Source organism: Xenopus tropicalis, chromosome 5 (assembly GCF_000004195.4).
Source record: "Xenopus tropicalis strain Nigerian chromosome 5, UCB_Xtro_10.0, whole genome shotgun sequence".
Lineage (NCBI taxonomy): Eukaryota > Metazoa > Chordata > Amphibia > Anura > Pipidae > Xenopus > Xenopus tropicalis.
In genome coordinates, this window is record NC_030681.2 from 79,951,909 (window position 1) to 80,055,751 (window position 103,843).

Sequence of the window (103,843 nt, forward strand, 5' to 3'; positions counted from 1 at the left end):
AATATTCTCTTAGACAACCTCTGAGGCCGTCACAGAGCAGCTGTATTTGTACTGACATTAGATTACACACAGGTGCACTCTATTTAGTCATTAGCACTCATCAGGCAATGTCTATGGGCAACTAACTGCACTCAGACCAAAGGGGGCTGAATAATTATGCACACCCCACTTTGCAGTTATTTATTTGTAAAAATTGTTTGGAATCATGTATGATTTTCGTTCCACTTCTCACGTGTACACGATTTTGTATTGGTCTTTCATGTGGAATTCCAATAAAATTGATTCATGTTTGTGGCTGTAATGTGACAAAATGTGGAAAAGTTCAAGGGGGCCGAATACTTTTGCAAGCCACTGTATATCTGATCATTGGTTAAATGGATAATGGGCAGCTAACTTGATACGTTCATACGTGCATTCAGTTGACAGAAAGATACTATGTATAGAGCTGCATGCACAGTATCACTCCTGTTGGCTTGCGCACATCTCCTCTAATCTTCATTTCTCTGTATGCTCAGTCAAATATAAAGGAATGCCCAGGATATGCGGTGCTCATAAAAAACGTAATGTTTTATACAAAATGTGTCATGAAAAAAGTATACTGAGAATAAAACTGATTTATTTTAGTATATTGTTCATACCAGGTGATTGTGCTCCCTTGAAAGAAAAGCAAACTGAAGATAAATTCTTGAAAATGGAGTAGGCATGGTTTGTGTGTCTATCACACTTGGGATACTCAGTGAGACTTGCTGATGGACAGAACACATTCACACCCTCTGATATCCAGAAAAAATACTATAGAAGAGTATAAATTGTATCTACGCCACTTTTTTACACATCAGAAATATCATTGTTTAAAAACCTAAGAGCAAAACAATCAATAAAATGTTCATAAGTAACAGTTATGTGTGCCTTCCCTTTAACACAAACTTCCATTATTTTTTTCCTGGCTATTTTTTTTTATTCCCAGATAATCATTTAATCTTTTGTGCAATCACTTTCCTGCTTGCCCCCTAACATTTTATGTGATAGGACAGAGTTCTTGAGTAACAATTGTTACCAGTATATAGCATGTTATCAAGCTCCTGGCAATTTCCCTCCGTTATTCTTTCTGGCAATGTATTGCAAAATGACAGGAGTAGAAACTAAAATGAACTCTCAGGTGCTCTTGAGAATACCGTCATTGTGTTACTGAGATACCAAATATTGGTTTTCAATTGTTTCAGTAAATCTATGTGTCTGGCACTTTCTACTACTGACCTCCATTTATGTCCTACTTCTCTTTTCCTCATGTGCAGCTTCCACTCCTTGCCTTATTACACCAATTCTCTCATTACCTTGCTTATTCTTATTATAGCACTCCCAGAATGAAGAGGTTTTTAAAAAAAAAAAAAAAATGTAAGAGCATATAAGGACAAATATAAGGAACGATCAATATGTTCTTTTTCTCTACTGTTCTCTTTTCTTAAAGGACAAGGAAAGTCAAAACCTATTAAGCACACTATTAAATAGTACTACTATTGCTGTGTAAAAACGCTATATTCCTGGCTTGCCTAATGAAAGATTTACAGAGATACACATACTAGAACCTACATACTTGTCCAGCATGTCTGTATGGGCTGAAAAGCACAAGCCGCTTCTGTCACAAAGCCTCTGCCGCTCCCCGCACCTGCCCCCCCCGCTCCCCCCACCTGCATGTCACAGAGTTCTGCATCGCCATGGCAACCAGACGCTCCTACTGTGTGCGCATGCGCCGCCTACAGTAACAAGTCGCCAAGTCTGGGAAGGAGCGATGCATTATGGGAATCTTCTCTACACTGCTCAGCGTTTTTTTTTTTCCTGTTTGGCTTCTGATCTTCTGAACAGGTGAAATATGGGGAAACTTGAGGGCACTATTGAGACAACTGAAGGTATGCCTGCAGCTTGAGATTAACTCTTTATTAGCCTATCCTTCTCCTTTAAACACCTATATTCTTACCCCCCCCCCCATGCTTTTACTTCCAGCCCTGCTATATTCTGTTTTTCATCTTCTTTTCATTAATGCAAATTATTCTTCCTGTTTACACCCCTCCCTGTAGATTACCTCTCCCCTTTGCCTCCCTTATCCCTTTAATTCTTGCATTATGACTTAGATTTAGTAAAATGCCAACATTTAAAATTAAAATAAACTAATTTCTGTGAATGTCTGGCATTAACTAAAATATCTGAAATGAAAAAGCATGTTTGGGAAAAGTTGCTTATATCCCTAATTTTTCAACTTTCTGCATGAAAACTGCAACTTTTGTTTGAATTGTCGCACAAAAAAGCCAGCGTCAAAAATCCAAAACCCCTAATGTTTCAGAGCAAAAGAAGGATCATCCAGGGCGGGGAAGGGATATCCGCTATTGACTTCTGCATGGTCTCAGCATGTTTTAGCTGGCACATTGTCAGATTTTTATATTTTGCCACATAGTAAATCCAGTAAACTTTTTTTTCTGCTACTTTTAGCACTAAAAATCAGAATTGGAAAAAAAAATCATATGGTTAGTATTGTGTATTTAACATATTGGATTCATGGGCATTTATTTAGATTCTGTCACAGCAGATCAGCAGATGTTTAATGAATGATATTTGTTGCTATTGCATCATAATCCCTAGATTAGATGAATTCTAGTTTCTGAGTCCTAACTCTTAAAAGTTCCAGCATGGTAACAAGAGGGTGACTTATTCCAATAACCTGCACTAACATGGGATGCCTCTGGGCAGGTTAATGGCAGACTCGATGCAAGCAGAGAGCCCCTGGTAAAGTGTTTCCTGAAGCAAGGTTTTCACCTTGCCTTATTACAGAAGCGGCTCTGGCACTGCTATCATCTTGAAGGTGTCAATCCATGTGTGATGATTGATATGACTGTCATGCAGCTGGATGATGTAAGTTTGTTGGACCAGGAGCAGTGCCAGGGAATAAATGAGTACTGGTATTTTAATAAATAAAATTGTCATGATATCCTCAAGGGCATTGATCATTACTAGACGCAATTTCTCCCCACTGCCTGCTAGGTAACTTCTTACACCTACCTGTATACTTTCCCTGTGAAGGTATTCTGTGCAAAAAGTAAGCAATATGCCCAACGCTGATATAAAAGTGCTGGTAACTTGAATACAAAAAAAATAAATAAATAAAAGTGCAGGTAACTGCTATGTAACAGAATTGTCTGTGTACCTATTAATGATAAACAATTTTGTCAGATTTTGAAGTTATCATTATTTTCTGGTGATATGCTTTTACTAGTTAAAGGAGAAGGAAAGGCTAGCAACGAGTTAATCTCAAGCTGCAGGCATACCTTCAGTTGTCTCAATAGTGCCCTTAAGTCTCCCCATATTTCACCTGTTCAGAAGATCTGAAGCTAAACAGGAAGAAAAAACGCTGAGCTGTGTAAAGAAAGTTCCCATAATGCCTCACTCCTGCACAGACACCCAGACCAAGTTGAACATGCTCAGTTAGTAAGACTATGAGTCAGCTTCCTGCTGATCCTGCAGATCCACATTCCTAAGGGGGGGGAGTGAGTTCTTAGCATTCTTGAGGGAGGGGGGAGCAGGAAAGAGCAGAGAACAGAATGCTGCATGTCTGTGGCACAGGAATTACAGACACAACTAATCTTTTTTTCAGAGAAGTCAGTGCAGCGTTTCTGTGAGTGCTTATGGCTGTATTTACTTAGACCTTTCTGATAAAGCTTACTTAGTTTTTACCTTTCTTTCTCCTTTAAACTAAATTAAATTTCTGCTTTAGAGTGCACATAACCTTTGACATTCCAGATGGTGCAGAACTACAACTCTCCCTATCAGTTAAGCTGTTGGATGAGTGAAGATGGGATTTGCAGTTCTTTATATTTACAAACCCCTAGATGAAACCTACACATCTTATCTGCATTCCCTTCAATCACAGGACAGGGCAGCAGCAATGTTATTTATTTATGCTTATTTATGTTTATTTTCTGTAATTATTTAACTTTTACTAAGGTCACGTCTTAAATACAACATGATGAATGTTTGTGGAGGCATGAGACCTGCTGTTGTGAACGCAGTATATGATTTGTAACCTTATACATGGCTGCCTTTAAAATAGCATGTTTCTTCCAAAACTTGAGACCATATTTCATCCATGACAGGCTGTTATATTTAGACTATTCCTTCATAATTGTTCTTACCTGATTGGCCTCAACCACCTCTCCTGGGAATCTGTTTCCAGGAACCAACACCTGTCTATGAGAAAGTTTTTTTTTTTTTTTAAAGAAAAACCTTGGTTCATTGGCATGACAGTGTATTTGCAATGCCCGTCACTTCTGCTTTTAGCACTTTATAAAGCCCATTAGTTTCATTCTAGTATGTGCAGATCCCCTTCTTTTTTAAAGGGGATATAAAGTCAAAAATCATAATCCTTGCGTGTGTTATTTAGACCAAATGAAATTAATTTGCAATATAAACCTACTGAAAATGATCTACTGTTTTTTAATTAGAAGGCTTTATATTTTGCTAATCCCCTGAAATGAGCTCTGATCACAGCTCCTGGAAACCTACCTAGCAAGTGGCCGTCATGATGTAAACAAAAGCAGAGGACTGCTCTGCACCAGACTTGGTAAAAAAACAAATGCAGGGACTGTCCTATACCAAAAACACTGAAATCTGCTTACTGGATTGCCATTGGTCAGTTGCTGATAAAAGCAAGTCAGGCACAGATAGGAAAGTGACATGAGCAGAGAGTGAAACATGCCTACTCCTCATTCTGCTGCATACACTAAGGCATTCAAAGCTGCAGATAGCTGTGTTTTAAACATCTCTTATACTGGTTTCCTATCTTAGGGCTATATAAAAAAACACTATTGAGTTAAGATTTTGACTTTACATCCTTCAGAACTATGTGTCTGTTGTTTGATATGACTAAAAGACTAAACTTAGCTGCAGTTTTTCTTCAAACCATTCATGCAATAGCAGACAATTCTCCCTTATACAAAGGGTCTACAGCCTGTATATGGAGATATATTGGTGAGTATCCTGCATATGCAGGGTTGGAACTAGGGGTAGGCAGAAAATGAGTCTGCCTTGGGCATTGGACAATCGACAGTGCAGTCATTAGTGCTCCTAACTGTGTCTGTCCAAATTAATTTACATTTTACTTTACAAAGCAACCCACTCCATGTACTCCTGACCCCTGGCAGGAGTGGTTGCTTAAACTACTGGTCGTATTATTGCAATCTGAATTTGTATTGATTGTGTTTTCTTCTCTCCTGTCAAAGGATAATGTCAGGTGGGACTACAAAGTGATTATTGGAGATGCACAAGAACTGCTGTATGGAGCATATTGCTTTTAATTGTAAAAGATAAATGTAAAAGAAGGAGAGCACAAAAAGAAAACATGGGGGGGGGCATCAAAGCATAACTTAGTACTTGGGGATATTTGAGAAAGTAGCCTTTGTGAGTGGGGGGGGGTGTTAACTGAGGCAAAGAAAATAGAAAGCAGGAGAGAATGGCACATACTCCCAGTTGCGACATTGTGCGTCTTATTGTGTGTGCAGGTCACTTATATCCAAGCAAGATAGTAAGTTATCTTACCTCACCTGTTTTTTATATCCCATATATTATATCTATGTAATATTAGGAACATTTTAGGCATTGCCTATGAACAGATATCTATCTGCCATTTAAACCATATGCCCATATGTATAAAACCTATTCAACACTTGTGTGGCAGCTGGATGCCATAGACATTTCCCTGCACTGGTCAGTGGCGTAACTATAGAGGAAGAAGACCCCGTGGGGGGCCCAGACTGTGGAGTCTGCTTGGTCTTTAGTTTTAGAAACTGTAGTACCCTGCTGCCCTCTCCACTCGCGACCCCTACTCTCCTACCTAAAAAAACAAAAACAAGCAGTTGTGAGCTCGTCAGGAGCATGGCGGGCAGGGAACCAACTACAGGGAGGGCAACAGGGTTCTTGATGACCGTGCTGGGCCCCACGCATATATTTTGGAGGGGGGGCATGGCTTAATTACACCACTGGTTTTGGTGTATTATTTGGTTCTTTATTTGATCTTGTCTTATACCTAAAATCAGCTGGAATCATTTGTCATTTATGACATATAGGGAAAATAAGGAATTTACATAACAAAAAATCTTTATATTTCTGCACAAAACAGGTTGAAGAATCTAGCAGAATAGTAAATTAATGGTTTAATCATTGTTCTTTTTCCCAAGAGGAGTCCAAATCATTGTGGCAACTTTGCTGTAAGACAAAAGATTTAGGGATGTTTGACACCAGCAGCTGGTTTAGTAATTGCTGCCTCCAACAGAAATGAAAGACTGATACAAGGCTAGAGTGGCAATTATAAAACATTTCTTTTATATAAATCAAGACAATTTGGGGGCACTAATGTTTTAATATGTAATAACATAAAATATCATAAATAAAATGATGGGTAAATAAAAGTCTGTGATGTTACTGGTTTGTTCTCAGCAATTAACCAATGCACTTTTATATGTGATAACAGAAGCTTGGGGGTTTGGTCAGCTCAAGCATATGAATGGTAGTTTGTATTGTATTAAACTGTTCAAAAGGAAGCATCTTGCTAAAGAAAATGAAAAAGGCCTCAGAGAATATGAGGTGAGTCATCACAATGCTAAATGGGTTCAATATGTACAAGGGATAGTTAGTATTCAGTACAGTTATGGGATCCCTTATCCATAAACGCCAGGGGCGATAATAGAGCATATCATTCTGATTATCCAATATAAATCCAATATAAATTTTTATCAAGTATAAACTTTTCCCCTGTGTAAGGTACTGTGCATAAATCCAATGTCAAACAGGCAATAGATTTACTGATATGCACCTAATATTCTGTTAGGTGTACTATCCTTGCTTGAGAGACATTTTTCAAGCAAAGTGAGTTGAAGTCAATAAGCATTTTTTTTAAAGTTTTTTCTTATGCCAAATGCATTGTAGTCAAGTGGCATTTTCTCTTACTCCAAATACATTAAAGTCAGTGGGTATTTTTTCTCATTCCAAATGCATTGAATTAATGGGAGTTTTTTGTTCTCACTCCAAATGCATTGAAGTCAATAGGCATTTTTTATGGCGCAGTTATCTCTACAGTATATTTGTGGTATTTTGTTTTTGCAGCAAAAATTTCCACACCAAATTTTTGCTGCAGTTTGGTGAAACCTATGGACACACATAGCACATCCATGCATGTAGGTGAACAACTGGAGTATATTACATTTTGCCTGTTTTCCTTTTTTCCCCAACTTTGTCTTGAGCTAGTCTTGGCTTTGAGCTGGCTAATGTTTTGCATTTCTTTATTGTGTTAAAGTATACCATATAGGACTAGGTGTAAAAAGCCCCCCTAAATACCAGGTTATTGACTATAACTTGTCAGGCTTTCCTTGACTCTGAACAACTATATATATATATGTATATAAGCCCCCTTAAGTACCAGGTTAGCGACTTTAACCTGTCAGGCTTTGTTTAATAACACATGTATTCTATCAACCTGTAATAACATATCAATGACACTGATATCTTATAAACATAGGAGTTTAATTACTAAAATCAGTTAATACAATCAATTAATGTTATTACAGTTACTTTGAATCCTATAGTAAGAGAAGCATCCAGCATACAAGACTTCTAATAAATATATTCTAACTATACTGCGCTATTGTCTGTGTGTGCACGTATAAGGTGTGATGTCTGTGCAGCTATTCTTAAAGGTTCTTCTTCCAGATACATCACCTGTTCCTGGTTCCTTTCTTTCTTCTTCTGCTGCTACACCAAGTGGAAGGGCTTCAAGTTATACCTATTGCCCTCCATGACAACCATGCCCTAGCCCCTCAATGTTTGCATGTAAACATCTTGTAACTAGTCGCTGTAGACCAAGGGTACAATCACCTGTTATGCTAAATGTCACACATAGCTGTCACTGTCCCATGGTGGCACCAACTGTCCCATTAGTGACACCACTGTCTTCCCAAACATTTCTTTGTTTATTGTTTATGACCGTGACAAGATTGCTTGGATACCTATCAATGTCTTTTTGACCAATATTATTCAATGAACATTGTCCAATATAACAATAGGACTTGTTTTTAATTTCATCAATAGATTTTTATCTTACGGCCTGAATTTGAGGTGTGAACAATGCAGGTGGGTCAGTTCATCTCAGGATTGATACTGAGAATTTAAATCTTACACAGTGGTAAGCAGTCACAGCAGCCAGACAGAGGGGGGGCCACACAAATTAGGGCCAGGGGCTACCAGCTGGATAGCACTGACTTATACAAATATGCTGGCCTAAAGTGCAAGTCAAAAGGGAAACAAGTGTTAAACAAACAATACAAAGCAGAAATTTTAAAGGCAGGAATAGAAAACAAGGATTTGATAGCTTCCTATCACAAAAGAGCTTTTTTAAACTATATTTTATTATTACTTTGCGCATATAAAATACAAATAAAACAGATAAAAAATCAAAGCAGGTATAAACACAAGCATCATCGTCACTTGGTGCAAGGTTAAATACAGGTCCTTTTCAAAAAATTAGCATATTGTGATAAAGTTCATTATTTTCTGTAATGTACTGATAAACATTAGACTTTCATATATTTTAGATTCATTACACACAACTGAAGTAGTTCAAGCCTTTTCTTGTTTTAATATTGATGATTGTGGCATACAGCTCATGAAAACCCAAAATTCCTATATCAAAAAATTAGCATATCATGAAAAGGTTCTCTAAACGAGCTATTAACCTAATCATCTGAATCAACAAATTAACTCTAAAAACCTGCAAAAGATTCCTGAGGCTTTTAAAAACTCCCAGCCTGGTTCATTACTCAAAACCGCAATCATGGGTAAGACTGCCGACCTGACTGCTGTCCAGAAGGCCATCATTGACACCCTCAAGCAAGAGGGTAAGACACAGAAAGAAATTTCTGAACGAATAGGCTGTTCCCAGAGTGCTGTATCAAGGCACCTCAGTTGGAAGTCTGTGGGAAGGAAAAAGTGTGGCAGAAAACGCTGCACAACGAGAAGAGGTGACTGGGCCCTGAGGAAGATTGTGGAGAAGGACCGATTCCTGACCTTGGGGGACCTGCGGAAGCAGTGGACTGAGTCTGGAGTAGAAACATCCAGAGCCACCGTGTACAGGCGTGTGCAGGAAATGGGCTACAGGTGCTGCATTCCCCAGGTCAAGCCACTTTTGAACCAGAAACAGCGGCAGAAGCGCCTGACCTGGGCTACAGAGAAGCAGCACTGGACTGTTGCTCAGTGGTCCAAAGTATGTCATTCGGAAATCAAGGTGCCAGAGTCTGGAGGAAGACTGGGGAGAGGGAAATGCCAAAATGCCTGAAGTCCAGTGTCAAGTACCCACAGTCAGTGATGGTCTGGGGTGCCATGTCAGCTGCTGGTGTTGGTCCACTGTGTTTTATCAAGGGCAGGGTCAATGCAGCTAGCTATCAGGAGATTTTGGAGCACTTCATGCTTCCATCTGCTGAAAAGCTTTATGGAGATGAAGATTTCATTTTTCAGCACGACCTGGCACCTGCTCACAGTGCCAAAACCACTGGTAAATGGTTTACTGACCATGGTATTACTGTGCTCAATTGGCCTGCCAACTCTCCTGACCTGAACCCCATAGAGAATCTGTGGGATATTGTGAAGAGAAAGTTGAGAGACACAAGACCCAACACTCTGGATGAGCTTAAGGCCGCTATTGAAGCATCCTGGGCCTCCATAACACCTGAGCAGTGCCACAGGCTGATTGCCTCCATGCCACGCCACATTGAAGCAGTCATTTCTGCAAAAGGATTCCCGACCAAGTATTGAATGCATAACTGAACATAATTATTTGAAGGTTGACTTTTTTTGTATTAAAAACACTTTTCTTTTATTGGGCGGATGAAATATGCTAATTTTTTGAGATAGGAATTTTGGGTTTTCATGAGCTGTATGCCACAATCATCAATATTAAAACAAGAAAAGGCTTGAACTACTTCAGTTGTGTGTAATGAATCTAAAATATATGAAAGTCTAATGTTTATCAGTACATTATAGAAAATAATGAACTTTATCACAATATGCTAATTTTTTGAAAAGGACCTGTATATCTTGATAGGGTACAGAGATCAGGTATATTAACAGCATATATTTCCACCTTCTCTAGTTCTTGCCCACTAATACTTTTCCTGGCTCACCCCTAAGGGCTGAGCATTTCCCACTGCAGTGCTTCTATATGGTAAACAGCCTGAAGCAGAGTGGAGCTGTGGGTGAGAGCGTTTATTTGTGATGGGCACAAGGTAACTTGACAGAGCGGAACTGTACTGAACAGAAAAGGGAGCGGGGCCTGTGCGTCCTATATCGAGAATTTATTTTCTCCTATCATGCTGAAGTTTGGTGACACAAAAGCAACTCATATTCCAGCGTCCATGGAAGGAAGATATATTGTATAACGGTACGTCTTATAAGGAAAACATCATTTACAGCAGTCTCATTATCAAGTTATTCTCAAGTGTGATTTCTTTTGAGACAAAATTATTGCATATCCAACATCTGTGCAGTATTCTGTGACATTTGGTTGACATTACCAACTTTCTTACCAATATTTTTCTTACCAGATTTTTGTATCATTTTGTAAATGGATTGTGTTACCATCTCCTTAATGAGTTATCAGTGACTATATTGTATATAAATAAAGTCAAATTAGGACAATATAGGTATCCCTTTATATCAGTAATCCCCAATCAGTGGCTTCTGAGCAATATGTTGCTAACCAACCCCTTGGATGTGGTACCCAGTGGCCTCAAAGTGCTTATATTTAAATTTCTGGCTTGAAGGCACAAGTTGCATCAAAAATATGAGTACTGCTAAACATAGTCTCCTGTAGGTTGCCAGTCCACATAGGGGCTACTAATAGCCAATTACAGCCCTTATTTGGCACCCCCATCTTCTTTTTAAATATTTGTGTTGCTCTCCAACTTTTTTTTTACATTTGAATGTGGCTCAAGAGTAAAAAATTGGGGAATTTTCCATTTTTCTCCAGAAGTCCAGCAGTGTCTCTGCAGTTGCTGTACTGGATGTCCAAGTTAGTGATTCAGGAGTTGGATACCAGGAAAAAAACCTGGTGGGCCCTAACAACCTAGACCTGATCCCCACCAGCTCTCCCCCACTGACCTCCCTCCCCTGGTCATGCCTAGGTAACTATGATATATGTGTGCTGGGGGGGAGAAGCAGGGTGATGTGCTGGCCCAGGGCCCCTAGGGAGGTGTGGGGGACCCCTGGAGTGGCAGTCCCGGTGACCCCAGTCCAACCATGGGGGTGCACTTGGAAGGTCCAGACATGTCGCTTTCTCAATTAAGTTCCATACTGTGGACCACATAGGGATAACCTTTGGGCAGGACCAGAAGATGTGATAAAGCACTGTTAGTCCAACACCACCCACATAACCAACAGTTTGGAGATGCATCTGGAAAACGTTTGTGTTAAAGAGCAGGGGTGTGCTATCAGTGAAACAGAATCTTGTAAATATTCTCGTCTATATTACTGTAGATTGAAGCATTAGACCATATATATATGTTCAGGGGCATTCCTAGCCCCTGTGCCACAATAGGTGGCTGTTCTGATGCCATCCCTGTCCCCTTCGTGCTTAACTTTTGCAGTCAGAGGTAAAGCACAATTGTGCTTGCATTGCTAATGCATAGAGCACAATTGCACTCGATGCAATAGAAGAGATTAGAGAATTGGAATTTTGTCTTTTAAATCTACAGGAGTGGCTTTTTTCCAACCCTGGTAATGCAGCGGGTGCTGCCACCTGATGCAAGAATCTCAACTTGCCTCGTGGCAACAGCGCCCCTGTAAATGTTCTTATTGGTCCACTGATATAGCATTGTTTAAGTCTCTATCCCAGTGTCGCATATAGGAATGGAGCGGTTTCTTCTATAGGGTGGGAGTTGAGAGTCATTCAAATAGGGTGAGGTCTGGTGCCACCAAGTTAGTATAGATGGATTTCACATAGTATGGTTTATTAAAAAAAATGGAAATATTTCCAAAAAATTAAAATTAAAATGTGCATAATGGATTCTACTCCACAAACAAATTGTAAGCAGCTGATACACAATGCTTACGCTCTTAAGCAAAATTAATCTGAGTGTTTAAAGAGATTAATTCAGTTTTAGCAGGGTCATTAATTCTTATTTTCACAGACTCTTGCCTAGAATGATACCAGTGGAGTTAAAGAAAGCGCTTTGATGCCTTAACCTGAAAGTTATAGGCTTAAAAATGAAACACATATTGTAAAGAAGGGTTGTTAAGGGATCACCTATAAAGGGGCAGTATACCCTTCTTGTTTAACAAAACTTATTAACATGGCTTTGTACTGAACATACTTTTTGCATATTGTTTTATTGTGAAAAATCTAGATTTTGTATTATATGCTGTAAACTGGAAAACTGAAGGTACTAAATGTTTGGTCCTTGCAAGCTATATAATTTGATTACCAGTTCACATTATTTACCTCGCAAGAGCCTACCATGGAGTAACTTCCCTCTTTTTAGCTAAGAAATAACAAAATAACAAAAACAAAAATAAAAAAAACAATAACAAAAAACAAAACATAGATTTTTATGATTAAAATAATAGGCAAGATGTATGTATAGCACTAGCTGAGTTCATTAAACCTGTGTTTGAACTAGGGGGTATACTGTCCCTTTTGTCCTGGAGATGGCATTATAAGCAGTAGAAGGTGTAACTTAATAAGGAAAAGGTTAAAAATTGCATGAAGTATAGAAAGCCTTGTATGGATTCATAAGAATTGTGTCTATAAATTAATGATTTAGAGGAGGGCATTGAAGAAATATGTTTGTATTTGCTAATGAAATAATTCTATACCTAACAGCTAAATCCATGAAAGATGTGTCATTCTAACAGGGCGATCTAAACAAATTGATGACCTGGGTGGCAGGTAAGATTAATTATCAATAAATCAAAGGTTATAACCTTAGGATTTCAAATATCCATTCTATTTATACCCTTAATGAGACTCAGATGAAGGATTTAGGATTACTTACGCAAAAATTTAGATGTAGCAAGCAATGTTTATCAGCAAGAGTATGCAAGTTAATGTCTAGTATAAAAAAGGATAAAGATTCACTGGAAGAGAGCATATGCCTCCTGATACACCATAGTAGCTGTACTAGGTTATCCACTATGTACAATATGCTTTTTGGAAATAAAAAGTCAGTTTGAGAATGTTGCCCAAAAAGTAAACATTTCATACTAAAAACGGTAAAATGAAATTTGTAAGCGTGTCTGTTCTTCTGCTTATGGAATCATGAAAGATTATATTCCACTGTTATACAGAATCTGTAATGAAAATACATTTACAGTAGTTTTCTATGCTACCACACATCAATGTACTGGAAGGAAACACTGCAGTCCTACAGAGAAGTCTCATAGATACAGTACTGGCTTAATGTTCTAATGAAATAGCAAGATTAGCTATGGCAAACTGGATTTCTTATAGCAGATACGCCTAAAATTGATGTAACACAATTATAGAGAAAAGTACAGAAAAAAATAAATTAGCCCTAATTAACACTGGAAAATGTTAAGCCTTTCCAGACATTTTTTTTACATGATGTTCACAGTTGCAATCTTGTTTTCTTCCAAGAAAAGACATTAATACTAGACACTGTAAATGAAATTAGAAGATGCAATCAACATTTTAGGAAAAACATATGCAAATGTTTTTGCATACAAATTCACTCTAAAATATACCATTGATATTTTATTCTGCTTATGTTTACCAGGGCAAGTGGTTAATGCATCAAAGTTGCCCTCCTTAGAACAGTTGCACCTTGAGTGGCTAAATTACTTTTTAATTAGAACACTATTGGACTCATGGCATACAGTTACCACTGAGATATGTAGCCAGGGCCTTTTTGCCAAGAAGTAAGTTTAGAACCTTTTTTACCAGGGGTAGCAATTAATTCATATGCATGCTGTATGCTGTCAACTAGCAATGCAGGATGTGGATTCAATGGGGCTGATTCACTAAAGTGCGATAAGCGTTATTGCATGCTTTTTTGCGTTAAAATTGACGCAATAAATAAGTACCGATTCATCAAATAACGCATCATATGATGGAGTGAGGGGAAGTGCCATTGGGTCACCTAGAATCACCTTTTTGTGTAACTTGTTTGTTCCAGACCTGATAGATTCACCTGAAACTCTGTTCTCTTGAGAGTATCTTGTGTACTGTCTGCCATACATTAGATACTCAGTTCTAAGAGACAGAAGAAAGAAATATTATCTCAGTATAGAAAAGTATGCTACCTAACTCCCACCTATAGTCAGGGTACCAAGGAAAGCCCTGTAGGCTGACATTCTGAAAAACAGAGATACATACAAACATGTGAAGTATATGGGGCTATAAACATGCAAAACCTAGAGGCAATCAGGAATCAAGTATTACTTTGGTTTGAAAGTGGTAGTATTACTTTAAAGCCATGCTTCCCCCTGAGGTTTGAGGTTCACTGGAGCAGTGGAAGGGGGTTTAGTCTGATGGTTAGTTAGGGTGAGATTTAGAAATAATACCTAAATGTCCTCCTAGATACTAATGATAGCCCAGCTAGAAGGTCAGTTAATGTGAGATATGGAAGTGAGCGCTTATTTTCTGTCTTTGATATTCTTAGAATTATGGCTGGATGGCTGATACAGAAATATTTGTTAACTAAGGAGTGGCACAATTTAGTCTTCCCCCAGGACATTGGGCCTTGGAAGGGAAATTAATTGGTTTAAATTTGTCCGTAGCCATCTGAAGTTCCCAAATTGTGGGGCTGCCCTCCCTATAGAGAACGGAGCAGTGGCAGGGGGAGTTAAGACTTAATTCCAGTTAAGGTTAGATTTGGGAAAAATGCCTATTTTCTCTTATACATACTCCTAAAGCCCCACATTATAGTCATCTAAGGTAAAATATGGGGTGAAAAAATCTTTACATCTTTAGTTTATATATTTTTATCTTTAAAATACAGCTTAATGATTGATACACCATGCACTATATCTAAAACCTTACTATTAGCTAAGGGTGGCCCAAGGAGGCTTGAAAGGCTAATTCTCTGCAAAAGTAGAGTTCATTAAAGTACAAGGGGTTACAACAGTTCAAAAAGTTTAAGAGGGTGCAGCTACTATAAAAGCATGGTTGAGTTTACTTAGGACCTAGGAAGAGCAAGATTTTTTTTACTGTATATGTTTTTATTATACAGGTATGCTTGAGTTACTAAAAATCATTTAGATATTTAATAAACTCAAAAGAATTGTTTTGCCTCCAATAAGGTTTAATTGCATGGTAGTTAGGATCAAGTATGAAGAACTGTTTTATTATTTGTCGCGGGCGACTAATCTCCCTGTGTGCCAGAGCCCTAAAATTCTATGGGAGATAGCCTTGCCATAATTCAGAGCTTTCTGGATAATGGGCTTCTGGATAACAGATCTCATACCTGTACTGAATACAAAATAAACTTCTCCATAAATCTGCTATATGTACAGTAAGCACACACGGTTTCCTGTTCAAGGCACACTTAAGCAAATAACATTTAGTGATTAGTGTCCCTTTATCTCAAATGGATTGGAATTCTAATTTGTATAGAGAAGACAGACTGAAAACAATTAAGTTCAGTTACATAGTTGCTTTATCAGCAAAATAAATCTAATTTATTCCGCTGTCAATTTAGTGTGAGGCACCATCAAAACATAAGGTTTTAGCCTATAAATTTATTTACTGGAAACTCCACTGCAGCAGGTTTTTAGGCTAATGTAATGTAGCAGTAGATACTACATCCAAAAGAGATATTGTTTTATTTAGTTTACTGAACTACCTCTAATGTTTGCTATTAAGCAATAAAGTATGTGTATAGATCTAGCTGAAGCAATCAGTAAATGACAAAAAGAGGTCTCTGTGCCTTTGTTTGTGGAATGTGAACCATCGTGATTGGAACTGAAGCGTGTTTGACCTTGGCAATTCACTATCTCAGATGCCCTTACAAGGCATTAGTTGATCTTCTGTCTATAATTACTAGACAAGTAGAACTGCAATTCAAGATATAGACAGAAAAGCAATAAGAGGTTCTTTTTAATGGGCAGCTCACTAACAATTTTCCCTGTAACAATTCAAGCACAAATGGGACTCATTACGAATTTTCAGACAGATATTTGTTTTATTTAATGAATAGAAACGGGCTGTAAAGAATCTGATAAAGACAATATTTCACAAATATTCACAACAGAAATGTGTTTTATTTTCTATTGTGTCTCTTTTTGGAGATGGATTATTTTATTTGGAGTTGGATTATTTAGTTCAACGCAATTAGTTATCTGTGTACCTAATGTACTGACAAGTGGAAAGTGCAGCTGATATTGTCCATGTTCAGATAAACTGTGCTCTTTTTTAGATTAAGGGACTTTCTGAACCCCCACGAGATTCATCTACAAGTCTGAAAAGTATACCAGTCTTCATGTTGAAAAGTCAGTGGGGTGAGAAACTGAAAGTACTGTATGTATGCTTTTACGGAGTTATCTATCACTGTACATTTTTTTTACCACAATTCAAGTTTTTTTTGTGCTAAAAGTCATGAATTTAAATTATGGTTTAAAAAACTTCTGTGGTACCGAGGGCCGGAATTTTTCTGGCCTACATGGTAGAGGGCCGATAATGGAAGCCAGTTTTGACCACTCCTCTTTTTTTAAACTACACTCACTTGAAACCACACTGTGTTATCACATGACCATACCCTACCCTGCCGGTGTGCGCCATACTCTGCCTGCCCTATGCTGCCTGTGTGAACCATACTCTGCCTGCCCTATGCTGCCTGTGTGAACCATACTCTGCCTGCGCTATGCTGCCTGTGTGTGTCATACTTTGCCTGCCCTATATTGCCTGTGTGCCATACTCTGCCTGCCCTACCCTGCCAGTGTGTGCCATAATCTATCTGCCCTATTGGCCGCCAGTTGGACACCACTGATCAATGTAATGGCCACCTTATTACAAAGAGACAAAAGAAAGGCTTGGGGGTTGACATACTAACCATAGAATAATTTTCCACCCACATTTTTCAAGCCATTTTATAATTAACATTGTTAGTTTACACGAGAAGGTAAGGTTGAAGAATCCTTCTCTCTATAAGCCTTGGATGGTCTGTTTTCATTTGAGTTTTAAAGGAAAACTATACCCACAGAAAATAGTAATAGGAATATTTAACTAACAGATAGTTTATATGTATACATGTTAAGTAGCCTATTAAAGAATCTCGCCAAACTGGAATATATATATATATATATCAGTAAATATTGCCCTTTACATCATTTCCCTTGATCCAAATTTACTTACGGGTCTTGTGCTCCCTCAGAGATCACATGACAGGAAGTAATTCAACTCTAACTGTAACTGTAGTGTGGAAGCAAAAAACAGAACTCTTACCATTAATTGGCTGACGTGGCCTAGCATGCATGCGTGCCTTGGCTTGTTTGTGTGCACTGTGAATCCTATGATCCCAGGGGACGGCCCTTAATTCTTAAAGTGCCAATTTTCTCTTTAGGAGTACCCAATAGCACATTACTGAAAAAGTATATTTTTACAAAAATGGTTTATTTAGATGAAGCAATGTTTTACATGTGAGCTTGTTTATTTTTTATAGAGACCTACATTGTTTGGAGTATAATGTTCCTTTAATACTTATAGCTGATCTTCTATACATCAAATCATTTATAATTCATTAGACACAACACTACATTTGCTGAATACTGCATCCCATACAAGTCTTACGTATGTTTAATAAATGCCCTCTACTTGGGCTGTAATGAAGATAAAATCAGTTTTCTAACTGTACTATTTTCTTCTGTACCATCCGTGATTGCCCAGTTTCCTCCAGAAAAAAATGTTTAGCTCCACAGGTTAGATTCATTTGACATACCTTGGATTGCTATAAATGAAAGGCTATGAAATTGAACTGAAAGATTGGAAAATCATTGTCCCAAAAACACAATATGTTACAAGGCAGCATGATCACGGAGATATGAATTTATTAAAATGGACTACCTAAGGTGCAAATATCAGTATTACTGCATGTAGAGGAAAGGAATTGTCTTGGCAAACATTTTCTTCCTGTGTCTAACACAGCTAAACTAGCCTTCAATATATCAGCTGGACAGAAGCTAGCTACTTGTCTTATAATCCTGAAGTATTCCTAAACGTACAATCCCAACAAATCCTTAATTTTGGATGTTATAGTAAAGTAAAATGGCGCTCCGCCACAATATTAAGCATTTTATCAAGGTTCAAACAGGAGGGGAACTGTATTAGACCTACTATAAAGATTCTTAAAGGGCTTGTTCACCTTCAAGTTAACTTTTAGTATAATGTAGAGAGTAATATTTAGACAATTTGCGGTTGATCATCATTTTTTATAATTTATGTGTTTTTAATTATTTCACTTTTTGTTCAGCAACTTTCCAGTTTGTAGATTCAGCAGCTATCTTAGCAACCAGCGAGTGGTTTGAATGAGAGACTGATATATTTATATTAGAGGACCTGAATAGAAAAATAAGTGGTAAAAATTAAAATACAATGGTAGCCTTACAAAGCAACAGTTATTTGGCTGCTCGGGTCAGTGACCCCTATTTGAAGAAGGCATATAATTAGTAAACTATAAAAATGAAGACCAATTGAAAAGTTGCTTAGAATTGAGCCCTCCCAGGTAATTAAAGGGCCATTACATATTATTCCAGAATGCATGGCAGGGCAAAGGCAGTGGCAATATCTTGTAAAATACCTCTTAGAATTCCTTGCAAGATAAATATAGTGCCAGTTTAATATATAATACCCCTAGAATGGTAGTATAAAGACAGTGCCAATTTCATGTATAGAATACGCTCAAACACATGGCAATTAAATGTAGTGCCATTTCCAGATATGATTCCCCTGGTATGTATGGTAGTATTTAGTGGCACTTTCATATATACTTTGCCAGCACACGCAGCAGAAAACATAATAATAACAACATCCTGTTTGTAGGAAACCCATTGCTGTTGGTTTGGTGAAACTTGGACACCCTAAGCCTTTATTAACCCCCCCCCCCCCAATGTAACTATAATCTGCCCATACCCTATTCTATAATTTTCTAGATTTAACATTTAAAGAGGTAGTAACCTTTAAATAAACTTTTAGTATACTGAATATTCTGACACAACTTGTAATTGTTCTTCATTTTTTATTACTTGAGGTTTTTGAATTATCTGGCCTTTTGTCTAGCTAGGTTGCTAGGCTTCCAATCTCTTTTGTCAGTACACACATACAATGTGAAAGTATGCATTTCCATGACAGACGGAAGCAATTTGACATTTTCTATGCCAGTGGACTAGATTGTGATACTCCCCTAATAAAAATTTCTTCCTGAGATATCCAACTTGTGGCCTGTGAACAGCTGTGTCAGTCTCTGGCAGCCAATCTAGAGATAAAGAGAGGCATAATTTGACACATCTGGAAGGCCGCAGTTTTCAAATTACTGATGAATCACTAACCATAAATACAATATGTATAAGAATATATCTATATTAACAACCCCAATGCAGAAATCTATACTTTGTATGAAACTCAGACAAGAAACAGTTATGCATATGTAATGTGTTTTTTGGCTCTGAATTAATTTTCTGCAACCCTGCCCTTCAGCTTAGAATTTCCTGTCGCAGAAATAGATAAATTGAGCTGCCGAGAAATCTTGAAAGGTGGCATTTAGTAGGCCAAACCAGAAAAAGTTAATTGCACTAAGCTTGCTGTTTTGTCACTGATGTAAGTGTGCTACATTTGAGAAGAGTCTTTATAAAAAAAGAAACCCGGGGAAGCCTGTAAGTGATATTACCAAGGGAGGTGGTTCAGTCACAGGCTTTCCTGTTAGTGCTAATTGTGTTGCAAGCACAAAAGACACCTATTCATATGTTTTAATTAATAATGTGTGAATCTTAGTTTAACTTCGGGAAGCTAATGTAAAATTAAAAATAGAATCCAAGCTCAATTGGGTGGAATATTTGTTATGTTAAGGGATGGATTGACCCATTTGCATAATCTGTACTGCTGTCTTACCAAAATGTCTTTCTACACAGGGTGTCAGAGGAATGTAAGAAGTCATTGCCACCCTCAAGTACAGTTGCCATTGCAAAACTTTAGGTGCATTTATTAAAGGTACTTGTGTCTAAAGCACTCTGCACAAATGAGCCCTGTGGTCTTCCAGCCTACTGTGCCCTCCATAATGTTTGGGATAATGATTTGATTTACCCCTCTGCTCCTCAGATAAATTTCAGTTTTACCATGTAGACACTTTTTTATACAGCCCCCCAGGTCAGGAATGTGTGCTTTTATCACATCTGAATTGTTTGATTTAAAATTTTAGAAACAATGGCTAACTTCCCTTTCTTTTAATGAAGTAACCCAAACACATGTTATATATGTTCATTTTAATTCTAGGGTCATTCAACACACAGACATAAGCATGGGCAACTTAAGAGGGGATATAAATTCATCTGATTTAACCCTTTAAGTGCCACAGACCATAAAATGGAATCTAAAATATGCAATATTCTGCTGTAATGCTTTGAAAATTTGGTAATTTGCTGCTGGGAGTTTTTGATCTATAGAAGTCAGAAATTTCCATAAAACTATACCATTAAGGCATTGGCACATTTGGGAGACATGAGGCTTTCCGAATCAGTTGAATTTTTGTCCAAAATAAAATATTTTTCATGATAGTTTTCCAAATGAAAAATTGCAATGAATCCTTTTTTGGTATTTAGAGCTCTAAATTTTGTTCCAGAAGTGGAAATACACAAATACTCAAGATTTGGAAAGCTCAGGTTCTCCTAAAAAAGCTATATATAGTTTTCCTACCTCCCCACCCCCCAGTAAATGCCCCTAAAATGAGAGAGCACAAAATGTTTACAAAACATCTGGCACTCAGGGGAACTGAAATGTAAAAATTCTGCTGCTACTTAAAGGTTTAAGGGAATCTATGTAGAGTGCGCTATTCTGAGACAATTTGCAATTGATTTTAATTTTTTATTATTTGTGGTTTTTGAGTTATTTAGCTTTATATTCAGCAGCTCTCCAGTTTGAAATTTCAGAAGCTTTTTGGTTGTTATGGTCCAAATTACCAGTGATTTTAATGAGGTTCTGGAATACAAATAGGAGAGGATTTTAATTTAAAAAGTAGCAATTGTAGCCTTATAGAGCATTTGTTTCTGGATTTTGGGATCTGAAAGCTGGAGAGAGTCAGGAGCAGAAAGAAAATAATTCAAAAACTATAAAAAAACAAACAAACCCCAAAAAGACTAATTGAAAAGTTGCTTAGAATTAGCCATTCTATGACATATTGAAAGTTAACTTAAAGTTGAACCACCCGTTTAAGTGTGGCATCACTTTTAGGCGTTTTATATATTCACTTGTAGCGGCAGAAGCGGTAATTAATGTGTCCATTAGAGTGATAAGAGGTGCAAGAGTTTGTCCTCAATGCTCAGTTAGCAAGCACTTGTGCACTGGCAAGTTATGGGACAGGAAAGTGCATCAGAAACAGAGTGCGGAGCCCTGCAGTCATTCAAAGAAAACATGTGTGTACTCTTTGTGCAGAGTGTGCAAAGCACAAAAAAGTTCGTTAGTGAGGCTGCTGGATGCATAGACTTCCTTGTTGTTTGAGGCAACAGAGGGGACCAGAGCCTCTATATTTATAAAAGTAAGAAAAAAAACTTTCACGTATATTGGAAACTAGATTATTTTTAGGATTTTAATAGAACAATGTAAGTTAATGGGATGACTTTACATTTACCTACTGCAGAATGTAAAATGTATGATACTTGATGTCAGCTTCCTAACCACCAGTTTCATAAATTGCTTTTTGATTTATACTGTATATTGTGTTGTTTGGCCTGGCAGGGAAAGAGTAAACCATATAAAGTATACTGCAACAGAAACATGCTGCAGGGTTCAGCAGGGATCACTGATCCCTAAAGACCGATACGTACAGAAATGCTTTAATCTGACCATAATCAAGAATAAAGGTGCTTGAGTTACAAAGGCTATTGCAGTAAAAGAAAAAAGAAGTCAATGGCCATGAGATGTCCACCATCTTGAGCAACAGGAATACAAGGTTCTGTTACGTGGGGAGCAGGTATGGCTTAGAATTGGCAGGAGGACCAATACTGGATTGAAACTGAGCATTCTGAAGTGCATCAATGTGTGCTGCAAGGTGTTGGAGGATTTAGTATAAGTTACACCATCTCATTCTCAAGCCAAGACTTCCAAGATGAGCTCCTGGAGGTAAGCAACATCCATGTCTATGACTGACCCAATCTAACTCTATGGAAAATTTACACTCAGCGTAGAGGCCAGTCTGACTACTTTTAAAAGGATTTTGTGCAGCGGAGATGTGCAGAATGTGACACCAACATGAACAAGTGATGGGATGCTAGCACACTGACCTATACACTGTTAACTGCTTATGTTAACAATATGTTCCAGGCCTTTCCTGGCTAGATTCACTTTCTGCTTTGGTGGAGGCATCCTCCTTGCCAAAAATCCTACTTTTGGGAATCGGAAAAAAAAGCAGTCTAATAGACATGGTCTATAATGTGCCTCTATTTTGCATTAGTGTTGTGTAAATCTGTATATAATTTCTGGGACATCCCTGCAATATTTTTTAAGATATGAACTGGCAAGGCATCTTGATTGTTGATGACTGGAAAATAGGTAGTCACCCATCTACCTTTTATTGCATGCAGCATTATTAGCATGCTCATAGTATTTTCTAATAATTTTTCTTTTTAGTCTGATTTAGTCTGGTTAGTCATGCTTAATAAATACACCTTTTAACGTTTCTTTTAATGCTTCCAGTCATATAATCTGAGGTGTGGTATCATCAAGGTGAATGTCTATATTTATACTTCTCTCTGCTCTCTCAACTGTCCTTGAGCCTCCATGTCCAGGCCCTGTTATGTCTGGCAGGGAAAGTGACAATATAACAGGAAAGAGTGGTCTGACCATAATTGTGTAACTATAGTTCACTATTTAAAGAACACCATAGAAAATCCATATGTAATCATTCTGGCTGTAAGACTTGGGTACCCAGGGCTGCAATCAGACATGACAGGATCCCGTACAACAAATTTCTCTTCTCCCAAAGGCTCTGCCCCTGGGCCAGCAACACCCAATACTAAAGGTCACACAGGTTTGAGTGCTGGAAAAGTAAATAAAAACTTTTTGCCAAAGGATTATTAAGTCTGCCACCATGTCAATGTAGACTCTTTAAGCAGATAACTACACTAACCTAAATCACACTTAGGGGGAGATTTACCAAGACCCGAACGCTCGGAGCGTTCATGTTAACGCTCCGAGTGTATTCTCGCCGATTTTTTCGCGGCCGCGTGAAAAATTCGGAAAGGCTCGGCCGCTGTTTACAATGGTTTGGTACGAAAATTCCGTGACTAATACGATTTTTTCGTAAGCATTTTCGTGATATTTGCGATCTTCAGAAATTTTCGTTTCCAATCCGAATTCCAATTCGAACTCGTGTTTTGATAAATCTGCCCCTGCCCCCAAAATATACAATTATTTTGCATTTTTAATGCCACTTGGTTTAATCCCCTGGTCAAAAAGTAACCAGTCCTAATAAGTGTACTAGCAAATAAGGAAATCTGCACTACCCCCAAGTCTCCTGAAAATACCTTCTCCTTCTCTAACTTTAAGAATTAAAAACACTAGTGGCAGGGGGCCCTAAAAGATGTAAAAACATTGGTGGCTGGGGCCCAAGTAAAGTCTTAAATAAACATTGCTGTCTGGGGACCCTTAAAGTTAAAAAAAAATGCCCAGGGGCCCTAAAGAAAATCGTTGGTTGGCAAGGTCCCCCTGAAGTTTAAAGAAATCATGGTGGCCAGGGCCCCTAACGTTTAAAGAAATCATTGGTGGCCAGGGGCTTCCTTCCATCCTTGCAGACTCCTTCATTGCCAAGTGTCTCCTGATGACTTCCTGCTCCCGCAATGGTTCTCGGCCTTCTACACGCAGCCAGCTTTCTGCAGTCTTACACTATTGCATCTCATGCTTACTGATGTCATACTGTATATGCATGGGACCCAACCAATAGGATTAGCCACTGGCCACCAATTAATTAGCAGTCATATTAGCTCATGAGGGCCTGACTAATCTGAAGTGCAGCATGGCTGGACCACCATTGAGACTCCCAATCCCAGGGCCTGCAGCCCTGTGGGTACCTAAGAACAATAAATTTAAGCTTTCTCATCCTTAAAGGATCAGTCGCTTGTAGATCATACACATTATTTATATCTCTCTTAGTATGAGATGACTGATCACCAAGATTTATCTTAAAGGATCTAATGCCAAATTAAAGTCTCCACCAACTACCTGTAGCAAAATTCCATGTTGAAACACAGTCAACATACCAGCTATGTGACAATAGCAATCAAAACGGACCTTGTATGGGATCATAAACACCCATACATTTCACCCATTGGCGGGTAATTTTTACTATTATAGTTATATTTAGTGTTGAGTAAAGTGTATGTAAGAATGTTATGAATTTATTTTGCCACTGCTTTAGTGAGAAGTAGTCACATTTGAAGAGAGCGTGTCCTACACAGGGTCAGCAAGTCCTTTGCTAGTTTTCCTCTTAAACATTTTCCTCTTGACACCCTCTTCTAAAAAGGCTTGCTTGGCACATGTGGAAATACATATATCTGTATCAGTGGAAATGCACTATATTTAGGATCTGGTTTCCGATTTAGGCAGATTTAAAAGTCTCTTTTTTTTCTAGGATTTGGATTCAGCTGAAGATTTCTTTTACATGAGGGCCACCACTGTGTAGTTCGCCACTGCATGATGACACTGAAATGTTAGAAATAAGTGGCAGTAAGAGGAGAAATAGAGAAAGTGGAATGTGGAATACAGAACATGGCAAAACAAAGGCAAAATGCACAAGAAAAGAGACATACAAATACCCAGTTCACATTCCTCATTCATTAAACAAGTCACATTTATATCAATATTTATAAATATGGGGCAACTGATTTTTCAAGGAAATTCTGCAAGGAGAAATGTGTCATTATCTTGGTCATATTTAGTGGGTGGTTGGAAAAGCATTTGTAGGGACCCATAGCGTTAATATGCCCCTATGGCTTTAAACCCCTGCCCTCCATAGTGGTGCCGTGCTGACCAGGTGTCTTTACCCTGCCCAGTTTCGAAAAAGGTGGGATAAACTGGTGGGCATCCTCTTTTGTTGTCCTCAGAGTGTGTTACTACTAATTCCTCAATGTGAGTATGATCTAACCCTGTGCACTAATTTGTCTTGGATAATAAACCCAGTTACTGTTATTTCATCTTTTACAAATATAAATAAGTGCAATTCTCAGTGTATGCTCCTCACTTCAGATACCTCGTGTCCCAGGTCAAATAAAATTCAATAAATAACTCCAAAGTGCCCTCTTCTGCTTTAGACTTAGCGATGAGGTCTTATGAGGAAAAGAAGAAAAAAAAAAAAAAAAAATATAGTGTAATACTGTTATTACTTCACAATGTGCACTCTCATGTGCTTTTTAACACCAGTGATGACTTTTACTTATATCACCCTTTTGTGCCCAGTTGTGATATCCCTTTCCGATTGCCAATCTACTTACAGACCCCCTTGGGTTTATATGGCATCCAATTGGTTCACTTGTAGCTCACGACTCTCTGCTTTCCCACCTCTTAATTTCAGGCAGTATTAGGAACCACTTCACATAGGTAAATTTCCAACTTTAGCAACTTTAGCAACTTTAGGTTTAGCAACTTTAGGTCCTCTCTCACCGCTGACGCGTCAGCGGTGAGAGAGGACGCAGAGGAGAAGCACTATACAGGGCAGGACTGCTGAACCCAGAAACGACACTGCAGTAAGTGCACAGAAGGGGAAGGGAAGCGGAAAGGTCGAGGAATTAACCTAAAGTTGCTAAAGTTGGAAATTTACCTATGTGAAGTGGTTCCTAATACTGCCTGAAATTAAGAGGTGGGAAAGCAGAGAGTCGTGAGCTACAAGTGAACCAATTGGATGCCATATAAACCCAAGGGGGTCTGTAAGTAGATTGGCAATCGGAAAGGGATATCACAACTGGGCACAAAAGGGTGATATAAGTAAAAGTCATCACTGGTGTTAAAAAGCACATGAGAGTGCACATTGTGAAGTAATAACAGTATTACACTATATTTTTTTTTTTTTTTTTTTCTTCTTTTCCTCATAAGACCTCATCGCTAAGTCTAAAGCAGAAGAGGGCACTTTGGAGTTATTTATTGACTGTTATTTCATCGGCAAGAACCTTCTGGCATCCATTATTTTCCATTTTACTTTGCACACAGCATCAGTGAGTTGTAGTTTCACTACACCCCAGGATATTTCCACTTAGTGAAAGCCCATCTGAGGGAGAGAGTCCTATGTATCCCATGCTCTAAACCCAATCTGGCGCTGCCTGTTTTTACAGCCAAATAGGGGTTACACATTATATCCAGGGACATAGCTGTTGGGCTTTGTGCTATAGATAACTGTGTTAGATTGAAAAGTGTGGGGCATATTTATTAAAAGATGAAACTGAATTTTATGGATTTTTTAGAGGCATTCTCACTCTGAGCAGATGGAGGGCTTTTGTGGTGGGTCAGAACGGGCTGAGTGAGAGTGGGAATAATATGTACTTGCATTTGGCATAACTTTTGGCCCAACACTCCTTACTTGATAGTAGGAATTCTGGGGTTTTCAGGTGCATAATGGCAGCTTCCATCTATAATTTAATGATTTGAGGCATATTCAAATACATTTTATGGTTTTTTTTCAGTGCTGGGAACCTAACAATAACTAAAGTGCAATTTACATGGGACTGTGCTGTTAACTGTTGGGTGAGAGGCCAGAATAAGGTAAAAAGACGACAAGAATAGGGTAAAATACCAAAATATCTGTGCAAGGGCACATCATAATCTGCTTACAGTACTTCTGTGCAGATGGTCGGCTTTAAACCCAGGGGCAGGGAATCAAAATCAGGTATTTGCGATGAAAAGGCATTTTAGGCACAGTGATGCTGTAAAATTCTATGGAAACATATGACCTTTGGATTGGGCAACGAATAATAAATTCTCCTTTAAGCCTTCCTATATTGTGCTTTTATTTCTCATACAGAAGAGCAGCTACATTACATTAACAGTTATTTATAAAGCGCCAACATATCCCGCAGCGCTGTACAAAAAGTGGGTTACATACATTGGACATACAGAGTAACATATAAAGCAATCAGAAACCGATACAAGAGGTGAAGAGCTTACAATCTACAAGAGAGCTTACAATCTACAAGGATCCGCCTTTCATTTCAATTATGTACTGACAGGTGCACAGGACGTTTACTAATCTCTGTGAAGGAATTAGTAACGTCTTGTATGAAATTGGCGACTTGTATTTTGGCCAAGCGGTTGTACTTATCTAACTCCATTATCCCGGCTCCTCCCGGCTTCCCTCCCTCCCGCTGTCCCTGTCCGTCTCTCCTCCCGCCCTCCCCCCGTGTGTCTCTGAAGCAGCCAGAGAGCTGCAGGCGCTGCTATAGGAAGGGGAGTGAGCTCGGCTCAGGGCTGCAGCCTCCCCTCTTCTCCTTCTTTGCCTATTTTAGTCACATTTCCCCGCCCGGCCGGCAACTCACCCACTTCCCCGCTGCTCCCTCTCACTGACAACTAACTTTCCAGCCTCTGCACCGCCAGGTAAGTGCCACAGCGCGGCAAGGTGAGGGGGGAGAGCAGGAGCACGAATCTCACTGCTTTTTGCTCTAAACTTGAGCTGAGGAGTGGTGTGGTGGGATTACCGTATAGGGGGAAATAACCATAGCCAGGTGCCTATTCATCATGCACTAGTAAGAAAGGGCAGTTTGGACCTGTCTAGCCCCCTGTGATGTTAGTAGGCAGGCAGGTGTTCTTTGGCCACGTTACTAATTCATACACATGCTGTGACGAGTAATACTAACTAGTAGCGCCGCTTAACCAGTGGGCGGGTCCAAGAGAACAATTCTGGTAAGCTGCAGCCTTGGAAGTAACATGAGAGGATGCTGGAAGTGATGAATGTTTCATGAGATGGGAGCCCTCAGCTTCCCTAAAGTTTCATGCACAAACACCTGCCTGCTGGGACGAGCCATGGAGCTGAAGGGATGGATCATGGCTGCATTGCTTTGTATCATTCCTATCCTCTCTGCAAGGCAACTCTTTCTGGCTATATTATGGTGCCCAGCTGGGGAGCTGCATGCCAGTCTATAGCATCAGCCCAATCTCTGGGAAATAGAAAACATATTATAAGGGGTTGTAAAATTTATATATGAGTATTTTGGGATATTTTTATATAACCTACACTTTTATTAAGTAGATTATAAGAATGTTTTACTCCAACTTCAAGCATCCAGCATTATCCAGCCCTGGCAGCTGGAAAAAAGCCATTAAACAATCTGTCTTAGTATTATAATTATTTCTGTTTTAAATAAGAATTTCACCTACTTTGCATTCATTGCTCAACCTCCAGACAAGTGATTAAAGCTAATCATTGAGTATTTACTGTGGGTTTCCTTTACTGCTGCAAATGACTTCCAGTGTATCATTTAGTGCAGTGATCCTCAACCAGTGGCTCGGGGCAACATGTTGCTCCCAAACCCCTTGGATGTTGCTCTCAGTGCCCCCAATTATTTTTGGATTTCTGACTTAGGGGCAAGTTAAAAACAAGATTTACTACCAAATAAAGCCTAATAGCCGATCTTAGCCATTATTTGGCACCTCCATGAACTTTTATGGTGCTTGTGTTGCTCTCCAAGTCTTTTTACATTTGACTGTGGCTCACGAGTAAGAAAAGTTGGGAACCCTGATTTAGCAGCTACTTGTCGTGGCTACTAAAATAGACAATGCTGATCATTTACTGGTAATTGTCTCTACGTGTGTTTTAGCAGAGACAATTCACAGCATTGTCCATGGCAGGGGATTTTCTGGAGTTTAATAGCCATGAAAAAGTAGCTGCTACTAGTATCTCTGTGTCTTCATCTTAAAAACTACCTTTATGGGCAGTGCAAAGTGCATTACTGATGATGTTATATGGAAGTTACTGATAAATTAATTTATATTTCTTCAGAAAGTGTGCATATCTGCCTACTCTACAACTGCAGGCCTGTGTGTAATGTTTGGACATGGTCCCCATCTGCAACAAATCTGCCAAATGCACGCTATTCCCTAACCTGATATTGTACACTGTCACCAGGCCCAGTTGGGGGCAGGTCTTGGTGCATTTGTAGCCCTGTCCCCTGGTAGCTATGGCACTGCTAATTTTGATATGTGTTGTAGTTTTAGTAGCACTGCTTTATTTAAGTGCCATAGGTGTTTGGTGGGTGTTTTTTTTTTGGTAATTGTCTATTTTTACAAAAAAATTTGAAATTATTTGAAGTTCAGCATCTGTAGACATTGCTTTAGTTTGTAAGCTATGTTCAAGCAGGGAGCTTGCAAATGACAAATATTTTCTTTTAGATGCAATGTTAAACGTTGAGCATGGAGCAAGAAAGCCTTTATATATTTCAGCAATAGATCGTTATGACCTTGTACCACTTATCACCTTGTCATTTAGGCACCAAAAATAACATTGTAATCACTACTTATCTGTGAGGCAATGTGCATGGCAGCTTTTTGTTCAGTGCCACATAAGATTATTAGAGTCACAAAAGTAAAAATGTATTGAAGGAAAAGACTTCCACCGTACAAAATATAAGGCTTCTAGTAACAAGTGATTTTTTTTTCGCAGCCATGAATTTGTGACAAATTTCTGCATTTCGCCAAATTTTTCCATGACAGTTTGGCAAAAATGTGCTGGGAAAATTGTTTTTTAAAAAAAATTGGCCATTCACTTTAGTGCATTTTGAGTGAGAATTTTTTTTTCACCATTTCGCAAATTTTTCAGCAGTTTCGCAAATTTTCAGTGAAGCAATACGGGACAGATTCCCTCAGCACTAAAGGCTACTAGGTTTCCTGCTGTTAATTATAAGGTTAAAGGAGAAGGAAAGTCATTTTGGCATTTTACTGCCAATAGATTTGCTACATTAGTGCCGCCTAGAACACTATATTTATTCTGCAGAAAGCATTACTATACCTGAGTAAAGAAAAGCTTTCTCTTTCTGTTTAAGCTGCCATTTAAGCTTGGTCTGTATAGCTTCCTGCTTGCAGTTTAGCCATTATAGCTCAGATTACACATTCCTAAGGGTGGGGGGAGTTAGCTGCTTAGACTCCGGCCCCCGGGAATGAAGGTTTTTTCTGAGAGAAGATATTTAAGTCAGATACCCTAAGAACATGTTTACAAAAAAGGAGACCAGAAATCCTTTGTTTCTTTTGATAGAGGACAGAGCAGCTTTTCTGTGATAAAGCGTACTTAGTTTTCACCTTTCCTTCTCCTTTAATGATATGTTAACAGTGACAGAGGAGCTCTGATACAGCCTAGAGGCACAAGGTCGAGCTTTTCTTCAGGCCACAGAACTTTAGAGACTTTAAATACACTCATAATCTGCAGCTGAGAGTAAGCTATGCCTTATACATGTGAGAAAAATGTGAAATCCTCAAGATGTTAATATTGCGCATTGTGTATGCACTAACGATTCTTTGATTATTTACTGGGGACTATAACGCTATGTTTTTTTAACTAAGCTCTCAAATGTAAAATGATGCATTTGAAACAACTATTGGTAGATTCAGCTTTTATTTCAAAGGCCATGTTGTAAACAGGATTTTGAGACATATTTCAGATTTTTTGTTTTTTGGTATTGGGTAACTGAAGAATGTTGGTATTAGCTTGCTAAAAGGTACACCTTAGTTTAACAGAAGTGCAATGCAGTACTTGGATTTGAAAATGTATTCTGCCTGTTATTTTAGTCTAAAAATTCCATATTTTCTCCATATGTTCCTATTATATAACATTAATGGGAAATTGTTTTGTTTCTAAAGGTCCCCATACACGGGCCGATTCTAGCTGCCGATATCGGTCCCTAACGATTCGGCACCTAATCGGCCAGTGTATGGGCACTACCGACGGGCCTGCCCGACTGATATCTAGCCTGAAATCAGCCAGATCTCAATTGGGCAGGTTAAATAATCTAGTCGGATCGGGGACCACATCAGCTCATTGATGCGGTCTCTGACCGTCGTTATAATTTGATCGTTATAATTCGATAGGTGGGGGCTTGGTGAGGGTATGGGCACCTTAACCCTTGCTACCTATCTCTGTAATAAAGAGATATAATGACCTCTGTACAAACCCCTCTAAACCCCTAACTGTAGCCTTGGTCTCACTGACAGGAATAAGTTCACTATACTGGGAGTTTAAGAAGAATAGATAATTTTATTAGCTATTTTCTGCTTCTACCACAATTGCTGGGGTATAGAATCTCTTAGCCAGAAAACTCTTAAGTCACACAAAGGCCATCTCCATTGAAGTCCCCTTTTCAGCAAATTATTCAGCATCTGTAATAAATAATTCTCTGTTCTGTAATAATAAAAAGCCAAGTACGTGATGGTAACTAAGCTGCATGAATCCACATTGGTGGCAAAACATTCTAGTTCAGTTTATTTTAATGTTTAAACTTTTTTGTAGCCTTAAAAGGATACTGACACCAGAAATTAAAAATTGACATATATTATAACATTGAAAGTACACCCCAATTTTTCCATTGACAGGGAAGATTTTAAAACTGCTTCCACACTTACAGCTTTGAAGCTACACCCCCCAAACTTGTATAACATAATCACCCCGAATGAAACAGTGACATTTGTTGGATGATCCCCAAAGTGGGAGGGGCCAACCACAGCCAATCAAATTTCATCCATTGACTTTAATGGGGAAATTGAAACTGCTGCCAATCTTACAGCTTTGAGGCTACACTCCCCAAACTTGAATCACATAGTTATGGGGTCAGCCTGAATGATAATATAATAGTTGGATGCCCAAAAGTGGGCAGAGCTGTGAACAGCCAATCAGATTTAACCTTTTGACTTGGCGGAAATTCAACCTGCTACCATTCTCACAGTAATAATGCCAGGGTCCCCAAACTTTGCAGAGTTAGGCACCAGGTAACTGCGGTTCAAGGTTTGAAAAGGTGGGCAAAGTCACCAACAGCCAATCCGATTTTATCTATTGACTTTCAATGGGGAAATTCAACCTGCTGCCATTCTCACAGTATTAACACCAGGGTCCCCAACTTTTCAATGTTGGTCACTAGGGGACCGCAGTTTTAGTTTTGAAAAGTGGGCGGAGCCACCAACAGCCAATCAGATTTTACCTATTGCGCTTTATTAGTTTGATGCCAGAGTTCAAACTTTGCACAGTCAGTCACTGGGTGACTACGCATTCAAGTTTTTTTTAAAGTGGGTGGAGCCACCAACAGCAAATCCAATTTTACCTTTTGACTTTCAATGGGGAAATTCAACCTGCTTCCATTCTTACAGTATTAACACCAGTCACCCTAAGAAATAATTCCAATTTATTGTATTTGTTTTGCAAAATTAACTTCACATACTATATAAATTATATAAATCTTGTTTCCTTCAGTCTTGGGAATATATCATAGCCAGCAGGCAGCTGCCATTTTGTGGGCACTGTTAATAAGGCAAGTTTTGTATCACCCCAAAATCCTATGTACGTGCCAGAATGGGGGACCTGGTGCCCTTGCCCATGCACTAGCTACACAATTAGATGGTGAGAAGGTAGGGAGAATGTGAGTGCTGAATGGAAAGTTTAAGTACTTGTCTGCCCCGCCTCTATGCCTAAGGCATAGAGGCGGGGCAGGCAGTATATGATTGACTGCTGGGATTTTTAAATGCATTTATAATGGGTTTGATTGTGTTAATGTAAAAATGAATTTTGGTTTCATGTTTAATTTGAAAAGGACTTTTATTATACAGCTTTTCATGTCTGGGTGACAGGTCCACTTTAAGGTATAGAGATCCAAATTACGGAAAGATAATGGGTCCTATACCTGTATTTCAAAAAACTGTAGGTGACCTTTTTGAGTAACTTAGAGAGACAATGATCAGCACTGCTTCTTTGCAGTGCTGGGGATGTAGTTTTCATTCTGGCCAGTGTATAGAGTTTGTGTTTTTAGGCTATGTCTGTGTGGGTTTCCTCCTTTTACTTTACTCCCACACTCCAAAAAATAAATAAATAAAAAATACAAGCAGGTTAATTGGCTCTTGACAATGTATGTGAATGTGATAGTGAGTTTATAAGTGAACTTCCCCTTTATAGCACACAACACATATGTATTTGTTGAGCCTCATCAACATTGCACAGATAGCTTAAACTGGGCCTTAGAACTCAGAAAGAATGTTCATTATATTGTGTATCATGGCCATGAGATGAGTAAGTGTACAGGGGGCGAGGGCAATGTAAGATTCAGTCATGCATCCTGGTTGATGGAGGCCTAAAATATTGTCCAAGTTAAGTCATTGCTGGTGTATGGGAAGCCAGGCAAATTGTGTAGAGATGAAGTGTAATTTGGAAATGGTTTGGAGAACTGAACATTTTAAAGTCCATTTTTCATTAATCAAATGCAAGACTCCTATTTTTTCTGTGGGCATCTATGAATCAGCTCAGCCTTACACTGATCCTATCTATTGGTATTTCAAGCATGTGATTTTAACTTGTACAGCTCTGACAGAATTCTGTAACATGTATGTGTACAGTGCTCTAGGATTAATATCTAGGAGCTGGGACAACTGTTGAACCCATTGTTTGCCATAAATAGAAGCAATTACCTTGCTGTAATTCATATAGATGTATTGTGTCTGAATGAATTATTTCCAAACAAATGTATGAACGGCAGCATCCAGTTAAGTGATGAGTTTTATGCAGATACAGCACAGTTACATCACAGATCAGACAATTAAATATAATTCTTAGAATGTGTTTTTCTTTCTACATCGTTTTCTCATGGGGTATTTATCAAACTCATACTCATAAATGAAAAGAAATGGATTGTTAGGTTTCTCTACTTTGTAGAATATTATGTTTTTCATATAAACTACAGCATTATAAATGAAGACTGTGCTGTTTCCTGTTACATACATATTTTGCAGTATATATTTCTGTAGGCTGCAGATTACATTATTTACCATTTTAGGTGAATGAAATTGCATTAAAATCAAGCAAAGTGAAATGTAGAAATATGAATCAATATGCATATCCACATTCCTAGATGTATAAAATACAGAATGATGAATTGAATTGAACTGTATGAAAAGGTTTTATGTCTATTATGTGTTGCACCCAAAAGTGTTTTATATGCATATTGCCTTTTTAAGGGCAAGTAAAGCCCTATAAACTCATATGTTTGAAATGTTTGTTAAAAGCACAGTCCGATAGCTTTCCATCTATAGACCAACCCCACTAAAGATATAGCCCCAGTTCCCCTATTCTGGCATGTGGTCACTGTGCATATCTGGGCATATATGAAGGTTGCTAGCAGACATCAGATCAAATGGCACAGTGTTGGGGAGCACCAAGGCCATATCTTTAACTTGCATAGAGCTGCTGTACTTTTAAAGTGGAACAGCCCTTTTGCTATTAAATCATTTTTTTTACATTTTCTTTCCTGTTCATTTAAGGAGATAGAAAAAAAAATGTAAATTGCAAAAGTGCTAAGAAGAGTACTCTATGGGCTGTACCACTATGGGAAATTTTACATTTATTTACTTTTACTATTTCCTTTTGAGGATTGCCCTAAAATGGAACTTATATCATATTAATAAGCAGTGTATCTGCCAGTCAAGTTACATTAAATTATATCCAAACCTTATTTTAACCTTATTTGGTTATTATTTCCATTGGAAGGCTTCCCTAGCCTCTATAAAGGTGAAGCTAACCTTTTTTGACTATTGTAATTATTTATTTATTTTCTTTCTTACCCTTAACCTAAATGATTTCCAAGACAATTCCTACCTGACGGGTAATTCTTGTAGGAATGGCCAGCCTAAAGTCATCAGTTATAACAGCGATCAGTGAAACCTGCAACTAATATCAACCATTAAAAGGGATCTCCACCAAAAAACTATTTTTGGATAATTAAAGAAAGTCCTTCTAAGCAATTACAAGTTATTAATAAATGTCATTGCAGCTGAAAGAAGTATCTATCTGGCTGTTTAGGGTAGTACCACATGGGGCTAATTCTCAGCCTGCGGAAAAATGCAGGCTTGAGAATCAGTCCCTTTATAAAGCCAAAAACATGAATTATCACATCTATAACCCAGAAAGTTATGGCTGACTGGTTACTGTTTAGTAACTAAAACTGGAGCAGATATTTTATATCCTTCATAAGTGGTAAATAGAATAATGGGCACAATGTTTGCAACCAATGTGTTTGCTGTTGGCTACAGGTTGGTTACTGTTAGAACTGGTAAAATCTCCACCGCTATTAAAATATTGCCTTCTTCTTTCAACTTGGAGCAGTGCATTCCTGCGAGATTCCTAGCCGTTATGTCATGGGGGCTGAGAAACCTGACCCTTACTATTATCTTGTTTCATTAAACTGTCATCAGCTCTTTTGTATAGGTCTCCAATTCCTCTCACACTAGTGCTCACTCATGTTCCCAACAGTGTGTTCTGAACAAAAAATAATGACCACAAAAGTAAATATCAGTAATAATATAACAGTGAAATAATTTACTGTTCATTGTGTGATAGCACATCAGAGACAAATTCCATTGGCTTATTGACAGTGAAAGAAATGAATATTCCCATAATTAAAATTGTATCTACTGCCATAGAGCGTGTTAAAGTTCCCTGCTATATATGGAGCATGCTCAACGGTGATGTGTCAGATTCCAGCATTTATTTAAATAAAAGAAAATACATAGATACATGTGTAAATACATAGAATACATGTGTAAGTTTGCCTTTTATCGTCACATGTGATGTCACAGGGGAATCCTGGACATGAAAAAATGAAGGAATGACAAGGGCAGTACAGCAAAAGGCAGAAGTACTAACATTAGCCCTTAGACTAAACACATTCAGCAGAATGGGAAATGAAGGAAAAGGTTTTACTCCATGCATGCTCAATTACAGCCAAAGCAAGAGAGCTCTCTATAAACTACCTGTGGAAACACTACGATTGTTATCAGGCCTTTTAGAAAGTAATCACTTGCTGCCTGTATGCAGGGCCGGATTTCTAAAATTGGTGCCCCTAGGCCGGTCTCAACCAAGCCGCCCACACACCCATCTAGCAACCAGAAGCTACCTGCTTCCCCATGTGCATTTCTCCCACCCGATACTGCGTTAGTTCTTGCAGCTGCTGTGTCCAGTGCTTCTGATATAGCTGGGCAGCATGCCACCCTGGGCACGGGCCTTTGTGGCCTTTTCACAAATCCGGGCCTGCCTGCATGACGTCAATGAGAATATACGGGAGAAAACAATACGCTCTGAGATTTTGGAGTCGAGCGGTAGAAGCGAGACAGGGCGGTAGTTAGAGAGACAGGACGGGTCCAGCGTGGCCTTTTTAAGGATAGGCTTGACACAGGCCTGTTTGAACGAAGAGTGGAAACTTCCAGAAGTCAGAGAAGAGTTGAAGATGTGAGTAAGAGCTGGAGTAAGTTCAGCAGCACAATGTTTAAAGGAACAGTAACACCAAAAAATAAAAGAGCTTTAAAGTAATAAAAATATAATGCACTGCTGCCCTGCACTGGTAAAACTGGTGTGTTTGCTACAGTAACACTACTATAATTTATATAATAAGCTGCTGTGTAGCCACGGGGGCAGCCATTCAAGCTGGAAAAAAGGAGAAAAGGCACAGGTTACATAGCAGATAACAGATAAGTTCTGTAGAATACAATGGTGTTTTATCTGTTATCTGCTTTGTGCCTGTGCCTTTTCTCCTTTGAATGGCTGCCTCCATGGCTACACAGCAGCTTATTTATATCAATTATAGTAGACTTTCTGAAGTAAACACACAACTTTTACCAGTGCAGGGAAGCAGCACATTATATTTTAGTTACTTTTATACACTTTCATTTTTTGGTGTTACTGTTCCTTTAAGCAGAGAAGAAGGCATAGGGTCTAGAGAGCAAGTGGTGAAGCCGGGAGACTTCAGAGACAGTTACGGGACCAAAAGAGCTAAGACATGCAGAAGGTATCCGTAGGAAAGCCCTTTCAGAGGCCCCCATACACAGGCAAATACATAGTTGATTGGGGATTGCCCTAAAAATGCCTTCTTTCACATTTTTGGGCCGATCCCTGCTCTGCACCGTTTAGTGTAGCCCAACTGAGGAGGAAGCTGTACTTGTCATTGCAGTTTTACTGAGGCGCATAAGGGAGCGGATCTGCTTCTCTCAGCCTGCAAATAAAAAACACTGTTTGCCCTCACTTTACAAAAACTTAATAGACATGTCTTTTTTCAACCTCATCTACTGTGTTACTATGTATTTAAATATGTGTATAAAAATATTTTTGTACAGGCAGTAAAATCGGCACAGGTAACAGACAAAGGCTCCCCTAGCATGTGGGCCACAGCTGAGCACAGAAGGGCAACAGGTTGTCGATATTTAGGAGGCATTATATACAGTAGTATAAGATACATGACTTTGCATCCTTTGTATTACAGTTTCCACAAACTTGTTTTAATAAATTAGCTTTTGCCATTTGAAATGTTGCCGTACATTAGAACAATTAACTGCCTTGGAGAAAACAGAATTTGATGACTCATGCTTTCCAAAACATTAATAGTATGGAAATGTTCCAGTGTTTATTACTGTTAATGTTATTGTCATTACTGTTGTTTAAAAAGGAACAAGAGGACTGGGATTCGGTTATTTTTATAGGTGTGACATAAATCAGCACAGTGTTATTCTAAAGGAATATTGTTCTCAATCTGTAACCTTGTTCGCAGTTAAAGGGACAGTATATACCTAAGAACACCTTTCAACTTTTTTGAAAATGCATTCTGTCTACACTTTTAATTTGTAAAAAAATCTATATTTTGTTGAGGGTTTTTTTCCTATTATTTCACACCAATATGAAATTAGTTTTTTTACTGACTGTCTTCCCCCTCTCCCATTGTAAACATCTGCCTTTATAAATATCTGTCTTTGACCAAACAAACTTTCCCTAAACTACAGCTTCCGAGCAGCTCATTATTCGAGGGCTTCTCTGTAGACTGGTACTTATTACTAGTACTTATTATCTACAGGCTTTTTGCCTGCATGGTGGCACATGTTATGTACCTTACAACAAAGTTATTTGCATCCTTTATTACTTTACTCATGTTTTCTCTTTTCCACCAGCCAATGTGATGGGATTTGGGGCTCCAAAAGGTTGGATGGAAAAAACAAGATCCTGTTCATCATAGGTATTCAGCCATTCGGTATCAAATTGTCAGACTCTTAAAGGAGACATATTGGATAAATGGGAAAAACCCTATTTTTGTAGGCAATTATGAATAATATAAGGTGCTGGTTTCACTTTGTGCTAAAAATTAATCCTCTGTAAAAATGGCCACTTTATTGGAGCTCCCTATAGATCCTCTCGCTTCTCTTATCGGTGTGTGAAATGAAGAGTGGGTGTGTCCTAACGGTCCCTGCCAGAAGCACAGTAGGAGGGGGAGAGCCAATCACAGCCCTGCACTCACACAAGCACAGACAGGCTTCAGTTCCCTATCAGGTCAGCCTAGCTGCTGATTGGTTCCTATCCTACAGTGCAGTATACGGAGGGCCGCCGGCTCCCCTGCACATCCAGAGAATTCAGCCAGCAGGAAGTGGAACAGATGGGCGGGACTAGTGGGGTTTTGGTGGAATTTCTCAATAAATCAGTCAGAAACACAACTTTTTAAAGCACAATCTTTCTATATCTAGAGGAGTATAATTCACTGGTACATTCATAATTTTTTATAGAATATGTCTCCTTTAAAAGAATAGTATACACCCCCATTTTAAGGCTTGTTCTGAAAATTTAATTAAACCAATAGGCAAATAGTATCTATTCTTATTTCTGGCTCTAAACAAGAAAAAGTAGCATTTCCTGGTTTCACAAGCAGAGGAGAAGCTGATAAAATATAGGGGCATGTTTACTAAGATTGGAGATAAGTATCACCAGTGATGTTGCCTGTAGCTTCCAATCAGATTTTTGCTTTTGTTTTCTAATTGTAGGTGACCATTCAAATGTTATTGTTGATTGGTTGCTATGGGCCACATCACCATAGCCAGTGATATTTTATTTATCTTAGTAAACATGCCCCTACATTTTATCAGCTTGTCCTCTGCTGGTCAGAACCAGGAAATGCTAAAGTGAAACATTCTATGGTAATTTTTAGAAACTGCTTAAGTGTTTCGACACACTTTACAGCACCCCTTACCATTTTAGACCAGAGGTTTTCAAACTATATGGTACGCCGCTTTGGGGCTTTTAATATTTTTGTTGAGGCTGTTGCGTAATACCCTGTGCCGGGTCCCTCCACCAAAAATTATGTGAAGGGGCCTGGCAAGCACAGCAACAGCAAACCGTACCTGACCACCTGTCCTCCTCGCATCCCCTGCTCCCCACCAGCAACTGCTGCTCTTCCAGGCCCCTCTGCCCCCCCCCAGTCCTTTCCCCCTGTGACTGCGGGGTCTGCTTCCTTTATAGTGACCTAACTACCCCATGCCGGGCTCCCCCTCCGAAAATCTGCAGAGGAGCCCGGCGAACGCAGCAACATTCCCGTCCCCTGCTCCCCACCACCTGACCCTACCTGCTTGCTTTTAGGTGGTAGAGTGGCTGGGGAATGGAGGGACGCGATTCTGGGTTTCTACGACTATAGAGGAAGCAGACCTTGCAGCCCAGGCCTTTCTGTCCCCCAGGTTCCCCCGCAGTTGCCTCCTAGTTATGCTATTGTGTTGAGGGGTTGGTTTGAAATCAATTTAATGTGACATTTGAACAGAATCCTCATTTGATATGTACTAAAGTATTCCTAGTACAAAGCAGGGTTTTTGTCACAACTATGTTTTGATATATCTGTAACCTTGTTAAAAGCAAAGGTAGGACTGAATAAATATTGGAATGCAATTTGGCTTGCAAACCTATGGTCGAAAAAACTTTACCACAGAAAAAGCAACTGCCTGATCTGCCTTCGTAGAAGCAACACTGGGGAGAAACAGAAAAGTGCTGCTTTTCATTTTCTTCTTTGGTTTGTTGGTTAGTGCCTCATGGAATACTATTTAGGAGGTAATGAACTGAATTATTTATATTTAATTTTGTAAAAAGTATCAATAATGTTACTGTTGCACTTTTAGAGTCCTAAGAACATTGCTTATGATAATTTTGAAACCATTTAATACGAAAAGGAGAATTGAAAGTGTCTGTCGACCTCAAAAATGTACTCAGACTCAGGGAAATTGTACCTAAGCCAGTTCCCTTGGAGAAACTTGCATATGAATTAGAACTTATTTATTCAGACTTTAGATAGAGCAACAACTTTCCATCTTAAAATTTGGAGACAAGAAAGTATGCTATGGCAAATACATAAATTAGATATTACAGTGCTAGAGGCACACCATTTCCTAGGAACTCATGCAGGGCTGAATACTAGATTAAAAATGTGTGATATATAGACCTAGGAGAAGAAAAACTATATTAAGAAATATTTTTATATCCATAGCTTCTAAAATCCATACAATATTAAAGAAATTAAAAGGTTTATGTGCCTTCAAATATTTCAAGTATTTTGTATTTTCTATACATTGTAAAAAATTACAAAATGTTGCACGTTTACTTATTTTATTTTTGGCTTTGAAGCCACTTCAAAGGTAACAGCATGTTTTGTGGTGCGCAATAAATCTTGGTTACCGTGGATGGCATAGCATCTTTTGTTTTTCACCCTTGTTTCATTCCCACCAGCTAACATACACGTGCAAAGTTGCCTGAAGTTTCCTTGTAAGGACTCTTTGGGGTACGTTGGAAAGCCCAAGTGCGGCGCATGCTAGCTACTGGGAAGATTTATCACAGTCAACAAAACCTTCCATATGCCATTACTCTAACTGCATATGAAATTGCAACTCGGTGCTTTTCATCTGAAAGCAAACCTCAAGGGACCTACAATGATCTATTAATATTTTTTGTAAGACATCATTTTACTATAAATCACCACAGAAGGGAAAATCAGCCCCCAAAACATTGGCCATAACTGTTAAAATGTATAACAAACAAAAGAAAACAAAACTGTGTTATGTTGTTGTTTTTCAACAATGGAAACATTTCCAGATATGTATCTGACAAAGTTATATGTCATTGTTACTGCCCCTTTAAATATCCAGTTTGATTTTTTAATTATCAGATACAGCAATTCAAACTAGCATGTGTACTTTATCTTTCCTGTAAATATCATGGTGGATAAACATGATGATTATTTTCATCTGCCAGTTAAGTTTGTACATACTGTGTCTTTCCCTTTATCTTAATGATTAATGGAAACAAACTTCTGTTCTGGAATGGAATCATAATTCAGTATTCATAACAGTGTATGGTCATTAGTACACAAGGTGCTTTGTCTCCACATTTTTCTTGCTGCAAAGAATAGATCCTGAAAGGTTGCCATGATTCCACACCACATAAAATGCTAGTCCTTATCTTTTTTTGTCCCCCTGCCAAAAGATAATAGTCTCTGGCTAGTGGCCAGGACAACCACAAATCCCCAGTTCTTACAGGAAGGTCTCCTCTTCAAGCTAGGTGTCAATAAACTTTCTAGAAATAAAACTACTAAAGTAAATTAAGGCAGAAAGTTTCAGAAACAGTAGTAAATACAAAGCATTTTATTTACCAAAAATAAAATCAGATGCTGATATTTAGTAAACTTTAGATTTAGATATTTGCTTCCTCACTTTAGGGCATAGTAAATGCAGTGTGAACAATGCATTCTAAATAGTTACATAGGAATAGAAAAAAGTAATGTAATGACATATTCCTATTTAGTATGTTTGTCAACATTGTGCTTTTAAATTAGTTGTTCTTTTATTTTATGCTTCCTAAACATGAGGACTCTGGCTTAAAGGACAAGGCAACGCAAAATATAATTTTTTGCCTAATAAAAGAAACCAGAATTCTAAGCAGCTTTGCAATATACATATATTACAAATTTGTAATGATTTTTGAGTTATTTCCATATAGAATTGCTATTAGAAGCAGTGCTTGCCTGCCCTTTTCTATTCTCTGCCCTGGTGGCTCAGACTGTTGAAACAATGTAACACAAGGCAGCAGACTGACAGACCTGACTTGCTGGAGGAGACTCACAGTTGCAACATTGTTTAAAAAGCAACAACCAGGAGTTCAAATTTTTAATGATATCATATTGTTTAGAATTATGTTTTCTTTTATTACGCAAAAAATTATTTTTAGGGTTGACATGCCCTTTAACTATCTATACAGCAGACCCTGCGATTGCTGCTGTACCTTATTCCCCCCTTCCTGGCCCCTCTTATATCTTTAAAATAGTGTCATGGTGTCGGATGGGGGGTGGAGGGATTGTTCACACTCAGCCCCCTCAGAAGTTTTTTTTGCAGGGGGGCCCAGCACAACCAAGTTAGGCTACTGTGAGGACTTCATTAGTCTTAAAACTGTGTTAAATGTTTAGCCTTCTTTTTCTGAAATTTGGATCTCTATACTTGAAGAGTACTAAAAAATCATTTAAACCTTAAATAAACCTAATAGGATTGTTTTGCCTCCAATAAGGATTGATTATATTATTGTTGTGATCAAGTACAAGCAACTGTTATATTATTACTGAGAAAAAAGAAAGTCATTTTAAAAACTATGAATAATTTTATTAAAATGGCATCTAAGGGAGATCCTTTCTGTTATTCTGAACTGTCTGAATAACGGATCCCATACCTGTAGTGGCATTGTAAAAGAAAGGAATCCATTAGTAAAAAACTGAAGGCATTTAAAATGCTAAAACTAAACTCAAAACTGACAGGTATGGGACCTGTTATCCAGAATGTTTGGGACCTGGGGTTTTCTGGATAAGGGGTCTTTATGTAATTTGGATCTCCATAACTTAAGTCATAACTTAAGTCATAACATAAGTCATAACATAAGTCTACTAAAAATTCATTAAAAACATGAATTAAACCCAATAGGATTGCTTTGCCTCCAATAAAGATTAATTACATCTTAGGTAAGATTGAGTACAAGGTACTGTTTTATTACTACAGAGAACAAGAAAAAAAATGTTATGTTATGATGATTAAAATAGAATCTATGGTACATGGCTTTCCTGTAATTTGGAACTTTCTGAATAATGGGTTTCCAGATAATGGATCCCATACCTGTACAACCCATTTTATTATATACTTGTTTGATTTTACGTTTGACTTTTATTATTTTTCCCAGATTTAAGAAAGATGGCTACAGAAAGCATATTGATTACAACGTTGCCAATGGATTTAAATTCTCAGATTAATAATGTTACATTTGGTTTAAATGAAAATGAAACATTATGTGAAAACTGGAGAGAAATACACCACTTAGTCTTCCATTTGGCAAACACGTGCTTTGCTGCAGGACTGGTTATTCCAAGCACTCTGAATCTTCACATGATCCTTCTTCGTGGCATGCTATGTCTAGGTAAGGCATTACATCCCAATGCTAACGTTTTCTTATGTAAGAAAAGAATGATAAAGTGTTGTAATGAAGGTATGGTTTTCTTTATGAATAACAAACATTTTGCTTTGGTAGTTCATACACAAGTTTAAAAACATTAGAGATACCTTTGTGACTTCCATATTTATTATATATATATATATATATATATTCCAGTATAAAGATATTTCTACCCACCTTTAACCCCCCGTACTTACAGCATGTATATCACATTATCTGTTGATGGCGGGTTATCCCGGTAAGACTGGAATCCAAAGATTCCTTGACTAGTTTTAATGAGTGGGGCCATTGATGTGTGTGCTTCTCACGTCTTTGCTTGATGCAGTTTGTGGTGCTGACTCCACTATCACTTTCCTAGTAAGTAACAACAGTGTTTCTGTAACTGACTTGACTGCATCATATTGTAAAAAGCATAAGCAGACAAGTACTGAAAAAAAGTTCTCTGGTGTAGGGAGGTTACTGATGCCCACCACAGGCACCAGAGATGTTTGTTATTACTATGGCAGAGTGGCTTACCTTGTGGTGAAATCAGTAGCTGCAGAAAGGCAAGGAGAGCCCAACAGGACTGGGATCCACTGGATATTTCATTGTAGATCAGTCTACCCTTGGGAATATTTAATAAAAATGCAGATTCAAACAATTAATTGAGGTGGTATGAAGAAAAGAAGTAGAGTAGAAGGTATGTTCACAGGCTTGTCTTGTCACTAGAATATAGAATAACTTAAAACATCTCATTGTAAACTTTAGGCTTTTAATAAAATAATAGCCCAAGACTCTAAACAAAACTGACCATTTCTAAAATAAAATTAGCAGACAGCAGCAGAATTTACAGAACTATAGCTATGTGAAAAGCTGTTTAAGCTGAGTGAAACTCAAGGGATTTTTTTTTTTTATTAAAATGGGTCATTTACAACATTGAGCTCTTGTCTTTCTGTTACCTTGTGCAGTTTGCCTCAGCAAGACATGCCAAATGGCTTTGCCTCCATATTAATAGCCTCATTTTAATTCCCTTGAAGCAAAGAACACATAGTTCTTACAAAGGTATGAGAACAATACACTGCTTCTTATTCTGGAAGAACATTCTTCTAAGGCCATTATTTCTCCTAACTGTATGTGTGTACTTGCTGCAAGTAAATAATGAGCCATATACTATCGTGTTATCTTTTCTTCCTTACAGGTTGCATTTTTTTCATCATTTGGGCGATTCTCTTCCGATGTGCTTTGGACATAATGATATGGAATGCTACCTTCCTTAGTATGAACTTTATGCACTTTATATACCTTGTGTATAAAAAAAGACCAGTGAGTATTATGTTAATTTAAATAATAGATTTGCAAAATAGTGTAGTACGGTGATCCCCAACCAGTGGCTCATGAGCAACATGTTGCTCACCAACCCCTTGGATGTTGCTCCCAGGGGCCTCAATGTAGGTGCTCATTTTTACATTTCTGGCTTGGAGGCAAGCTATGGAAGCCCAGAGACACAGTTTTACTCCAAGCAGAGCCTCCTGCAGGCCAGCAGTCCACATAGGACTACCAAGTAACCAATAACAATTCATATTTGTCATCTGTTTAGTTTGTTTGTTTTATGTCACTTTGTTTACATAATAAATGATGTCACTTGGGCCTCTTTTCCCACTTATGTTTTTAAGACATTGTATGTATTTGAATTTTCATCCGAATATTAGTTGCCCGAATAAAGGCACCTTTACAAGCTTTATAAGCACTGTGTGCAACTTTGAAATTTTGAAATGTACATACAATAATATATCTTTATCATTTACCTCTGTACTTTGCTTTAAAATACCTTTCATTTACATGTATTATTAAAAACCCCAAATCTCCGCCACCAATAATCCATAAAAATTCTCTTTTTTTATATACAATTACTACTGTGATAGTGTTCCTAAATGTCAGCTTTCCCCAACTCAAATCTAAAAATAATTATCATTAGATATCTACCCTTTCCTGAAATGGTACATTACATGTATTACCAGCAGACCCAGGCAGGTAGGAATAAAATCTCTAAACCAAACCCAATATTGTCAGTTCTGTGAAATGAGTTTGTTGAATCTTGCAGGAAAAATGTTTTCATGTCTCCGTTTTCTTCATGAAATAGGACATTGTTCTAGTTATTGCCATTTGTAATGTTTTCAATCACCCATCATTTGGTGAAGATTTTTTTTTTCTTACATGAAATACTCACACCTTTTGTTATGATAAAGTAAATGGTATCCGTGAAAATGTATTACTGCACTTGTTTCAGACATTTCCGTTGTCTGTCAGTAGGACTATATACTTACATATACATACACATATACATCATTTACACTTATTTTATTATCATATCCTGTTACATATATTATATTATATATATATATAATATAATATATATATAATATATGTAACCTGGGTAATTGGAGTGCCTTTTATTACATAACCCGATTCGTTCTTTATTGCTTGACAGAAGACCCTCTATTCCAACATATTGTATGGGCCACCTTTGCTCTTGTTTATTTTCAGTGGCAATTCCCACTACTGTATAGTTTAAAAAGTCATGCAGTCTTCTTGATCATAACTTGTAGTGTACAATTATAGCCATTATAGTTTAAAAAAATCAACATAAGTTTGATGTTTAAAGTTTTAAATTTCAGTGAAAATAGTATTTGTAAATGGGAAGGCCAGATACTGTTGTATTCTCTCCCATGTACAACAACCAGATGCAGAAAGGCCATCAGAGCCACCCTTAAGGTGGCCACACACGTGGTGATTTCCGATCTTTCGTCGCACGAAAGATCTTACAAATGGCCACTAACCGTTCAGGGCTGAATATGGAGGTAGAAACAATAGGATTTCTACCTCCTTCTGCCGATTCAGCCCTGAAGGCAGATTTTGATCAGGCGCCTTCTATGGCGCCCGACCAAAATCTTTTGACCTGGGCGATCGGTGAGTCGACTTGCCATACACGCACCGAATATCGTACGAAACGGGGTTTCGTACAATATTATCGGTGCGTGTATGGCCAGCTTTATACCTTTCCTGAGACTAACCTCTTATACATGAACACCATAGTGAATTTGCTGCTATTTACACGAAAGACTGGGAAGTCTGATAGATACAGTGGGGGTTAGATCTTACTTTTCATAGGAAAGTGTACAACAGTCTTTATTAATTGCTTCTAGCTGCCGATATCAGCCCCGTAGATCGTTCCGGCAACTTATCTGCCCATATTTGGGCACTAATGACGAATCTGGCCTGCAATTGGGCAGATATCAATCGAGCAGGTTTAAAAGTTAGTTGCATCGTTGATGCGGTCCCCGAACTGACGGACGCCTATACCGGTCAATCTAATTCAATCATTTGGCCCCAGGGCCAAACGACCGAATTAGTCCAATGTCGCCCACCCGTAGGTGGGGATATTGGGAGAAGATCCATTCGCTTGGCGACCTCGCCAAGCGAGCGGGTCTTAGCGTGTATGGCCACCTTTATACTGACTCAATTTGTAATTTTGATAGGTGCTTGGTGACAAACCCCTCAAAATCTTAAGCAAAAGGGGCAGGATAAAATGTGGAAAGTTTTGATTATTTATTTTTTCCAACCACCATAGCATACGGTACACTTGCATTTTATCGACTTGGTTATTTTCCCAAAGGATTATGCAAACAAGACAAGAATATCAACATATAATTAGAGAATGGCAATTACAAAGTAACCTGCTTGAAGAGCTGAAATTAGAACCTGTTTCAGTTCTACTGAACTGGCACCTTGCTTGAAGCAGAGCAAATATCCATGTACTTGCTGCAAAATGCAATTTTCCTTTATCACTGGCAATTTCATGCAATGAAATTCCTTTATCACATGCAATTTCCAGCAGGGCCTCACTACCATGTATAGCAGGCTATGACAGGAAGGTATGGCTAAAAATATTTTCTCCAGTGAATTAACAAATGCAATTTTAGCAATTTTAAAGGGCAACTAAATCATAAAATACACATTGTATATGTGTAGGAAAATGGTTCATTTGGCTGTTTTCTGCCATCTAATGATATGTGCTTTTATTAAAAGGGAAGGGCGTTGCTATTCATGGGTTCAGCTGTGTAATTTGTTTGCTCTATTGCCTTTGGGAAGAAATTATTTGATGAGATCTCACTCTCAAGATTTTTATGTCTGAAATAATTTAAAAAAACAATTTTAGTGAGTATTTGCATAATGCACAACCAATGAACTTTGACTTTATTATTTTATAGCTGCTTCATCAATAAATGACTGATTGTCAAACAAAATCCAAACATAGCTATGAATAAAAGTAACGGTGGAGTAATTATTTTGGGTATAGACAGGGTGGACCAAGGGCAGTATTTGAGTTTTATTTAACACTGAGGTTTTGTGCCGGGGCAGTGAAATAAATAATTCATCTTGCATGTTCGGATCGGAAAAGAAACATGCAGTTTTACTTCAGTGTCCTTGTTCTGTTCCCCACACGTCAAAATTAAATTACTGCCATATCCCAATGGGACGTGATGTATAAAAATTGCTCTACTTTTTGATTTAAGGTAGTGTATTAAGCTTGGAAAATGGAAATTGATCTGTTTTAAATTTTTTAAAAAGTAAATGCAGCGCGTCACATGCAAGCAAATTATTTCTATGCAGACTTTATGGTTGCTGGTCCAGGTGTGGTTCACCTTAGCAAGCCACTAGGCCAGTCGGACTTGGCATGAAAAAAGACCACAATAGAAAACCAGGTTGGACCATGTGCATGGTGTTACTGTACAACTAGGATCAGCGTGACCCCCAACTGGCCATCAACTTGTCAGGCCACATTGTATAGTACTTTCAGCTGACTAAGCAGATAGCCTCTAGCTGGATTCTAATTGAAATGGATACTGACAACATCAAGTATATTGTGCCTATGCCACACCAGTGTTTATGTAATCTTAAAATCCAACTTGACTGTTGCTTCTGGTAGCAGTGATGGGTATCTGTCACAGGGCCTAGTACCAAAAAAAATATAAATTTAGTGTTTTTAGTATTTAAAAATTGAATCTTTATTGATATACTAAAATTGATGTATAGATTTATTAAATACCGCATCAAAATCATAAAATCAACTCAAAGTCAGTTGATAACATTCCGGTTTGGCAAATTTATCCAATTTCAAATTATTTAATTTATGCACAATGATAAGGGAATTCATTATGTCACCAATCAGTATTATTAGTTAAATTACCACCGGAGAAATAGAAAATGGAGTAATAGGAGAGCGCCCAATTCATTAGTGGGTGGACTATATACAATATGTACATGTGTAAAAAGAGTCACAAATTCATTGAGAGTGAGGTTAAGGACCAGTCGTGGCAGTACTATGCTATAAGCAGCAAAGAGACAGTTGTTCTGCTCATAATTGAAATGAGAGATGCTATAACCAGCGTTTGTGACTTAAACTCTGTGAATGAACTTCTCAATAAGGAGTTTAACAAACTTATTAATTGACAGCTATTATAAGCATTTCACATGCAGTGTGATTTGTTCAAGTATGTGTTGGCCCTAGAGTGATGCAGCCTCCAGTGTGCAGGGAAATGGTCATTTAAAAAAAAAAAAAAAGTTTTACGAACGTAATGGTGTGTATGGCTAATATGGCGTGCGCGCGATAAGTAGCGCACATGCATTAATTAGCGTGTGCGCCAAGTAGCACGCTGCGTCAAATACCGCATGTAAATAGTCTTCGCGACTTAAATAACGCAAACAGCATTGCGTCTAAATTAACGCAAATATCCTTTTAGAGAATCGTGCGTTAAGACGCGAAAAATAAGACGTAATAAATTGTTGAACGCATGCTATAAATAGCGCTCATTTTAACCCGCCTTAGTAAATCAACTCTCAAGTGTTTTGGCTTGTGTTTACTTTGGGGCTAACAAACTGTAATTTATTCAGTTTTAGAATTAGAGCACTTAGGTATCCTTTACTATCTCTGGAGCAGGGTTCAAAGTGGAAAAAAAAGGCGCAAAGGTGTTGCACCCTGTCCCACGTTGAGCACATGAAGGTGCAGGTTTTGAATTGCAGCAACCTGCTCTTCCCTGATGAATACACACTGCCTGCATGCAGGAGTGTTGTGTTTATGATAGTGCTCTTTAGTGCTGTTTGCCCTTGCATCCAGGGCATTAATTATTTACCCCTCTTATCTTTCAAACTCTTGGAGGAATCCTGGAAATAACCAAGCGGTGTTTAAACCTAAACATTAAGGGCTCTGGAGTCGCCCGTGACAAATCTCCTGTGTCTCGGGCGACTAATCTCCCCCAAATGCCATCCCACCGGCGAAAATGTAAATCGCCAGTGGGATGGCAATCCGGGGAGATTAGTCGCCCGCAAACAGGGAGTTTTGTCGCGGGCGACTAATCTCCCCGTGTGGCAGAGCCCTAACATGTACCATTTAAAATAAAGTGTTATGTTGGTATGTCAACTTCATACAATAAAGTTTTTACCTGCTAATATATTCTCTAGTGAGTATGCAATATTTGCTTTATTAACAGATCAAAATTGAAAAGGATTTGAAGGGTATCTATCACAGAATGTTTGAACCACTCCATGTATCTCCAGAGCTATTCAATCGACTTACTGGGCAGTTCTGTGAAATAAAGACCTTAGCAAAAGGCCAGACATACGCAATAGAAGATAAAACCTCTGTTGATGATCGTTTAAGTATATTACTTAAGGGCATGTAAGTACTGTTTTTATTGGGCATTATTTATAAACTATACTGTGTAGTTTTCAATAATTTTTTACTCCTAAGATCATTTCAGTTGTTACATAGGGCATAGGACTCACCATTGGAATTTTACTAAATTGTCCAAACTCTGTTTCTTTATAATTATTGTTGGATATAAAAATGTTATACTCTTTCTTTACATTAAACCCTTTATAGTGTTGCTTGTGCTCTCAGGCATAACACCTGAAGAAGAGCTTAACATACAGAGAAATGCATTGGCTGGAGAAAGTAGACCATCCCCATTTATCCTGCAACAACCTTCCAGAGAAAAGAAAAAAATACTTGATTTGACTTAATTGTTTTAGTTTTCACAGATAACCATTTAATTGGACTTTGTAACAGAATTCCTAGTTTTTTGGCATTTGCTAAACATAGACATATTTTACCCCTGTAGTAACAACAACTTGTGTTGCATGTATACCCAGCAAAAAATTATGGTGTCACTTTATTTTACAGCTCAACGAGTAGCAAATATGGCGCCTTATCCATATTTATTTTATTGTTGTATGTAAAATAAACATTATTCTAATTGTGGTCAGATGAATAACAGTAAAAATTGAATATACGGACACCAGTGCATCTAATATCAGCAACAATATTCATCAGATCCAATGGGTAAAATCTAGGCACACAACAACATTTACATACAGGATGCAAGTTTTTTTTACAAATCGTGGCAACTAATTGCCCCGTGTGTCTTCGTCCTTAAACAGTGTAACGTAGAAAGGGAACAAACCACTAACAGTTAATGTACTAGTATAAGAATGCTGTGCCTGGGTTTCAAGGGTGATCAAGTGGTGATTGCCCAAAACAAAGGAATAATATTACATCAAAGTCAGAATATTCACAGAGGAGTCAGGTGAAAGCCTCGTTCCTTGGGGATCCATTGACTGTGACAATTCCATGACTGTGACCTTACAAATGCTCTGAAAGAGAAAATGTAAAAGCAATGGCTTAGATAAAAGTAACTATGTAACTACCAGCTTTGAAAAAGCATCAAAATGGGGGGCAATGAAAAATAAGTGGTCAAAATAGACCCTCATTGTCAGAAATTGCTGTTATTTGAAGGGCAAATTAAAAAAAAAATTTCACACTGTACCTTTTTAAATTGATTTAGAATTGCACTTCATTCCATAGAACACATGCCATGCCTGGCCTAATTTTATTTGCAGTTATGTGCCGCTTTATCAGAAGCAATGAGTGATTGCTTTATCTTATCATTGTGCATGTAGAGGGCTTTCATTCTAGCTCCCATGCTGTGATGAAGTCTTGTCACAGAGGGACGTGTATAGAATGAAAAAGAAAACACTATTGATTTTCCCCACTTTATTTTTCATTGTTACATTTCCTCTGTTATCTTGCTACATTTGTATTTTTCTACTGTTAGATTTATTATAGAGAGCTTTTTTTCCTTTAATGCAATCGTTTTGATATTGTATTCTGGCATCAGCTTTAGTGTGGGACATTTTCAAGGTGTGTATGTGTGATTAGAACGAATTGCTCCTTAGGGCTCTGGCACACGGGAGATTACATTACGATTTACATTTTCGCCAGTGGGATGGCATTTCGGGGAGATTAGTTGCCCGGGACAACAGAGTTTTGTTGCGGGCGACTAATTTCCCCAAAATGCCATCCCACCATCGAAAATGTACATCGCCGGTGGGATGGCATGCGCAGCGCCGCAATTTCCCCGAAATAGATTTACATTTTCGCCGGTGGGATGGCATTTTGGGGAGACTAGTCCCTTGTCGCGGGCGACTAATCTCCCTGTGTGCCAGAGCCCTTAACCATACCCTGGGGTTATTTATCAACATATAAACATGTTTGCATTCATAGTTCTACCTGCAACTGGCTAAAAAAAGCCAATCACTGATTGGTTGCTGTAGGTTACTGCCAATGTGAACATTTGCCCAGCGTTGATAAATGAGCCCCAAAAATGAATTGTTTGGGGAATATTTTATAAAGGTATGTAAAATATGTCATGCCTAAAATATTTGTAAAGCTCCATTATGCAAGAATTAACACCAATGCATCTCAGTCCTAAAAATTATCCATTTCAAAGATCTTATCAAGGTGTTTGTCATGTAATTATTTTACACTGGATTAACTAGTAGAAGCCTTTCATTTTACCCAGTTGGAGATTTATATATAGAGGAGAGCCCAAGTTTGCAATGTATAACATACAGTACATTTCACATACTATAAAATATAGCAGAAGTTTGTTTGGGCTCAAAAGCTGGGCCAGGGGCAGTTCTATAAAAAAAAAATCTGATGAAACCTTACATTTTAATTAGAAGAGTATTTTTTTTTACTAAGTTGAAATTGGCCTATTATGTCTCTTATTAGCTTTAGGTATAGGATCTAATATTTGTAATGATTGGCACTTGGGGGGGGGGGGGGGATAAGAGAATCTTTCCATAATTTGGAGCTTACGAAAAACAATGAATATTAAAAAACTAGGATTGTTTTGCCACCAACATGAATTTATCCTGCAATGCACTACACTGGGAACTACACTGCACTGGGCACCTTCTTATTATTACAGAAAAGGAAGGCATTAAATAACTTGCTTAGAACGGACTCTATGGAAATTGCATTTACATATATAGCAGGGGTCAGGAACCTTTTTGGCTGAGAGAGCCATAGACACCACATATTTTAAAATGTAATTCCGTGAGAACCATACAATATGTTTGGCTGCGGGGCAAGGTAGGGTGGGTCCCAAGGATGCCGAATGCGATGCAGAGGAGGGCGTGGCCTGCGCTCGGCAGATAGAAGAGTTGTTCTAAGGCTAAGAACACGTCTTCTATCCACTGAGCGCAGGCCGCGCCCCTGTTATTTTTTATTAAAGATTTAGCAGTGAGCCAGATACAGCCATCAAAAGAGCCACATCTGGCTCCCAAGCCATAGGTTCCCTACCCCTGATATAGAGCTTTCTTAGTACTTCTTATTTCCCTCTGTACTTTGCTCTAAAATACCTTTCATTACATGTATTATTACCAACAGACCCAAGCAGGTAGGAATAAAATCTCTTAACCAAACCCAATATTGTCAAGATTCTCAATTCTGTAAAAATAGTTTGTTGAATCTTGCAGGAAAAATTGTTCCGTGCATTACTTTTCTTCATGTAATTGGACACAACCAGAATGCTAGGATCACATGCAAGGTAGTGTTTTATTATTACTGAGAAAAAAAAATAATCTTTAAAAAAATATTTAATTAAAATTGAGTCTATGGGAAATGGCCTTCCTGTAATTTGGAGTTTTCTGGATAATGGGTTTCTGGATAGTGGATCCCATGCCTGTAACTGATTTTCAAATAGTAGATACTATACTTAAATTTCATTTACAATGTGGTTCACTGTACCTAATAAAAAAAAATGTTACTTACCTCTTGAAAATTCTCCTTTGACATTATCGTCAAGATAGCTGTTTTGGATTATCCAAGCTACAGTGCTTTGCTAAAGTATTCACCCCATTACCATTTTACATGTTTTGTTGCCTTACAACCTGGAATTAAAATGGACTGTTTTGAGAGTTTGCACCATTTCATTTACAGAACATGCCTACAACGTTGAAGATGTATTATTTTTTATTGTGAAGCAAACCACATATAGGACAGAATAACAGAAAACTTCAGCGTGCATAAATATTCACCCCCCCTAAAGTCAGTACTTTTTAGAGCCATCTTTTGCGGCAATTACAGCTGCAAGTCGCTTTGTATAAGTCTCTGTGAGCTTAACACATGTTGCCACTGGGATTTTTGCTCTTTCCTCAAGGCAAAATTGCTCCAGCTCCTTCATGTTGGATGGTTTTCGATTGTGAACAGCAATCTTCAAGTTTGACCACAGATTCTCAAATGGATTGAGGCCATTCCAACACATTTAAATATTTCCCGTTAAGTGTTGCTTTAGCATTATGCTTCGGGTCATTGTCTTGCTGGAAGGTGAACCTCCATCCCAGTCTCAAATCACAGGTAGACTGACACAGGTTTTGCTCAAGAATATCCCTATATTTAGCACCATCCATCTTTCCCTTGACTTGGACCAGTTTCCCATGTTTCACTGTGGCGATGGTGTTCTTGGGGTGATGGGATGTGTTGGGTTTGTGCCAGACATAGCATCTTCCTTGGTAGCCAAAAAGTTAAATTTTAGTCTCCAGAGCACCTTCCTCCATACATTGAGGGAGTCGCCCACATGCCTTTGGCAAACTCAAAACATGCCTTCTCATTTTTAACATTAAGTAATGGCTTTTTCTTGCCATTCTTCCATAAAGTCCAGCTCTATTGAGTGTACGGCTCATTATGGTCCTAAGGACAGATAGTCCAGTCTCTGCTTTGGAACTCCGGAACTCCTTGTGCTGCCTCTCTGATTAATGCCCTCCTTGCCTGGTCTGTGAGACAGCTCTCTCTTGGCAGGTTTGTTGTGTTACCATGTTCTTTCCATTTGAAGATGATGGATTTGATGGTGCTCTGGAGGTTCCTCAAAGATTTGGTTATTTTTTTTATAACCCAACTCTGACTTGCACTCCTCAAGAACTTTGTCCCTGACTTCTTTGGAGAGCTCCTTGGTCTTCATGGTGTGATGCCTCTTGCTTAGTGGTTTTGAAGCGTCTGGGGCCTTTCAGAAAGGATGTGTTTATACTGACAAATCATATGACACATAGGTGGACTTCATTTCACTAATTGTGTGACTTTTGAAGGTAATTGGTTGCGCCAGGACTTTTTAGGGGCTTCATGGCAAAGGGGGTGAATATATATGCACATGCCAATTTTCAGTTTATTTTTTTAAATCCTTTTTTTATATATAATTTTCTCATATCACTTCACCAACTTAGACGATTTTGTGCAGAGCCATCGCATAAAATAAGATTAAGAATTTAAATTACAGGTTGGAATGTAACAAAACATAAAAATTGCCAAGGGGGTGAATACTTTAGCAAAGGCACTGTATGACAGCTCTAATTTATACTTTTAACTAAACATAAGCAGAGGAGTAGAATCTGCATTTATTGAGGGAGGTATATTTTGTGGAGTGGTGTAAAAGTGATTACAGAGGAGCAGTGTATACAGCTGTGCTGCTCTACTCTTGAATAAACTTACTAATACAATGTACATTATCCCAGTGATTAGTAAGGTTGTACATTTTATACATATGGCATCATAATTTTGTATCAGATATTGGCTACACGCAGCAAACAAGTGTTTAGTGCTCACATTGTACAGTAATGTATCTGTTATCTTATGCAAATCCTCAGAATGAAGGTGTCTTATCGAGGCCATTTTCTGCACGCTATTTCTCCTAATGCTTACATCGATTCTCCTGAATTTCGATCAACAGAAATGAACCGTGGGGAGACATTTCAGGTAATTCTTTGAGTTGCGAGATATGTTTGTCATTTTCTACTGCAACATGGCACAAACAGACTGTATTTTATGAATTTATAATAAAAAAGGTACCTTTTGGATATTTGTTTCTTGTAGGGGCTTGTTCATAATGCTATCAGAAATGAAAACTGTCTTAAGGGTAGTCCTATAGCTGAAAGGACATCTTAGTCATTACATGGAAATTGCATTACACATGGCAAAGAATGGTTTGTTTACTGTTATTCCATATATGTGCCTAGGGTCTTAGAGGACCCCCGTCGTTGCCACTAGATTTGTATCACTCAGTAGCAGCATGTGGCATATCTTCACATTGCAGTGCTGCAGTAGCTACTGTAATTGCCTTATAACCAGGGCTGTCAGGGGAAGGCCTGTGCCCATTAAAAAATGTTAGAGAGTTAATAGACCTGTACAACGTAATCAGTTTGGGGCTGGAACTGAAGTGTAACGTTGGGGTGGGTGCAATAGGTGTCCAGGTACATACCTGTTCTGCCTACTGTAATTCTATCCCTAGGCATCAGCAAATGGCAAATTGGGGGCAGGTTTTTGGGAGGCACCATTTGCCAAGCAGAGTGCTAAGGTGGTTTTGGGGGGCAGATGATGATAGGGGGACTTGCCTTGGTTGCCTTTACCTTTTGGCTAGGTTCTGCTGGCACATAATCTAAAAAGTCCTTAACCATGGATTGTCAGGGTGCTGGTGACAATGGCTGGACAAGTTCTTATCAAGGCACTGCCATTTGACTGCAACTGGAAAGGACCCATTGGAATTGACAGCATTTTAAGTAGCACTCCACCAACTCCACATCTACCATAGCCCTAGAACAGTTCTAATTGCTTTTCTATTTATTTATGGCCAATGCCTATGCTAAAACACCCTGAATAACAACTGTACATACATCATTATTTAGCTATACCCTAATTAAGGACAAAGGAACGAAACCCGCCAACTAAACTAAACATGAGCTGTTTTATCTTTAAATATATCAACTATGGCTACTTAATAAAATTCATGGAGACAGCTTCACCTCTAAGCTAATATTCATGATTAAAGGCTGCAATATTTATCAACTTCTGTAACATCTTTCATGAGAATGGATGTGTTCATTTTAAGCATTGTTTATCAGCTTGGAATGAACATTCTGGGCAGCGAATCTGTTTTATTCTGTCAGTTAGTGGTAGAATCAAATCTAAGTTATTTATTGAAAGCATTTATTATAAATCAGTTAGCTTGCTCAGGAAGAATTACTTTATTGATAAAGATATCAGTCAGACAAATGAAGACAAGAGGGTGGCAGATGCGGATTTCATTAACAAATGCATATGAAATATCACCCCCTTCTTTTAAACCAAAGGGCAAATGTGAAAAATGCAACAATACAATACAGTACTGTATTTCATTCTTTATGAGAAGGTGTGGGAAGAAAATTATTATTTGTGCATGTATGTACTGTGAATTCTGTCCGGGATCCAATGAACATCATAATCTGGTGAAAGATTGGACATGGGTCCCCTTTTTCTTTTCCTCCTTCTCACCAACTACCTATTCCCTACCTACCATGCCCTCAACCCCACAATACCAATATCACCTGTAATGGGTAAAAGACATAAATAAATGTGTTCTTCTTTGGCTTACAAACAAATACAGATTGGTTCACTAGTACATTTTTTTAAACATATTCACTGATGAACAGAGATTTTTTTTTTGTTAAGCAGGGGATGGTAAGTAAATATAACCATTTATTACCCTATGGGGCAAGTATATGGGTTATTGTGATGCCCCAATGTCTTCTGCAAAGCGTGTAAATCCAGAAATGAATCCTCACACCCATGCAAAATATCAGTGCTACAAATATATGGCATCATGTAATAACAACGTGTTATTGGGACACAATTGAGTGATGATGTTCTTACCTAAACAAAAACTTTGACTCCAATTTTGGGCTACACGTTTGTGGATTCTTACCTAATTAATTATAAAATAAACAAATGAAATATATTCTGAATGATAGCATTGAATGATTGTTATATTTGTATCTTTTTTTATTAGGTTACTATCACTGCGGATGACAACTGTGTGTTTTTATGCTGGTCTCGAGAAAGGCTAACATATTTTTTAGAATCTGAACCTTTCCTTTATGAAATCTTTAAATATTTGATTGGTAAAGACATTACAACCAAACTCTACTCTCTCAATGATCCTACACTAGGAAAGGTAAGAGTCATATCTAATAGTATCTGCAGTTTATTATCTGCATTGGCTTATGCTCGGCCTGAAAACTATAGGCCTGTTAGTCTGACATCAGTAGTAGGAAAACTTTTGGAAGGGGTAATAAGGGATACATTGCAGTTCACAATACTGTTAGTTTGTGCCAGCATGGTTTTATGTGTAACAGATCTTGCCAGACTAATTTAGTCGCCTTTTATGAGGAGGTGAGTAGGAACCTCGATGCTGGAACGGCAGTTGATGTCATCTACTTGGACTTTGCTAAAGCGATTGATACAGTACCTCACAGAAGGTTAATGATCAAATTAAGGAATATTGGCCTAGAACATCATATTTTTAATTGGATAGAGAACTGGCTGAAGGATAGATTACAAAGAGTGGTGGTAAATGGAACATTTTCTAATTGGACCAGTGTGGTTAGTGGAGTACCGCAGGGGTCAGTCCTTGGTCCTTTGCTTTTTAACTTGTTTATTAATGACCTGGAGGTGGGCATAGAGAGTACTGTTTCTATTTTTGCTGATGACACAAAATTGTGCAAAACTATAAGTTCCATGCAGTATGTTGCCGCTTTGCAGAGCGATTTGACAAAATTGGAAAACTGGGCAGCAAACTGGAAAATGAGGTTCAATGTTGATAAGTGCAAAGTTATGCATTTTGGTAGGAATAATATAAACGCGAACTATCTACTGAATGGTAGTGTGTTGGGGGTATCCTTAATGGAGAAGGATCTAGGGGTTTTTGTTGATAACAAGTTGTCTAATTCCAGGCAGTGTCATTCTGTGGCTACTAAAGCAAATAAAGTGCTGTCTTGTATAAAAAAGGGCATTGACTCAAGGGATGAGAACATATTTTTGCCCCTTTATAGGTCCCTGGTAAGGCCTCACCTTGAGTATGCAGTGCAGTTTTGGGCTCCAGTCCTTAAGAAGGATATTAATGAGCTGGAGAGAGTGCAGAGACGTGCAACTAAACTGGTAAAGGGGATGGAAGATTTAAACTATGAGGTTAGACTGTCGAGGTTGGGGTTGTTTTTTCTGGAAAAGAGGTGCTTGCGAGGGGACATGATTACTCTGTACAAGTACATTAGAGGGGATTATAGGCAGATGGGGGATGTTCTTTTTTCCCATAAAAACAATCAACGCACTAGAGGTCACCCCTTTAGATTAGAGGAACGGAACTTCCATTTGAAGCAGCGTAGGTGGTTTTTCACGGAGAGGGCAGTGAGGTTGTGGAATGCCCTTCCTAGAGATGTGGTAATGGCAGATTCTGTTAATGCCTTTAAGAGGGGCCTGGATGAGTTCTTGAACAATCAGAATATCCAAGGCTATTGTGATACTAATATCTACAGTTAGTATTAGTGGTTGTATATATAGTTTATGTATGTAAGTGTATAGATTGGTAGGTGTGGGTTGTGTGTGCTGGGTTTACTTGGATGGGTTGAACTTGATGGACTCTGGTCTTTTTTCAACCCTATGTAACTATGCTGGGGGGCAATGCATAGGGGCATGCAGTGATATCTATAAGTGCACTTTATACCCATCAGTTTTCCCTTAAATACAAATAGGTTTTGTTTGAACAGAGCACTACGTGGTTAGTACTTGGTCTGCAGAAGGGGCAGCACCACAGTCTTTATCAGGCACTGACTAAACACACCAGGCTCCTAGTTACAAGCCCTTTTTAACTGAAACAATACAGCTCAAACAACTTGCACTTGCAACTCTCAAAAATGTTCTAGTTATTCTTAACACATATTTACATATATGATATCAACATATTAGAACAATCTCCCAATCATTTCAAAATTTACAATAATGATGATAAAATATTTTGACAGAATCCATTTAGACTTCTTTGGTTATAATGCTAGGAAATCATGTGAAGAACACCAAGCGCTCCAGACCCAAAGGTTTTGTTGTAAAACCGATCCTTTATTGATTCATTAAAACGTTAGATGCCTAACGCGTTTCGTGCGCGTGCGCACTTAATCATAGTCTATGATTAAGTGCGCACGAAACGCGTTAGGCATCTAACGTTTTAATGAATCAATAAAGGATCGTTTTTACAACAAAACCTTTGGGTCTGGAGCGCTTGGTGTTCTTCACATGATTTCCTTGGATTTCCCCTTTGGCTACGGGTTCGGGGCCCCGAGCACCCGGACCAATCTGGGATCCTGGTGAGCCTTTTCTTAATTTTGTCAGAGTTTGTACAACCTTGATCTATTGCAGCACAAGCGACCGGTCTGGGGTATATACACCTGAACCACTGCTATTTTACTTGGTACGGGAGATTTTCCCATTGGGGTGTACATTTAAAATTACTTATTTAAATTTGAGTTAATTATAAGTGTTTAAATATCTGGTTATAATGCTGCCCACTTTAACCTATGGTTTGATAGCCTTTCTGATTAGCTAGTTAGTAAGCACAGTAATACTGCCCATGCTTCTGCTCAATTTGAAGGACAATAGGAAGGGCCCAATTGGCCTGTGATTGCTATGGCCTGATTTAACAGTTGAAAATACACTGAAAACTGTTCAGCCGCTGACAACTAGGAATGCACTGAATCTTTTAGAATTCTGCCGAACCCTGAATTCTCTGTGAAAGATTTGGCCAGATACCGAACAGAATCCGAATCCTAATCCTAATTTTCATGTGCAAGTTAGGCCCCAGAAGGGATAAACCGAACCCCGCATGCAGCGCGCAGTGAAAAATGTTCAACTTCCGTCTTTATGTGACAAAAAGTCAGGTGATTTTAAGGATTCGGTTCGGCTGAATCCTGCTGAAAAGGCAGAATCTTGGCCGAATCCCGAACAGAATCCTGGATTTGAGGCATCTCTAATTACAACATACTGGCAGAACTATAATACAGACACAATGTGCATTGTGAAAGATTTGAGGGCTTCTAAAGGTATTAAAGTCTCATGTTAATGTTAACATTAATGCCTTAACTTTTATTAATTGGTCTTTCTAACCTGTTATAAATGGGTCATCATACATTCCACAAATTAAAAGGAGGGGATGGGCCCTGAGAAACATCCTAAAAGATATATGTCTGTAATGAATTTTCCTTTGTTCTACATCTGCAGAAGAAAAAACTAGACACGCAGCCTAGTCTCTGCTCCCAGCTGTCTGTAATGGAGATGAGAAACAGTTTGGCTAGCACAAGTGATAATGAAGATGGCCTGCAAACCTTTCTGAGAGGAACTTCTACTACCTCATCACAGCGTAAGTATCTGTCTAATAAAGTTGTTTGAGATATTTGTGCACATTATATAAGAAGTGTTATATAATTACAAATTTACAGTGTTAGTATGAAGCAGGGCTAAAGTCCCAAAATTAGAATGGACCAGATTAAAGGAAAATTATACCCCCGAACAGTGTTTTTTTTATATATATATATATATATATATACACACATTTAGTAGTATATGCTATTGGGTGCTCCTAAATAGAAGATTGTCATTTTAAGTACTAAGGGTCACCCCCTGAAATCAAGTCAAACTGCACACAAACAAACCAAGGGCACATAAATACTAAGCCACATCAGCCAGTTAATGGACAATTCTTCCTGTTACAGTCAAAGTTCCATTATTTATGGCCATGTGATCTCTGAGGGAGCACACAGCCCATCACAAAATGGGGGCTCAGGGGAAAAGATGTTAAAGGGCAATATATTACTTGTGTGTTTGCTCCAGAAATACTATTATAGTTTATTTAAATACCCTGCTGTGTAGCCATGGGGGCAGCCATTCAAACTGGAAAAAAAGAAGAAAAGGCACAGGTCGCATAGTAGATAACAGATACGCTCTGTAGAATACAATGGTGTTTTATCTGTTAACTGCTAAGTAACCTGTGTGTTTCTCCTTTGAATGGCTGCCCCTGTGGATACACAACAGGGTATTTATATAAACTATAGAAGGGTTTCTGAAGCAAACACACCAGTTGTACCAGTGCAGGGCAACAGTACATTATACTGTAATTACTTTTATACACTTTAATTTTTTGCTGTTACTGTTCCTTTAAGTATATGTTCTGGGGGTATAGTTTTCCTTTAAAGATGTATGTAATTTTCAAGAGACAGTGAAAAGCTACCCACTTTACAAGTGTTAATAATTACAGGCATGAGCTGGTACTTGCACAGATTTCCACAAAACTTTGCAGAATGCATTTTTAATAAAGACATGATTCATGCTGAGGGCCTACTCTACAATGCATTGGAAACAGAAATCAGATTGTATTAAAAACAACTAAATTAACAAACCAGGTTTCTGGGTTCTGTCATTTACAAGAGAAATTAACAAAGTTGTATTACCTGTGAATTCAATCTGTGAGAAACCTTTCTTCACAGTGGCCTGGAAAAGCATCAGTGTGTGTTTCAAGGTTTCATCGCCTGAGCTGCACTGACAGCTCGGAGCACTTGTTAGGAAATTTACATTTACATTTTTGGAGGTGCTACTTTGGCTATTCTGCCAATTTATTTTAGGGCTACTAAAAATGCAGCCCATAAAGTGTCCAAATGAACCCCTTGAGCAATTTTGATATCCTTATTTTTGCATTAACCTGTAAAGTGCTCATATAATAAACTGCAGAATAGATGAGATAAGTCAGCCAGTAAGGAAGATCACCTTAGGTCACAATTGCATCATAAATCACAGCTCGGAAATATCCTGTTACAGTGTTTTGAGAACACAGACATTGTATTGAACCAAACAGAGGTGTGCTTGAAGGACAACTAATGTCTTTCTGCTAGATAATAACCATATAATATTCTTCCCAACTATCCCTGTGTTGGCAGGACAGGTTTGATAAAGGGTGGGCTTGCTAGATGGAATTTTGGGCAGACTAGTGGCATTGCTGGACAGAATTGGGGTGCCTATTTTTTAAAGAGAATATGGTTCTGTGCTTTAGTTTCTTTTATTGTACATTATGCCCAAGGTTCTTTGTCTCCCTACCTTTTGCTCTGCCATAGGCCCTTCAGCTTTTGCCAGTGAGGCAGCTTATGTGTAGTAAGTTTTTTTTAAAATTTAAAAAAAAAAAAAAAAAAATACAGTAATTTTAAAAATACATATTCAACATCTTTTGTCAAATTCCAAGCAACATCACTGACTTCATTAATGTCCTGGGTCAATGTAATTTTCTGTCAAGACCCTAAAAATTTGAGGCCCATGCACAGGGCAGTAGGATCCTGCCTCAAGCATGAAAGGGGCCACGGTCTTGTTTGTATATGGACACATACTCAGGCTGTTAAGGAGGTCAGATTTATACTCGCCCACATCCTTTAAGCACTCACAATATTAAAACTTGGAGAGATATTTAACCTAATAGCAGTTGTGTACAATTATCAGGAACTAAGTAAAATGACAACCATAAAGTTAAAATGTCAACTCAGCACTAATTAATGTAAATTGCTTGTTATTTGATTAAAAAACTAACCCTCTGCTTTTACATTAAGGAAATAACCAGCAAGAGTTCTGTAATGCATATGGAGTGGGTCCTTTGTCGCATGCTGTTTTCTGTTGATAACTTCTGTTAAAAACAAAGAATCATGGAGAAGGTATTGACTGGTCATTTTAGAGTTCATTTATTTTCAGCTTTTGTTTTTTAAATTCTTGTATATTTACAGTTAAAATAAATAAAAATAATCCCAAAGTGAATGGCACACATCATGAATGTGGGCATTGGGTCTCGCAGAAAATTGATAGCTGGTAGGCAGGCGACAAAAAGTGCTGACAGACAGGCGCTACCATTGATTTCGGGCAATTGCCAATCAAATGACGGAAGAGCAATAGATAGGGGGAGATTTATTATGTGGTGTAAAAAACTTGACAAAATTCGTCAGACAATGCTAGGAATCGCCACTTAAAAATAGGCATAACTTTTTTATCCACCTAAAATTATGGTTCAAATCTGGTGTTGAGATGATGTAAAATAAAACACACATTGATATATTTTTCATTTCTTTTATACAGCTTTTTACACCATTTTTTCAGCGATTTTAGTTTTAGACAGCATAATAATTAAGCCCCATAGTGTTTTGGCTCCTACAATTGCTGAAATTGCAAAATATGCTATTTCCTTTTATGGTATAAACTAGGCATGCTAATATTACTACCTATTCTTTTTAATGTATGTAGCATTTTTCGGAAATAAAAGTATTTGATAAAAAAATTGGAGATAGTTTCTAAAAGTGTGGCCAGACACAAGCCAACAGGAGTGCTGGCTCGGCGCCATCAGACTGGCAGATATCTGGCCAAAATTGAGCAGTATAGAAAAACCTGTCTGATGCGACCACATCTGCACGTGTTGGTGTTAAAATATAATAAAGATCCACTCATTTGGCAACTTCATATAGTGAGCTGATCTTAGTGTATGCCTATCTTAAGTGTATAAAATTTATTTGTAAACAGATTTGGGATTAAAGTGTACCTATTAAATTAAAATTGTTCCCCGTACAGGTATGGGATCAGTCATCTGGAAACCTGATTTCCAGAAAGTTCTGAATTATGGGAAGCCCGTCTCCCATAGACTCCATTATAAGCAAATAATTATAATTTTTAAAAATGATTTCCTTTTTCTCTGTAATAATAAAACAGTACCTGTACTTGATCCCAACTATATAGATATATTTAGATATATAATTAATCCTTATTGGAGGCAAGACAAGCCTATTGGGTTTATATTTAATGTTTGAATAATCTTTTAGTAGACTTAAGGTATGGAGATCCAATTTGGGAAAGATCCCTTATCCGGAAAACCCCAGGTACCAAGCATTCTGGATAATGGGTTCCATACCTGTACCGCTGGTGCCCTCTAAAGAAATCTATAGTCTAGTATGTAAATTATTAGAATTAAAATGATGGGCCAAAATTACCAAAGATGCCTACAGGGTTGCCATTGGAGTTTACATAACCACCTTTGTATAATTATGTAGTGTTCTAGTTTTTAGTTGTTAACAAGACAAAAGAGCAGCAGCACAGAGTTTAGCAATTACAGACTATGAGGAAGAACATGGTGCAAACATTTTTTAGTATAAGTACAATATTATACATTGTGACAATGTGTTTGTTTCCTTTATGATTCTTCTGTATGTATAATGGATGCAGTCTTTTGACTCTGCCCATTTGGATCATGCTTAGTCTCTTTTGGTAGACCCTAGCTCTGGCCATACATGGGTGGATAAAAGCTGCCAGCTCGGTAGCTTACTGACCTGTGTCTGGAGGACTCCCGACAGTTTTAGATCCACGTAGGCCTGCAGTTTAATATGATCGTTGAACCCTAGACTAAAATCTATTTGTTAAACTCCCAGTCCAGTTTGGCCCAGCATGTGAGTGGCTTTCATTTCTAAATCCTAAAACAGGATGCTTTTGCAGAGTTTGTGAAATTTTACTCTATAATGGGAGTGTTTACTAGCAATATATACAAATAGAATTTTAGGTGTTCTTTGATATACACATATACATTATATGTCTGTTAAGCCCTTAACCCCCTAAAGATACAGGTATAGGACCCGTTATCCAGAATGCTCGGGACCAAGGGTATTCAGGATAAGGGGTCTTTCCATAATTTGGATCTCCATACCTTAAGTCTACTAAAAAATCAATAAAACATTAATGAAACCCAATAGGATTGTTTTGCATCCAGTAAGTATTACTTATATCTTAGTTGGGATCAATAACAAGGTACTGTTTTATTACTACAGAGAAAAGGGAAAACAATTTTAAAATTCTGACTTATTTGATTAAAATGGAGTCTATGGCAGACAGGCTTTCCGTAATTCGGAACTTTCTGGATAACAGGTTTCCGGATAAGGGGTCCGATACCTGTAATACGTACCTCACCCAAAACCAGAAATATGACAGCACCTGCTACATGTATTGATTTATGCAGCTATTTCTGGTAAAATGGGACCGTATTAAAAAATTATATTTCAATGGGAGCCTGGGATCAACAAGGCCCAGTAAAGAGTTCTGTCCTAGAGGTACATCCCTTCTAGTGAAAGTCAGGGCACAGGACAATGTGAAAAGGTTTAGTCAGATTACCGGATTAGCTTTGGTTATAGTACATTCTAGGAACATAAGATAATGCTAGAGCAGCTTGTACTCCAACAAGGATTGATACCTGGAGGTAGCTCTTCCCTAGGCTCTGCTAGCCTAAATGAAGGGACCACAGTACTGAAGACAGTTCAGGTTACTCTCTACTTCCTTATCCATTTCTGCTGTAGAGGATCCTGACCACATTTACTAGAATCCCTAAAGGTGAACCTTAATGGCAAAGACACATGGAGCTACTTGTCACAGCTACAAAAATAGAAAATAATTTACTGATAACTGTCTCTATGTATGTTTTAGCAGGGGCAATTCTTAGTATTGTCTATGGCAAGTTATTTTCTGGCATTTTGTAGATGTGACAAGTAGCTGTTACTAAGTAGCTCTGTGTGTCACATTGCTGTCTCTAGCTGTGACTGATCGTTCTTAATCCCAGTTGGATTTGTGAGTATAACCCTGTTGCCCTTTGACAATAAAGCTTTTAGTTACTTTTATTTGCAAGAACCTCTGGCACCCTCTACCTTAATTTTACACAACAGCAAGAGAGAGATGTAGTTCCACAGCACCCTCACTTCCCTCTTCCGCTTAGCTAGGGCCCATTTGGGGGAGAGAGTCCAGTGTGACTCATGTTCTACTGTTTTGGAAGGCCTGTTTTATCCAGAATAGGGTTACACATGAATATAGGTATAGCATCCATTATTCAGCATGCCATTTCCCATAGTTCCCTAGATATTTGTTTTGCATTTTCTCTGTAAGACATAACCTGTATGTAATATTAACATAGGTAGAATAAATGTGTTGTTGGTAAAACAATTTTGTTGGGGTCAATTAATGTTTACATGTTTTTAGTAGCAAGTCCTAGTGGAAAAAACAGTTTTACATAAAATCATCAAGTCCATAACATATAGGATTAAAGACAGAATATACCTGTACTTTACTTAAAATGAATAATAACATTTATAGCACTTGACAGAGTTCGTAAATTATATTTGTGTAACCTTTACAATAAGTAGTAGTTATAGCGCAGTAGAAAACATTTCTCTTTATTTACTATTGAATTACTTTACAACATTTCCTTTTTTACGTTTTTCCTTTTCCATAAGAATTTTTTTACTGGGAGTTGTTTTGCACCCCAATGATTGATGTCACAGCTTAGTGAACTCTCAGTTATTAATTTAGCATTCATCTTGTGAAAAGCAAGGATCAGTCTTTACCAAGGCAGTAAATCATGCTGTCAGAGGCCCCTTTTTCAGCTACTTGATTTAAAACCTTTTTATTGCTTACTCTTCCCTGGATATAGTTATATGAAATGTCATTTCTTTTTAGTCTTATGCATTGCCAGAACTGGAGATAGGCACTGGAGGTACCTGTATAGGGTGCAACCATTTGGGGAAAAGGGGGTGTATTTCAAGAAGATGTTTATTGCAGTTTGTTGCAGTGCCTTCTCTCTCCCTTCCTACTTAAGTTGGTGTCTAACCATGCAAAACAGCAGGTAATACTGTGGTAAGTCCAACTGAGATCCTGAGAAAAGGAAAATGTTAAGTGTGTGTAGGTGCATGCTTGGTGTTAAAAGTATTTTGCTCCCTGGTAATATTGTTACTCGAGTTGTAGCAGGTTCCTGAATTCCTAGCACATGAGTAAGGGGGTTACTTGTAGGCAATGTCCATGTTGGGATGAAGTGGTGGAATACACAAAAAGAGAAAACAGCAGGCAGGCACTTCTGGTATCAACAAAGTATCAAAAAAGTCATAAGAAGCAGCTAGTCGTATTCCTAAAATAGTCAGAATTTATTTAATCCATAAAAAACAGACAGAAGCCTCCTTACGTGTTTCGTACCTAGGGGTGCTTAATCATAGGTGGAACACAGATAACATTAATATTTTGAGGCAATCTGCAGCTCCTCTCCTTTTTTAGCCAATGTATTTGGAGGCATTCTTTATATTAATTGCATTTACCTTCAAGCCCACGTCATCATATTTGAACTGCTGCCTTGTAGCTAGGAAAAGGAGAGACCCTGCCTACCAAACTTGAGAACAGAACATTAAAGTTTTACTGGCAGTAAACTGTCTTATAAACCACTTTCCACATTATAATAAAAGTACATTTTAGGGCAATGATACTAGGAGATTAGTCATCTGTGACAAATTGAAAAGTTGCTTTTACTATAACATAGTAAAAGATAAAGCTGAACCACCCCTTTTAAATGCTTTCTTACAGACAATAATGTAAATTGCCAGTGGGAAAACATACACAAGACAGCTATTTTGCAAAGTAACTTGAAGTTGCCTCTCAAGGAAACTTTGCATTAGTTTAAAAAGTAGCTGCGCCGCATATGTTTCCCCTCCTGCGATTTGCATTTTGCAAGTGGGAGGAAAACAAGTGATGTTTTGTGCCCCCCACTCCGTAGCTATGATTTATCATGGGTGAGAATATGCCCTGTGTCATTGCCCCTAAGGTGACTAAGTTAATAGATTTACTACAAAGTCTGTTTCTAGAGAAGAATACAATAAAGACAGTGCAGCAGTTGCGATACATATTGATACGGGTGAGTGTAAATATCAATTTTATTTGTAAGATAGGCATTTAAAGGAGAACTAATACCTGAAAATTATATACTGATCTTACTGCACAAGCCTAAAGTTGTATGCATCTTAATAGCAGCAATGATCTAGTACTTCAAACTTGTCACAGGGTGTCATGTGGAAAGTACCTGACACACATGCTCAGTTTGCTCTAAGCAGCTGTTGGGAATGAGGTTTGTCTGTAATGTAAGCTGATGTTACAGGGCTGATTATTAAATTCTCACACTAATTGCACTGGTTTCTGAGCTGCCATGTAGTAATTATCTGTATTAAATACTAATCGGCCTTATACCGTGACAGTTATATTCTATATATACACAATATATTGTGAGTCGGCCCCTAAGCTCAGGTAACTGACAGCAGCACAGAACATGCAGAAAAGAAGATGGGGAGCTACTGGGGCATTTTGGAGGCACAGATCTTCCCTGCTAAAGGGTTGTGGTTGCCTATGGCTGGTACAGAGACCCAAAACATAATGTACAACATTTCTAGCCTTCTTCTTTAGTTATGCTTTAGTTCTCCTTTAAGCTATGTCTGAAGTGTTTTGTGGATGCATTGCATGGAATTAAATGCCTATAAATGCCTAGCATGAAATTACCTTTTGGAAAAGGGTTATGTGAGGAGATAGATGGTAGCTGAGCTGATCACAAAGAAGAAAGGAATAATAACTAATGTGGGTATCTTGTTTCTCAAGATGTTTTTCATGATGGATTATATTTTGGAAATAGTTGAATGGTGTGAAAATAGAATGAAACCCACATTTTGTGCTTAAGCTTTTTTTTTTTTTTTCATGTTAAGTCAGAGTGGAATAGTAATGTGTTGTGATGTCTAAATAATTCTCCAGTTGGGAGTGAGTGCTTGCTATTTTTGACACAAAGCATCACCAGTGCACCTATGAATATGAGATTTGACAGGCTTGTATTTGATTTAAGCAAAACAGTATTCAAATGATAGGTGTGTATCTGGTATAAGGATTGCCGCTGGGAAAGCTGTCTGGATAATGCCCTTTGAAAATTACAATAATAGACTGACTCTAAAGAATGAAGCCTTAGCAACCCTCTGGGTGGATGATCCACAGACACAGCAGTAGCAGTGGGCTGTAGGTTAAACTGTAGTTAAAATACAGGAGAATATCACGAGTGTAACTTGTCACTGTAGAATCAGGGCCCAGGTGCCTGCTGTAAACCTTCAAATAAGGGAGTGGATCAAACCAGAAAATGGGAAGGGTATTCAGTGAGCAGCTCTAAATCAGGTTCATAAGATTAGTTGAACTTTATTAATAAATTACAACATTGATCTTTTGGTGTGGAGTTGCTTATTGAGTGCCTGCCTTCCCATTGCCAGTAGGTTATGGTCGCCAGATCAGTTGAAAACCAGGGACATTGATGTGCTGGTATTGTAGCAGCCACATGTGCAGCCAATCTAGCTGGGATATCTAGAGGTGTGACCTTCTTTTCATATGATCTGGTAACCTACAGTAGGCTTCCCAACAACAACCTGAGTTCATTTGCTGAAGCCAACATAGTGATTTATTCTAATATGTACATTCTAATGCTGATTAAGATAACTGGCCTGTGCGTATATGGCAGATGGTGGTCCCTGATAAATGAGTGCACAGGGCATTTATTATAAATGCATAAAAGGGTTCTAAAGTCAAAAAATAAAAGGCCATTTTCAGGTAATACACATGTATATATTAAGTATACTTTAAAAGAAAAATCTATATAGGTTTTTATTTAAAAAAAACAAAAGTGATCTTGCAGTGGAAAGTAGTTCTGAACTACAAGAAAGCAGTAAGTGGGGTTGCCTTAGTAAGAAAAACGCATAAACAACCCCATCCAGAACTCAGAGCAGTGCTAATTAGTTCAAATTAGTGCATTGGCTTCAAAGAACCTGGTAATGGCTTTTAATTTTTGGCTTTTCATCCCTTTAAAATTGTGATTCTCTAAGCCACCATGTAAGAGCACTTTTCAGCCAAATCTGCCTCAGTAAATGAGCCAATGTTAGTCCTAATATACTATTTGTTTTCACTTTGGCAGGTTATTCTCCCTCAATGAGAGCGTCGGCAAAGATGAAACCTATTGAGGAAGATGCAGAGGATGAGGTCTTCAAGCCAGCATATTAACCAGAAATCTACATTTTTATAATCACAGAGTCCACAAAACGGTTATATCCAACAGAACAATGGCTGATTTCAGAAAGCACTACAATAGCTCCTTAGTTTCTTTTTATTTTAAAAATGCTTAAAAAAATGTGTTCCCAGGCAGTATACAATATTGTTTTGGTATGCACAATAGAAATAGTACACCAAAGCCTCATTTATTTTACACCTTTTGTTTTTCTTCACAGGGATACCTTTTGAAATATATCACAAGCCTTAAATGACCATCATATTGTCCTTAAAGCACATATAGATATTTTGGGACAGTAATTTAGATGGAGCCAAAAAGTTTCACATGTAATAATGAATGCAGTGTTTTTATTTTGTATTTATTTATATAAACTATGGTAGTTGATTCATGGGGCTTGGTGTTTTGTAACTTATTTCATTTGGGGTGTCTGATGTTTCCTAAAGTATTACTTGTCTTTGTTCTTAGAACAGTTATAATCATGTAAATCACTGAGCCTGGCAATGAAATAGCAGTGGAAATTAGAGGAAGGCTGAATAGTGATGGGCGGTGCACCAATTCACTAGAAGAGGGGTCCCCAACCTTTCTTACCCAGAAGCCACTATCAAAGATAAAAAGAGTTGAAGAGCAACACAAGCATAAAAAAGCACCTGGGGGTACCAAAAATGTGCTGTAATTGGCTATTTGGTAGCCCATATGTGGACTGTCAGCCTACTGTACATAAGGCTCTGTTTGCCAGTACACCTAGTATGCAACCAAAACTTGACTTTAAGCCAGAAATTGTGAGCAAAATGTTGCTCACGAGCTACTGGTTAGGGAACACTGCTCTAGAAAGTAGAGGGACTATAAGTTTCAGAAATGCCCACCCAGACCCAAAGGGATCTGGGTGCACCTCAGGCAGCCTCACTGCCACAGAACTTGCCACCCTGCCATTCTCCCTGCTCTCTTTAACAGGGGTAGGGAACCTATGGCTCACGAGCCAGATGTGGCTCTTTTGATGGCTGCATCTGGCTCGCTGCCAAATCTTTCATTAAAAAAAAAAACGGGGGCATGGCCTGCGCTCGGCGAATAGAAGACGTGTTCTAAGCCTTAGAACATGTCTTCTATTTGCTGAGCGCAGGCCACGCCCTCCTCCACATCGCATCTGGCATCCTTGGCACCCACCCTACCTTGCCCCACAGCATCCGCAGCCAAACATATTGTATGGCTCTCACAGAATTACATTTTAAAATATATGTTGTTTATGGCTCTCTCAGCCAAAAAGGTTCCCGACCCCTGTCTTTAACATTAACAGCAGAGAAGGATCCATACCACAGATGGGCTATGATTTTAGCAAATTGATACCATGTTTATTTTTGTATTAAAAGTGCATAATGCAGAGTAGCAATACTTTTAGTATATCTACCACATTTATTATATTGTTTCCATTTGGACAACTTATATTTTCTGTGAGCCCCTAACCATAGGAAAAGAACACAATTCTGAACTGACAGAAGTAGTTACCGATCTGTAAAATGATTTGTTTATGATGTTTTTCTGTGATATTAAATGAATGATGTTCAGGTGAAAGTAAAACAGCTCAGAAATGATTTAATAGATCATGAATTATAGCTACTCATGCAAATATTTTCAGTTTCTGGGTGCAAGACCATGAGCTTAAATGGCGTGGGTACCTCAATATGGGATAAAAGACACAGTGGGGCTCATTTATATAGACTGGGCAAATATGCACCTGGGCAGTAACCCATAGCAGCCAATCAGTGGTTAGACTTTTCCAATCAGCTGCAGGTTGAACACTGAAAGCAATAATCTGATTGGTTGCGATTGGTAACTGCCTGGGTGCAAATTGGCCCAGTCAATTTGCACCTGGGTAAAATACAAGAGGATCAAATTCAGAATTCCCTAAGTTTAAGTGGATCAGACTTGTTGCTATAAAGCCAGTTTTTCATTGGTTAAATGTGTGCAGGTCTGTGACCAGCAATCTGGCAAGCAGCAATGCTCTCAGCAGATAAAGGAGCACCAACTGCTAATGGCTACAAGACATTACATAAACTACCTAATTTCTCACTCTTTATTGCTGTCCTATAATAGTACTTTAAAGGAAAATTATAACCCCAGATATATTAAGTAGCCTATTAAAGAATCTTGCCAAACTTGTATTAACTGTAACAGGAAGAATTGTGGGAGTAAAAGGCAGAACTGTGTCCATTAACTGGCACTGTGAATCCTATGAATCCCAGGGGGTGGTCCTAAGTACTTGAAATGGCAATTTAGGGTTACCCATTGGTACATACTACCAAAATTCACTAAAGGTCAATAACGCTTATCGCATGCTTTTTTGCCATAAAAAGCATGCAATAATTAAGTCCCGCATGTGAAAAAAAACACACTATCGCAATGCGGTAATTCACGCATAGAAATAATACTAACGCATGATTCACAAACACATATGAAGCGTTAAACACGCTATATATCGCATTAGTCTGTGCGAATATTAACACCTACTTGGGGCAGGTGGTAATTATAGAAAAATAAAGTTCATGAACTTTTGGCAACACAATATGGACTTTGCAGTGTGATTTATTCAAGTCTGTGTTGGCCCTAGAGTGATGCAGCCTCCAGTTTTAAGGGAAAAGGTCATTTTCAGAACAAAATCGCAAAAATTATGATGCCTGTCCTTTTAGTGAATTGAGTGTTAAGTCACAAAAAATAAGAAGCGATAACATTTTTAACGCATGCTATAAATAAAGCTCATTTTATCGACCTTTATTGAATTGGCCCCTAAATGTTGATATTTTCCTGTCTCAATTAGTGGATGAAACAAAGAATGGTGATGAGAGATGGGCCAATGGGGAATGAAAGCAGTAACCTCAGTAGAAAAGAGAGCTTAAGGGAGAGGAAAACCGCTACTTGAAAAACAAGTTGAGATATAATAATCTCATTTATTTTATAGTAAATTAAAGAACATAGGTGCGACTTTGCATCCTACCGCATACAGTACAGTATTCCCAGTACAAACAATACGTCTAGGGCAAGTCTAATAATGGATCCAATATTTGACTGGTTGCTGTGGGTTATTGAACTGAGGAAAATTGCTGTTATGATTAGTAAATTACTACCTGTCACCCTGTGGACTTGTTATAAGAACACAATAGAGAGAGGGTCAGACATTTAACATTAAAAGTTTCCACAATTTTGTACCAAAAGTTGTCAATCATTTGAAAACATAACTATACTGTCCTTCACATATCAACTGGAATGCAATAAAGCAAGATAATGACCTTAGCCATTCCCTGGAAATACAGTAGAGTGAATTAGTCCAGTTAAAGGATTTGAGATTTGCTTACTTTGTACCATGCTTTATGATGGAAAGTGGAATGGAGATGACAGGGGCAGTAGCCTGTGCTCAGCCAATATAGTAAACAGCCTTCTGAATTACATTAGAAATACCCTAGAAATGTATCTCCTTCACTGCACAGAATGACTTGAATGTTTGGAATATTTCCTTCCCCAGTAGAACTGGAAACGACTCACAACTTGGCTGCTGGCCCAGTGGAATTGCTTTCGGTGACTATTTATAGAAGGCAAACATAGCCACACAACAGCTGACTTCACTGTGCGCAGAAAAGAAGTGTAAATGAGTGCTCCCTAACCAGCCGGAGAGTACAAAGCCTACGTAACCTGTGCTCCGGCTCATCAGGGAGATATCCGGGATGCCGTGCAGCAAAATGAAAAGAACAACTCAATGGTAAAATCAGAGTTATGAAAATGTGCAGCCTGGGCCAGGAATATTCCCTGGTGTTATACTGCGGGGAAATTATAAGCACAAATTCACCTTGTACAATAACATCAGAAACAGCACTGAGTTTCCCTCACACTAGAAAGACACAGAGCAATTTCTCAAAACACACATAAATAGCAGCAGCCTAGAGAGAAAATAATGTAGATAATAAGCACTTGATAGCTTGTTTGCTACTGCATAATTAGATTTTTCAAATGTAATTTGAATTCTACACTTGATAAGCAATGTCTTTAATTTACTATAACATTTCAAAATATAAAGGGGGCCCTTTTTATGCTGCCTCCTGAAATATTTCTCTATCTGATATTTCATATCATGTTGCTTAGCTTTATTGATAACATGAAACACTCTCCCCTATGCATTAACACTCTCTTTTAGGCCTGCCCTGCAAGAAGTAAGGTGGCAGCTGGTGGTTGCCAGAAGCGAGATGGTTTGTTCTATCTGTGCCTAAGGTTTCACATTGCATCAGGGTTGGGCATGAGACTGAGCTATTTCCAGACTAAGGGGTTATACACAATGATGAAGTAATATAAAATTTAAACCGACTTTCTTTTTCGGGTGTTATTTTGGGTGTAACCCTGTGTGTTAACCATTTCAGCATTAGCTGAAACAATAAAAAATATTAATAGTATAAAGAAATATCAGAAATGCGTAATTATATGCATTACATTATCACTGATTTGGAATGCCCCATATCTCACATACACACCAATACCAAATATGTATAGTTTCATGGAAATTCCTGACTTCTATAGGTAAAAGATGCCAGAATTTTTAATGAACTACACATGAAACAGCGGCTCTTCTTGTGAGTGGGGACAGAAGACACAGGCAAAAGTCGGCAGTGGGTGGTAGACAGAGACCGAACGGGAGCCTGGTTGCAGCGCCAGATTTCTAATCCGAGTGCCACCAATCCCCCCCTCCCCCGAGAGGTCCCCATTGCTCCATATGGGACCAAATTTTGTTGCTGCGAAAAATTGTGCTGCCCTAGGCCTGGGCCATTGTGGCCTCACCACAAATCTGGGCCTACCTGGTTGAGATTTCTGTGTGCCAGGCTGCTCCAAAGAATTCTCTGCGGGGGGGCTAGCACACACTAGTTACAACACTGACCTGAAAAGCCTTTTAGGATAAGCTTAACCAAAAACCAAAACCAGTTATTCTGTTACATTCTTGTGAATTTGAAATTGGTACATTTGTCTTTCTACTTCAATTTACCTAACTGTAAATTTGCTATTCAAGTGTTTGTTTTTTTTTTATTTATTAAAATCAACTCAAGGCTTCCACATTACAACATTGTATCTCCCAAGTCCTTGGCTACTTAGATAAAGCACCATAAATGAATAGTTTGGTGCACAATATGCAGGGCTGGAACTAGGGGTAGACAGAAGAGGCAGCTGCCTAGGGCGAACGATTGGGGGGCACAAGGCAGTAGTCTCTCCTGCCTACCCCTAGCCCACGCTCCTTTGTCATTGCCCCAGTCGCTTGTCATTAGCGGTGGGGGCAATGACCCATCGCATCGCACCCAAAGCACACGCGAGGGGGGGTAAGAATCAGGGGCGAGGTGGCCAACCAGGTTGCCTAGGGGGCCTGGTCGGCTTGGTCCACCCCTGACACTATGCAAGTGATAACTTAATTATGTGTGATATAAAGACCCAATATGTACCTCATGCATGTAAAGGTACTAGGATACAGCAAGAAAATCACCTGAGGGCCCATGGGTAGGACAGCAACTTTAGAGGCGCAGCCCTTGGAAGCCTGTATAATAGATTATATTTTTTGTATGAAAAATAAAAAATCTCCCCAGTTGATTGCTGTTTATCATTATTATTATTAACATGTATTTATAAAGTGCTGATATATTCCACAGTGCTGTACAATAAGTGGTTTTATACAATGGACATAATTACATACAGAGCAACCAATACAAGAGGTGAAGAGGGCCCTGCCCAATAGAGCTTACAATTTGTAAATGTGGCAGTGAAGCTGGAGGGTGAGAGCTATCAGTCTCATTGTAGCACATCGTAAGTGTGACGTCACTTCCGCAAGCTGTGTGCGCACTTAGGTCTGCTGCATAGGTTGACACGGGACCAAAATACAGCACTGTTTTGCAAATGGTAAGGGCCTTTAAGCGTAAATTGGTCCCCGCAAGTCATATATTTTTTGAACTTACACACATTAGGGTTGATTCACTAAAGGTCGATATTTCGAGCGCTATTTATAGCATGCGTTAAAATTTTTATTGTGTCTAATTTTTCGCGTCTTAATGCACGATTCACTAAAAAGTATACTTGCGTTCATTTAGACGCGATGCTGTTTGTGTTAAGTCGCAAAGACTATTTTCATGCGGTATTTGACGGAACGCGCGCTAATCAACGCATTGCGCACAAATAGTCACCACCAAATAGTCGCACGCCATATTAGCCATGAACGCCATTACTTTCGTAAAACTACTTCTAAGAAAATGACCATTTCCCTGCAAACTGGAGGCTGCATCACTCTAGGGCCAACACAGACTGAATAAATAACACTGCAAAGTCCATATTGTGTTGCCAAAAGCTCATGAACTGTTCTTTTCTCTAATTACCGCACAGGTACTATTGTACGATATTTGGTGCATGTATGGTGGATCGATGAGGTGACCAATATCCCAAAAGCTTTGGATATCGGTCATCTTGTCGATTGGGTGGGACAAAAGATCTTGATCTGGGGCCATTGAAGACGTTCGAGCAAACGCATGCATTTAGGGCTGATTCGTCAGATAGGTGTATAATCCCTATTGTTTCTACCTCCATATCTGATGTTTCAGCCCTGAACGTCAGTGGAGGTTGGGAACAATCTTTCCTGTGCCCAATGGTCACAGGAAAGATCGTAATTGTAAGGTGTATGGCCAGCTTTAGCTAAGCAGTTATTTCAGTGTGTCTTCACAACTTTACAGAAAAGAGGTGGAATTTCTGAAGAGGACACAAATCTGGACAGTGTGATGAAGGGGGCAGGAGGTAAACTAATGAGCAAATAAGCAGTAGAGGATAGAAATAAGTAAAAATGATTAGCACTCACTAGTTACAATCGACAAAAAACATGATATGAAAAAGTGCATATGTATGTAAATATTTTGCGTGTATGTGCTTAAAAAAGTTTGTGGAACAGTGTGTGTTGGCAAATCTACAAAAATTTGTTAAAGAGCCCCACACAACACAGAAACTCCTCATATACCTATCACTGTAATCTATTTCTTCAAAAATTATGAATAAATACCAATGCTTTTACATTCCCTATCTGATCCCCCATGTTTCTGTATGAGGGGGCTGCCATATTTGTGCAGCATTAGGCCGTTAGCATTAGAAGCTATAACTGACAGGCTGAGAAGGGACAGTCAGGTTGGCAAAACAGTCAGGTTTAGGAACTTCAAGTAACAATTACTTACAAAAGCAGCCCTATCAGCAAAAAACTATCAACATGACCTATAGGGAACTTTTTATGTACATTCATATTTTAAGGAGTAGTTTTTTAGTGTCAGTATCACTGACCAGGGGCCAGGCTTAGGTAACTCTTTCAAACCATCACATTACATTAAAAATGATGAAAAGGCTGCATGTTTTTTAACTGATATATATAGCAAACTTGCTTAAAATTATGTTTTGATTTCAAAAAAGCTTAAAGGAACAGTAACACCAAAAAATGAAAGTGTATAAAAGTAACTAAAATATAATGTGCTGCTGCCCTGCACTGGTAAAAGTTGTGTGTTTACTTCAGAAAGTCTACTATAATTTATATAAATAAGCTGCTGTGTAGTATGGGGGCAGCCATTCGAAGGAGAAAAGGCACAGGCACATAGCAGATAACAGATAAAACACTATTGTATTCTACAGAACTTATCTGTTATCTGCTATGTAACCTGTGCCTTTTCTCCTTTTTTCCAGCTTGAATGGCTGCCCCCGGGGCTACACAGCAGCTTATTATATGAACTATAGTAGTGTTACTGTAGCAAACACACCAGTTTTAACAGTGCATTATATTTTTATTACTTTAAAGCTCTTTTATTTTTTGGTGTTACTGTTCCTTTAAGTTGTGTTTGTGTGGAGTTCTCCATTTAAATAAAGTTTTGAATTGAAATTATTATCTGGCTGCTATTGTCCCACATAACCTATAAATCCACTTTCAATAAGTGTTTCTATGGCTAGACTGGTACAATATAGAGTTCAAGGAGAGGAGTGATTCTAAAATAAATTGGGGAACCAGCCATTGGATTGAATAGCAGACTGCAAGATGAATGTGAGAGGGTTTGAATATAGTAAAATTATTAATACCAATGAAAATCTAGCACCAAGAATAATCTGTTTTCTATTCACCAGGGTCACAGAACACAACAACCATCATTTTAAATCCAAGGCTGAAAAGATACAGATCAAAAATCCCAGAAAAATTAAAAATAAATGTTATCTGCAAACAGTGTCAAAATATTACTGTATACATCATTATGAAAGTTAAATTGAATGTCAACTGTCCTTTTAAGTACCCATGGCTTATACTTATAATAACATTAGCAATGAAATGTTTTCTAAAGAAGGACTGCCCTCTAGTGGCTACTGCTGTATCTACATGATAAATACACTATAAATGGGATTTTAGCTTCCTCATGTCTGCAGGCCTCTGTGCATTTCTGGGTGTTTATGTGCTGCTTTGGCCCAGTAAATAGATTTGGTAGGATTGCATATATGTTTCAATTAACATGGACCCGGGGAGTAGTTAACCTTAAAAATGCCACAGAAAGCAAAATCAGAACTGGAGTTCTGCTACATTGACTGATACATGCTACATTGACTGGTACATGCTACATACTGGTACATGCTACATACTGGTACATGCTACATACTGGTACATGCTACATTGACTGGTACATGCTACATACTGGTACATGCTACATTGACTGGTACATGCTACATACTGGTACATGCTACATACTGGTACATGCTACATACTGGTACATGCTACATACCGGTACATGCTACATACCGGTACATGCTACATTGACTGGTACATGCTACATTGACTGGTACATGCTACATTGACTGGTACATGCTACATACCGGTACATGCTACATTGACTGGTACATGCTACATTGACTGGTACATGCTACATTGACTGGTACATGCTACATACCGGTACATGCTACATACTGGTACATGCTACATTGACTGGTACATGCTACATACTGGTACATGCTACATACTGGTACATGCTACATACTGGTACATGCTACATTGACTGGTACATGCTACATTGACTGGTACATGCTACATTGACTGGTACATGCTACATTGACTGGTACATGCTACATACTGGTACATGCTACATACTGGTACATGCTACATTGACTGGTACATGCTACATTGACTGGTACATGCTACATTGACTGGTACATGCTACATACTGGTACATGCTACATACTGGTACATGCTACATTGACTGGTACATGCTACATACTGGTACATGCTACATACTGGTACATGCTACATTGACTGGTACATGCTACATACTGGTACATGCTACATTGACTGGTACATGCTACATACTGGTACATGCTACATTGACTGGTACATGCTACATACTGGTACATGCTACATACTGGTACATGCTACATACCGGTACATGCTACATACCGGTACATGCTACATTGACTGGTACATGCTACATTGACTGGTACATGCTACATTGACTGGTACATGCTACATACCGGTACATGCTACATACTGGTACATGCTACATTGACTGGTACATGCTACATTGACTGGTACATGCTACATACCGGTACATGCTACATACTGGTACATGCTACATTGACTGGTACATGCTACATACTGGTACATGCTACATTGACTGGTACATGCTACATACTGGTACATGCTACATACTGGTACATGCTACATTGACTGGTACATGCTACATTGACTGGTACATGCTACATTGACTGGTACATGCTACATTGACTGGTACATGCTACATTGACTGGTACATGCTACATACTGGTACATGCTACATACTGGTACATGCTACATTGACTGGTACATGCTACATTGACTGGTACATGCTACATTGACTGGTACATGCTACATACTGGTACATGCTACATACTGGTACATGCTACATTGACTGGTACATGCTACATACTGGTACATGCTACATACTGGTACATGCTACATTGACTGGTACATGCTACATACTGGTACATGCTACATTGACTGGTACATGCTACATACTGGTACATGCTACATTGACTGGTACATGCTACATACTGGTACATGCTACATTGACTGGTACATGCTACATACTGGTACATGCTACATTGACTGGTACATGCTACATTGACTGGTACATGCTACATTGACTGGTACATGCTACATACTGGTACATGCTACATACTGGTACATGCTACATTGACTGGTACATGCTACATACTGGTACATGCTACATACTGGTACATGCTACATTGACTGGTACATGCTACATTGACTGGTACATGCTACATACTGGTACATGCTACATTGACTGGTACATGCTACATTGACTGGTACATGCTACATACTGGTACATGCTACATTGACTGGTACATGCTACATACTGGTACATGCTACATACTGGTACATGCTACATTGACTGGTACATGCTACATACTGGTACATGCTACATACTGGTACATGCTACATACTGGTACATGCTACATACTGGTACATGCTACATACCGGTACATGCTACATACCGGTACATGCTACATTGACTGGTACATGCTACATTGACTGGTACATGCTACATTGACTGGTACATGCTACATACCGGTACATGCTACATTGACTGGTACATGCTACATTGACTGGTACATGCTACATTGACTGGTACATGCTACATACCGGTAGCATGCTACATACTGGTACATGCTACATTGACTGGTACATGCTACATACTGGTACATGCTACATTGACTGGTACATGCTACATTGACTGGTACATGCTACATACTGGTACATGCTACATACTGGTACATGCTACATTGACTGGTACATGCTACATTGACTGGTACATGCTACATTGACTGGTACATGCTACATACTGGTACATGCTACATACTGGTACATGCTACATTGACTGGTACATGCTACATTGACTGGTACATGCTACATTGACTGGTACATGCTACATACTGGTACATGCTACATACTGGTACATGCTACATTGACTGGTACATGCTACATACTGGTACATGCTACATACTGGTACATGCTACATTGACTGGTACATGCTACATACTGGTACATGCTACATTGACTGGTACATGCTACATACTGGTACATGCTACATTGACTGGTACATGCTACATACTGGTACATGCTACATACTGGTACATGCTACATACCGGTACATGCTACATACCGGTACATGCTACATTGACTGGTACATGCTACATTGACTGGTACATGCTACATTGACTGGTACATGCTACATACCGGTACATGCTACATACTGGTACATGCTACATTGACTGGTACATGCTACATTGACTGGTACATGCTACATACCGGTACATGCTACATACTGGTACATGCTACATTGACTGGTACATGCTACATACTGGTACATGCTACATTGACTGGTACATGCTACATACTGGTACATGCTACATACTGGTACATGCTACATTGACTGGTACATGCTACATTGACTGGTACATGCTACATTGACTGGTACATGCTACATTGACTGGTACATGCTACATTGACTGGTACATGCTACATACTGGTACATGCTACATACTGGTACATGCTACATTGACTGGTACATGCTACATACTGGTACATGCTACATACTGGTACATGCTACATTGACTGGTACATGCTACATACTGGTACATGCTACATTGACTGGTACATGCTACATACTGGTACATGCTACATTGACTGGTACATGCTACATACTGGTACATGCTACATTGACTGGTACATGCTACATACTGGTACATGCTACATTGACTGGTACATGCTACATTGACTGGTACATGCTACATACCGGTACATGCTACATACTGGTACATGCTACATTGACTGGTACATGCTACATTGACTGGTACATGCTACATACCGGTACATGCTACATACTGGTACATGCTACATTGACTGGTACATGCTACATACTGGTACATGCTACATTGACTGGTACATGCTACATACTGGTACATGCTACATACTGGTACATGCTACATTGACTGGTACATGCTACATTGACTGGTACATGCTACATTGACTGGTACATGCTACATTGACTGGTACATGCTACATTGACTGGTACATGCTACATTGACTGGTACATGCTACATTGACTGGTACATGCTACATACTGGTACATGCTACATACTGGTACATGCTACATTGACTGGTACATGCTACATACTGGTACATGCTACATACTGGTACATGCTACATTGACTGGTACATGCTACATACTGGTACATGCTACATTGACTGGTACATGCTACATACTGGTACATGCTACATTGACTGGTACATGCTACATACTGGTACATGCTACATTGACTGGTACATGCTACATACTGGTACATGCTACATTGACTGGTACATGCTACATTGACTGGTACATGCTACATTGACTGGTACATGCTACATACTGGTACATGCTACATACTGGTACATGCTACATTGACTGGTACATGCTACATACTGGTACATGCTACATACTGGTACATGCTACATTGACTGGTACATGCTACATTGACTGGTACATGCTACATACTGGTACATGCTACATTGACTGGTACATGCTACATTGACTGGTACATGCTACATACTGGTACATGCTACATTGACTGGTACATGCTACATACTGGTACATGCTACATACTGGTACATGCTACATTGACTGGTACATGCTACATACTGGTACATGCTACATTGACTGGTACATGCTACATTGACTGGTACATGCTACATACTGGTACATGCTACATACTGGTACATGCTACATTGACTGGTACATGCTACATTGACTGGTACATGCTACATTGACTGGTACATGCTACATACTGGTACATGCTACATACTGGTACATGCTACATTGACTGGTACATGCTACATACTGGTACATGCTACATACTGGTACATGCTACATTGACTGGTACATGCTACATACTGGTACATGCTACATTGACTGGTACATGCTACATACTGGTACATGCTACATTGACTGGTACATGCTACATACTGGTACATGCTACATACTGGTACATGCTACATACCGGTACATGCTACATACCGGTACATGCTACATTGACTGGTACATGCTACATTGACTGGTACATGCTACATTGACTGGTACATGCTACATACCGGTACATGCTACATACTGGTACATGCTACATTGACTGGTACATGCTACATTGACTGGTACATGCTACATACCGGTACATGCTACATACTGGTACATGCTACATTGACTGGTACATGCTACATACTGGTACATGCTACATTGACTGGTACATGCTACATACTGGTACATGCTACATACTGGTACATGCTACATTGACTGGTACATGCTACATTGACTGGTACATGCTACATTGACTGGTACATGCTACATACTGGTACATGCTACATACTGGTACATGCTACATTGACTGGTACATGCTACATTGACTGGTACATGCTACATACTGGTACATGCTACATTGACTGGTACATGCTACATTGACTGGTACATGCTACATTGACTGGTACATGCTACATTGACTGGTACATGCTACATTGACTGGTACATGCTACATTGACTGGTACATGCTACATTGACTGGTACATGCTACATACTGGTACATGCTACATACTGGTACATGCTACATTGACTGGTACATGCTACATTGACTGGTACATGCTACATTGACTGGTACATGCTACATACTGGTACATGCTACATACTGGTACATGCTACATTGACTGGTACATGCTACATACTGGTACATGCTACATACTGGTACATGCTACATTGACTGGTACATGCTACATACTGGTACATGCTACATTGACTGGTACATGCTACATACTGGTACATGCTACATTGACTGGTACATGCTACATACTGGTACATGCTACATTGACTGGTACATGCTACATACTGGTACATGCTACATTGACTGGTACATGCTACATTGACTGGTACATGCTACATTGACTGGTACATGCTACATACTGGTACATGCTACATACTGGTACATGCTACATTGACTGGTACATGCTACATAATGGTACATGCTACATACTGGTACATGCTACATTGACTGGTACATGCTACATTGACTGGTACATGCTACATACTGGTACATGCTACATTGACTGGTACATGCTACATTGACTGGTACATGCTACATACTGGTACATGCTACATTGACTGGTACATGCTACATACTGGTACATGCTACATACTGGTACATGCTACATTGACTGGTACATGCTACATACTGGTACATGCTACATTGACTGGTACATGCTACATACTGGTACATGCTACATACTGGTACATGCTACATTGACTGGTACATGCTACATTGACTGGTACATGCTACATACTGGTACATGCTACATTGACTGGTACATGCTACATACTGGTACATGCTACATACTGGTACATGCCAGTCAATGACATATATGAATGCACAAACACAAAAATATTTGATGGAAGAAAAGTAAATATTTAAATGAGCACAGGTGTGGGATCTCTTACACAGAAACCTTTTATCCATTTACAGAACATTTTAAACAAATCTATTTTTTAAAAATGTGATTTTCTTTTCTGTATTAATAAAATACATTGAACTTGACCCTAACTAAGCTGTATGAAGCTATATAAAGAATTTAATTTTAAAACCTTAGATATGGAGCTTATCCCCCCACCCTTACTGCTCTGAGGTATATGTAGTAAAATCTCTCAGTTATTAGTGGTCCCTTTGTTTTAATTAGTGCAGAACTATTTTTGTAACATAGGCCAGTGTTTCAGATTAACTTTTTTAGGTTTTTAAGGTGGGCCAAAAGTGGTGAAAACGGGAATCCCAACAAATAGTGACTTACAGCACCCCCTGTGGCCTTTGCCAGAATCTACAGATCTACAGCCAGTCTGGGCCTGATGTTGATACCTATTGTCATTGTAAAGTTAAATGCATTGTGGACATTACAATTAAGATGAACTTAAACAACTCTTGTGACCCTGTACAAATCATAAAGATGTGTATAATGTCATGTATTGGCATGAAATCAGGGTTGAATTATGTAAATTCTGTAAAAATTATGTCCAGCTTTTTTCGTCAGACAGGGGGTGTGCGGTGACCTCACAGCGGCGGGGAAGAGGCGGGTCAGTGACATCATGGGGCACAGAAAGGGGTGGGGTAGTAATGTCACTGGGAGGGGCTATGACACAGCATCAATCTCAGTGAAGAGGTTTTGACTCGGACAGCTTTTCCGGAAAAGCGGGCTGTCCGGCTCAAAACCGGACAGGAGGCAACCCATACAGGTACCTTGGACCTATAGGTAGAAATCCTGTTCAAAGTAGCTGGTTTTCAAAGTACATTTCAAACAATCACAGAAAAATTCAGTTCCCAGCTAGGCAAGTCATTGGCAGTAACATAATACCTATTACATTCAATCCCTTTATCATTTAGGATAAATACATACAAACGGACATAGAAACACACTCACACAAATTTACCAAACAGTTGCTATCTACCAATACCAGTACCTTCTTTACACAGGAAGCAATACAGGTCCAGACTGGGACTCAGATTAAGCCCTGGCATTTCGAGTACACAGAGGCCCCAACAGCGCACTCCCCCTAAAGGCAGCAGCCTCAATTGCATTTGCTAGAATCCACCAGTTGCCAGTCCAGATCTGAAGCCATATGAATCTACCAAGACAATATCATCTTAAAAAATGAGGTTTTTCCAGTAACTAAGGACCAACCTGTCAATGAACCCAACCAAATCCACAGTGAAAAAATGCATTCTCAAAAGATAATCTTTCATCTATCAACAACTACCAGAAACAGGCTTTAAAGAGACGCATGCACACAACATAATCACATTTCAGCTTGTACAAACAAAATGATGATGATAAACACAAAAGCAGCCACATTCACCTAGCAAATCAGAATCGCTTTAAAAAATGAGGATTTTCCTGAACCCAGGGCCCACAAGTCTACAGGTAAGAATGTAGTTTTGTAGCATCTAGTAACAAATGGCAGTATATACAGTGGTGTGAAAAACTATTTGCCCCCTTCCTGATTTCTTATTCTTTTGCATGTTTGTCACACTTAAATGTTTCTGCTCATCAAAAACCATTAACTATTAGTCAAAGATAACATAATTGAACACAAAATGCAGTTTTTAAATGAAGGTTTACGTTATTAAGGGAGAAAAAAAACTCCAAATCTACATGGCCCTGTGTGAAAAAGTGATTGCCCCCCTTGTTAAAAAATAACTTAACTGTGGTTTATCACACCTGAGTTCAATTTCTGTAGTCACCCCCAGGCCTGATTACTGCCACACCTGTTTCAATCAAGAAATCACTTAAATAGGAGCTACCTGACACAGAGAAGTAGCCCAAAAGCACCTCAAAAGCTAGACATCATGCCAAGATCCAAAGAAATTCAGGAACAAATGAGAACAAAAGTAATTGAGATCTATCAGTCTGGTAAAGGTTATAAAGCCATTTCTAAAGCTTTGGGATTCCAGCGAACCACAGTGAGAGCCATTATCCACAAATGGCAAAAACATGGAACAGTGGTGAACCTTCCCAGGAGTGGCCGGCCGACCAAAATTACCCCAAGAGCGCAGAGACAACTCATCCGAGAGGCCACAAAAGACCCCAGGACAACATCTAAAGAACTGCAGGCCTCACTTGCCTCAATTAAGGTCAGTGTTCACGACTCCACCATAAGAAAGAGACTGGGCAAAAACGGCCTGCATGGCAGATTTCCAAGGCGCAAACCACTTTTAAGCAAAAAGAACATTAAGGCTCGTCTCAATTTTGCTATAAAACATCTCAGTGATTGCCAAGACTTTTGGGAAAATACCTTGTGGACCGACGAGAAAAGTAACACAGCATTTCAGAAAAAGAACATCATACCAACAGTAAAATATGGTGGTGGTAGTGTGATGGTCTGGGGTTGTTTTGCTGCTTCAGGACCTGGAAGGCTTGCTGTGATAAATGGAACCATGAATTCTACTGTCTACCAAAAAATCCTGAAGGAGAATGTCCGGCCATCTGTTCGTCAACTCAAGCTGAAGCGATCTTGGGTGCTGCAGCAGGACAATGACCCAAAACACACCAGCAAATCCACCTCTGAATGGCTGAAGAAAAACAAAATGAAGACTTTGGAGTGGCCTAGTCAAAGTCCTGACCTGAATCCTATTGAGATGTTGTGGCATGACCTTAAAAAGGCGGTTCATGCTAAAAAACCCTCAAATAAAGCTGAATTACAACAATTCTGCAAAGATGAGTGGGCCAAAATTCCTCCAGAGCGCTGTAAAAGACTTGTTGCAAGTTATCGCAAACGCTTGATTGCAGTTATTGCTGCTAAGGGTGGCCCAACCAGTTATTAGGTTCAGGGGGCAATTACTTTTTCACACAGGGCCATGTAGGTTTGGATTTTTTTTCTCCCTAAATAATAAAAACCCTCATTTAAAAACTGCATTTTGTGTTTACTTGTGTTATCTTTGACTAATAGTTAAATGTGTTTGATGATCAGAAACATTTTGTGTGACAAACATGCAAAAGAATAAGAAATCAGGAAGGGGGCAAATAGTTTTTCACACCACTGTATACCAGCAGCTACATTCACTTGCCTACCCAATGTGCTTTACAATAAATCCTCGGCCAACCCTGTGTAATACAAAAAGGCCTACACTAAAAGAACACAAAGTAATCAGCTTGTTCAAATAAATAATAGTGTTAAACAATTAGACATATTCACTAAACAAAGACAAGCCCACTCGCAAAGCCACATTCCTGCAAAAGAGTCAAACTTTCAGTATCACCCAAAACAATAATAGCCCAAAAAAATGGGACCCATTGCTAGAGTAGAGAGCACAATAGCATTCTCTGCAATAGTAGAGCCAATATTCTGAATTAAACATTGACATTTTGGCTCTTAAGTAACCAATTGAGTTTCTCAACTCGACTGGTGGTAGTAGCTCTTGTTGCCAACGTGTATTGCAATCCCAAAGAAGAAAGTGCATATGAATGTGCAAACATATTTTCATTCTGCATGGGTATGCATTTATTTCTACTCCAATCTAACAAACTACAAAGCTACACTAAACTTAGTGGTTTTTACAACGTATGAAATTTCTGAATATCACCTCAAAGCCTGCGTTCCACACAATTATATGCCCCACATAACCAGCAGATAACATACCAGCAGACAGGCAGAATATGGTGGAAGGCTGCTAGCACAGTTGGAAGGCTGCTATTTGGTCCAAAATGGTAGTGGGGCAGAGCTGGAGTCTCTTAATGGTCACCATCTTTCTGCTGTTGTTCTGGACCTCTGGGTTTTTAAGACAAAGAGTGACTTGGGTGACAGTTGCGCACAGTAATGCCTATGGGTTAAATAAAAAAGATTAAATTAGCAAACATGGCTTAATCATCAGTGAGCGAACCGGAGACGTTTCAGGGCAAAGTGACCCCATGCTTGATGAAGGTGTCACTTTGCCCCGAAACGTTGCACTTCCGTAATAAAGATTTTTTAAAGGGCTTGTCCCGTTTGCAGCTCTGAGTGCCATTGCTTTTGTTGCTAGTTTAATCATCAGTGAGGCGTCACACAGACCCACATCTGGTAAATATGTCAGCTCCGAGCTTAAAGGGGACCTGTCACCTTGAGAAATAATTCCAAATTGTTTTCTATTGTGTTTGTCAAGCAAAATAAACTGTACTTGGAATTCTCAATTGCAGCAAGTAGGCAGGGGCCATTTTGTGGACACTGTTATCAAAGCAGGCATTGCATCCTGCCAAAATCTTGTTTCTGTGCCAGTATGGGGGGACCTGATACCTATGTCCATGCACTGGTTACACAATTACATGGTGAGGAGGGAGGGGCAATGTGAGGAGTGCAGCAACATCTAAGAAGAATTGAAAGTGAAAGTAACTCTCTGCCCCACCTCTATGCCTAAGGCAGGGGCAAGCAATATATGATTGACAGCTGGGATTTTTAAATGCTTTTATAATGGGTTTGGATGTGTTAATATAAAAATGAATTTGGGTTTCAGGTTTAATTTGAAAAGGAATTTTATTATACAGCTTTTTATGTCTGGGTGACTGGTCCGCTTTAATTATTGACAGACCATCCTGCACCTGTCTCACCTGTCCAAAATAAAACATCTTCCAGTGCAGGTTATCTATAGATTCATGACTACATATTCACAAAAGAATACATAAAATCATTCATAACAACAATCAACCTCTAAAATGATTTACTTAAAACGTATTCTATGTAACAAAGGACATTATCTCTGTTCTGTCAAAAATGGTTTTGCTGTTACCTTGTATTACCCTCAGAGTAACGTTGTCAATGGTTTTAATAGCTTTATAACACTCTATATTTCCCCCATCACATCTTACATCTGTCATTTTCCATGTAGTATTTCCATTATTTTGTCTTCACTGGAAGAGAAACTAAAAAAATATAAATTTGTACTTTTGTAATTTTAATATACACCTCTAGAGTGTGCTAGAGGACTTACATTCTTTTGTGTATCATTGTCTCGATAAAACTTGTACGCCCTAGAGAGATAAGGGAACAATCGATATAAAGATAATACCTTTATTGGCTAACTGAGAAGCTTTATAATGCTGGCTTTCCAGCTCTTATAGCCTCCGCTTTGTTATAATAAGCCTGAAAAATGAGCTTGAAGTCTTGATAGCTGGCACTTTTAACTCATCACACTAGCTTGGAATATATACACCTTGATCAGATTTAGCTGTCCATGCAAAAGGTTTGGGGTTCTGAATAATGTATACTAATGTATGCATTCACAGACCCCTTCTGTTACTATTGAGCCCACAATCCTGCCCCTTTCTAAGCAAGGGGCAGTAGCTTGGGAAGCAGGAAAATTCTAACCTATAAGGCTGATTCACTAAGGTGCGTTAAAACGAGCGCTATTTATAGCATGCGTTGAAAATTTTATTGCGTCTAATTTTTCGCATCTTAACGCACGATTCACTAAAAGGATACTTGCGTTAATTTAGACGCGATGCTGTTTGCGTTATTTAAGTCGCGATGTATTCGTGCGGTATTTACGCAACATGCGCTAATTAACGCAGCGCGCTACTTGTCGCACGCGCTAATTAACACACGTGCACTACTTATCACGCGCACGCCATATTAGCCATACACACCATTATGTTCGTAAAACTACTTTTTTTGAAAATGACCATTTCCCTGCAAACTGGAGGCTACATCACTCTAGGGCCAACACAGACTTGAATAAATCCCACTGCAAAGTCCATATTGTGTTGCCAAAAGCTCATGAACTGTACTTTTCTATAATTACCGCCCACCCCAAGTAAGTGTTAATTTTCGCACAGACTAATGCGATATTAAGCGCGACTAAGTGTTTGTGAATCATGCGTTAGTATTATTTCTGTGCGCTAATTAATGCAATGTGGTAAAATTAACGCATTCCGTTGCACGCTATTTAACGCACGCGATATGCGACTTAACGCATGCGATAGTACTTTAGCGAATCACGCGTTTTTTTGTGCATCAATTTTAACTCAAAAACGCATGCGATAAGCGTTAAACTTTTACTGCATTGCCAAGTAGGTGATACCAACAAGTGGTGCATAAGTCTTCCTTGGGCAAAGTGCCTTGGAAATCTGACCTGGACCATATTCACAATGAGGAAGCTATGGTCAGTGCCCCCACTACCTACACAGACAATCACAGTATAAGAAAACTGCAAGTACAGTTTGAGTAAAAGCTCACCAGTATATAGACATTGAGTGTTTGGGTACTACTGCCTGAACGTTCAGCTTAGGGGAGCAGACCACCATTATAAACACAATTGGGCTGGTACTCACAAAAACTCCTATGTGCTAACCATGTATGAACACGAAAAAGTATTTTATCCTCTAGAAAACATGGCCACAGACTTGCGCTGGTGCTGCAGAATAGAAGTGCAGTTGCCTATGTAGGCACATTAACAATACCATAAGGCTTTATTAACTAACCTTGTGCCCATGCAAAGCATAAGATTTAGTAACTGGCATATATTCTCCACCTCGAGTAAGGGAGCCACACACTGTCCTGGGAAAGTTCATCTACTTACAATTGCACAGAACCATACTATACTTACATACTTTTGCTTACATACTGATTTATTCTTGTTTAAGTCTGTTTATTATTACTAGTAATAATACTAGTACTAATTACTAGTATTATATCAGCATGATGTATAGATAGAATCTCCTTTGGATTTTATATCTGTTTTTGCAATGCTGAGACTGTTCTCTACAGTATGACTTGAGTCGTTACCACGGACTTCTCTTTTAAAAATACCAAACTGTGCTGTGTTATCCTATATTTTATATGGTTTTGAAAAAATGGTAATGCAAAGTACTTTACCAAGAGATAGATATAATAGAAAGTGAAAGTGAGTCTGAAAGTTTCATTTAATGAAGTGAATGAGAAAGTCAGAAAATGAAAGCGAGAAAGTGAAAAATGAAAGCAGAAGATGAGTGAGAATGAAAGTGATATGAAAAGAGAACAATGAGGAATGTTGCCAGATGTCAAACCAACTTGACAGCACATAATAATATGTCTGTTATTTATATAGCGATGACAAAGTAGGGCCAGTTTTTATGAGAAGCCAATTAACATATATATATATATATATATATATATATATATTCAGAGTGTGGGAGATAACCATAGTAACCAGAGAAAAGCCACACAGACACACAGGGAGAACACACAAACTGCTTGCAGATAGTGCCAAAGCAGAAACTAAGCTCAGGGCCACAGCAATTCAGGATAGGGATGTTACTCACTGAACCACCATGCTGTCCCCATACTATTACAGGTATAGGAACCATTATCCAGAATCCTCAGGACCAAGGGTATTCCAGATAAGGGTTCTTTTCTGTTATTTGGATCTTCATACCTTAAGTCTACTAAAAAGTCAATAAAACATTAAGTACATCCAATAGGATATTTTTGCATCCAATAAGGTTTAATTATATCATAGTTGGGATCAATTACAAGTTACTATTTTATTACTACAGAGAAAAAGGAAATCAATTTTAAAATTCGGAATTATTTGATTAAAATGGAGTCTATGGGAGACCATCCGCAATTCGGAGCTTTGTACGGGTAAGTGCGATTTTATTTTCATTTATACACACTTTTACACACACTTTTTACATACATTTACATACATTGACACACACATACAACACACCATTTAGCACAGGGTTTTTTTTTCCCACTTTGCACACTTATATACACTTATATACACTCATATACACACTGTCACACAACTTTTACATGTGCACATGTATACACAAATTATTTGATTAAATGGAGTCTATGGGAGACCATCCGCAATTCGGAGCTTTCTGGATAACAGGTTTCCAGATAAGGGATCCCATACCTGTATTAAAATAATAACAATAATCTCTCTTATTGTTCAGTCTGTAAATTAAATTCTAAGATGTAGAACGGCACTACAAAAGGTTAAATAATTAAAAATGTAAATGCAGTAACTGCATAACTGTATCACACATAAAATAATAATAGTAACATATAACTGTCCACACATAGAATAATAATAAGTACCTGTATTTCTAGCTTTTGCACCCTAGCTTTTGTAGTCATTTTAGTTTGTACTTTGTATTTGTAAACTATCCTTCAAAATGTATTGTCAAGGTGAACTTAAACTTTTTTGCATAGGACCAAAATTAATAGGGTAATTTACTTACTGCAGATGCAGTGTACAAAGTGCACTCAGATTAAATGTTTTTACCAATAATGAAGCATTTTGTTCCCCGGAATTCATTTTGGTGCCAGGGGGAGTTGCACCTTACTGTGTACATAGCCTTCACAAAGGTCTTCACAAAGCTTATAATCTAAGGTCCCTATAACATTCACACATTGGGTTGCCATCTTTGCCGGGTTTTAAACCTGGACAAAGGGTCCTGAGTGATGACATCAGTGCTGTGCATCACTGACATCATCATGCAAGCCAATTACATCATCAAGCAACGTTATAACATGATGATGTTTTCTGCTCATGTGATGACATCAGGGGTGGGGTTATTACATCCACCAGACGCAATTCTGAGTGTTTTTGCTCAGTTTTCAGAATGTTGAAATCTGGGAAGAATGTTTTGTATCAGACACACCCTTGAAAAAATGGGCTGTCCAGGTCAAAACTGGACAGGTGGCAACCCTATTCACAAACATCATTGATAAATTTATCAGTAGCCAGTTAACTTGCCTGTATGTTTTTGGAGTGGTAGGAAACCCAGGCAGAACATACTACAAAGCAGAACAGGTCAAAAGGCATCTGAGAAATATATTCTGTACAGGTATAAGACCTGTTATCCAGAATGTTCAAGACCTGGGGTTTTCCAGATAAGGTATCTTTCCATAATTTGGATCTTTTTAACTCAAGTCTGCTAAAAATCATTGAAATGAAATAATCCCAATAGGGTTGTTTAGCCTCCAATAAGGATTAATTATTTCTTAGTTGGGATCAGGTACAAGGTATTGTTTTGTTATTACAGAGAAAGAGGAGTCTATAATGGAGTCTATGGGAGATGGCCTTTCCATAATTCAGAACTGGATAACAGGTTTCCAACTAAGGGATCCCATAGCTGTACTGGCTGTCAAGATGGTACTTTTATGGTTGGTGGCATATTTTCCCAATACAATATATATGCATACCCTTTGCATGTTTTGCAAAAGAAAGAAATTTGGAAGTAATAAGACAACCTTGTTGCCTTTCTCAGGCTTCCTGGCACCTAAGACATCATCTCCTGTTCTTCATTCATTTCATATAACTGAATAGAGCGGAGAACTGTAGCAAGACAGCTGTAATGGCTGTAAAGCAAATAAATCTGAAAGTAGGCAGATAGACTGCAGAACAGCTGGAGAAAGGAGAAGGCCAGGTTAGAAGGCACAGAATGTCCAATCACCCCAGCTACCTATATTTAAGAACAGAATGAGTACTCTCGTAATGCAATAAGCTAACAAAATATCATGCAATTCTTGGAATCCCCTAGAAAATATAAGTCATCCAAGTGGGATGCAGAGTATTGTCCTAATATTGTCTAATAAATCCAATATTGTCTACTGCTGGTATTGCATGTTTAACCCTTTCCCTGGCAACAACGTACTACGTAGTTTTAAAAAAAGCATTTAAGTGCCAACAACGTAGTACCTACATTATTGGTACCTATGCGATTCTCTCTGACAGAGAATCTGACAGATGTGCCCCCAACCCCTTCAGCAACGAGCCGGGGGGGTTGGGGGGTCAGTCCTGCAATGCAATTGTCACAGGACCGTCCTACAAGCAGCAGACGTGATCACATTGAGTCTGCTGCTTGTACTGCTTCCTCCTTCCCCCCTCCAGCGCCGCCTCCCACCTACTTCCTCCCGAGGACTACAGCATGGAGGAGAAGGTAAGCGATCTGATCTTCAGGACAGGTAAGTGCGATTTTATTTTCATTTATACACACTTTTACACACACTTTTTGCATACATTTACATACATTGACACACACATACAACACACCATTTAGCACAGGGTTTTTTTTTCCACTTTGCACACTTATATACACACTGTCACACAACTTTTACATGTGCACATGTATACACAAACTCACAAAAACTTTAAAAAAAAAAATTTTAATTTTACTTTTTTCCCCTAAAAACTGTTTATTTTGACAGCGTGACTATGGATCAGATATTCTGACCACTACTTATGCTGTCATTTGACTTATTTTGTTGTTTCATTGATTTGCACAATTTTTGTGGTTTTATCCCTGTATTAGCATTCCTGATCTGATTTTAGCATAGCTTTGGCATGTGTAACTTTGGTGTACAAAAATAACTTTACCTATTTTGAATTCATCAGAATGTGTACTTTCCAAGAATATATTGTTATCTGGGTGTCTCTATATAGTTAGGGGGGGTTACGGCACATAATACGCTGTCAGGGGGCTCTGTTTGCAAAAGCTGAGTTGGCAGGCGAGAAATCCATATGCGCTATTTTAATTTTGGGTTCTGTACACACCACAGGCTTTGGTATATCTATGCATATTGGGCATCAAACTGTTCAGTAGACCTTAGGTGTTCCTATTTGGGGTGATTTGCCTTTGTACGCAAGAAATTGTGTGAGATAAATGCGGCAAACAATATTTTTATGCAATTTTCTGAAATGTCATAAAAACCACTAACTTTAGGAAAGCAATGCAGATTAGTACTTTTTACCCATGTTAGATTTGTCAGAATGTGTACTTTCCAAAAATATATGGTTATCTGGGGGTCTCTGTATAGTTAGGGGGTGTTATGGCACTGTGTGCAAAAGCAGAGTTAAATCCATATGCGCTATTTTCATTTTGGGTTCAGTACACACCATAGACTTTGGTATATCTATGCATATTGGGCATCAAACTGTTCAGTAGACCTCTGGTGTTCCTATTTGGGGTGATTTGCCATTGTATGTGTGAGATAAATGCAGCAAACTGCAACATTTTTATGCGATTTTCTTAAATGTCATAAAAACCAATAACTTTAGGAAAGCTTTGCAGATTGGTACTTTGGTGTAGAAAGGACTCTTTACCCATGTTGGATTTGTCAGAATGTGTACTTTGCAAAAATATAGGGTTTTTGGGTCACCCTACATTTCTGCAGCTTCTACCCCTCATAAAACTGCCATGTGTTTATGAATTAGGTAAAGATAAGCCATGAAATTAGTGTGCACAAGGTATATTTGGCGGGTCTCTAAGTGCCATGTGCTTTGATAAACCTATGTACAGTGGGCATCAAACTGTTCAGTAGACATCTGGGGTTCATATTTAGGGTGTTTTATCTTGGTACCTAATGACCTGTGGAAAATAAGATGCTGCATAGTGGAAGTTTTAAGGTGATTTTTGGAAATGCCATAAAAATCGTCAAACTTAGGAAAGCTTTGAGGCTTGGTACTTTGGAGTAGAAAGACATACTGTGTGTACTTTCCAAAAATATATGACTTTCTGGGGTGAATGTACTTTTTACTAGCATTATCCCACATATAATGATGTAGATGTGTTGATTTTGCAGAAGTTAAAAAGACAGAAATGATAGATCATATGGGGTATGTTCACATTGGGGCCCCTACATGTCACATACTTAGGTAAACCTATACATATTGGGCATCAAACTGTTCAGTGGACCCCTAGCGTTCAAATTCAGGGTGTTTTATCTTGGTATCTAATGATACGTGGGAGATAAGATGCTGGAAACTGGAAGCTTTGAGTGGATTTTTGGAAATGTTATCAAAATTGCCAACTTTAAAGGAGAAGGAAAGGCTAATAAAGAGCTAATCTCAAGCTGCAGGCATACCTTCTGTTGTCTCAATAGTGCCCTTAAGTCTCCCCATATTTCAGCTGTTCAGAAGATCAGAAGCCAAACAGGAAAAAAAACACTGAGCTGGGTAGAGAAGATTCCCATAATGCATCGCTCCTGCACTGAGACTATGACCAGATCCATAGCTGGCACATGCGCACTCAGCAGGAGCGTCTGGTTGCCATGGCAACACAGCCGACAGGAGAGAGAGAAGCAAGTAGCGGTGAGCAGGGGGGCGTTGGAGGTGACATGCAGAACTATGTGACAAGCACACCCGACAGGCAGCAGATGTGGGGAGCGAGTAGCGGTGAGCGGGGGTTGGCGGAGGTGATATGCAGAACTCTGTGACAAGCACACCCGACAGGCGGCAGATGTGGGGAGCGAATAGCGGTGAGCGCAGGGGGGGGGGTTGGTGGCGGAGGTGACATGCAGGAACTCTGTGACAAGCACACCCGACAGGCGGCAGATGTGTGGAGCGAGTAGCTGTGAGCGGGGGGTGGGTGGCGGAGGTGACATGCAGAACTCTGTGACATGCAGACTGGGCAAGTGCGGGGAACAGGGGTTTGTGGCAGAAGGGGGAGCATTGCAAATGCAAGTGTCAGGCAAACATATGAAGGGAGGGGTTTGTGAGCAGGTGTGGGGATCGAAGGGGGGGCTGGCTTGTGCTTTTCAGCAATAGCCCATACAGACACGCTGGACAAGATGGCGGCGCCGTTCACTGAAACAAGTATGTAGGTTCTAGTATGTGTATCTCTGTAAATCTTTCATTAGGCAAGCCAGGAGTATAGCATTTTTACACAGCAATAGTAGTACAGTAAAAGTGTGCTTAATAAATAGATTTTGATTTTCCTTGTCCTTTAAGAAAGCTTTGCATTGGGCATTAAACTGTTCAGTGGACCCCTGGTGTTCATATTTAGGGTGTTTTATCTGGTTACTTTATGACCTTTAGTAGATAAGATACTATAGACTGGAAGCTTTGAAGCGATTTTTAAAAAATCTCCCAAATTTTGATAAAAACCAATAACTTTAGGAAAGCATTGCAACTTGATAGTTTGGAGTAGACAGACAGTTATACTTATTCTGGATTCCATTCCCCAGAATCTGTTCTTTCTTAAAATGTATTTTCTGGGATAAACTTTCTGTTAGTGGAATTTTTGGCCTTGAAATCTAAAGTATGCAGCTTTCTGGAGCAGTGCTTTGGAAATTTGGTAGTGTACTGCTGGGAGTTTTTGACCTGTACAAGTGAGAAATCTCCATAAAACTATATATATTTGGTATTGGCACGTTCAGGAGACATGGGACTTTCCAAATCAGTTGTATTTTCATGCATAAAATAATTTTTGTTTCTGGTGTATGTGTTTATATTATGGAAAATATATTTTTTTCATTTTAAAGACATTTAGTAGCCTATATTTTGTTACAAAATTGGAATTACACAAAAATTCTACCATATTTTAAAAGCTTAGGTTGTCCTGAAAAAATGATATATTGTTTTCCTGGGTAAACTGAAAGGCCCCTAAAGTGAAACAGTGCAAAATGTTCAAAAACTGTCTGGCAGTAGAAGGGTTAAAGGGGCATTATGATGACCATTTATAGAACTACTGTACTGTACAGAATGTTATGTAGTATGGCAGCTGTCACATATAATAATAATCATAAATGTGTAATTTGCATATTTGATTAAAATGGAGTCTATGGGAGATGGCCTCCTCGTAATTCAGAACTTTCTGGATAACAGGTTTAAGGAAATATAAAATATACCCAATGTATTAGACAGTAAGTTACACAAGGAATTATTTGGTTAAACAGGTAATAACTGCCATTCTGGGATGTTTAACATAACCTCCTTCTAGTTTTGTATCAAATGAAAAAGCCTTATACTGTATATATATTCAGCTTTGCAAGGATTACACCATACAGTGAGTGAGATAGGTTTAAAAGCATCAAATTGTGTTATCATTTCCTGTACAGATTGTTTATAATAATGTATGTAAAATCTTAACTGTAGTTATACAAAGTAAAATAAAACACAGCTATGTATTGCTGTTCCAGAACTCTGCAAATCATAGACATTTACACTACAGTGGAAAATACTGATATTTAAATTTACCTGCATCAAAATAGAATTTCTACAAGACTTCAGTTTGTGATTGCAAATAAGAATAATAACAAAGCACAGCAATGAAAAACACAGAAAGGTGAATTTGCAGAACGGTTACTGCAATATGGTAAGATGTTATTACCTGTAGATCTGAATCTTTTACTTGCCATGCAGACCATGGGAAATTGGTTTAGTTTAATTTTACCTTGTGCAGTAATAACTTATGTGATAACTCTATTGCTTATACCAGGGCTGTCCAACCTATTACATGTTCTGGGCCAATAAATTATCATGTATGAAAAGATATAACTGACTTACATCTCTCCTAAGGCTTACGAGAGAGTGATACAGACTATGATAAAGGGGCAGTGTAAACACATTTGATATTTACAGTTTTGTACAAATTGACCTCTTTTAGCTGTTATGCTATTTATTTCACTACTTAAATATTGGGGGGAAAACACTTGCTCACAGAAATGGAATACGTAATGGGCTGACCAGATAGGGCTAGATGTTTTTTCTCATACAGGCTTTTCCAAAATTGTGGTTTACATGTTTTGGCTTTGTGCATATCAGGGTTCAGATGTAACTCAGATCCAGTTAACTCAAAGTAGAATGGCATTTTGGTTTGGTTTAGCCCAAGCTCTAGCATACTATACCTGTCTGTGCATGTGCTATATGACATTATAAGGTGGTATTCTTATTCTACAGCGCTGCGGAATATGCTGGCGCTTTATAAATAAATGTTAATAATAATATTCTAATACATTAAATAGATGAGCTACATCCTACTGGCTCAAGTCAGAACTGCAGCTAAAAGTTAGATTTGTGTGAATATTTGTGTAAATTTATATTAAGCAACAATATGTATCAGACTTAAGAAATACAAAAATATATAAACATAATTATGAATTTCTGCTTAAAATGACACAAAAATAAAGTAGTTAATACAAACTGCTGGTCATCACTTATGAAAGACATTCAAATAAAAAAAAGAAGCAGATCTTCTCCAGTAGTGCTCTCTTCTTTCTCAAAACGCTTTTTGGTGTCATGCAGTATTAATCCCTATTTGATAATAGTCAAATTTACTTATGTTAGTAATACAATACAAATAAATTATTTATCATTTAAAGATGACATAAAGATGTGACTTTTGGTTTAGACACAAAAATGACTAAATGGAAAAATGGATAAACATTTGTGAGCTATTGATATTAGCACTGATTCTGGGCCTTGTACCAGTGCCATAGCAACATGATGCTTTTGATTGATCTACTCAGGCTGCACTTAACAAGAAGACAGAAATGCATTTGCGGTTGCTTAACCTTTACCAGATTTTAAGTAAAAGCTGGGCTGTAAGTGATTTTCAGATTAAGAAAAGGTTTGGTTATCTGTTTCACAATATAAATATTGTACTTTATAAAATTATTTCAATAGCAACATAAATGTTGGCAGTGCAAACACAAACAGTTATTATATATTAGAGAGAGACAAATAAATTAAAGTAACATTTAAAAAAAAAAAAAAAAAAGAAAAATTATGTCTTCTGCAAACTCTATTCTGTAGGTACTGTATACTACCCATGCAAAGAACAATGGCATGTTTTAGGGAAGGGACACTGCTTCATTTGGTGTCCAATGACTTTGCCCATACAAATTTTTGGTGTAAACTGATGCCTTTAAGAGGGAATGGTTTCTTGAACAAGCATAATATGCAAGGCTAATGTGATACTAATATCTAGTTAGTATAGATATTGGTATATATATATATATATATATATATATATATATATATATATATATATGAGAATGTGTGTGTGTGTGTGTGCACTGGGGTTCATGTGGAAGGGCTGAACTTGATGCACATTGGTCTTTTTTCAACCAAACTTGAAAGAGAAGGAAAATTACAATCACTGCCAAAATGTTAGGCACCCCCCCCCCCCCCCAGTGATTGTAATCGCTTACCTGAAACCCCCGGCCGGAGCTCCTGTCAGGAGAAAACTGCACCAGCTGGGGTGTACGTGAGCAAGTGTGTTCCTCAGTGTGGATTTTTCAGTCAACTGCGCATGCATGTGTCCTGTGATTCCTGCCAAAGGACAAGGATGGAAATGGAATGCCCTGCATTTACCCTGGGCCAGTGCAGTTTTCTCCTAACAGGAGCACCGGCCGGGGGTTTCGGGTAAGCGATATCAGTCACTGGGGGGTGCCTAACATTTGGCACCCCTTAGTGATTTAACCTTTCATTCTCCTTTAACTATGTAAGTCTCTAGGTTTGGTAACGATACATCTTTTTAGGTGTGCTTCTCTATGACCCACAAGGACCCACAAGGTTACATATGTGGAACATGTTGTATCAGTCACTCTTTCCAGAATATCCTGGAAAATGTCCATCCAAAACATCATCTTATTTTGCCTTCAGAATGGTGTTCTTTTCATTTTTGTTACACATTTTAATTAATTTGTGCTTTTTTCAATTTGTATCTTTTAATAAATGACTAGATATTCATGGTTTTCGTGAAAATAAGTTTATTTGTTGCTTCAAAAAAACTCTAAAACCACTAAAATAAGAATGTCGATAAATTCCCCCCCTCCCCCCCCTTCGAATATCACCCTAAATAGAGGACCAACTAACACTGTTTTGGATCCCCCAGAAGCAGTACTTCAGTTTCTAATTAAAATGTAACGGCATGACTCATGTTATCTGAACTAACTATACGCCTGTGGAATGTTTTTCATTTTACATTACTTAGCTCTTTGGTTTTGTGTAAAAAAACATTAGCAGGTATATATAAACAACATAAAGTACCTCGTTCCTTTAGTTCTTGGTTGGCAATTTAGTTGAATCCATTAACCAGTTATCATGGCCATGTAGGCTTTTCTTCACCTCCTGGGATTTGGAAATTGTTAAATGAAAATGTAGGTGTCACCAGAAATATCCGGGGTCTCATCAATTCATTTTTTCCCCCCAAATATTGGAATTCTGTATAATGTAAAAAATAAAAACACTGTATCGTGAAGAGAGTGCTAGCCCTGGGAATAATAATTATGAATTAAGTATTTATATATACATATATACAGTGGTGTGAAAAACTATTTGCCCCCTTCCTGATTTCTTATTCTTTTGCATGTTTGTCACACAAAATGTTTCTGATCATCAAACACATTTAACTATTAGTCAAAGATAACACAAGTAAACACAAAATGCAGTTTTTAAATGAGGGTTTTTATTATTTAGGGAGAAAAAAATCCAAACCTACATGGCCCTGTGTGAAAAAGTAATTGCCCCCTGAACCTAATAACTGGTTGGGCCACCCACCCTTAGCAGCAATAACTGCAATCAAGCGTTTGCGATAACTTGCAACGAGTCTTTTACAGCGCTCTGGAGGAATTTTGGCTCACTCATCTTTGCAGAATTGTTATAATTCAGCTTTATTTGAGGGTTTTCTAGCATGAACCGCCTTTTTAAGGTCATGCCACAACATCTCAATAGGATTCAGGTCAGGACTTTGACTAGGCCACTCCAAAGTCTTCATTTTGTTTTTCTTCAGCCATTCAGAGGTGGATTTGCTGGTGTGTTTTGGGTCATTGTCCTGCTGCAGCACCCAAGATCGCTTCAGCTTTAGTTGACGAACAGATGGCCGGACATTCTCCTTCAGGATTTTTTGGTAGACAGTAGAATTCATGGTTCCATCTATCACAGCAAGCCTTCCAGGTCCTGAAGCAGCAAAACAACCCCAGACCATCACACTACCACCACCATATTTTACTGTTGGTATGATGTTCTTTTTCTGAAATGCTGTGTTACTTTTACGCCAGATGTAACGGGACACGCACCTTCCAAAAAGTTCAACTTTTGCCTCGTCGGTCCACAAGGTATTTTCTCAAAAGTCTTGGCAATCATTGAGATGTTTTTTAGCAAAATTGAGACGAGCCATAATGTTCTTTTTGCTTAAAAGTGGTTTGCGCCTTGGAAATCTGCCATGCAGGCCATTTTTGCCCAGTCTCTTTCTTATGGTGGAGTCGTGAACACTGACCTTAATTGAGGCAAGTGAGGCCTGCAGTTCTTTAGATGTTGTCCTGGGGTCTTTTGTGGCCTCTCGGATGAGTTGTCTCTGCGCTCTTGTGGTAATTTTGGTTAGCCGGCCACTCCTGGGAAGGTTCACCACTGTTCCATGTTTTTGCCATTTGTGGATAATGGCTCTCACTGGTTCGCTGGAGTCCCAAAGCTTTAGAAATGGCTTTATAACCTTTACCAAACTGATAGATCTCAATTACTTTTGTTCTCATTTGTTCCTGAATTTCTTTGGATCTTGGCATGATGTCTAGCTTTTGAGGTGCTTTTGGTCTACTTCTCTGTGTCAGGTAGCTCCTATTTAAGTGATTTCTTGATCGAAACAGGTGTGGCAGTAATCAGGCCTGGGGGTGACTACAG

At 38.5% G+C, this 103,843-nt stretch overlaps 1 protein-coding gene across 2 annotated transcripts; it reads left to right on the forward strand.

Moving 5' to 3' along the window:
• Window positions 1-27,567: 27,567 nt before the first annotated feature.
• bves (blood vessel epicardial substance) lies at window positions 27,568-71,253 on the forward strand. 2 transcript variants are annotated; one of them, NM_001123416.1, is made up of 9 exons: window positions 27,698-27,823; window positions 43,470-43,703; window positions 44,917-45,041; window positions 50,267-50,454; window positions 55,758-55,866; window positions 57,932-58,096; window positions 61,189-61,327; window positions 63,555-63,656; window positions 70,769-71,250. In NM_001123416.1, the coding sequence occupies exons 2-8, from the start codon at window positions 43,481-43,483 to the stop codon at window positions 63,620-63,622; spliced, it is 1,017 nt and encodes a 338-aa protein (NP_001116888.1). In that variant the 5' UTR covers window positions 27,698-27,823; window positions 43,470-43,480; the 3' UTR covers window positions 63,623-63,656; window positions 70,769-71,250. The 2 variants fall into 2 exon arrangements, with proteins under 2 accessions (XP_012818148.1, NP_001116888.1); XM_012962694.3 differs by lacking the exon at window positions 63,555-63,656 and having other exon boundaries at window positions 27,568-27,823; window positions 70,769-71,253.
• The last annotated feature ends 32,590 nt before the right edge of the window (window positions 71,254-103,843 follow it).

Excerpts from the sequence above, each read along its gene's own strand:
- bves (XM_012962694.3), top strand. The coding sequence starts at position 43,481 with ATGGCTACAGAAAGCATATTGATTACAACGTTGCCAATGGATTTAAAT. Across the intron at positions 55,867-57,931 it reads ACCGTGGGGAGACATTTCAG|GTTACTATCACTGCGGATGA; the intron begins GTAATTCTTTGA and ends TTTTTTTATTAG. Across the intron at positions 58,097-61,188 it reads ATGATCCTACACTAGGAAAG|AAGAAAAAACTAGACACGCA; the intron begins GTAAGAGTCATA and ends CTACATCTGCAG.